The 141315-nt window shown below is 49.9% G+C and overlaps 3 protein-coding genes and 2 long non-coding RNA genes across 7 annotated transcripts in view; 3 read left to right on the top strand and 2 right to left on the bottom strand.

Annotated features, from left to right (window-relative positions):
- Positions 1 to 19785: 19785 nt before the first annotated feature.
- Positions 19786 to 22044, bottom strand: TMEM185B (transmembrane protein 185B). Its single transcript, XM_045479502.1, has one exon. The coding sequence runs from the start codon at positions 21563 to 21565 to the stop codon at positions 20513 to 20515; it is 1053 nt and encodes a 350-aa protein (XP_045335458.1). The 5' UTR covers positions 21566 to 22044; the 3' UTR covers positions 19786 to 20512.
- Positions 22045 to 25802: 3758 nt separating this feature from the next.
- Positions 25803 to 30735, top strand: LOC123598797. Of its 2 annotated transcripts, XR_006712789.1 has the most exons (3): positions 25803 to 27291; positions 28380 to 28476; positions 28917 to 30735. It is a non-coding gene; the product is annotated as an uncharacterized LOC123598797 (long non-coding RNA). The 2 variants fall into 2 exon arrangements; XR_006712790.1 differs by lacking the exon at positions 28917 to 30735 and having other exon boundaries at positions 28380 to 28834.
- A 16105-nt stretch (positions 30736 to 46840) lies between these two features.
- RALB (RAS like proto-oncogene B) lies at positions 46841 to 90861 on the top strand. 2 transcript variants are annotated; one of them, XM_045479500.1, is made up of 5 exons: positions 46841 to 47075; positions 71284 to 71449; positions 78777 to 78985; positions 83006 to 83183; positions 89268 to 90861. In XM_045479500.1, exons 2-5 carry the CDS (start codon positions 71336 to 71338, stop codon positions 89385 to 89387), a joined length of 621 nt encoding a protein of 206 aa, XP_045335456.1. In that variant the 5' UTR covers positions 46841 to 47075; positions 71284 to 71335; the 3' UTR covers positions 89388 to 90861. The 2 variants fall into 2 exon arrangements, with proteins under 2 accessions (XP_045335456.1, XP_045335457.1); XM_045479501.1 differs by lacking the exon at positions 46841 to 47075 and adding an exon at positions 53699 to 53811.
- On the bottom strand, positions 50578 to 53725 carry LOC123598796. Its single transcript, XR_006712788.1, has 2 exons — positions 53620 to 53725; positions 50578 to 50840 (listed from the first exon to the last, which is right to left on the bottom strand). It is a non-coding gene; the product is annotated as an uncharacterized LOC123598796 (long non-coding RNA).
- Positions 90862 to 140509: 49648 nt separating the features above from the next.
- The window catches only part of INHBB (inhibin subunit beta B), a 5832-nt gene continuing 5026 nt past the window's right edge, over positions 140510 to 141315 (top strand). The window contains exon 1 of the mRNA XM_045479499.1: positions 140510 to 141063. Within this exon, the coding sequence (XP_045335455.1) occupies positions 140616 to 141063 (448 nt within the window). The 5' untranslated portion in view covers positions 140510 to 140615. The remainder of the gene's footprint in view (positions 141064 to 141315) is intronic.

The following is a 141315-nucleotide window of genomic DNA, read 5'->3' as shown; positions in this document are numbered from 1 at the left end:
TACGTTATTAGATCCTCAGATCTTACTCATAGCTGTATTTTGTGCATTTTTACCAACCTCTCCCCATTTCTCCCTACACTAGCCCTCAGTAACCACTCTTAAACTCTCTGTTCCTGAGTTTGCCTTTTTTAGATTCTACATATAAGTGATAGAATCCAATATGTGTCTTTCCCCATCTGCCTTATTTCACTTAGCATAACGCTCTCAAGTTCCATCCATGGTGTCACGAATGGTAGGATTTCCTTCTTTCTCGTGGCTGAATAGTAATATTCCACTGTATATATGACTCATTTTCTTTAGCCATTCATCCACTGACGGACATTTTGGTTTCCATTCCTTGACTATTGTGAATAATGCCACTGGTTCTTCTTAATCAGTTTTAGGTTAGGGACTCTTACACATCTGGACCTGTGGGTAGTTTTGCATACAATTCCACGTGCTCATCGATCTCTTAGGAATCCTCAGGTCAGAAGCTCCTGCTTAGGATGGGAGTATCTGGCCAGAGGAGGCATTGGGGGTGGAGAGGGGCAGAGAGAAGGAGGGATTCTCCTGGGCAACTGATGGCTCCCCTCCCCGCTGTCTGCAGCACTGGCCAGCGGTACAAGCTCAACAGATGCTTGTGTAACGAAGGCCTGATGGCATATACAGTTCTCAGCCTAGGATAGTCAAGAACAGTACTTTAGGCCAACTGTTGAATTGTAATAATATGAAAATCTACCCTTTCAGAGCCCTGCCATCAGCCTTTCTGCCTTGTGCTTTGTAAATGGGAGTGAGACTAGTACCTGCGTCATGGTGTGGTGAAGGTTACATGAGTTAATACCAGAACCCATCGGGGCGCCTGGGTGGCTGAGTCGGTTGAGCGTCCGACTTCAGCTTAGGTCGTGATCTCACACTCCATGAGTTCGAGCCCCGTGTCGGGTTCTGTGCTGACAGCTCGGAGCCTTGAGTCTGCTTCAGATTCTGTGTCTCCCCCTCTCTCTGCCCCTCCCCTGCTCATGCTCTGTCTCTCTTTGTCTCAAAAATAAATAAAAACATTAAAAAAAATTAAAAAAAAAATACCAGAACCCATCTACGTGCTCGTGGCCCTCAAGTCCCTATCTCCAACCCATATCTCTGCCTGAACCACCCCCCGCTCCTGACTCCATGTGGAAGTTACTCGGGTACCTCAGACTCAGTGTATCATAAGCCACACTTAAAGTAGTTCTCCCAAAGCTCCCCACCCCCACATGTGCCCAAACTTCTGCTTCTCAGTGATCCTGGTCTCAGTGAGTTGTTGACTTGCCCTTGATTCCTCTCTCTGTCCTCCCATGTTCTATCAGTCCTCACGCCCTGCTGGGTCTGTCTCTGAAATGCCTCCTCATTTTTGCACCTACACCCCTTGACCAAGGCAGCATCTGGCTTGACTTGCATCAGGCAGTTGCCTTCGTCAGATGAATCCATTTTCCAACTGTAGCCAGAAATGAGCTCACGCTCCTCCTCAGCACTAAAACAGTAATGGCTTCCAATTGCCCGGAACACAGCATCCAAACTCCTTTGCTGGCTTCCACAGCACGGCCTCCAGCTGTGCTGCTAGCTTCCACTCCTTTGGGTGGCCTGTACTCACTCTCATGACTGGGCCTTCCCTCCTGCTGGGAACTCTGTGGCCCCGGGCCCCGTGCCCTGAGGCTTCTCATTGAGGGCCCAGGTTGCACATCGCTTCCTCCAGATGTCCAACCCCCCAACATGTGCTCCAACATCAGCCCATCTCCACGGTCAGCACCTGTGTGAGTTACTTGTTAACTGCCTTCCTGATAATACAAGTTCCTCCCTTGCTGCATCTGGGGTACCCGGCATGCTTCCGGGCATGCAGTTGGTGCTCAAATGTTTGTTGAATGAAAGCTGGGAACTGGGGAGATGGCCGAGACTGACCTCAAGACCGTGCGAGATCTCACCTCAATGGTGCAGACGCACTCCTGCAACAGATGCAAGATACCTTTCAGACCATGTCTGACCAGGTCATTGGAAGAATTGGTAACATGAGTAGTCACATTGACAACCTGGAGAAAAATGTTGCAGACCTCATGGCACAGGCTGGGGTGGAAGAACTGGAGGGTGAGAACAAAATACCTGACACACCAAAGAGCTGAAGTTTGTTAACTTGCCCTGAAACCCGGAACACCATTTTTACAAGCCAAGAGAAGAACAAATGGCTTAAAAAAAATTTTTTAATGCTAATTTAGTTAGAGAGCGAGAGGGAGGCAGAGGATCCAAAGTGGGCTCTGTGCTGACAGCAATGAGCCCAACACGGGGCTGGAAGTAACAAACTGTGAGATTATGACCTGAGCCGAAACCAAGAGTTGGACGCTTAGCCGACTGAGCCACCCAGGTGCCCCCCAAATGACTTTTTGAAGCAACTACTATATATAGACAAGATTTCTATTATAATGTGTGCATTCTTCCTGTCACATACTCTTGTTAGTTTATAGAGTGATTCACACCCCCCTCCCAGTTTCTTGAACATGGTAACTTCACATCTTGGACCAAACACTAGAGCAGTTCCTGCATAAAACTCTCAAAATTTTTATTATAAAAAAAAAAAGTCAAATGAATGCTGAACTCATTAAGCATCTACTATGTTCCATGGGCTGCACTTGATCCTTAATTCAGGTTTTCCCATTTACTCCTTACAACTTCTGTGGTCTTACGAAGAACCAGAAGTCTGGCTTCCAGTGGGTGTTGGACCAGGACTTGAACCAGGTCTGGATGACTCTACGCCTGAATTCAGCATATCCCGAACCTCAGGCCTTCACACACAGGTCACCAATTGTCCCGGTTTGCATGGGACAAGGGGGTTCCTGGGACATTGGACTTTCAGTGCTAAAACCAGGAAAGTCCCAGGTGCATCAGGACAACCTGTTGCTCACTGTATTAACAGACCACAATGTTGCCACATTTGTGTGTTACTTAGAACTTCCTTTAACATCATTTTTACCCACCTGCTTTTACATGGGCTTATCCTAAAATGTAAATCACACTTGTGATGGGATGGTTATTTATAGTTTTGTTAATGTGCAGTAAAAGGAAAGCAGTCTATCTGCATATCACGTAAAGCTATCTCATAGAGCTCCAGGGGTGAGCCTGGTCTGCTTTGTGAAACCTTATCCAACCCTGCACTTCCCCAGACCCAGGATCTGTCCTTCCTGCCTCTGAGCTCCCCAGGAAGCACTGAACTTGCCTTCTTGGAACTCGGTCCAAGAGTATCAGTGCTCACTAGGGTGTGGAGGTTATCGCCTTTGATACACAGCCTCCCCACGAGGGCTGTCTCCCTAAGACACCAGCGAATGAGTATCCTATTAGTGACATCTGGACGTGTGTGTGTGTGTGTGTGTGTGTGTGTGTGTGTGTGCACGTGTACTGCAGGGGTTGGTAAGCAGTGTGTCTAGGCCATAGCTGGTACACTTGTCCCAGTCAGGGTATGGACCCAGGTGTGCCGGCTTATCTCAGGCAGGGCCAGAACATAGGCCCAGCTCCTTAGGAAGACTTGGTTGATTTGGTCTTGGGACCCTCTGCTCCCTTATCAAGCTGAGGGCTGTGTCCTGAGTCCTTTGACCTCTGCCTTGACACTTCCTGTCATTCAAGAGCTGCCTGCATCTAAATGGCTCTCGCCACAGTTCCACAGGGGGGCGCTGCAGCACCACAGTCAAGAAATAGAACATTGGCAAACCTAGCTGGTCTGCTCAGATCCCTTCCCAGCCCCCTCCCTACCCACAAAGGTTACACATCCCTTTAGGTACACATCCCTAAATAGCAGAGTTTAGATTTGCTTGCTTTTGAATTTCACATAAATAGAATCATACTGGACGTATTCTTCTGAACTTCTCCAACTTTGTGTTCATCAGTTCACTCAACGATTATTGACTGAGCATCTACTATGTGCTAGGGTCCCTATTAGATGTTCAGTACACAGCAAAGAGCATCTTCCACAACAATTCTGCCTGCACGGAAATTCCATGCCAACAGTGCCCTCCTCAGTGGTCCCCGAGGCCATGCTGACCCAATGAGGCTGATAGTCCTGCCTCCAGATATTCTGGAGCCGCCTTCTTGGTTCTGCTCAGAGTTTTGGAACTCCTTCCTCCATTGCCCCAGATTAAGATACCACAAGAAAAGAAAATTACAGACCAATATCCCTGATGGATATAGATGCAAAATCCTCATCAAAATACTAATAAACTGAATCCAACAGCATATTAAGTGGTTATACACCATGGCCAGGTGGGTTTTATCCCAGGAATACAAGGTGGTTCAACACCAAAATACCAGTGTGACACAACACATTAATAGAATGAAAGAAAAAAAAATGATCATCTCCACTAACACAGAAAGGCGTTTGACAAAATCTAACACCCTTGCATGATAAAAAACACTCATAAAATTAGAACTTCAAGGGAATTGCCTCAATGTGATAAAGGCCATATAAGAAATAACCACAGCTAACACCAAATTCAATGGTAAAGCACTGAAAGATTTCCTCCTGACATCAGGAACAAGATAAGGATGCCCAGTTCACTACTGGTGTTCAATATATACTAAAAGTCTTAGCCAGAGAAGTTAGATAAGAAAAAGAAAGGAAAGGCATCCAAGTGGAATCAGAAGAAATAAAACTATATATGCAGATGACATAATCCCATATATAGAAAATCCCAAACTGTCCACAAGAAAACTGCCAGAGCTAGTAAGTGAATTCAGCAAAGTTGCAGGGTACAAGATCAACACACAAAAATTCACTGTGGTTCTATACACTTGCAAAAGCAATTAAAAAAAAAAGATATTAACAAGACAATTCTGTTTACAATAGCACCTAAAAGAATAAAATAACTAGAGATATGTTTAACCAAGAATAAAAACTTCTACACTGAAAACTAAAACAAACAAACAAACAAAAAAAAAAAAAACAACCAAAAAAAAAAAAAAAACAGTTGAAAGATAAAGAAGACCTAACTAAGTGGAAAGATGTGTTCATGGGTGGGGAGACAATATTGTTAAAATGTCAAAACCACCCTAAAAGATCTACAAATTCAATGCAATCCCCAACATTCCAACAGCTTTTTTTTGCAGAAATGGAAAAACCTATGAAATTCATAAGGAATTTCAAGGGACCTTGAGTAGCCAAAACAGTCTTGAAAAAGGACAAAGTCATAGGATTCACATTTAATGACTTTAAAACTTACTACAGGGCATGTGGGTGGCTCAGTTGGTTAAGTGTCCTACTCTTGATTTTGGCTCAGGTCATGATCTCACGGCTTGTGAATTCGAAGCCTGCTGTGAGCGTGGAGCCTACTTGGAATTCTCTCTCCCTCCCTCTTTGTCTCTTCCCCTCCACCAAGTTTTCTCTCTAAATTAATTAATTAATTAATTAATTAAAAAAAAAAACTTACTACCTACAAGGCCACAGTAATCATAGTATGGTACTGGCCTAAGGCTAGACATACAGACCATTCAAATACAACTAAGAGTCCAGAAATAAACCCATGTGTCTATGACCAACTGATAGTTGATAAGGATGCCAATACCATTCAATAGGGAAGGCATGGTCTCTTAAGTGATGCTGGGACAACTGAGTTTCCACTTGGAAAAGAATGACACTGGATCTCTATCTCACAGTGTGCACAAAAATGAACTCAAGTGGATCAATGACCTAAATACAAGAACTAAACCATACAGTTCCTAAAAGAAAACTCAGGTATATATTTTCATGATCTTGGATTTTGCAATGGAGTTTTAGAAATTCCAAAAGCATGCGAAACAAAAGGAAAATGGATAAATTCAACTTCATCAAAATTAAAAATTTTTTGTGCATCAAAGGACATTATCAGCAGAGTGAAAAGACAATCCAGAGATTGGGAGAAAATATTTGCAAATCACATACTTGATTGGGAATTAATATCCAGAATGTATGAAGAGCTAAAATTCAACAATAACCAGATGCATAAACCAATTAGAAGATGGGCAAAGGACCTGAATAGACATTTCTCCAAAGAAAATATACAAATGTCCAATAAGCACATGAAGAGTTGCTCAATATACTTATCATTAGGGAAGCAATCAAAACCACAAAAAGATACCATCTACTGGGATGGCTATCATTAAAAAAAATAAATAAATAAGTGTTGACAAGGATGTGGAGAAATTGGAAGCCTTTTACATTGCTCGTGGGAATGTGAAATGGTGCAGACACTGTGGGAAATAGTTTGGCAATGCCTCAAAAAGCTAAAGAGAATTATCATATGATCCAGCAATTTCCCTTCTAGGTATATAGTCAAAAAAATTGAAAACAAGGACTTGAAGAGATCCCTATGTGTTGCTGTTTGTTGCAGCCTTATTCACAATAACTAAAAGCTAGACACAACCCAAATGTCCATCAGTGTAGATGGATAAACAAAATATGATCTATCCATATGATGGACTATTATTCAGCCACAAAAAGAGTGAAATTCCTATAGAAGCTACAACATGGAGGAAGCTTGAAAACATGCTACATGAAAGAAGCCAGATACAAAAGGATAAATATGCTATGATTCCACTTATCTGAAATATCTAGAATTGGCAAATTCACAGAGACGGGAAGTAGAATCAGGGTTTTGGGGAGTTGCAGAGAGAAGGGAATGGGGAGTTATTGCTTGATGGCTACAGAGTTTGTGTTTGGGATAATGAAAAGGTTTTGGAAATGGATAGAATGGACGGTTGCACAACCCTATGAGTACAGTGAATACCACAGAATTGTATACTTAAAAATGGCAAAACTGGCAAATTTTGTTCTATATATTTATAGACGCAATTAAAAAAGGAAAGAATTCAGGCCGATTATGTGGAAAGAAACGTGCTGGAAAGCTTCTGGGAAAGGTTTCCTCATTCTCAGCAGAGAGTCAATGGATGAGATGCTCTCTCTCATTTCTCTGGACCAGCCATGGCCATCTTGCTCAGTGGACTGAGGATGAAGTCACTACGGAAGCAGATGGAAAGACATAGGTCCTGGATCATATCATTAAGTGACTGAACCAATGGGCTATGGAGTCAGCCAGTCCTCTCTTGGGATTCAAAATTATGTGAGATAATAACTTTCTTCTTTTTAGAAAAAGGAAACACAAACACCCAAGACAATAAAGAACTCTTGAGCTTAAAATAGGGAATTTTCTGGGGTGCCTGGGTGGCTCAGTCAGTTGAATGTCTGACTCGATTTTGGCTCAGGGCATGGTCTCATGGTTCATGATATCAAGCCCTACATCATCGGGCTCTGTGCTGACAGCACGGAGCCTGCCTGGATCCTCTCTCTGCCCCTCCTCTGCTTGTGCTTGCTCTCTCTCAAAATAAATAAATAAACTTTAAAAAATAAAACAATAAAAATGAAATAGGGAGTTTTCCGAAAGACCTGGAAGATGAGAGATTGAGATATTCAGACAAGTTGGGGTAATGGCTTTGCCCCACCAGAAAGATGAAGAAGATGGATGAAAACACATCACCTTTCAAGTAGCTGCAGCCAAAACAGCTTGCACAATCCATCAAACCAAAGAACAACTGTAGAGAACAGTAGAAGATGCTTGGAGGACAGTTTTCCCCTTTGGGGAAGCAGAAGGAGCCACAGGATGGAGAGGAAGTGTGAGCAAACTCAGGACCCAGGAGGGTGAGGAGGTGTGTGTTTGGGACTGGGTGTTACTCTGGAGACCTGGATGGTGAACCAAAGGCAGTTTTAGAGAAATGGGTGTATGCAGCTGGGTTCAATACTTACTGGAAAATTGTTGAAAAAGGAGAAAAGGAAAGGAATGCACACAAAAGTAACTGAAGAAGATAAAATAATGGCTCACTTCAAGATTGTATTAAAAACCTCCACACTGAGAAAACTGCACTGCAGTCAGGAAAATCACAGCTAGAGCGGGACAGGCAGAAACTGCTCTGGTAGAAACCAAAGTCCTTGAACTCACTTGAGTTCAGAAAGGAATTTTCATGCAGATCCTGTCTTTGCAAATCAGCAGCGCCTGCCCTCCCTGAGCCACTGACCCACCAGGCCATGGGGGAAGTTGCAGACCACAAGTGCTAATGGTAAGTGTGGGGAGTCTTTTGAAGGGAGCTCCAGGGCACGTGGGTGGAGGGAGGGAGGAGGACTTCCATCTCAGAACTGAAGGACACAGTGGGGATTGATGCAATATCGTACCTTCCTGCCTGGCACATCCTGGTCATTACTGGGGCCCCAGGCACCGGGACGAGGCTGGTGTGGGAGGGTAGGCGCCAGGCTGTATCGCCACGTAGAAATTGCCAGTAATGGGAAGTCAGCCCAGCCCCCACCTCCCCCCAGTCACTGGGGCCGAAGGAGCCGTGTGCTGACCCGTCGTACTTCCTGCGTGGGCTCGTTTGTCAGGGCAGGCTGGCCTCTCCTTCCCCTTCAAGGTGCTGGCCATCACTTTCCCACGCTCTTCCCAGGCCTTTGACTTGAGCCCAGCTGGCACATAAAGACACGGCTCAATGGGGCTACTGGGTGGCTCAGTGGGTTAAGCGTCTGACTCTTGATTTCAGCTCAGGTCATGATCTCACAGTTTGTGGGATGGAGCTCGGTGTCTCCATGCTGGGCTCCATGTTGACAGCGTGGAGCCTGCTTGGGATCCTCTCTCTCCCTCTCTCTCTCTGCCCCTCCCCCACTTACATGCATGTGCACGTGCAGCTCTCTCTAAAAAATAAATAAGCTGAAAAAAAAACACAAAAAAACCCACAGTAGGATGGACTCTGAGCCAGAAGAGGTGCAGTGGGGCCCCTTGAGGTGGCATGGTGGTGGGGGAGGACTGCTGGGCTGGTCCAGGTCCCCGCACTCCTGCACTGAGCCCGGGCACATGGGGGTATTCTGTTGATCCTGGCGTCTCCGTGCTGCGGGGATGAGAGGACCCAAGAGGTGAAGCTGGGCCGGCTGCATGAGCCCTTGTGTCCGTCCTGGGAAGGAGGAGGGCGGAGAGGAGCTGTGGGGTGGAGAGCGGCCACGGTCCCCAGCTGAGGGGCCCGGGGCCACCCTGGGCCTGGATTGTCCAGGAGGTCTCACCATGGCCCACAGCAGGACAGGTATTCAGGAGGTGGGGACTGCCACCATCAGACTGGCTCATGGGCTCCAGCAGAGGTAGGCTGTAGTCAGAGGCCCATCCAGGCCTCGGCCCCGCCTGCACCTCCCTCTGGCTGAAAGGCTCTGTGTCCCTGCGGCAGGGGCTGCTCGGTGCAGGACACACTGACAGGGCCGGGGGCCTGTTCGCCCGCTGGGGCCTGGAACGGAGCTTCTGGTCCCTGGTGGGCCCCTTGGGAGTGGAAGCCGGGGGCCCTGGGGCGCCGGGACCCCACCTGCTGCAGCTCCTGGCTGCCCTCCGACCTCAGGGTTAAAGGCATGGTGAGGTCCACGGCTGGTGCCTGGCACATTGTGTCGGTGGCTCCAGGCTGACCTTTGCTCACCTCCTCCCGGGGCCTCAGCCCCCGAACCTTCGCCCTCCTGTTGCCACTCCCAGTGGCGGCCGTGCCCGGCTGAGGCCACCTATCTGCTCAGCGGCTTGGGGTGCTTCTCACCACCTGTGCTCCCTGGCCCTCTGCCTCCCTTCTCTCCTCTCTCTTCTCTGCCTTCTCACTTCTTACCCCTTCAGACCTTCCAGGAGCTGGCAAGGATGTACTCGTTCACTCGCCCACTTATTCTTTTGTTTTGGGGGTTTGATTTTTTTTTTTTTTACATTTTGTCCCCATGATCATCTCTTATTTATTTTATAACTGGAAGTTTGTACATTTTGATACCCTTCATCCATTTCACACAACCGCACCCCACCCCCACCTCTGGCAACTACCTGTTCTCTGCATCTATGAGTTTGGGTTTTTGTTTTTTTGTTTTTTGTTTTTTTTCGATACCACATACAAGCGAGATCACACAGTATTTTTCTCCGTTTGACTTACTTCACTTAGCATAATGCCCTCAAGGTCCAGTTTATTCTCCAACTGACAACGTGCGGGACCCTCAGAGATCCAGGGATGAAGGTTCAGCCCTGGAGGAGGTCCCCACTCTGAAAGGAGTCACGTGTAGAAACTGCTGGGGATCCCGTTAATGCAGCAGAGTAAGGGGGAAGGGTGTCAAGGAAAGCTGTCTGGAGGAGGAGGGGTGAAGCTAAGACTTAAAGGCAGAGAGAATTTTACCAGCAGCTGCGCCTTTTCAGGGGGACCCAAAGCAGAGTGTGCTGGGGTGAGGTCTGCATGTTGGGCCTGGGCCTCGAAGGAGTGGCTGGATTTTGGAAACTTCAGCACTAGCAGAATTAGCATTATCATGGGTGGTAATACCATAGAGGAAGAGCTCCGAGGCCGCCTCCCCCACCTGCCTGGCCAACTGGATGGTGGGGTGGGGTGGGCACCGCCCAGGCCCTGAGCTCCAGCAGACAAGCCCGAATCTACCACTGACCACCTTCCTGGGTCACACAGAGCCCTGCCTCTCCCCTTCACTAGCTTGATCATTAGACCAGAACTTAACCCGGGGACGATTTGAGGAGAGACTTCCTGACCCAAAATAGTTCTGCTGTGGCAGCGCGGGGCCCCAAAAGCCCCCCGCACAGAAGTGTTCCTCAGGTGAAGGTGTCCCACCTGCAGGGGCCCTCAGGTAAAACGTGAAGTCTCAGAGAAGGGGACCAGTGGTGTTTGAGGCTGGCTGTGGATTCCTCTCAGTGCTCTGTGAGCAGATGCCATCCAGGGAGTCCGAGTAGCGGAAGGGCCCTGGTCACTGTAGGGCAAGCAGGCCATCCCTGTCTGTCTCACCTCACCCCGATCCCAATGCCAGGGGGAGAGATCCTGAGTGGGAAGAGGCTCCCCAGACCAGACAGGTATGGAGGGAGGCTCCTCTAGTTGAGAAAGTCTCCCTACATGGCAGAAATCCAGCTGCTAACCATTTAGGCTCACTCATCCTGCAAAGAGACGAGGCCACCTACTGTGACCCTTCTTATTGGGGTCGAATTGTGTCCCCCCAAAAGAGCTCTTCAAGTCCTAATGCCCTATACCTGGGATTGTAACCTTATTTGGAAATGGGGTCTTTGCAGATGTAAGTTAGGGTGAGGTCCTACTGGATTTAGGGTGGGCCCTAATCCAGTGACTGGGGTCCTTATAAAGGAAAGCAGAGGGAGATTCAGGAAGAGAGATGCAGACACACAAGGAAGAAGGCCATGCGATGATGGAGGCAGAGACTGGGGTGCCGTGCCTGTAGGCCAAAGAAGGCCAAGGATTGCCTGAAGCCACCAGAAGTAAGGAGAGTACTGAAGATAGATTCTTCCCTATAACCTTCAGAGGGAGCATGGCCATACGGACACCTTGCTTTTGGATTTCTAGCCTCCAGAACCGTTAGAGGATAAATGTTTCAGGTCACCCAGTTTGGGATACCTTGTTATGGCTTCCACAAGAAACTAATACACTTACATCCAGAGCGAGCTACCTTTGGCTTGTGCCTCGATCCCTTGGCCTGACAGCCAGGTTTGGGGTGTGTCTGTTGGTGAGTCACATGAGGCGGCAAGATGGGGGCCCGCACCTGGACTTTCCTTCTCTCTCTCAAGAATTATTTGTTGATCACCTACTGGGGTCCAGGCACAGTAGTGGGGGATAGACATGAACAGAGGCATGGCCCAGCTGACACTCCAGTCTGGGGAAAGAGTGTGGGAAAACCCGTAAGGTTCATGGCCTAGGCCACAGCCCACCATGTGGGATTCCTGTGAACAGTGCAGGGGTGCTGTGACCCAGGCGGTCATGGATTGCCAGAGCAGCTGAAGGCCAGTGAGCTGGGGGTGGGGGGCATGTCAGGGCTGGTGGGGTGCTTGGTGGGAAGCTTGCCGGGCTTTCCAGCCCCACTTGGGAGACACCAGAGTTGGGCTGGCTCCCTGTGTCTCAGGCCATCAGCGCTCACAGTGGTGACCACCTTGGTGACCTTACAAAGTTGACCCCAAAGGCTCAGAGAGGTCAGGAGGCTGTCTGTCTCAGGTACAGTGTGGATGACTCAGTGGTCTTCCCGCCAGAGGAAAGAAGGCCCAGCTGGGAGCCGAAGGGGAAGCCAGAGACAGGGACCCAGAGGCTCTGGGGTCTGGGCAGGGGCTCCCCCCGTCATGAGGTGGTCCCTGCCAGAAGATCCCTTTGCTTCCCACACCACGAAGTGTTTCTGAATTGTCCGCCCCACCTCACCACTTGGGTCGCATCTCAAACTCAGCATGCCCTACACCCCACCCTCTCAGCACATCTTTCTCAAAGATGCCTCTCATGCCTTTCCCTTCCCCCTTTACTCATGGTCCCCGGAACAAGTGCACTTTGTCAAAATTCAAACTTGCTCCCCTTTCTGAAAGATGACAGTGAAACACGTCCATCATAAAAAAAATGATTGAATATGGAAAAGTAGAAAGGACAAAGCACCTGTACCACATGGGTTTATTTCCTTTCAGTCTTTTTTCTGTGAATTAAAGTTTTTAATGTTTTATTTTATTTTTGAGAGAGAGAGACAACACAAGCAGGGGAGGGACAGGGAGGGGGGTGGACACAGAATCCGAAGCAGGCTCCAGGCTGTCAGCACAGAGCCCGATGCGGGGCTCGAACCCACAAACCGCCAGATCATGAGCTGAAGTCAGATGCTTAACCGACTAAGCCACCCAGGTGCCCCTTTCCTATGAATAGTTTCACATTGTTTTTATCTTACATTTCCATCCCTGCCCTCCCCAACTCAGTATAATATTGCATTTTCTTGGACCCTGAAAATTCTTTGTAAAATATCTTTTTAAGAGACTGCTCAAAATCTGCTTAAATCCCTTGGCAGTTTCCATGGCTTTCTGGGTACTAAAATTTACTAAAATTCACCGTTCAGCTCTCAAGGTCAGTCATGAACTGACACCTGCTTCCTTCCCTCTCCTTACTCCCTCCTGAACCCCCTGGATCCCTCCCAAAGGAGCATGGACACACGGTCCTGAGTGCCCCTCTGCCCACCGTCCCCCACAGGGTACTCTGCTGTCCCCAGGGTCACCTCCGTGGCTCAGGAAGGCAATCCTCCACCCCTTGTTGGGACGGGAACTGGGGCAGGTCTGTACCCTAGTGGGGGCTGCGTCCATCCTCTCCAGAGCTTCCATTTGTGTCCAGATCCCACCCAGTGGAATGAAGGAAGGGCCTTGGGATTCTGGGAAGGAAAGCCTTCCTCCCCGATGCAAAGACACATACAGGGGAACTGCTGCTCCTCTCGGGTGACCATCACTTCGGATGGATGTGACACCTGAAGCTGTGACCGGTGACCGTGGGGGCAGAGATCACCAAGAGTTGAGGATGAGAGTGGCACGGAAGCAAGATGGAAGGCTGGCCTTCCTTGATGAATTGTTGAGCGGGGCACCCGGTTCACTGCTCATTCTGCCTCTGGATTTCTTGTGATGTTGCTTATTGTTTAAGTCACTACTGATTACCACCAGGGCACCCAGACTGACCTTTCCTCCTTCTCTCCGTGGTCCCGGGCCAGCCCATGCTATGAGGTCTCCACGTCTGCCCCAGGAGGGCCCCACTCATACTCCAGCACTGCCCCAACCCCCTCTCCCGGGGCTGCCGTGCCCCCTACCCCCCACCTGCGCTGAGGCCCTACTGGGTTCCCTGCCACCCCTTGCCACACCCTCCAGCACTGGTGTCACTATCACAGTGTCTCTGTCACTGGACATTCTCAGGCCTGGGTGCCCTGGGGGTGACTGGGAATTTCTCAAGGGCAGTGGCCATGCCTCATTTGGGGTGAGCCCACTGCACTTGGTACACAGTAGGTGCTCAGGAAATGTGAGCTGAGTGAACGATAGTATTGGTCCCCTGCCTTTGAGCCTTTTGTGCTTAGTGTGTGCTATGGACTGAATTGTGCCCTCCCCCCCCCCCCCCAGATTTATACATTGAAGCTCTACCTCCCAATGTGACAATATCTGGGGATGGGGCAATTAGGCTCTGATGAGGTCATGAGGATGGGGCCCCATGATAGGATTAGTGCCTTGTAAGAAGAGACATGAGAGGCATCTGGGGGGGCTCGGTCAGTTAAGTGTCCTACTCTCTTGATCTCGGCTCAGGTCCTGATCTCACAGTTCGTGAGATTGAATTCCACATCAGGCTCTGTGCTGACAGCATGGGATTCTCTCTCTTCCTGTCTCTCTGCCCCTCCCCTGCTTACACACACATACAAACACACACACACACACTCTCTCTCTCTCTCTTTCAAAATAAATAAACATTAAAAAAAGAGAGAGAGACACAAGAGACTTGCTTCCTCTCTCTCTGCCATGTGAGGACACAGCAAGAAGGTAGCTATCTGCATGCTGGGAAGAGGGTCCTCACCAGAGTCTGACCACCCTGGCACCCTGGGCTTGAACTTCAGCCTCTAGAACCATGAGAAATAAATCTGTGTTAGACCATCCAGTTCATGATGTTTTGTTATGGCAGCCTGAGCTAAGACTGTGTTGTTGGCCATGGCCAACTGTTGCTTAACATTGTGGTGTGGGAGCATGCTGTTCTCTTCAGGGCAGGTCCTGAACCTTCTTCCTTTCTAGGCCTCTCCCTCCCATGGACCCCGGGGACTGGCCCAGGCCACCAGTGGAACACTGGATGGCCCACATGGCCTGCTCTGAAATGACCCCTTTTTACCTGCTAAGGGGTCCCAAGTGGGGTGTATGGGTAGACAGGGCCTCGGGGACATCCCAGGCAAGGCCCCTTGTCCCCATTCGTGACTTCTGCCCAAAGTCTTTTGGGAGGATGGTGGCCAACAGAGACAATCCCAGACTGGACGCCTGGCCCTTTCTGGACTCCTGAGGCCTGGGCCTGGGCCAAGGTGGCCACAGCCCTGATCTCCCAGCTCTTGGGAATATGCTTGATATTGTTAGAGCTCCTGTGAGTCACCGCGAGCACCCCCGGGTTAGGGCAGAGTCTGGCCCAGTCCTCAAGGTCAACCAGGAGACCAGGCTCAGGTGTCCCATGCAGAGGGACAAGAATGTGGTCAGGGACCAAGGACAGAGTGGGAGGCTAAGTGGAGATGGAACAGAGAGAAGGCAAGCCAGGGCTTGAGCAGAGAAAGGGGCCTTAAGTAATGTTCAAATGACCAGGACAGCAAGGACAGCAAGGCCCCCTCTGTGCCAGCCAGGGAGTCCTGTCATTAAACATGCTTCACAGTGGGAGGTTGGTGTATCTGGGGTGTGGCAGGGCAGCCTGAGGGGCGGGTCAGGGGCAGCCCTGGCTGGATATCAGCACTGGCCCGGGGCAACTGCCACCAAGTGTGGGAAGGCCCAGACTTTGTTCTCATTGGCAGCTGGTTACCCAGCAGGCGGGGTGGTGGGGGGCTGGCTTCCCGGAAAGGTCTAGGCTGGTGGGCAAGTCTTTGAACTTCCCACCCCACTCACTGCCCCTGGTTAAAACCTGGAAGGGCAAGGTCAAAATGCCAGGGTGGCCTCGAGGGATGGAACTTTTGCCACATGTCACGTTTCAGCTCCAGAGAGTGGCTCAGGCCCCAGGGAGGCCAGAGGGGAGGATCACAGCGTGGTGAAGAGGAAGGAGGACTGGTATCACTCGTGGGTGGGTCGGGTGAGGCACCTGTCCAGGAGGGCAGGCCCCTGTGACAGACAGGGTGGGGGAGCCAGCAGGGCTTTGGCAGGACAAGAGATGTGATAGACACATGGCCCAAGATTCTGCACAGGAGTGTTGCTCACGTCCCAGGAGAGAGCTTGAGGCCCAGGTCGGCTGTGGCGGAGGCCTGGTGCAGGGTGAGAGGACACAACACACGGGAGGGGAGAGGTAGGGGCTGTGGGGAGCAGAGAGCTGAGCTGCTGTGGTGGAGAAAGGCTTCAGAACCCACTTCCCCTGCCCCGCCCTTCCGCAAGCTATTTAACAAACAGGACATCCTACAAACGCAGAGAGAAGGTGGCCTGTGTGCTCTGGGGACTGGCCGTCTATCCCCGTTTCCTCCTGGAGGTCAGGACCAACCACCCCAGCCAACACAACTGCCCTTTGGAAGGACTATCGAGGGGAAATAGCGTCGCTGCCACAAAATGGAGAGAGGCTTGTGGCCAGACTCGGGGAGGTCCCCTAGGCTCCTCTTAGTTCTAGGGAAATGAAAGCCAGCAGCAGGGACCAAGAGTGGGCTCAGGTCCCACGGTGTGAGTGACCCCACCGGGTTAAGTAACCCAACTAACCCAAGGGCCTGCAGAGGACAAAGGGAGTGTGGAGTCACAGAGGGGACAAGCCGTCCCATGATCTGTCACGGAAAGCCCAGCATCTGTTCTTTTGCAACCCTGCTGCGTCATACCGATTTTGCTATACTTCACCCATTTTAATGTTCTTTCCTCTCTTTCCCCCACTATAATACAGGGCAGCTGTTCTCAAAGTTTGTGGCCACAGAACCCCTTTAACTCTTAAAAGCTGTTGAGGACCCCAAAGAGCTTTTTGTTTGGGTCCTGTCAACATTCACCAGGGAAGAAATTAAAGCCAAGAGCTTTAAAAAAAATATCAATTCATTTAAAAGCAATAAATTCACCACGCTAACTTTTTTTTGATGAAAAATAACCATATTTTCCAAAACAAAAACATTTTTTTTTTTTTTTTGATGAGTAGGAGCACAATAATTGATTTTGCATTCTGCAGACGTTAATGTCTGGCTTAACAGACTGCATTCCCACGTCTGTTTCTGCATTCAGTCTGTCGCAGTCTGTCCTCTCGGTCCAAGATAGGAGATTTGGCTTCCCCGCCCTGGAAGGTGCAATTGGGAAAGGGAGGACCATGCTGTGGTAGTGAACTTTAATCCACACCTTCTGGAATAGATGGCAGCACAAACCAGAGGGCGGAGCGACACCTCCCAGGGTAGTTGGTAAGCAGCTTCGGAAAGCTCCATGCTCCCTTGGTGGCGGGGGCACCACAGGGCAGCAGGCACAGTGTGGCAGCCGGATGGCAGCATGGGAAGAGGGTGGATGTCAGCCAAGGGATTGGTGGAGTGGACTTTTGTCATCATCTTTGGTGACCCAGCATCAGAGGACCCTTCCTTTTTGGGCAAAATCCTTTACTGGGTGGGTTCTGCAGAGACCGGCCTCAAGGAGCCAGATAATCTGTGAAGAGGGTGAAGGTGTGCCTGAGGGTTTACCTGATCCTCTCCCTCCTGGCACTTGAATCTTGAGCACGTGACAGAGACAGCGGAGAATTACTGTGGCAGTGGGGTGGCACGTACTACTTTGGTGGCAGTGTCATGTGGCCGACGCTGGGGCACCAGCTGCAGCATCCTCCCCAAATGGTCCCTGTGGCATGTCCCGGCCTGGGTCTGGGGCAGCACTCTCCTTGACCCCTGTGCACTTGCTGACTGGACCCCAGGCCTCCTGTCAGCCCAAACTACCCGTATTCTCCTGACCGTTGTTCTTCCCAGCTCAGTCCTGTCACTGCGGACCACCCAGAAGCCTGGAGAGAGCTGGCCGCGGGGGTCTGCCTCTTCCCTCTAGTGTGCTGCCATGGTCCATCTAGACTCTGTTTCTTCCTGGGTTCCCAGCACCTCCCACCTGCCTGGGTTCCCTGTGCCCTGTTTTGACCTTTCCAAGGGATCCTGCAGAACCCCCCAGGGGAGGCCAACGGGGTACAGCACGGTCATCAAACTGTCCTGGGTGGAGCCTCCAGGGACCTGCCATAGCTTAGGAGGGGTCCAACCGCAGAGTCCCCATCTCGCCTCAAATCCCATCTCCCCCCCCCCCACATTCCCCATTTTTTTATTACAAACGATTAACTTTTTAAAATGACAGGCTGTTTGTAAAACAGAGGAGGAAAATGATCTACTACAAATTTTGTGATTCCTTTCCAGTCTTTGAAACTATCTTGCGACATCTGTGCAGACTGTCATCGTTCCCTGGGCGTGTACCGGCCAACCCCCACCCCGAGCTCTGCTTTGTGCTCTGACCAACGGAACGAGTATGCCCGACACACACGTGTGGGCAGGGGCTGGGTTGTGCTTGCAGGGGTTGGCTTGGCCTCTTGTGCTTCTGCCATGAGAAAGAAGAACATGCCCCAGGGAGCGCTCCTCCTTCACCTGGGACCCAGAGCAGAATAAGGGACGCATTGTGGAACAGACCTGGATCAGACCCAGGGCCCAGCGTGGAACCGCCACAGCTGACTTGTAGACCGGAGAGCGCGAGTCTGCAAGCCGCTGAGATTTCCAAGCAGAAGCTAACCCATCACCTTACAGGAGGAACTCATTCCAGAGTTTGACACACGCTAAATATTGTGGAGAGTCCGAATTACGAGGTAGTAAGTCCCCAGGCACAGCTGAGAGAGCATATTGACTGTTACAGTCACTCCCACTGTCTTTATCTAATGGTTTGAGGCCGGAACAGGTACCTGACAGAGGACAGGGAGAAAGCTTAACACCTTCAGACCCTGGCTCTCCAACTCCGGGAGGGAGCGGGGGTTGGGTGAGTGTGGGGAAGGTCGGAGGGATTGTACCAATTGCCAACAACCCCTAGCCTGACGCCTGTAGACAGGAGGGGCTGGCTATCCCACTGTGGCCCCCAAACCTGCCCCTGGATTCCTCCAGCAGCCTGCTCCTCCACTCCTGAGTCTTCCTGAAGTGCAAGTCCATGTCTTTGAGATATCATCTGAGGCTGGGAAGGGTGGTCAGGGGCTCTGTGCTCCTGAATACAAAGATGGGCCCTAAGTTCGGGGCAGCATTTTGCACACACAGCTCTTGCTATTTGCTTGTTATCCCCCACGGCGCGTGCTATCTTGTCACTGTCACTTTTGTGTACTTTGTGCACGTGGGGAGGAAGCACATCTGAATCATGTCTGGCTCAGGGTAGGTCCTCAATAAATGTTCGAAAAAAACAAATGAATCTTTATGAAATGTTACATCTACTGCTGCTCGGGGCTGCTTCCCACATCCCGCGGGCTGGTGGAAACGGAGAAGGTGTCTGTGTGTGTGTGAGCGCGCGAGCGAGCTTGGCACGGTCCTGGGTGACTGGGGCGCCCTGAGGCTTTCAGGCATGCGGGCTCCCAGGACTGGCTTTTGTTGCTGGCATGCCCCCTTGCTAGGCGTATCACGTTGTTTACTTAATTCACATCGCTAGCAATTTAGATCATTTTTACTACGTTGCTAATGACAAAAATGGATTCCCTCCTTTCTTTTCTCCAGTAATAATATCACGACGCCTTTTTATTTCAACCTCCTTTTCAAAGTATTCATTTGTTCTCAGCCATAAGAACATTATTCTCCCAGAATCTGGTTTTTGCCTGGTTCCCTGGTCTACCGCTAGTAGTGCCTCAAGAAACACTGCACTTATTTTAAAAATAACCTCAACTCTTCTTTTTCTGTTGCTGACAGATCAGTTAAGTTTGGACCTTAAAGTAATACCTGAAGGTTTTGGCTGTCTTTTGTTTAAGGCTACTCTCTCCAGCATCCTGATGATAAGTAACAAACACTTTTTATCGTAGCCAAATAATATTCTAGGACTCTTGGCAATGAACAAGTCACTTGTTGCTTAGTTTGGTTGTTCCTAAAGAGATGTGACTACCCATTTGGGAAAATTTCAGGTTTACTTCATGGCCTAGTATCACACTGGAACACCTGTTCCCAAAGACGGTGGCTCCTCCCTCTACTAAAAGAGACCTTAAAACTCTATAGACTGAGTCATCTAATACCTGAAAATTAAGACCTATGGGATTTTAATCCCATGCCTAGTACTTTGAGGAGCTCCTACACTGGGTACATATTAACATTTTAAGCAATCTTTAAGCACATCTGCAACAGACGTGTATCTTCACATATAAACTTAAAAAAAATACTTTAATACGTCGTAATACACAGAACTAGAATTCAACATATCACGTTGCTAAAACATTCATATAAATTTCATATATGCGTGAATTCACTGCATTAGAAAAATTCACCTTTTATGATGTTGAAGACCAGCATCAGCAAAACCCAAAGGAAAACTATTTTAACAGTAGGAACACTAAAAATAACAACTTGAAGGCTTATAAACAAGTGGCAGGAAAAAGAATTCTTTTTACATTTGCTATTGATTATGTCACAACAGGTACAATCTGAAATACAACTTTAGACTGCAGTGTATAAAAATACTTTCAAACAATACGTCTGATAGGCATAGTACCATAAAAAAAAAAAACCCCACAACAAACAAAAAAACAACCCAGCTGTATAGTTATTTCACTTGAAGACCTACTATTCAACTGCCTGCTTCCAAGCTAGCTTTTAAAGCATCAGCCTGGAAAGCAAATTCTCTCGCACATGTGCACACCACACACACACACACACACACACACACACACACAGCTGTGATATTAAAATCACCTCCTCTATGGTGCACACTGATGAGTAACTGACAGGCATTAATCTCAAGGCATGAGATGATATGGTGTTTGGAGCCTATTTTCAGTTCCAAGATTGGGATGGATGAACAAAGGCAAAAATAAGGTGGATTGTGTGTTTATGATTTCTGTTCCACATATGGGTGCTCTCTGGAAGAGGAGTTTAATCTGGCATATCAATATTTAACTTGGGAGGCGGGGGAACATACTTTCCAGGACTCTGGGTTATAACTACCCTGGCCTTCTTTCCAAACATTGGAGCAATTTTAGGAGCATCTGGGACTGATGTTTCTTCAGCTTCTTCACTATCTTCATGATGTAGATCATAGGAAATGTTCCCATATTCTCTTAGAAATGGGAAAATTTCAAGCAGAAACTGACAGAAATCTCTGCGAATCCCAAACCACCAATGGTTGCCTCCCTTCCGCCTAAACGTCGTGGCCATTAAAGTTATTAATGAAAGCCAAAGGGGGACAAATATGGAGATGTAAGAGAATGTATTGTGGCCGTCCAATCTGTGAACGAGCAGAACCTCAAAAGTGAGCAGGGGCACGACAATTGTTATCCAGCTGATGGCCATAGTCACATGTGTCCTTCGCTGTTCCGCAACGACATCCAAGGATCGAAGGAACAGGAGGGACCAGACGATGTAATAGAGGACGACTAGGCAGAGGAACGACATGAGAATCCACAGGGGCACGAACACCACCAGCCACGGCCAGTGGATAATCCTGTCCAGCCTTAGGGCGATGAAGATGAACTGCAGGATGTTGACAGAGCACAAGATCTCCAGCTCTAGGGACCTATCGTGTCGGAAGCCCCAGACGCAGGCGGCCACGGACACTGGGGATACGAAAAAAAGTGGCATGAAGACCAGCAGCCAGAAGTGGGTCCCCCTCTCCACCCTGTCGCAGACCAGGACTTCGAACATGAGCAGCAGCAGGTGGATAGCCACGGCGATCAACATGGCTTTGAACTCCACGCAGGCCTCCCCCTCCGTGCGGTATCGAGGGTTGCGGGCCCAAACGCCTGCGCCCACTGAGGCGCCGGCGATGACCAGGAGCTTCCACAGCCATATGGGGGCGAAGACCGCCCAGTAGCTCCACTGGATGACGCCGTCCAGGCGGAGGGGCAGCAGCACGGAGAAGAGCAGCAGGCAGGCGTAGATGAGGAACTTACTCGGGTTGAAGTCCTGGAACAGGCCCCTAGGGTTCATGGCGAAGCCGCCGCCAGCCCACCGGGCCTGCTGCTCAGCCCGGCTGGGCGGGCGCCGCGTCTCCGCCGCTTCCCGGGCCCGCCGCCTCCCCTCTGGGCCTGTGGCGGCTCTAGGCTGGCAGCCGCCGAGAGACGCACCAGGAGGAGGTTCGGACCCCAGCGCCGAGTGGCCGGAACACGTGCACGCGCGGTCACGTGGCCCGGCCGGAAGCGCGACCGGGCCGAGCGTGCGCCTGCGCGCCTACGCTCTATCGGCGACCCTCGGCCGCGGGCGGCGCGGCGTTTAGGAGTGGGGCGCTGCCTCCGCCCCGCCGCCCGCCTTTACTCCGTACCCATCCGGAAAAAAGCTACCGCGTATGGCGCCAGGAGAGACGGAACCTGACGCGCCGGTGACTCCTCGGCCAGCCCGTTGTCAGACTTCGGGCGGACGCTTCCTGGCGGCGCAGGGGGGAGGCGGGAGTGAGCTCACATCCTCCCGGCCCGCTCGGGGGCAGGGCCCAGGCGGGGGCGGGGCCGTGGGCGGGGCTTGCCCGATGTCCTCCCCTCGCTGGCAACCCGCCCCGGGACTGGGGTACCGCGGCAAGGTCCGCCCCTGGCGGCGCTGAGGGGCCACGTTGTGGGCACGGGCGAAGGCGGGTGACCTGGAGGGTGTGGGAGTTTGTGAGCGAGGTGGTGCCAGGAACCATGAATGCACACGGGGGCGTGTATGTGTGGAAGCGCGCGCGCGCGCGTGTGTGTGTACGTACAGTGAGGCCGGCCGTGGCCTGGTCCCTGTGCCCAGGAGGGAGCCCCGCGTGGGGTGGAGTGTGGGGTTTTGCCTGGAATAGATGAATTCCAGGACCGTCTGCCTGGTGGGGCAATGACAGTTCTGAGGCTGCCTGTGAAATGGCTGAGGCACAGTGCCTAGGGGGCGGTGGCGATCTCATACCTCCCCTTTCTCCTCGGAGGTGGAGGGCCAATGCTGGGGAGGGTGTTAGACCCACCAACGGCCCCCAGGCAAAGTCCCCAGGAGAAAGTGCTTCCCGCCCCAAGTCACCTGGCAGGTTCGGAGCAGAATGGAACTCAGATTCAGCGCTCTCCACTTTTAAGTCCCGAATCCTCAGTTTTACTTCTTTTGGGCCTGCCTAACTGATTCTCACAGAGCCATGTTGTGAAAAGGGCACTGGACCAGAGATCAAGAAATCTGAGTTCTAGTCTAGGGGTCTGCACCCCCCCCCCCGCCCCCCAGCTGAGAGACCTGAACAATTCACCCCGGTCTGTCTCAGCCTCAGTTCCCTGGGCTGTTGAGTGGTTTCCAAGGGCCAGCCGGGTTGCAGCGGCCCTGTGATTTGGAGCAGTCCCCTCTTTTGCCAGCCGGGCAGGCCCTAGAGCACTCCTCCCTCTCTTCTCCACTCATCCCCGGGTTGCTTATCCTTTCTGCCTTGCAGCCCTCCACCTGTCCCATGCAGTCCGTCCCCTGCGGCAGGAATGGAATGCTGACTCCAGTAGTGGGCTCTGAGGGAAAGGTCATCAGAGGAATTGTCTGGTGGCAAGGTCTCCCTGGCGTAACAAGGAAGGGCTTCCTGAGAGAGGTAGGGGCCACGGTCCAGATCCAGGAGCTGGCTTTTCCAGGTCAGCATTAACAGGATGCTCAAGTGTGGTGTGATGTGGACAATCCTGGGCCTCAAAGATCTCAACTTCACCAGCTCCCCCCCTCAGCTGGGGGCCATTAGGTGGTCCTGGGGGAGGGACTCCCAACCAAGTAAGCCCTGCTAGGCCTTCTAGATGTGTCTTCAGGGCCCCTTATTTCTAAAGAATCCCTCAGGAGTCATTGGGGCGGTGGGGGGGCGGGGGGGGGGGATGTTCCTTAAGTGGGGCTCTAGCCTTTCTCCTGTCCACAGTTGCTCTAATCTGTTTTTCGTGTTGGCTTTTCTTTTGCTGTTTCCCTTCAAGAAGGGATTTGTTGGTTAAAAATTTAGAATTCAAAACACCCGTCCAACTATGAAATTGGCTAATAAAAACATGAAGGGTTGTTCTGAGGATCAGATGAATCAATGCATGGAAAGCACTTTGCATTTAAAGACACGTGAGCTATGAATATTACCACACTGGAGAATGGAAAGCCTGAGGAGGGGAGGGCTTGCCAGCTGCTCCTGAGCAAGGTGTGGCAGGGCCCTGTCCTCTGGTCCCTGTCAGAGGCGTCAGAAGTCCTCCGCAGCCTCCTCCCTGGAGCCAGAGGACCTCAGGGCGTCTGCTGCCAGCTTTGTGGTGAAGACAGGAGTTTGGAGTGGGTTTTCCCACGTCTGGAGCTCATGTAAGACAAGCGCCTGGTTCACATCTGGGAAGAGAGTTTCGAGGTGGCCTGTCACACGGTGCGATGTGCCCCTGCTGCCCCAATGGATGCCAGAGCCTGCTTCCAGCTTTGTGGCAAAGCCACGGGTGGAGGGCTGCTGTCTGCCATCCCCTCAGCTGGCTTTCCAGGGCCCACAGGCCGGGACTCCCAGTTCTATGCCCTAGACACCCCTCCTTTGTTGTTTTCCCCGAAGTGGTCAGTCTCTTAGGGCCTTGCTGTGGTCTTAATGTGTCAGGTGCTGATGACTTAGCCAACTGGGAGGCTGGTACACATACAGAGGGCATGTGGGTGCCTTAGTCCACCAGCTCGGGCCTGCCTATCCCGAGTCAGGGTGAGTGGGGTCCTGAGATGTGTCCCCACCCCACAGCCTCTCCCCTGCTTAGCCTTCTCAGTCCAACTTCCCTTTTTCACCTACAGGCCTTCCTGAGCTTGCCCTGGCCCACCTGCTGGCCATCCCCTTTCCTGTGGTCTGCCAAATCTGCTGCCCTTCCAGGATGTGCCACGCATGATCTCTTCATTCTGTGGCCTTGCTGTTCTCAGAGTGGCCCTTACCTGACCTCTTTCCCTCCTGGACCACCAAGATCCAGGATGGCTTCAGGCCTTGGGAAACCCCGATCTCTAGGGGACTGGTGACCCTTCTCTGACCTCCCATGGCCTCAGGGAATTTGTTCCTCTCACAGGACTCATTTCACTGGCTTGAGTCTGGCCCTGGCTCTCCTCACGAGATTTGAGCTGCAGACACCCTGCCAGTGCTTGTGTCCTAGCACGTGCTTGAGAAGTGCTGGTCGAGTGTGTGAGTGAACACTTTGGCTGGAACACTCCTGCCCAGACCCAGTGGTTCCCTTCCCCCGTCTCCTCTGAGCAGTGTGGAGCCAGCATCTGGAGCCCCCCCCTCACTGCCAGCACCCCAGGCCCTGTGCCGTCCACTGCTGGACCTGGGTGGTCTGTCCTCAGCTCACGTAAGAGTCATTAGTTTCCAAGGCTGCCACAACAAATTGCCCCAAACTTAGCGGCTTAAAACAATGGCCACTTACTGCCTCACAGTTTCTGTAAGGGGTCTGGGCACAGGGTGGCTCGGGCGGCTCAGCCGGTCTCTGTTGGGGTCTCACGGGTGTCAGCAGGGCTGCTTCCCTTTGGGAGGCTCTGGCAGTCAACCTGTTTCCAAGTTCGTTAAGCTTGTTGGCAGAATTTGTTCCCGTGGAGTTGTGGGACTGAGCATCCCATGTCCTTGCTAGCTGCCAGCCGGGGTCATTCTCAGCCACCTTCACTTCCTGGCTTATGCCCTCCCCTCCTCCCCGCCCTCAGAGCCACCGATGGCGGATGGAGTTCTTGAGCTTTCCAGTCCCCTACTGACACTTCTGCTGCGTTTCTCTTCTGCCTCCCTTTTCTGTTTTTAAGGGCTCATGTGATTACATTGGACCCAGCCAGATAATCCAGGATAATCTCTCTATTTTAAGGTCAACCTATTGGTAAACTTCATTCCATCTGCAAAGTCCCTTCACAACAGCACCTCGATTAGCGTTTGAATGAGCAGAGAACCCATGGGAATACTGGGGCATCTTTATTTTTTTTGTAATTTTTAAAAAAAATAGGCTCCATGCCCAATGTAGGGCTTGAACTCATGACCCTGAGATCAAGAGTCACATGTTCTGGGGCGCCTGGGTGGCGCAGTCGGTTAAGCGTCCGACTTCAGCCAGGTCACGATCTCGCGGTCCGTGAGTTCGAGCCCCGCGTCGGGCTCTGGGCTGATGGCTCAGAGCCTGGAGCCTGATTCCTATTCTGTGTTTCCCTCTCTCTCTGCCCCTCCCCCGTTCATGCTCTGTCTCTCTCTGTCCCCAAAATAAATAAACGTTGAAAAAAAAAATTAAAAAAAAAAAAAAAAAAAAAAAAAAGAGTCACATGTTCTGACAGAGCCAGCCGGGGGCATCTTTAGTTCTGCTCAGTCCCAGCAATCAGGCCCAGTGTGGCTCTTCCTCCTCGGAGCTCCACGAGGGCCACTGCTCTGGGAGAGCCGGGGTTTCCACAGGGAGCACTTAGCCAAGCGCCCTCCTCACACAGACCAGGATGACAGTGCTGGGTTCCCAGGTTGCCCTTGGAGACACCTGGGCGTGCTCCCTGTCAGACTGGGCCAGTTCCCCTGAGCAGCTGGCACCCACGCGGGAGTCAGGATTGGGCCGTGGTCCCCTGGCCCTTTGCTGATTGTCCTCTGAGTGGGTAGCTTAGGGCAGGGGAATGACAGTCTGGGGACATTTCACTTTCAGACCTATTTGTGGATTTGCTCACATCAGCTTTTTCACAGGAAAGCCCTGGCACATCTGGCCAGTTTGTGTCCACCTCAGCGCCCACCATCCCCCCTTGGCCCTCAGTCCCTAAATGCAACAGGCTTTCACCTCTGCCCCCCTCCCTCTGCCTTTCCCACTGCCAGCCCCCCCCCCCCCACCTCCTCAGGGTGCTATGTGCCAGGGACACAGACTCCAGAATCCCTCAGGCCAAGGCAGGAGTTCTGCTGCTGCCTCCAAGCTCTGCGACCTTGACCACGAATGGAGCCTCTGGCCCCCATCTTTGCAATGGTGATAACCTGGCAAAGTCCTGCGGAGAAAATGAAACACTGTACAAAAACCCAGAACAGGCTCAATCCCTCCCCACCCCACTGCTGGCCATTGTTTCTGCCTTGGCAGCAGGTGGAGTGACCCCGCTTTGGCCTGTTTTCCCTGCTGTGCGGTCAGTCACACACCAGGGGATCGTGACCCTCTGCTCATCTGGCTGCCCCAGGTGCACCGTGACTCTCCCAAGGGCAGGGCCTCGTCTTTCATCTCAGGATCTGCAGCGGCCAGCACAGGCCTGCACTTAGTAAATGTATCTGGGAAAAGCACAGGCAGGCGGGAAGGTCGGGGCTGATGTGGCATCTTTTCCCCTTGCTGAGTGCAGAGCGAGGCCAGCCCTGTGAGACAAAGCAGCTTATCTAAGGCCACCGGGTGTTGGGCTTGCAAGGAGCTGTCTCTGGGCTCTCACGAGGACCTCCCAGCGCATGCCAGCCCCTCATGCTTGCACTGCACTCGATATTTCAAAGCACTGTGTCATCTGAAGCTAACTTCGAGGGGCTGTGGCAGCAGGGGCACTAACCTCATTTCCCTGGTGGGGGAAACTGAGGCCCAACACCGTGACCATAATTCTCTGCTAAGCCCTGTATCCCGGCCCTGTTCATCAGCCCGGTCTGATGAGAATGGCCCCACTGAAGAGCCACACTCTGGTGGGGACCCTTCGAGACTTAGCAGCTATTCCTTAATTCCTGTATTCATTTCACAAAATGTTTCAGGTGCCTGCCCTGTGACCCAGTGGGATGCAGCAGCGAGCAGTTTCTACAGCTTCCCCCGCGCTGGCCCATCTCAGTGCAGGTATCATCTCCTCCACAGTGTCCTCCCTGATCACCCTACCTAAAGTTGCCCCTCCCTGACTTATACCTTCTCTGTTGCCTCTGTGGTCACTAAACACATGGTTACTTTAGGAAAATCTGGGAAATGTGAGTCATTTAAAGAAAAAGCTCCAGTGTTACAAGCTACAGAAAAATCCCTGTTAACATTTTAGTCTATTTCCTTCCAGTTGGCCATCTCTACAAAGACCAATCGATGCCCACGTGCATTTCATTCTGCTTTTTGCTTAACACGAATCCTAAGACAGGCTTATTTTCACATGCTAGCATCTCTGGATCTTGCCCCGCACAACCAATGTTTTACCGGCACTGTCAGCCTGTTGCAATTCCCCTCTTCCAAAGTGGGTTGTTATTGCTTCTGACAGTGGGGACACTGCCAGCTTGAGAAGACTTTACATTAAACGTAAATTTAGTTTCAGCGTTTGCTTGAGGTGTTTTCAAACCATGTCTATAGTGCAGATTCCGACTCTGACCTGTGTGAGTACAGGCTTCTTTGTATCCTCAACGGTGATTTTATTCCCTCCCTGCACCCAGGGCAAGGCTGGGACATACCTTCTGCCCAACAGTGCTGTTTTTCATCACCCTTACATTTAGGGAATAGCCTTTCGGGGTCCTAGCTTTACTTAGATGCCTCTTGTTAGGTAACCCATCCTGAGTATTTTTTTCTTCCTTCCTGATACATGAAATAGTGGCATTTCTTATAATCAGTAGTGTCTTAAGTGTGATGAAATACCATCAGTAGAAACATTTCTCAGACCACCATAAACACGTTGTGAGCGTCTTTTTAATGGCTCTGCAATGTTACATCACAGCGTAGCTCACTCGCCCATCCCTTTGCTGTTCCTTATTGTGGATTGGGATTGTTTCTGTTCTTTTCCGAGATCAGGAGCTCTGTGAGCTTTCCTACTACAAATGGCTGCTTTCTCATTCAGATGATTTCTTTAGGATAATTCCTGGAAGTCAAATAGCCAAGTGGAAGGAATGTATATTCTCACACATAAAGTGTATTTGGAGGCTGATTTTTTTTTCCTTTTGTCTGTATTGTCTTTGCAGAAACGGGGTCATTGCTGTCACAAGTTAGGGGTGTGAATCCACTTCTTCTGATCGTGGCTGGTCCAGTAAGGGTAAAGAATTAACTAATGTTAACGAGGTAAAGAGGCTGAAATTAGAAGCTTACTTGGGTATAGACTGCATAGAATTAAAAGCCAACTAAAGACCAGGGCTGGTTTTGATGTGTGAATGTGCCCATGTGGGGTCAGTGGTCTCTTTGGGGTCGATCACAGTAACCTCCAAATGTTATGAATCGATAAGCTGAGCACTGGGATAATTATTATTAATTCAAACTAACTTCGTGTGTGTGTGTGTGTGTGTGTGTGTGTGTGTGTGTGTGTGTGTGGCTAGGGATGGGAAACTTCCTGAATTATGGAATATTGTTGAACAAATGGTGGGTAATTCATGTATCAATTGTTTGCATTTAAATTAGTGCCGCTTAAATATTTTAAGCAGTTTGCACGTGTGATTTAGCCTTTCTTCTCCAGTCTCGTTTGCGCTATTAATGTACTCAGCAGAAAATATTTTTGTTTTACAAAGGCGATCCTCAGTCCTGCTCTCACCTGGTTTTGTTGTAAATTCGGAGATAGTGTGCTATGGATGAAAGATGCGTTTACTGGGACAGGAATGGACATTTGTGAAATTTCAATCCTAATTTCACTGTGGATTGCCTTTCATTCTTTCATTGACTGGTGCAGAGTAGCAAACACATGCTTCTGTACGTCATTCAGGGCCAGGCCCTGGAGTTACCCTGTGAACAGTGTGGGGCTCTTGCCTTGCAGGGGCTGTCAGTCTAGCAATGCAGGAGACAGCACAACATGGGGACACAAGACACCACAGGAGTGTGGTGCTCCCTGCGTGAAACCTTCAGTGGCTTCTTGTTTCTCGGGAAAAATCCACGTGCTTTACCACACCCTTCAAGGCTCTGGTTGACCGGCCTCAGCTTATCTCTCTGGCCTCATCTTACCACTTGTTGGGCTCCGCACCAGCTTCCTTCTGTTCCTCACTCTCCCAGACCATTGCTGCCACAGGAGAAGTCATCGATTTGTAGGTGGAGCAGACACCTTCATGGAAAGAGGTCACTCAGAGAGCCTGGGCCCACCCATACACAAACCACCTGCTCCTCTCTCGGCGACTGCTAGGTCCTGGCATGTGCTAGGCCCTGCGACCCCTGTCCCCAAGGACCGATTACTCTTCTATACAAAGGGCACAAACATGGAACACTGAACAACCCTGAGAGAGCCAGAGGGAACCAGAGGTCACTGGGCTGAAAGCGATTGAGAGTTAGCCAGAAACTAGAAGAAGCAGTGGATATAAGCTGTAGGGTAAAGGTTGGGGGTCAGCTAGGTGATCTGGGGAGAAGGCTGTACTATTGGCTGTAACAGAACTCTAAACTAGACCAACACTGAGGCGGCCCACACTATGTTTCAGCGTAAGCCAAAGAAAGACCACCTGGATTCGAACCCCAGCTCTGTCTTTTAACCAGCTGTGTGTGAGGCCCAATGACTCAGCCTCCCTGAGACTAGATTTTCTCATCTGCAAAGTGGGCATAATAACGCCTGCTCCACAGGACAGAGGTGAGATGGTAGAGATACGGGGCCTGGTACGTTTTGTAAATGATCAGCCTGTGAGCACTGTCCCCTGCCGTCTCCCCCCAGCCTCCCCACCCTCATGTTGTTGCTGGAGAGAAGGATGCTTGACAGAGCACGGGGCCACCCTCAGATCTTAGAGTCAGGCAGGGTATAACTAAAGGGGAACTGGGGTGCCTGGCTGGCTCAGTCAGAGAAGCCTGCGACTCTTGATCTCAGGGTCATGAGTTCAAGCCTGACGTTGGGTGTGGAGATTACTTAAATAGATAAAACTTAAAAAATAAATAAATAAAAAATAAAGGCGAACTTATAGAATTCAAATAAACAACCCAGGTGACTGGCACCTGAGTCACTTCACCCTGGGCCCAGTTCTGCTTTATAGATTAAGGGGGCTGGTGGGTCAGGGGTCTCCAAATGCAGCAGTGCTGGGGAAATGCAGGCAGGTCCCCAGGCCTCCACCCAGACCCACCAAATCAGAGTCCTTGAGGGTGGGCCCCGGAACCAAATTGTTTAAAAGCTCCCCAGATAATTCCAGGGTGCAGCTAGGTCTCAGAACTATCAGCCAGGTGCCCCCTGAAAAGCCTTTTCAGCCGTTAGAGTCTGGGTTTCTATTCGTGTCAAATGCCCTGCGCCGCCGTGGGGGTCTTCTGTCTGGCCCCGAGCTCATCTGCTGTCCTCAGAGATAGGGCAGTTCCTCTGGTGCTGCTCACTCCACAAAACCACGATTCAGGACCACTGAGTGTGGAAATAAATCTTGAGGGGCTCCTGGGTGGCCTAGTCGGATGAGCATCCAACTTTGACTCAGGTCATGATCTCAGGGTTCATGAGTTTGAGCCCCGCATCGAGCTCGCTGCTGTTAACAGAGAACCCACTTTGGATCCTCTGTCTCCCTCTCTCTCTGCCTGTCCCCACCATCCCCCTCCCCCACCCCATCCCTCCTTCTCTCTAAACTAAATAAACATTGAACAAAAAGAAATCTTGAGCACTGTCCGGTGCCTTGCTCTGAACATCATCGGCAAGGGGAGGAAACAGCTAACCTCTGAGGCCTGGGATGCTTTCTTGCCACATATCAGCTGCATATAAAGGGGAAATACATCTCTGAGGCTGGAGATACATTGTAGAGGAAAAGCTAGACCAGCAACCTTTTCTTCTGATGGAGCGGCAGCTCCCTACCAAAGAAAGAAAATGAAATTCTGCACAGTTCCTGCTGGTCTTAGATTGTCCTCCTGCAAGAACATAAAAATTATTTACCATCACTGAGGTTCTTTCCAAATTGCCCGAAACGGCTATAAACTTCCTGGCTTTATCTAGGGAGCCTTTGAGGTGGTGAGTTACTGTTCATGTAGTGAATTCTTACTGCAAATCCAGCATTAACAGATTTCCCCCATGAAGGCAGGTAATTTGTTGGACTCTGAGTGCTTTTACGGAGCTGGGGTTGAGGCGGGCTTGAAGAAAGAGGTTTTACTTTACAGTTTCTAAGTGAGTGATTAAAAAAACTAGGTAAAAAAGGTTTCAGACTATTGGTACCACAGCAGCAGATGTATCAGCAAAAGCCAAAAGGGATTGTCATAAATTATATGGGGGGTGGGGTGGGGTGTGTGGGGAGCAGAGATACAAAGAACATCTAGGATTTTTTTTAATTGATAAAAAACTGAGAACACATTTAGAAGTAAATAGAGGGTCCAATTTTCCCTTTCCGGCAAAAAGGGCCTTCCAAAGGAGGAGGCAAGAGAATGATTTTCACTGATAAATAGAATAATGTCGATAAGGGTATGATAAAAGAGCTACTGTTTATGTGGCAAGGTATACGGGTGGACAGGTTGCCCATATTACAGGAAGGAGACTCAGGCCAGTGGAGACCAAGGGCACGGGATTTGAACCCAGGTCCCTGTTCTTTCAGCATAGAAATCTGGATGTAATCATCAGTTTGTTTCTTTCCTTCATCTCCCACCTGAACATGGGGACTGAAAGGGATATTGGGGAGAGAACAAGGGCATTAGATCCGGGATGGGTCTGGTTCCCTGTAGACATACCTCAAGTCTGGCATCTTTTTTCTTTTTAATTTTTTTTTATTTTAGAGAGAGAGAGAGTGGGAGAGAGAGGCAGGGGGAGAAGGAGAGAGAGAATCCCAAGCAGGCTCCGCGCTCAGCATGGAGCCCAACATGGGGCTTGATCTCATGATCATGAGATCATGATGAGAGCAGAAATCAAGAGTTGGATGCCCAACTCATTGAGCCACCCAGGGGCCCCTCAAGTCTAACTTCTAAGCACACATGGTAAGTGGTGGCCTCAGGCTTCATTTCCTTCCCCTGGAAGTAAATGCCCCAGCAGAACTGGCAAAGGGCATAGCCTTAGGCTTTTCTTCTTCCAGCGTATACTTTCTTCTTCCTTGGTACACTGTTGCGTGGCCCGGGTTTTCCTGTCCTGCATTCTGTCCGCCCGCCCAGCGCCCTTGGGTATAGATTCCCGCCTCTGTGTGCTGCACAAGGTTGTGATCTAAAGCCTGGGTTTTGTGCAAGGCAGCCCTGGATCCCACCTTTATGGCTTCCCTGATATAAGATCTTGGACAAACAGCTCAGTCATTGCACCCATCCTTTCCTGTAAAAGGGGGTGTTGATGGAGCCCTCCCTGGAGGGCTGCTGTGGGGTCGGCTGGCTGCAGGCTGGCCTGTGCCAGATCAGTACTGGTGAGCCGGAAGCCTTCTGTGACGATCAGCCACTCTCCTGTTTAGAAAGGTGGTTATTTTTATAGTAGTCTTGCTATCTTCAGTCTTTACCCACTGATTCCCTTTGACAGCATTCTGGGAAATGCTGGCTGTCAGCTGCAATTTCCTGATCCTCACCAACCTGATCCCTTTTCTGTTGGATTCGAAGGAGCTCTTCCGGAAGCTGTATTCTAACATCCGTCAAAATCAGCGTTTTGTGTGTAGCTTTGGAGAAGGGGAGATGATTTTATTGTCTCTTTGGTGGGAAAATTTACTTGAAACGTGGTCTGTGCTGAAAACCAGCCCCCATTGCGTGAGATAGGCACTCCCTGCACAGTCCACAAGGGGGAGCGGTAGTGGGGCTAACACATGGCTTGTCTATGGCCTGGACCCCATCTCTAGAAGGCATATGAGAGAGCAGAGGCATTGGTCAGGGTAGGGACCCAAGGGGCCCATGTCCTTACCCCACTAAGACTGGATTCGAGCTTTTATTTTATTTCAGTCCCTCATTTGGACACATCTGGATTCTTCTCGTAAGATAAACAATATCAAACGCTTATATGTACACACTATGGGCCAGGCTCTGTTGCAGGCTGTCTGCACATTTTTGTGCAAACGAAACCCCTCATGCTTGCAATGGGTAGTGATTTGCTCAAGCTCAGATAGCTAGAAAGAGGCAGAGCCAGAGTGCACAGGTGGTCTGACTCCAGAGTCCAGCTCTGAACCCTCAGTACGTGGCCTCTCATCGCCGACGGAGGAGAGAGTAGTTTTTATTGAGCACATACTATGTGCCAAGCATGGTGTAGGAATAACTAAAATCCCAGACACCTCCTTTCTCCCAAGGAATATTAGAGAGAGAAAGAGGGAGGGAGGGAGAAGGAAGGGCAGCAGACAGCTTTGCCCGCCTTTGCCTGGTTCTGCCAGGCTGGGGCTGAAAGGACAGGTTGCTGCTGAGCCCAGGCCGAGCTGGGTCATCCCAGGAGGAGGGCAAGGCAGGCAGCTTCAGGCTCTCTCAGCCCAGGTGTCGCCCCACCAGGGGAGACAACCCAGGGAACACATCCGCTCATTAGTGGCTACCAGGGTGGCTGGCCCAGCGCCTGTCCCGCAGGGCCTCCCTGAGCTTGGAAGCCCGCCAGCCCGGGCACCTTGGGCACAGCCCCCAGAGCTGCTTTTCCAGGCTTGCTCCACAGGTGAGCACAGCCCAGGTGTCTGCCGGCTTTAGGCTTCAGGGTCATGGCCTCCACATCTAAGCCCTTGTGGGACACCCAGGAGCTCCGGCTCGGCAGTGTGGGTTGTGGAATCCAAAAACCAATTAATGTGGGGCTTGGGGGGAAATCTGTCTGACCGGTGGTTTGGCCAGGTCTTCAATCACTTAAGACAGAAGAGCCAGGTTGTGTGCTGTAGCTGTAGTTCTGGGACGGCTGCCGCCAAGTAGGACAGGACCCCCCGCGAGGCTTCTTGCCCCGCTGAGCCACGGCCTCCCTCCTGAGTGCAGTGGGGGAGTATCCAGGGTGAGGGTCTCTTCGGGCAGCCGTGTCCCCACAAGTTCCTCCAGACCCCCTTTTCTTGCACACCAAGCAATAGCCCCCGTTGAGCCCACAGGCAGTTCTAAGGATGCCGCCTCACGTGGTCCACTCAAGGGCTGCGGTGTCAGGCAGGGTCAGAGCCAAGCACCTGGAAGAGCCTTGGGGGGCAGAGGCCTCGTTACAGACAAAGAGTCTGGGATACACGGGATCTCCGGGATCCCCGGGGCTGATTTGGAACCGCGGAGGCTGGGGCACAGAGCATATTTCCACTATGATCATTCTGGAGAAAAGGCAGTGAGCATGAACTGTAACCATCTGGGGCCTTCTTCTGCCTATTAGGAGTTGTTTTTCCTTTGAGTGGGGTTGGCCACCCATGTGAGACAGAAGTCCTGCATCAGTCACTGGGCTAATTAATGGTCCTGGTTTCCCTGATGACTTCTGTGTCGTTATCCAGATTCAACAGGGGCATGTGCTCCCCCATGCTGCCTGGTGGTGCTCTGGGTGCTTTTGCTGCAGCCAGTCAGCTTATTGGGAGCCAGAGCTGTGTGCAGATCTCAGGTGGGTCTCAGAGAAAGAGGCAAACCCGTTGGTTTGCCAGGGCATGGGCACGTGTATGCATGGGTGTACACAGAACACACACACACACACACACACACAGTCACTTCCCTAAGGAACACTGACCCCGTCCCCAGTGACCAGAGCAAGGGCTGAGAGAAGTTGAGCTAAGGGTTGCCCAGCACGGGAGGAGGGCCCTTGGGAGGAGGAGAAGGGAGTCACGGAAGGTGAGGACAGAGCCATCTCTGCAGGCTGAGTTTCAAGGGTCTCTCACGCTGGCCCCTCAACCTCCTAGGAAGAGCTTTGTACGTGGAAGTTGTCACTAGGGTTTCCCTTCTCAAAAACACTGCCGACGCACGCTCAGAAGCTTCCCCGTTTCCAGGACCAGCAGGTGTTCTCCTCATGAGTCCAGGCTTTCTGCTCCCGACAGATTTTTCTGCATACATCCCCGGTTCCTCCATTCAACAGTCATATTTATCTTTGCCAAGTCACTTCTTGGGCTTCCCCACCTCCGGGCCTTTGTTTCTCTCAGTACCCCCTGCCTTGAATGCCATCTCTGACCCCTCTCCTTTGGGTTTGCTAGAATTCTCTCCATTTTTCAAGCCCAATTCAAGCTCCACCTTGCTCTGGACACAGCTGGCTCCCTACTTCACTCTACTGTGGTGACTCTTCACTCTGAAATCCTCTCTTCTTCTGAGGCCTCAGTTTCCTTAGCTGTAAATTGGGACACTACCATGTCACGGATTTGTTGTGAACATTATTTGAGATGGCCTTCATGACAGTGACCAGCTCACAGTGGTACTCAATACATGCCTCAGTCTTTTCCTGCTCTATGCCAGGCCCCAGGATACAGACAGAGAGGCGTGGGGTAGCAAGGGAAGCCCCCTGCTTGGTTGAGTTTGGAGGTGGACCAGAGACCATGGAGAGCAGCAGGGGAGAAGGAGGAAGGGAAGGTGGAGGGTAGAAGGAGGAGGAGTAGGAATGAGTGGGGGATACCTGGAGTGCTCCGTGCTGTCTGGGGAGCAGCAAGGAGGCCACGGAGGCTGTGGCAGGCTGGCTTTTGTAGCTGACAGCCTGGACTTTATAGGAGGCAGAGGCCGGGAAGTCACTGAAGGTGTGGAGGGACAATGCCCTTCCTGATGACAGTGAGTTGTGGAGCGGGTTTGGGAGAGGAGGCAGGTGGGGAGGGGAGGGCGGGAGGTGGAGAGAGGCTGCTGACCCCAGGGGAGGGTACATGCGGGAGGCCCTGACTCAGGTGTAGTCAGAGACCCTGGTCCAGGCCTCTCTGCCACCTGCAGCCTCACATTGTCGTCGCCCTTCCTGGGATAAAAGGCGGAATATTTGGATTCTCTCTCTCGAGTTGTCTTGACCTCGGCCTTGGGTAAGGAAGATGGATGGGTCTTTCCTTAGGGCGCCCAGCTTTCCTTTCCCTGTGCGGTCCCACTTCCTTGCGCTCCTGGCTGTGATCACGAGCTGCACGGGGCACCTTGTTTGTCTTTGGCGGGGCGGGTTCCCCCTCGCGGACTTTGCTCTTCTGTTGGGGTTCCCGTGGTCTTCTCTGCTCCCGCAGTTGAGGGGGCTTCAGGGAGCGTAGTGTACAGACGCTTTGCACACCAGCGACATGGGGGTGGGGCTTGGAGGGCGGGGCCGGACGGCGGGCAAAGAAGGCCTCCCCCTCCTTCTGGCTCCCAGCCCTGCATCCTGGAGGGTCTGGTGTGCTCACTCTCGTGCCCTAATGCCCAGCACGATGCTTGGCAGGTGGTTTGTGGTCAATAAATAATGGCTAAAAGGACACTTACCGAATGCCAGAATCTCTGTCTGTCTGAGTTCCAGGTATATAGCGGGTGTCCAATACACCTCCCCACCCCGGACCCTTATGGTCTTTTTAATTAAAAAAATTTTTTTACTTATTTATTTATTATTATTAAATTTTTTTAATGTTTATTTATTTTTGAGAGAGACAGAGAAAGACAATGCGAGCAGGAGGGGGCAGAGAGAGAGAGAGAGAGAGAGAGAGAGAGAGAGAGGAAGAAACAGAATCTGAAGTAAGCCCCCAGGTTTGAGCTGTCAGCACAGAGCCCTATGCGGTGCTTGAACTCACCAACCGTGAGATCACAACCTGAGCTGAAGTCGAACGCTTAACTGACTGAGCCACCCAGGCTCCCCAGTCACTTTTTTTTTTTTTAGTTTATTTGTTTTGTGTGTGTGTGTGAGAGAGAGAGAGAGAGAGAGAGAGAGAGTATGCGAACAGGGGAGGGACAGAGACAGAGAGGGAGAGAGAGAATCCCGAGCAGGCTCTAAGCTGTCAGCACAGAGCCCAATGCAGGGCTTGAACTCACAACCCATGAGATCATGACATGAGCTGATACCAAGAGTCCGATGCTTAACCAACTGAGCCACCGGGTGCCCCCTTGACCCCCGTAGTCTTAATGCCCAGGACTTGGGGGCAGGGGCAGAAGCGACAAGCAGTGGAGGGGATGACCGTCTCATCCCTCATCAGGGCTGATCTGTCCCATGTCTCCTTGGTGCATTCCAGGAGGCCCTGTGTTGTTGCGAGTATGGCCCAGGTGACCCGGGACTGTGTATGCGGGGAGCAGGGGCGGGGTAGTCACAGGAGAGGCGTTGCCTCTGTTCCACATCTCTGAAAAGTGCTGGCCTCTTTCTGGAAATTGCTCACTTTTCTTATCAGTGGGTTTGGCAGCTGTTGGGGAATTTCTGGAGGGAGGGGCTCCTGGAAGGAAACCACCATCAGACTGCTGTTTCCCTAGAAGCCCAAACACAAAGGGTGGTGTGGAGCCGGTGCTACAGAGGGGCTGTTTTTTGCCTTGAGAACAAGCCAGATCATGTCAGAAAAAGGAAGGCCGTTATCCCTGAATCTCATGTTTTGTTCCAAACGATGGTCTAAGTGTGTGGGGATTTCAGCAGCTGAGGTCGTGAGGCTGGACAGAGAAGGAACTCTGCATTAAATGGTGGCAGTCGGGTGGGTATGATCCCCCTGGTACAGTGAGGAGGACCCAGATTCCTCTGAAAGGCCACAGGGCAACCCTGTGATTCATTTGTTATTGTCCTCATGTACCTAGAAGTACTCAGAGAGGGAAAGAGCCTGTGTGAGGTCACACAGCATGTATTGATGGAGCTGTGCGTTGGACCGTGCCAGGTCTCTGAGTCCAGAGCCATGTTAAAGCATCCCCTTCAAAGGGAGGAACAGCAGGCCTGCCATCCCCAGTCTTGTTCTAGCTCATTCCAGGCCTTCTCTCCATCAGAGCTACTCTTTTCACATGCCAGCCTCCTTGGGGGTGGCTTCTCCTTTGTGTGCTGCTGAGTCAGTGAGAGGTCGGCTTCCGGGCCCCATGTGTTAAGTGTTGGAGACTTAGAGATGGGGCCCTCATGGTGGGATTTCAGGCCACCACCCGCTCAGTCTCTGGCTAGAGCAGTGAGAGCTGGGCTACAGGGGAGGAGGGAAGGCCTCTCTACTGGGAACTGGGAACAGGAGCAAAGTCAGTACCGGAAGCTGGAAAGGAATCAGTAGCCGCAGGACACAGGCTCCATCAGTCACAGGGCTGTGTTTGTCCTTGGCCCCATCAGAGCTGACAGGGCACGTCGCTGTGATGCACCAGCAGACAAAGCCACCGGGGCCATGATGACCCATGGTGAGAGAAAACCCTGCATCATGTGCTTGCCCCCTCTCCAAACTCCCCGAGCCTGCCCAAGGAGGTAGACGGAGGTGGCTCTAGCTGTGCATAATCCCCCAGAGCCACAGGGCCCGAGGTCCCCCACAGGGAGAGAAACAGCCCCTGTTTGGTCCTAGGGAGGCAAAGGACCAGTGGAGAAAGCTCAGGGCAGAATCCAGTTCATGAGACAAGCATCCATGGAGTGAGTGCCTGCTGAGAGCAGGGTCCCCAAATGGAGAAAATGGCTACTTCACTCCTGTTGGGGGGGTGGGGGGCTACTATCAGCAAACAGACAATAAGTGTTGGTGAGGATGTGGAGAAGTTGAAAACCCTTGTGCACCACGGGTGGGAATGTAAATGGAATGGTGGTTCCTCAAGGAATTAAAAATAGACCTGCCACATGATCCAGAAATCCCATAAAAAGAATGGAAAAGCAGGGGCTCGAAGAGATATTTGCACACCCACGTTCACAGCAGCATTGTTCTCAAAAGCCAAAAGTTGGAAGCAACCCAAGGGTCCACCCGAGTGAATACACCAAGTGTGGTGCACACACAATGGAGTATTATTCAGCCTTCAAAAGGAAGGAAATTCTGACACCCGCCACAATATGGGTGAGCCTTGAGGACGTTATGCAACACTGAAATGAGCCAGTTGCCAAAAAGCAAATACTGTATGATTCCGCTTATAGGAGGTACTTAGAGTAGTCAAATTCATAGAGACAGAAAGAAGGCAGCTGCCAGGGTTTGGGGGAAGGGGGAGCTTGTGTTTAATGAGAGCAGGGTTTCAGTTTTGCAGGATGTTCTTTAGTTCTGGAGAAGGATGGTGTTTGCACAACAGTATGAATGTGCTTAGTGCCATTGGACTGTACCCTTTAAAAAATGGTGAATTTTATATTATGTGTATTTACCATAATTAAAGATAATATAAGAAGTTAACTCAAAGCAAAATGAAGTAAAGGAAACCAAGGGGCTCCTACAGGGAATATAGGCACCAAGCACTTTGCTTTGTATTATTTAACCCCCAACCAACCTCCATGGGACAGCTCTCTCCTTGCAGACAAGGAAACTAAGGCTTAAAGGCATGATAGGTCTTTTTTTTTTTTTTTTTTTAACATTTATTTATTTTTGAGAGAGAGAATGACAGCGTGAGCAGGGGAGGGGCAGAGAGAGAGAAGGAAACCCCGAATCCAAAGCAGGCTCTAGGCTCTGACTGTCAGCACAGAGCCTGACGCGGGGCTCGAATCCACAAACCACAAGATCATGACCTGAGCTGAAGTCAGACGCTTAACCAACTGAGTTACCCAGGTGCCCCAAGGGCATGACAAGTCTTGCCCAAGGCCCCCAGCTGGGAGGTGACAGGGCAGGACTCAAATCATTCTTACATTCTGGGCAAGAGCTGTGTCATACTATAGCATTGGGCACTCTGTCTGCTGGGGTCTTAGGATTTCTGTTGGGGACCCCCCTCACACTCATCAGACAGCAGAACAGAAGGAGCCATGTAATTGGTTGTGAAACTATATGGACAGATCAGCGAGGCCTGAGTCATCAAGGAGGCTTCTTAGAAGATGAAGTGAGGTTGGGTAAGGCTGGAGGTCATGCCTGATCTGCCACTGTTACCCTAGTCCCTAAGAGGTTCCCAGTCATTATATGCTGAGAGAATGAATGGGCGCAGGTTGGGGGCGGGGAAGGGGAGAGGAGAGGGGGGCTTCCTTAGGAGGAAGGCTGCAGGAAGCAATGGGGAAAGAACTGGACCTGAAGGGGCAACCCCCCCTCCTCGCTGTGGCTTAGGCCTGCGACACACCATTTCATTCGAGTCCCTCAGCTGTCCCCACTGGGGAGATGTTATATGCCTTGGGGGGAGTCCCTCTGTCTGGGACTCAGTTCCTCCCCTCTTGACAAGCACAGCACCTGGGGGCTTTGACCATGTTAGTGGGTGGGGCCACTGAGATTTGCCCACCCAGAGATCCCTGGGCTTGGGCTAGGTTGTCAGGTTTTGCAAGTAAAAATGCAGGATGTCCAGTTAAATTTGAATTGCAGGTCAACAATGGGTAATTTGTAGCGTAAGTATGTCCCCCGTATTGCATCTATACTTGATGTGGCCACCCTAGCCTTGGGGCTTTGTTAACTGAGAAGAGGCGGGAGGATGGTCTCTCTGGGTGTCGCAGGACAGGGGCCTCCTGACCTCAGACAAAGGCCTGAGACAAAGGCCTGCCAAAGGCCTGAGTACCAGACCCAGCTTGTCACAGCTCTGCTGAGACCCACGAGGCAGACTCTGTCCAGCCACTACCCAGTGTGAGCTGACCAGGCAGACAGCAGGGGCCCTAATTACCAAGTGTGATAACACCTGTTGTGTGCCTGACACTGCTCTGTGTGCCATGCAGAGCCCACGGTGGGAGACTACACTGTCAACGTGTGGGGGTCTGTGTTCTAGATTTGCCTACTGTTTTCTGTGTGTGCCTTCCCCATCTCCTGCCTATATCCTCCAGACCCTCAGACAGCCCTCTGGCTGTCAAATTCCGTCTCCTGCCATCTCATGCCTACCTTACCAGGGCACCCCAACTCATGAATAGCATGCCCTTTTCCTTGAGTCTCCCAGTCAAACTTTCTCCAGCTGTTCCCTCATCCATCCATCCATCCATCCACCATCCATCCATCCATCCATCCACCATCCATCCGTCCATCCACCCATCCATCCATCATCCATCCATCCATCCACTCATCCATCCATCCACCCATCTACTCACCATCCATCCATCCACTCATCCATCCATCCATCCATCCATCCACTCATCCATCCATCCATCCATCCACTCATCCATCTATCCATTATCCATCTATCCATCATCCATCCATCCATCCATCCATCCATCCATCCATAACAAGTATTTGTTGAGGCTTACTATGGGCCACCATAGCAGGCATTTTGATATATAATACCTCAGTACCAGGAAGGATTAAAAGAATTCTATTTAAATGTGAGTGGCTGACAATAGCCATCAGCTACAATTTCTGGTTAACTGAAGGTCCCGATCTCCTATGTTTAAGCATCAAGTGATCTAGGGAGATATTTTTTAGCCTTGCCTTTACATACCAGCCACTCCTCCAGGGAAGTTCCTGGAGGTGGCTTCAGGCTGTGATAAAATGGGGGTAGGAACACTGTGGGGGGCCAGGAGTTCTGTGAGACTTCAGCAGTTAGGAGCTGAGCTGGTTCTGTCAAAGGCCTCTTCCTTATCCGGGTGCCCACTCAGGAGGCGTTAGAGCACAGACCCTAGAGGTCCCAGACAGCTGGTGCCTGGCACAGCTCCTGCCCATTGCGGGTGCTTGGTGTAGACATGAGACTGTCACTGTACAGAGAAAACTGAGGGCAGAGAGGGGAGGTATCTTGTCCAGGGTCACACAGTTTGCAATTGTTGCTGGGAAGGCGGTAGAGACTGTGATAAAGAGTATGGATTTTGTTGTCAGGCACAGTTGATTTGAGGCCTCATCTGCCTGTCAACCTCACTGACCTATCTGTAAATAGGAAATCACAGCTCCCTCTTAGACTCCCTCATGAAAGATGCTATGATGAAGTTATAAAGTGCGGGGCACAGGACCTGGCACGGTGCCAGCCTGAACTCCTCAGAGGAGGGTGGACCTTGGTCTCTGTGGAGAGGCTCCCCACAGCCTCACTTGGCCCAAACATGTCCCTTCTGAGCTCTGGGCCTCTCCTCCTCCCTCTGGGAGGGGAGGGCAGGCAGGAGTGGGTCCCGAGGGACAGAGAGCAGAATTCCAACCTCTGGCCAGCTGGCCCTTCCCACGGAGCTGCTGTGGCCGGGTCTACACAACTACCCGGAGAGTAGATTGCTTCCCGCAATTTATGGCCCCGAGTGCCAGGACTGGGCTTGTCACCCGCACAGATTGTGCAATGAGTCTTCGCGTGTGCCCTTCCCCCTGCAGGAGCTTTTATCTGGTTGCCTGGAGGTCAGCACCAGATCTAAGGTGTTCACCATGCAGGTGTTCTGGAGCAGGGAGCGCGTGTCTCCACGAAGATGGGAGCCGGGGAGAACATGAGCTGGCATGTCATGGGGATTAGCAAGAATGACGAAGACTTAGTCTTTAATGACAAGACAGATTTGACTTCCTTTCTGGGAGATAACTCTCTGTAAGCTATGATGGCAGAAAGATAAATCTAGCTAATTCAATAATTTAGAAACAAGTCGGTCTTTTTTTTTTTTTTTTTCTAACGCATTTCCCAAGTAGATTAATTTCTTTTGGAAGAGGAAAGCTCAACTTCTAGTTAATTGCTGAGGCCTCTGCCTTTCCAGCAGAACAATTCCCAGGAACAGCTGGTTAGCTCCTGCTGACTGGCTGGGGCTGCAGCGACCACATAGAAAGATAGTAATGAGGAAAGAGAGGCTCTCAGTAAGACGCATAGCAAAGAGTGGTTTTTAAACCCCTAGTAAATCTTTTATAGCGGCAATACCTAGATTGAGCAACAAAGTCAACATTTTGAATTTGTTTGGGAATAAGTAAATGCTAGGGGCTTTTCTGTAGCTTTTAGCAAACAGCTACAAAGAGAGGAAGGCTTGGGGATGGACGGTACCCAGGCTTTGGAGAGGATTCTAATCGTGTGTTACCCTTATCTGGCACCTTGAGCGAGGACTCGGGAGTCTGACCCTTTTTCTGAGGAGGGATAAATCACTCCATTCTAGTAGTTCTGAATTAAAGATCTCCAGTCCTCCCCTGAATCCTTCCCCTGGCCTAGGACTTCAGGTTTTGATCGACTGCATGACCCAAATGCTTAGGAAGGGGTGGGTATCCATTGAGCTGTCATTAGTCATTTAGTCCTACATGTGACGGAGACTGTGAGACCTGGTCCTGAGAACAGGATGAGGTCACAGGAGGTGGGGAGAAAACCCACAGGCACAGAGGGGCAGAGAAGCACAGAATAGGAAGATGACCCAAGTGCTAAAGATAATCTCCATCTATTTTTGCCATTTACAGTAAGATTCTTTCCATGACCATCAGGAGGCAAGAGTGGTTTTTGTTTTTCCATGTATAGATTAGTGGCACCCTTTGTTTTCCAGTCCAGGTAGACAACAAGTACCAAGGGTCCACAGTGATGTTAGGGCTTGTCAGACTCTGTCCAGCAACACCATCTGTTTAGATAATACTGCAGGCTCACGAGAACAAGTGTCTGATGCTAGCTGACATGCTAGGAAATTGGTCTGCTGTCTGTTCCACATCTCTTCCTGCCTGGCTTTTGAGCACAATCTCCCTGGGGTCAGAGCACCTCTGGGGGCCCCTGACTTTCAACCCTGCCCCTGCTTCGTCTGGGATTTGGCAGGAGGAACCCCTGGTTTAGTCATCAGCCCTCTTGCTCCCCTCCCCCTGCAATTGCCCCACGTCTCCTGTTATCTGAGGACAAGATCAGCCTTCTAGCCTCTGCTCCTGTGGAACCCCACTTTGCTTGGACTCCTGGGACAGCCTCCTAACCTCCATTCCCACATCTGTCCCTTGCAGCCCATTTTCCACACTACAGGTCTTTTTAAAACCTGAATCAAACATGTCACCCTCCTGGCTTGAACCCCCTCAGTAGCTCCCCATCACACTTGGAATAAATTCCCATCTCCTTATCATAACCTAGAAGCCGCCACCTAATCTGGCTCCTGCCTCCCTCTCTACCCTTGCGTGGTCTCACTTCTCCCTGCTTATGGCGCTCCACCGGGGCCTCCTGTCTGTTCCAAAGAGGACCCAGCTTCTTTCGGCCTTAGGAGTTTGCCCATGCTTGTTCTTCTGCCCGAGATATTCCCCTCCCCTTCCTCCAACTGCCAACCTTTTCCGAGATCGATTCCTTTCCATCCTTCAGGGCATAGTTTAAATGTCACCTCCTAATAGAGACCTTTTTTTGCTACCCAGTCTCAAGGAACTTGTAATGACACAATTTGTAATTACTGAGTTGTTTGTCTACTGGCTTATTACCTGTCCTCTGAGCTGTTCACCACAGTGTCCCCAGCTGAGCACACCTGAGGGCCTTGTATCTGTCAGAGCAGGCTAGGCTATGCGGCAGTAAACAAACAACTTCCAAATCCTAGGGCCCTCAGACCACAAAGGTTTATTTATCGGTCATACTAAATGTCCACCACAGGTTGGCAGGGGGAGCGCTGTGGACACTGTAGGGTCCCAGGCTGATGGAACAGCTATGACCCGAACATTCTCAGCGGCCATACCAAAGAGACAAGAGCGATGGAGGGTCTCGCATTGGCAAATAAGTCCTCTGGTCTCCAAATAATTTTGTTACTTCCACTAATTACTTCCACTTCCAATAATTGTGTTACTTCCACTCACAAGTCATTGGTTAGAGCCTCACCCAACACAGGGAGCTAGAAAGTTCAATCCTACCTGGTGCCCAGGAAGGAGAAGTGGAAATATTTGTTAAAAGCAGTAAAGACTCACGCAATACTCAGTAAATACTTTTGAATAGCAAACCTGTTTGCCAGATTTTTTTTTTAACCATTTTTAATGTTTATTCACTTTTGAGAGACAGAGAGAGACAGAGCATGAGTGGGGGAGGGGCAGAGAGAAAGGGAGACACAGAATCCGAAGCAGGCTCCAGGCTCTGAGCTGTCAGCGCAGAACCTGACTCAGGGCTCCAGCTCACCAACCATGAGATCATGACCTGAGCTGAAGTCTGACGCTTCACTGACTGAGCCACCCAGGTGCCCCGCAGTAAATACTTTTGAAGGAGGGAGTGTCTAGAATGTTCTTTCTACAGCTTCAGCCTCTGGTGGTAATCACTATTTAAACTAACATTTGTTGGGGCAACTGGGTGGCTCAGTTGGTTGGGCATACAACTTCCACTCCAGTCATGATCACTCGGTTCGTGAGTTTGAGCCCCATGTCAGGCTTTGCACTGGTAGTGCGGAGCCCGCTTCAGATTCTCCGTCTCCCTCTCTCTCTGCCCCGCCCCCCCCTCAAAAATAAACACTAAAAAATATTTTTAAACGGACATTTGTTGAGCACTCACCAAGATCCTAGTACTCCCAAGTTCCTAGTGGAGCTACTGCTCCCATTGGGTAGCTGGGGAAACTGAGGCCCACAGAGGTTTAGTCACTTCCTAAAATAACTGCTAGTTATATGGTAGAGTCCTCCTTTGAACCTACGGTTCCCGATTCCAAACCTGTGCACTTAATCATTACTCCATAGGAAGAGGTTTGGGTCCGATTCCCCTTCTAGATTATAAATATTAGAGAGCTTCCTTTTTGAGACACCTCCTCCCTTTCTCCCTTTTAGTACCTAGCAGAGTTTCTCTCATATACTTAGCATGCAAGAAGTCATGCAATGACTTATGAGAAAGATATGAGAAAGATAAAACAATATGTAAGATAGTGTAACACTGGGATATTCTTCTCGTTAAATGTTTTTTGGTAAGCCTGTTACTGAAGACTAAGGTAAAGCTTCTGTGCCTTTTGAGGGAGCTATTGGTGGAGGGCCTGTATGTGTTCGTTGCTTTACACAGCAATCTAATCAAGGCACAAAGCCTCTCATATAATACACATGTATTCTAATGTATAATTATTAACAAGGAAAGAATTAGCTAGCTGCTGTGGATATCAACTTGAACAACAGTTTCCATTCCTAGAGATTATACAGGGGGGCGTTTGAACAATTGTGATACGGTGTGACCTGCCATGAGGTTTGTGTAGGGGTCAGTGGGGCCACACATCCTGCTGAGCAGGGTTGGAGAGGATTCAGCTCTAGGGAGGGGCGGATAGTTAGGAAAATCAACCCGAGGTGAAGCCCTGTTTGGGTAGAAAACTACAAATTCCCTGTATTATTTGGAGGACAATGAGGGGGGCAGGTTGTGGGTGAAAAACCTGCCTGTACCGTGCTAGCCCACTGCACGTCCTGCCTCCAGGAACCTGGGGTTAGGATTCGGAACCTTGTATGTGATCTGGATCAAGTTATTACTAGGCATTGGACAAGTAGCCCCATTACAGCTAATGGGATGTCATTTAGCCAAGCGAGTCGTGGCGACAGGCGGAGGTCCCGCTGTCTCAGATGCCCAGGCCGGCGTCCGGACAGCAGCCTGGACCCTTAGACACTCCCGCCATGCATCGCAATTTTGGTTTTTCTCTATCGGTCCTCCCTATCCTTTTGCTTTCCACTAGTTTGGCCTCACTCTGACCTAAATCCACGACTGGAGCGCCCTCCACCCGCCCACGCCCAGAGTCCCCAGACCAGCTCTACTCCACTGCAGCAGCGGTCACGCGCAGCAAGTCCGGCCGGCCGGCCGCCGGCGGAAAGCAGGAGGAAGTAGAGGTGGGCGGGGCAGGCGTGCCGAGCCCGCCCCTCCCGACTGAGGCGGCCTCTTATTGGCAAACCCTCCTCCCCAGCCTCTGGGCCTCGCTTCGGATTGGCTAATATGCTCTTGGTGGGCGTGGCCTCCAGGGGGAGGGCAAGAGCGGAAGGAAAGCGCGCTCTCCCGGGAGGCGGGGTTGCCTAGGCGACGCCGGGGGCGCGCTCGGGGGTGGGGAAGCAAGCCAGAGGCTCAATGACAAATCGGCAGGGGACTGCTGGGGTCCGGCCCCGGGTGGAGGCGAAGGAGAGGGCGGGGCAGGCTTAAGAGCTGCGGGATCGGTGCGGACGGCCGAGGCGGCGCGGGACGGGTCCCAGGTAAGGGTCCCGGTGCCTCGACAGGCCCGCTCCGGGCGGGGTGGGGCGCGGGCTGGGGAAGTGGGGTGCAGCGCCCTGCGCTCGGTGACCGCCTGCCCCCGCGCCCTGCGCGTAGGCTGTGGAGGGAGGCGGAGGGCGACACGGGGTTGTCGGCCCCGTTCGGCCACGGCAGGTCCCCTGGAGAGAGCCTCCCGGCTTCCCAGACGGCCCGGGGCTGAGGAAATGGGGGCGGCGCCCCAGCCTCTCCCTTTTCGCCGCTCCTTCCCTTTTCCCACAAATGGCCTCTGCTTCCACTTCCTGCCCTTTAGGGCCTCCAGCCCGAGTATGGTCCACTTCCTCAGTCCCTTAGTTGCCGCTGTGGGCAGGGTAAGAGCTGTAGTAAGTGTTGCAAAAACTTCCTAGTACCTTAGGAACTTGGACTGAACTGGGGCGGTGCTCCAGAAGTTGTTTGGTCTGTTTGTTTTTGGTCCTGTCTTGCAAGTGAGCGTAGAGTTGTTTCTTTGCCCCCCCTCCCCCCCCCCCCCCATCCCGCTCCAGTTCCTTTCTGATAGTAGGACTGCCACCGTCTGTGGCTTTCTAATAGGAAGTACCACGGACTTGAACTGTGTGGCTGGACCAGGCTTCCACTCCTCGTTTCTTGCCCTCTTGCGGGTATATAAGGTTATCCGTGTCGGGGTGGGTTTAGAACTGTTAAGGGCAGAGATAGCTGTGCCCAGGCTGCTTGTTTGAGCAGTGTCCTTTCTGTGCTAATTTACAGATGAATCTTGGAAACATTGGAACTTTGGTATTGTTATCAGGTGAGCCTTCAGGGGAGAAGTTTTTGTTCCTGGTGGACTGCTTTAGAATTGCCCATGGGCTCCTGGGTGGCTCAGATGGTTAAGCATCAGACTTCAGCTCAGGTTATGAACTCATGATCTCTGAGTTCGAGCCCCACGTGGGGCTCTGTGCTGACAGCTCAGCAGCCTGGAGCCTGCTTCAGATTCTGTGTCTACCTCTCTTTCTGCCCGTCCCCCACTCTCTCTCTCAAAAATAAATATTAAAAAAAAATTTAGAGGGGCGCCTGGGTGGCGCAGTCGGTTAAGCGTCCGACTTCAGCCAGGTCACGATCTCGCGGTCCGGGAGTTCGAGCCCCGCGTCAGGCTCTGGGCTGATGGCTCAGAGCCTGGAGCCTGTTTCTGATTCTGTGTCTCCCTCTCTCTCTGCCCCTCCCCCGTTCATGCTCTGTCTCTCTCTGTCCCAAAAATAAATAAATGTTGAAAAAAAAATTTTTTTTTTTAAATTTAGAATTGCTCATGGAAGAGTCTTGGCTGATTGTTCATTTGCGTCCCCTGTGACGTCCCTTTGTAGAACAGAGAAATTTCTGCTTTGGCCTAGCTTTCTAACTTTCTTTCTTTTTAAGTTTTGGAGATGGATAGTGGGCACTGATTGTCAGAGAGTATAGCATATCTTTTAGATGTGCACATGACCTGTGTTCAGCAGAGCAACGAAGATTCTTGGAGGTCAAAGCTCAAAACAGGTGAAGGCAATATTCCCTAAACCTGGAGCAGTGGAATTAGAACGTGGAAGTTCTCAGAAAGGGAGTGACTGGGGAGGTGGTGTCGAATATTGGGAAGAAAAGGAGGGCAAGATATGGAAACCTAGGTGTGATGCTGGTTTTGAAACTTTATTGGTGGTGGGGTCTTGAGCATGACTTTTCACCTCTGTGTGCTGGAGACCCTATGGCAGTAAAAAGGTGGTAAATAGTTATGCCACCTGTTAGGAGTACACGAAATTGGGCATGTTTAAGGTGTTCTTTGTGGTAGTGGGGGTGGAATGGAGGTAAGGGTGGGAATAAGGCCAGAGATACACATTCCTTATGTGTGGTTTTTTAAATTTTTTTTTAACGTTTACTTATTTTTGAGACAGAGACAGAGCATGAACAGGGGAGGGGCAGAGAGAGAGGGAGACACAGAATCTGAAACAGGCTCCAGGCTCTGAGCTGTCAGCACAGAGCCCGACATGGGGCTCGAACTCACGGACTGTGAGATCATGACCTGAGCCGAAGTCAGACGCTTAACCGACCGAGCCACCCAGGCGCCCCTCCTTATGTGTGGTTTTAGTCCTGTCCCATAGACTGCTTTCTTCTGATCGCATCTGGGTCTTAACTTCCTTTTCTATTCATGGGATTTCCCACTGAAAACAGTGGGTATCTGAGATCTTGGCAAGATTTCCCTAGTGGTAGACGCTTTCCCAGGACTTTGTGAATATGGGACCCAGACACATAGGTAGGGAGACAAGAATTAGAATGTCAGATAGGATCTAAATGGGTGTTGGTGAAAGGTGGAAGAAGTAGAAAAGTTCTGAATTCTTAATTCTGCCTTAATTCTTTAAGGTTCTTGCCTTGGCTGGAGATGGCTCGGGACTCTGGAAATTTGTAAACCAGAGTTGAGGTAATCCTTTGTGCCACATCGCCCAATCCCACAATGCCTCTTTGCATTCAGTTACTAAATCCCTCTCCACTCATGAAATTTATGGAAGTTAGAAACATTGTTGGAAACCTTTTCTGAAAGCTAGATTTGGAGACAGGATAACACCGAAGAGCTGCAGTTTTTGGAAGAGATCTTGGTGAGCTCTTCTGAGGTTCCCAGTGTAACTTGTCTCAAGATAAGGCAAGAGTCCCACTTTTCACTGGATCCAGTTGCTTCTGAGCAAATAACTAGCCCCTGCTGTTAGATATGCAAGACACTTGAAGAAATTTTTTTTTTCAAGAGAATGCATGTTGTTGAGAAGTCCGAATCAAAGAAAACAGAGTACCAGAGAAAATGCAATCTTTCCTAATCGTGGGGGAGGTGGGGAAGGAAGAGGAAGGAAATGAACATTTATAGAGTATCTACTGTCCACTTGGCACCGACCCACTGATCTAAGCAATACCAGATACGTATCTGACCTTGGAGATTTGACCATGGGCTGGTTCCTTTAACTTCTCAGTTCTCTCGGTTACTTAAGAATACAAATATGGGCGTATATATGTACATATTCTTAGAGGTTTCAAAACGGAGAACCCAGTAGGCAAGAGGGTGTATGAGCTTTTGGACGGGTGAGAGTGGGGAGAAACATGACGAGAATGTGGACGCGGAAAGTCAAAGAGGGAAGGTATTTCAAGTTTATGTTACTCTAAAAAAAAAAGGGGGGAATGCTTATAATTTTTGTGAGTGTTCCCTATTGGTGGTTGTAGATGACTCTTTGGGGAGTTTGTGCTTTTTGAAAACAATTGAAATCTGAATGCAGAGAGTGGTGCCATTAATTGATAATTAATTGATAATTGATTAATTGACATTGTTGTCATTGTTGCTTTTGCCAGTGCTTTGTGGGCATCTTATATATAGTGTGTACATGTATTTTCTTCACGTAATGGCATGAGTTGAAGGAAATATAGTGGTTTGGTCCTGTGTGGCTGGCTACCTCTAAAGTTCATCTGTCTTGAATGAATTTTCTACTGCTGTATAATAAATTAGCCCAAATGTAACAGCTTAAATGGACAGATGTTTATTGTCTCAAACAGTTTCTGAAATTCAGGAATCCGGGAGCAGCTTGGTTGGGTGATTCTGGCTCAGGGTCTCTTCGGAGGTTGGAGTCATCTGATGGCTTGACTGGGGATGGAGAATCTGCTTCCAGGGTGGCTCACTCTCCTGGCTGCTGGCTAGAAGCTTGAGTGCCCCACCATGAGGGCCTCTTTGTAGGACTCTTCACAACGTGGTGACTAAGTTTCTCCCCAGAGCAAGTGATCTGAGAGAGGGAGAGAGAGAAAGAGGACAGTCAAGATGGAAGGTGTGATACCTTTGTATCTAATCTTGGAGGTGACAGACGTACCCTCACTTCTACTGACACATGGACCAAACCTGGTACAATGTGGGAGGGAACTATACAAGGAGAGCTTGAGGACCCTGGACATTCTTGGAGGCTACCAGATTTCCTTTTGAAGGTTTAGACCAGACATTATTGAGCAAATCTTTGTCTCATATGCTTACGAAAGTATGTATGATGGGAGAATAAAATGCAGCCAGGGTTTTTACCATTTTAGAAACTTTTAATATTTTACTTTTAACTTTATGTTCTTTCTTCTGTTTTTTCATTGTCAGATGCTAGAATTAATTAGCCAAATATGCAGTAGCTTTAGAAATTAGAAATTTAAATCTAGCTGATCCTTAAACCAAATGGAACAGCTGAGTTTTTTTTTTTTTTAACCCTAAAACAAATTGGTAAAAAAAAAAAAAAAATTATTGCCAAAATGATCTCCTTGATGAACAGCTTAAAATTAGTCATTAATCATCTGTGTATTTTTAAAAATAAAATTCACTGGCAAAGGAACTAAAAAAATCTTAAAAAACCTAATCTGTGCCCCTGTCATCCAATTATTATAAATCTTTGGGCAATATGTATTTGGCCAGCAATTTTTCATTTCTCTTTTTAAAACCTAGTACCTTTAAATTTTTTTTAATGTTTATTTATTTTTGAGAGATGGAGCATGAGCATGGGAGGGGCAGAGAGAGGGGGAGACAAGGAATGTGAAGCAGGCTCCAGGCTCTGAGCTGTCAGCACAGAGCCCAACGGGGGGCTTGAACTCACAAGCCACGAGATCATGACCTGAGCTGAAGTCGGGTGCTTAACTGACTATACCACCCAGGTGCCCCAAAACGTAATACCTTTTAATTATCTACCTGGATGGGAGGACTTTATTCTTTTAGCTTCTAGATGAAATCTCCCAAAGTGTCTATTGGTGGAGAGAAGAGGCATCCTGAGCCTGAAGCCTGATTCAGTGATTTCTAAGTTCCCTTCCAGCTCGAAAACTTCTCTTCTGTGATTCTAGTATTTTCATATAACAAATATCCTTTGCACAAAGCATATTTGGAATGAGGGTTTCACAAGTCATGTTAAATTGTAACTTCAAGAAACTAAGTGTGGTGAGAATGGCTTTTGTTCAGTCCGGCCCAGTTGAAGGTTGCTCGAGTGGTCATGAGGCCGCCTGGAAACTCAGCAAAGCTGGCATTTCCTTTCTTCCCGTTTTGGCCCTTTTCCCATCCACTGCCCTAATTTGTGAGCTAGTATCTTTCTTTTCTTTCATCCTACCTCTCCTGGCATCCCCCCCTCCTTCCTTCCACCCCAGTCTGCCAGTAACAACAGGAAAGGACTGGTGGACTGTCGTCCAGTGTGGATTAGCTGATCCTGTTATCAGTAGTGGACGTAGTCATTGTGGGACCTCTACTCATACTTGTGTGTTAAGCCTTTTTAAAAATCTAAAATTACATGTGCTCATTCATTAAGTGCTGCCATTTTTAACTTCCAGAGGGGTTCTGGACCCAATTGCAAGGCTGTACGTGTGTGTGGTTCCCCCCCCACACCACTGTGCAGTTCTCTGACACCAGCTGGAGACGGCATCAGATTCCACAGATTAAGGGTCTGGCCCCCCAGGACCACGCTCTACTTCAGATGCCAGTCGCAAGCCCAGATCGTTCCCTGTGCTTCTGACCGACTCACTACAAACCAGAGGTGCCCGTAACCCCCTGCCTGGGTTTGATTAATGTGCTAGCGTGGCTCACAGAACTCAGCAAACCCATTTATTCATGAGATCAGGGATTTATTACAGGGGTGTTAAAGGAGACGAATCAAGAGCCAGATGAAGAGCTACGTAGGGTGAGGCATTGAACGAAGGAGCTTCTGGCCTCATGGGGTTGGGGGCCCGCACGTGGCACGTGGTTCCCTGACCTGGAAGCTCTCCACACCTCCTTTTGGGATATTGTGGAGGCTTCATTACAGAGACATGATTGATGAAATCACTGCCCCGCAGCCCCTTCCCTTCCCAGCAGCCCCTTCCCTTCCCAGGAGGTCAGGGGGTGGGACTGGAACTTCCAACCCCCTGTTCAAGGTGGGTTCCTCTGGCAACCAGTGCCCATACTCAGGTGGTCTAAAGGTCACCTCGTTAGCACAAACCTAGTTGTGGTGGGAAGGTCATGTTCTGAATAACACGACACCCATTCCACCTTTTTGGCTCTGAGGCTTTTTAGGAACTGAGGACAAGAGTCTTAAATATTATAACAAAAGATGTTCCTGTTGCTCTTTGCATTCAGGAAATTCCAAGGGTTTGGGGAGCTGCGAGACAGAAACTGGATGAAGACTAAGTATACATGAGAAATACATTTTGGCCATCTGAAGGAGCAAGTATGTATTTCTTATAAATCACAGCGTCACAGCCTCCTAAATAGTTCTAAAGTCTAGCCACTTTCCCCATCTCTACTGTCATCCTCTTAGGCCCCCATTGTCTCTTGTCCGGCCTGCTGTACCTCCCACATCTGCTCTTGGCCCCTCTGGTTTCCCGTACTTTAACTGGAGTGGTCTTTCCAACATGCAGGACTAATTATGTCACCCCTTTGCTGGAAGCACTTCAGTGGCCTTCCATTGCCCTCGTTGGAAAGTCTGCAGTCTCTACAGTGCTGGGCCTGCGGGGTCTCAAATGATCTGGCCCTTTCCTTCCCAATGTAGTATCGGCTCATACCAGACCCTACCCTACCTCTTTCTTTCCGCTCCGGGCAGCCACGGGGGTCTTCTTCGGTCACTTGACTGTGTCTTGCTTGCTTCCTGTTGCTTCAGGTCTTCCTAAAAGCAATACAAGAAGGGAGCAGAGCACGTGAAAGGAATCCTAGGTAGGAAAGCACTTGGCCCGCTCGTGGAACTGAAAGAAGGCAAAGCTGGCCAGGGAGAGGTTGGTGAATAGTGGCTTTGGATTTTATTCATGGGGCGCCATAAAGGGCTTTATGCCCACTTTTATTTGTGGTTTTGGAAAACTCACAGTAGGGGCTGTGTGAAAAATAGATTGAAGAGGGGCTAAAGTGGCCACGATAAGCCACTTTGAAAGGGGTTTTGGAGAGGGAACCAGTAGAATTGGTCACGAACTGAGTTGGGGGAGAGGCAAAGGGAATCCAAGACTCTCAGGTTTTGGCTTTAGTAATAGCTTGGGCACAACTAGTCACTTGAGTTACTACTAGGCACAACTACTCACTTGAGTAACTACTACTAATAGTGGAGATGGAAAAGATTTGAGGCAGGGAAAGAAGAATCGAGAGTTCTATTTTGGGAATGTTAAGCTTGAGATTCTCACAGGACAGCCACGTGGGGAGAGGTGGCAGTTTGGCAGAGGGATAGGAGTCTGGAGGTCAGGAGAATTGTCTAGGCTGCATTTTAGAAGTTTGGGAGTGGCGTGTAGGGCTGCAGGAATGGATGAGGTCACTGAAGGGGAGTGTAGGGGCGGGAACACGGAGCTCTGAGGAAGACTGACATTTAGGAGCCAGGTAGAGGAGGAAGACCTGGCCTAAGATGCCTGACAGAGAGCTGCCAGAGAAACAGCAAGCCCTGGAGGTGAGGGGTGAGGGGGAGTGTGGTGCTCTAGAGGCCAGAAGGGACAGGATCCGGAGGGAGACCCCAAGAGGGGTCTTTGAATTGGCCTGCTACGGGCCTTCCCTTTTCCAGGCAGGGTTGGCTCGCAGTTGCCACATGCTCTTTGGTGAAAGCGGAGGGCATGGGAAAGGAGAAAGAGAACAGTTTTGTTTTTTTAAAGTTTATTTATTTTTGAGAGAGAGACAGAATGCAAGCAGGGGAGGGGCAGAGAGAGGGGGAGACACAGAATCCGAAGCAGGCTCCGAGCTGTCAGCACAGAGCCCGATGCTGGGCTCCAACCCTTGAACCGTGAGATCATGACCTGAGCCGAGGTCGGACGCTCAATGGACCGAGCCACCCAGGCGCCCCAGGAAGAGAACAGTTTTTATTGGAGTTTGCAACGTGGGGTTTAGGGGTGACCCTGACCAGCCCAGTGTCCGGAAGTTATGCTGGGGGAGGGAGCCGCACTGGAAGGGAATTTGTAAATGAAGTAGGGAGGAAAGGAAACACAGGGCCTTGTCGTGCAGAGTGGGACCCTTGGGCCAGGACCGATCTGGGAGTTGGTAGGCAGTGCAGACTCTTGGGCTCCCCTCTAGACCTACGGAATCAGAATATAAATTTTAACAAGATTCCCAGGTAATTACAAGTTTGAGAAGCATTGGTATAGATAACCAGGGCTACAGGGAAATTGTGTCACTAGCTGGGGGGGACAGATGGCGATCACAGGGGTGTGTGTGTTTAAGATGAAGATTCAGTCGACCGCGTCTGTATGCTGTTGGGGATGATCCCCTACGGAGGTAAAGACTGATTAATGAGGCAGGAAAAAGGGGACAGCGACAGGAATGCTGTTCTTGGGTAGGGGCGTAGGGACGCATGGAGCAAAGCCTGTGTGGAGTGCTTGGCTTTGCTACGAGCAGGAGTGTGCTCTTCGTGCAGCGGGAGACAGGGAGGAGGTGGGTAAGGATGCTGGTAGGTTTGTAGATTTGGCGCAGGAGCAATGAGGGAGTTTGTGCCTGATGGCTTGTGTTTGGGAAAAGTGAGGTAAGGTCATCTGTAGAGCGTGAGCTTAGGGAGGGCATAGGGGAGAATCAGTAAAATTTCTAGGCAGCGAATGCCCGTTCCTGGTTTGGATCGTAAGTGCATTTAACATGAAGTTTCGTAAGGCTGGCTGCAAGGGTCTCTTTCCCTCTCCAGCAGCGTTGATGTTGATGCGTGCCGGGTGCTGGGGCTGGAAAGGAGTGAAAGGGGCCAGGGCTGGAAGGTACCAGCGAGAGGGCTTTCATAATGTGAGATCTAAGCTCCTGAAGGAGGGAGGTGGGGCCCGGGGAGGTAAGGCACAGAAAGAAAGTGCTAGAGGCCAGTGCTTGCAAGTAACCATCAGGCGGGGAACCGCAGTGGTAGTAGCAGCAGCTACTGGGGTAGTGGGTATTTACGCGAGCCCGAGCCCCAGCCAGAAGGAAGGAGGCCGAGGCTGGAGACATGTTGGAGGCAGCCGTCTCTGAGGCTGACGTGCCGGGCATGAGCACAACAGTGTTAGGTAGGAGGAAGGAAAGGGTTTTTGGAGAAGAGAAGGATAAGGACTTGGGAGAGGCCGAGCTCTGTGGCAAGTTGTCCAGATGGGCACAGGAGTCACTAAGGGGGATAACAGGAGAAAGGGGTCGAAGGGAAGTCTGTGAACCAGAAGCAAATACCACCAATAGATGAGGGCAGTGAGTGAGTCCATAGATGACCTGAGGGCAGCAGGGTGGGGGGGAAGCTGATGGCCAGAGCCTTGAAGATAAGGGGCTTTTGCAAGAGGAAGGAGGGGAGTATTGGAGGAAGGATGTCCTCTACTGGAAGTGACAAGTAGGAGAGAGGAAGGACACTTATTTCTTCCTGGCCCTGAGGCACATGGCAGGAGAGGAAGATAGTGTCTACTTAAGATATGGTGTCCCCAGGGCACAGCAAAGCCTCAGGGAAAGCTAAAAGCTAGTGGAAACTTCTTGGAAGAGGTGGGGGGGTCTTGAAGAGTTGGTTGGTGTTCTCCTGGTTGTGGAGGGTGGGGGAAAGGAGTCATTTCAGAGGAAGGCGGAAGTCCTGTTTTTCCTCTCTAGTTACCCCAAGATAGGCGGGGCAGGTGTTCAGGCCGGGTGGTAGAGAGACTCACCCAGTCATATTGTGATGTGGTCCTCTTCCCTCCCAGTGTGGTGTCCTGGCAGGTGTCACCTCTGCTGGCAGAGGACTGAGTCTCTGCAAAGAAGACTCCCCTATTCTCGTCCTTCTTTAAGGACCAGCAGCTTATCCTGCCTTCGAATAGGTTTGGCTGGTAGGCCAGTGTCTTTCTCAGGACTTTCTAGACTGTCAGAATGATGTTCAAAAGTCAGTTAAGTGCCTACTCAGAGCCGGGTATTTTCTCACGTAATGTTAACAACCCCAAGGATACAGACCCCCTGTGTGTTTTACCAATGAAGGTGAGACCGAGGAAAGCAACTTAACTAAGGGCATTAGCTTCCCACAGACAGACTCCAAACTTCAAGTTGACTGTTTTTTCTCACACTGTAGTTGGTATATAACTACTTTAAAAAATTGTGGTAGGGGTGCTTGGGTGGCTCAGTTGGTTAAGCATCTGACTTTGGCTCAGGTCACGATCTCGCCATCTGTGTGTTTGAGCCCCGTGTCGGGCTCTGTGCTGACAGCTCGGAGCCTGGAGCCTGCTTTGGATTCTGTGTCTTCCCCTCTCTCTGCTCCTCTCCTGCTTGTGCTCTATCTCTCTTAAAACTAAATGAACATTAAAAAAAATTAAGGAATTGTGGTAAAATATACATAATATAAGATCTGTCATTTTAGCAATTATTTTAAAAGGAAGCTCTATACCCAAGGTGGGGCTCAAACTCACAACCATAAGATCAAGAGCCACAACCCTACTGACTGAGCCAGCCAGGCACCTCTCCCATCATTTTAGTGATTAAAAAAAAAATTTTTTTTTAATGTTTATTTATTTTTGAGAGAGAGAGACAGAGACAGAGGTCAGATCATGACCTGAGCCGAAGTCAGATGCTTCACCAAGAGAGCCACCCAGGTGCCCTTCCAAAACATTTTTAATTATCCCATTCTGCAACTCTGTGCTCATAAAATACTAACTCCCATCTTCTCCTTCCCTGGCTCCTGGCAACCACTATTCCTCTTTCCATCTCTATGAATTGACTCTTCTAGGTACCTCACGTAAGTGGAATCATATAGTATTTGCCCTTTCGTGTCTGGCGTATTCGACTTAGCCTGATGCCTTCCAGGTTTATCTGCATTGTAGCTTCTGCCAGGATTAAATTCCCTTTTAAGACTGAATAGTATTCTGTTGTACGGATGTACCACATTTTGTTTTCCATTCATTCATCAGTGGACACTTGGACTGCTTTCACTTTTGGCTGTTGTGAATAGTGCTGCGGTGACCGTGGGCGTACAAATCTGTGCAAGTCCCTGCTTTCAGTTTCTGGGGGTATGTTTGGGGGGGGGGTATGTAGTAAGTGCTTTCTGTCGTGTATTTCCTCCTCGAACTTGTGCTGTAGTTGCCTGTGCCTCTCTCTCCTTAATGAGCTTTCTGATCCATAGTTCTGTGTCAGTGATAAAAATTCCAGTATTTCACACCGTGTTTGAAGGTCTTCCCCACCCTACCCTAGTCCGCTGATGGAGCAGCGCAGTGTCACGGCTCCAAGAGTAGGCTCTGCAGCCAGACTGCTGGGCTTACCGTCCCAGCCCCGCCACAGACTAGTTAAATGACCCAGCAAATTCTACACGCTCTGTTTGAGTGCGTGCGATACACTAGCAGATGCCGTACAAGTGGAAATAGTAGTAGAACATCTCTAAGCAGAATTGGTTTGGGGAGAGTAGTTCAGAACAGGGACATGTATGCTAGTTCCAAATTTGACCTTCTGTGACTAGAGACATGCAGTGGTTCTAATGTCTCCCAGGCTGCCTTTGCGGGTGGAAGGAGCTGGAGTCTGGATAAATTGGTAGACCTCTCCAAGGCCACTGCAATCCCCAGGTTCCACTGGGGATGAGTGTATAGTGGGAGAAGACTTTGTTTCAGAAATAACTGTATACTTTAAAAAAAAAAAAAATCAGAGCTTGCAAATTACCTGTCACTGTTCCATTGCTTTGTAGTTCAGGAAAGTCCTCATATAAATGAATTAACCTTTCAAAGTTCACCAGTTACCACTTATCCCCTTGAGACCAGACCTCTCAGCCCCAATGGAGAACTTGTTTTTCTTTTATCTGCCAATTCCTGAGCGTCTCCCAAGTGCCAGGCACACTGGGCACACAAAGGTGAATGGGCAGCTCTCAGTGTGGTGGGAGAGACAAACATCATCTAAGAATAAATTGCTGGTTTATTTCAGTGCAACAGTAGGTATATTGACAGGCAGGGGAACCTACTCAGGGAGGGTCAGCTCTGCTGGGGGAGACCTAAGAAGGTAGTAGAGGAAATATTTAGGCTGAGTGTTAAATTATAGGCGATCCTCCATCAGGAAGAAGGGCAATCCTGGCAGAAAGAATAACATGTACATAAGGGTACAGCCTGGAAACAGAATATTTATCATGAGTGACTTCAGAGCTTTCTGGTTTTTGTTTAAGTGACTTTAGCTTGTTTTGTTAATTTAGTTATGGGGTTTGTTTTGTCTTGTTTTGTTTTGTTGGCGGGAGAACATATAAAGAGATATTCATCAGGGAGCAGACATACCTAAAACAAATTTCCTTAGGCACTTAGGAGCAGTACCTTAAATTGTTTTGCAGATTTAGTTTCAGGGAAAAAAAAAAAAAAAAAAAAACAGCAAAGACTGGAAAGGAACTTAGATCATTTAATTCAACTTCCTTGCTTTTTTGGACCTGGAAACTGAGTCATACATGAATGACAGCACAAAAATATTCTCTCCCCCAGTGCTAATGACAATAGCAGTTGTTCAAGGGAAGGGAAAAAGGAGTTTCCTTCTTTAAGTTAGTATGTGCAGGTGAGGCTGAGGGCGCAGAAAGACTGTCCTCTGAGAACCGTCGGGACTTCAGTTGTTTCTTGCCAGGACTGTCGCTCCTGGAATGCCGTGTTCAGTGAAGAGCGATAAGAAAATCCAAACTTGCCAAACAGAGAAGTTAAGACTGAGTATCTTCCTTTCATAGAAAGATGTAGCAGTTGAACAGCAGCTCAAGTGACTTGGTGTCTGTGGAGAGATTGTTAGCTGACCCATACAGATCCTTCGCTAGGTGGCCTGCCGTACCTGGAGCTGAGGCGCTCCGAGCCACGTCCAGGTTATTCGGGTCGCTTAGCCATTCACGTCCCGCCCGCCCGGCAAGGGCCTGTGGCTCTTTCTGACAGTGCAAAGCCATAGGAGAGTTGGTCCGTCCGAAAAATCGCTTCCAATTGAATAACAATCAAATGATCATAAATCCTCTCAGGATTCCTTGTTTAAATCAGCGGGTGAAATGATGAGACTCTTAGGAGTACTAGGTTGTTCTAATTTGTAAAGGGTGTCTCTGGTGTAAGTGTAGGGAGTTTGCCTTTTGTACTGAAACACCGGACCCTAAAGCTACAGGTTTTTATTTACTCTGAAACATGTTTGCTTGATGATCTGGCAATCTCTGTTTTAAGGGCCTGGGCCATAACCAATAATGACAACCCCATAGTAAGTTCAAATAAACACTTAAATGCCGACCTTAAGAGAGTCAAAGTCTTTAGTGACAAATTCGCAAAGCTTAAAAAGTAGAAATTAATGTTACCTATTTGCCAAATTTTGCTTTTGACATTAGGAAATAATGGCTTAAAATTTTTAGGCTTTTGACAGTAAGTAATGGAAGTAAGATATAGATGAATCCAACTGTTTAAACATTTTTTTTTATTAGTTTTCTTTATTTCTGAGAGGCAGAGAGAGAGACAGAGTGCATGTGGGGGAGGGGCAGAGAGAGAGGGAGACACAGAATCCGAAGCAGGCTCCAGGCTCCGAGCTGTCAGCACGGAGCCTGACGTGGGGCTCGAACTCACGAGCTGTGAGATCATGACCTGAGCTGAAGTCAGACACTCAACCGACTGAGCCACCCAGGTGCCCCAGATGAATCCAACTGTTAAGTTTACCCTGTATTCTAGATTTTATGATGACCATAGTTTGGGTAAACGTTATGTTCTTCAGGTTGATGAGAACTGAAATATTCCTGTCATACAAGGGTATAAGAGGGAAAAGGGCAGGCCTGGCGCCTGGCCTTATGGAGCCTTAAGAGTAGCGGAAGAAATAAGCAAAAAGCATGGAAGGAGAAAAAGAAAGGAATTACAAGTTATGATCAGTGCAGTGAAGGGAGCCAAGAGGCTGACATGGAGACTGAGAGAGGGTCTACTTGAAGTGTGGGGGTCCTTCACTCTCTGAAGAAGTGACCTTTAAATGGAAAGTTCTAGAAGGAATTGAGTTTGTGAATGATGAGTGTGGAAAGGCTCAGGGTTGGGAGGGTACAGAGGGGGCAGTAGTAGGCCGTGAGGTTGGAGAGGTGGAGCCTAGGGATGGCGGGGGGCTGGGGGGAGAAAGTGGGTTCTGGAGACATCATCTGAGCCCCTGAAGCAAGCTTTGTTCCTGGACACGCCATTAGGTGAGCCGATAAATAATTGTTTTGCTTAAACTATTTTCAGTTGGAGTTTCCTTCACTGTGGGCAAGAGTCCTAATCATATAAGGGACAGAATATTTGAATTCCCTGGAAACACCTTCAGCTGGAGTTGGCTATTCATGCCTTATTCATTCAGAATGAAGTATTTTTGTGTCATTATATTTTCCCCCTGGCCCTGCCTGGATCTGATTCCTTGGACTTGAATTGTATGTGTACTTTCAAAGCCATTATGTACAGTCAGTTGGGACTCACTTGGTTGGAAGTGATAGAAACGTAAGGTACATGAGCTCACACCACGAAGGGGGATTTATCGGGTGGACACCAGTGTGTGTCACTGACTCAGCGGACAAATGGAAAACCAAGCCAAGGAAGGGGCCGAGGATGCGGCCGGGACTCAGGAGCAGCGGTGGAACCAACCCCCCGAATGCTGCCAGGACTGTCCCAGGGTTTCCTCTCCGTGTTCAGGCTCCGTCTCTCTTGCTGCTTTCACTACTTGGCAAAAAACATAGCTGCCAATTTGCAAAAGTGAGTGGCCTGCAGACATGCTTTGTCTGCTCACAGTGCTTTTCAAAAGTGATTTAATTGTTAACATTGAAAAAGGGAGTTTCACATAAAATTCCAAATGTCCGACATCTCTTAAAGAAGCAGAAGTCTGACATCCCTAAATTCCAGCAACCGGCAGGCACTTCTCTTTGGAAGGGCAACACACTGTCTAAAGGACCACAGGGCTGCTACTCTTCTTACTTCTGCCCCGGGTGCTCCCTGCCCCAGCTGTAGCCATCCTGGACCCAGCTGCTTGGTTTTGTACCCATACCCTGGCCTGGGTCAGGTGCCCTCCTTGGGATCAGTCAGTTTCTCCCAGGGGATAGGGCCACATACTGAGCTGACATGCCTTATCTCCCTCACCCCTTGTCCTGTAATAACTATGCAGATGGCAGAGGGGAGCAGTTTCTAGAAAAAGGGTGCTAGTCTGACAGTACCTGAAGTGATGTATTTGGAAAAAGTTGTATGTGATTTAGTGAATTTTTTTTAAACTCCTTTTTACCAATGTCCTTTTGTCCAAAGGGCCTGTTATTCTTAACATGCTTAACACTTTAAGTGGTCCTCTGCTTTTTTATTTTGGAGGAGTGCTGGAGGGCTTCATAGAGGCTCTCGTGATAATTCAGTCCTGTGAATGTGCCCGTCAAAGCTAAGCATCTCACTTGGAATTTATGATGTAACATGGCTAATCTGTTTGTTTTTAATGGATGATTCAGGCTAGGATTGCAAAGGGTTGCTACAAACGTACTCCCAATCTTACAAACCTGATTTAGTAAAAATTAAAATTTAGGTATTGATAGAATTTGGTAAAGTATATACAAAAAAACTTATCCTGGTTTCTAAAGTTTCTGTTTTGTTATGAACCGTGAAAATCCAAGAATGCATTTTCAAATCAAAATTGCTTTTTTTGTTTCTTTCCATGTGTTTCGTTATTTGAAGTTAGCACGTCATTTTAAATCTTTATCATTTTGTCCTATCTGGTAAAATTCTATGAATTCCCAAGACAGACAGTCTTTTAAGAACTTTGTTTCTCATTTACTTAGGGCACCCCTATTTCTGAAGACTTTATTTATTTATTTATTTATTTATTTATTTATTTATTTTTTAACGTTTATTTATTTTTGAGACAGAGAGAGACAGAGCATGAACAGGGGAGGAGCAGAGAGAGAGAGGGAGACACAGAATCTGAAACAGGCTCCAGGCTCTGAGCCGTCAGCACAGAGCCCGACGCGGGGCTCGAACTCACGGACTGTGAGATCATGACCTGAGCCGAAGTCGGACGCTTAACCGACCAAGCCACCCAGGCACCCCCTGAAGACTTTAAAAGTGCAGGGTGAATATACGGAAATTATTGTGCTTGAATTTGAAGAATGACAGATCAGTAGAAGACACTAGTATGATCTGGGGACTCAGGGCAGGAAGAGAGGTGCTGTCAACACACACTGGCATACTCGTGTGTACAGCCCCTCATTTTATTGGGTACAGCTATTTACTAATTTGGCGTTAGATGCTAAGAAATAAGAAGATTCCATGTCGATTTCAACACCAATGGAAATGGCATCTACTGGGTAGACCGTGTCATGGCGTTTTCCTTTTTCATGATTCAGCATTCACAATCCCTGCAGTCCATCTGTTTCCTGTGTTACTTCATATTTGAAAGCACTGTCTTTTGGGGGAGAGTTCTTCATGACCCTAATTTAGATCAGATTGTTTCTAATCTGGATTGTAACAGGAAGTGGTATGGATTTGCCTTGACATGTAATAGGGCTCTGCTTGCTAAAATGCAGATTCTGATTCATAAGTAATGTACGGAGGCACTGAAGACCATGCAAATACTGTGTTCCTCATCCAGATCTCCCCTGTAGATTTAGCATCTATTAATGATTCTTGCCTGAACCAATCTTTACTATAATAGTTGATTTTCCATATGAATTGTTTGAATGTATATGAACTCTCATATGAAGTTGTTTCCATATAAATGTTGATTTTCCAACTCAGGTGCACCCTCTATAATGTGTCAGTCTGCCTTTGGCGTTCTCCTGGAAGCAAGAGTCCTCCCTCTTCCGTTGTTTATTTAATATTTATTATAGGTATGGATTCACGAATTCCTAATTTTTCAATGGTCTGTTTTCACTAGTGCCCTTAATTATTTTGGTGCTTAAATTGTCCCAGATTTAGGATTGTCCTCCTTTTTTGATTGTTATAGAGAGGATTAAAAACATGGATAATATTTTGGGAGACTCAGGTATTATGATTATGGCCTATTAGTAGTATCTAGGTTACCTTAAAGTTATACTAAAAAAGTGCTAAGTGCAATTCTTTGCATGTGGATAGTATTTGAGAGTTTCCCATGTGCTTTTGTGTTCGTGTGCTACCTAGGACACTTGAATTTTATGAGGAGGACTGAGTAAGTGTTCCTCTGCATTTTCAAATTGTCATTTGATTTTTTTTTTACATTCCCGTGATGCAGACAAGGTGGCATTTTACTCTATCTACTAACTTATTTTCTCCTAGCCTCAGTTTAATAAAAGACTAATGATTATAATAGCCCAGAATATTAGTCTAGAAACTGCTCTTTTCCTCCTAACACACATTTGCGTGATTTATATATTGTGATCTGCTTTAAAAACTTCACTTCTCAAGTGAATGTGTTCTGGTCTTGAATTAATCCTGAGTGGTAGAGGGCCCTATCTCAAATTAATGTATCATAGAATATGACATAGAAAAAGCACTCCCTAACCCTTGCCTGCCTGCCAAACCATATGAATGGTGCTTTTTCTAGTTTGGCATGTCTTGTTTTTCTGTATGGGAATGTGTGTGTGTGTTTAATTTTTTTTTTTATGTTTATTTGTTTTTGAGAGAGAGAGAGCACAAGTTGGGGAGGGGCAAAGAGAAAGGGAGACACAGAATCCGAAGCAGGTTCCAGGCTCTAAGCAGTCAGCACAGAGCCTAATGTGGGGCTCGAACTTATGAACCGTGAGATTGTGACCTGAGCCGAAGTCGCATGCTTAACCGACTGAGCCACCCAAGGCGCCCCAGGGAATGTGTGTTTATTCTTACAGATTCAGCGCCTTACATGCTAACTTGGGCTGGAGGCCACACCCCACAATGGTTTCCCATTTTCTCCAGGGTATGTTTCTTAAGATAGCATCTTAGGTCCATTTGTAGGTGAACATGGGTGTCTTTGGAGACTCCTCACCCTGTCACTTCCCCACTCCATACCTTATGCTTCAATATTATGTTGTACCTGGTATTAACTGTGATGTGTGATGCCTTTGTTCCTTTGCTTGTGCTGAGTTATGCTTGGAAAGCGCCCCTCAATCACCCCATCTGTTGAGTGAACTCTTACTCAGTTTTGAAGCTTTTCCTGATTCTTTTTTTTTCCAGAGTTCATTGTGCTTTCCATTATACTTTGCACCATCTTCATCACCGCATGTGGGAAATTATATCAACATACTTGAGCTGTATGTCTTTCCTTAGAGATTAAGTTTTCTAAGGGCAGAGGCCCGCAGCTTGGCACAAAGTAGCACTTAAAAGTTTTTTTTTGCACAAAAATGGATCTACTAACCGCAGAACTTTTCTGTTACTAGGTAGAGACGTAGTGAAGGGTGTTCATTGGTGTGTTTCTCAAGTGCCCTGTAAGAGACTTCTGGCCCAAAGGGAGAGACATGACAGGACGTGGGGTTATGGACCCAAATTCCCCTCTTGGAAGATCAATGTTGTAGCTTTATGTATTGGCCATGAACCCATGAGTTCATTGAAGTGATTTAGGAGGATTGCAAACCGCTTAGAGAGAGTTCTGAAATTATCAGTGAAGGCAGCAGTGGGGCGAGGGGTGGGGGTGGATATGATTGCTTTGTAAAAAAATGGGTGTCTACACTGAAGTCAGGGATGAAGTGTCCTGATGTCTACAGCTTACATGGAAATGCAAGGAATAAGACGGATTGACGGGTAGGGAGAGAGACACCAGTTGATGGGGTTTGTGGTAAAGCACGTGGGGCAAAACGCAAACTGGAGAATCTGGGTGGTGGGTATGTGGACTCACCCTGCAGTTCCTTTAACTTTTCATAACAAACTTTTCATAACAAACTGTTGGGAGAAAGGATACTTGTATTATTTTTTAGAACACATTTATTGGCTGCGCGTATCAATCACAAACATTAAATCTTCAACACACGCTTTCTAAGCCGTGCTGATTTGTTTTCTTCCTGGCATCTCTCTTCCTCTCTTTGTCTAGTTGGTGTCTTTAAATCCCAGGTCTTGTGTTGCTCCCTTTGGGAGAATTTCCCTGACTTTCCAGGGTGATTTAGATGTCTCTCCTCAGTGTTCCCAGAGCACCCCTCGCATCTCACTTCTGCCGTGGGATTTGTTTTACCTGCACTGTGATCTGTCTGAACCACTAGACTTGAAGTTTCTTGAGTCAATGACTCTGCTTCTGGAACACTTTTGGTAGAAGTGAAAACAAAAACAACAACAATTATTAGACTAACAGTGGCTTAAACAAATATTATTTATTCCCAATGTCAAGAGCCCCGAGGTCAGGAGTTTGCAGTTTCCAGGATCAGTTTGGTGCTGGGCACTGGTTGGCCCTTCTGCCTGTATCCTGTCTTTCCCTTCATCGGGTGAAGTTGACCAACGCAGTCATGTGGATTGGAAATAGCCAGCATGGTTATTTCAGTTTTTGAGCTTTGAGCACAGATCCTCTGGCAAATATCTTTGGACCTATTGAATAGTTTTCAGCTCATTTATTATGGTTTCTTCTAGAGAGATTGACTTTGTGTTTTGAAAATAGCAGCTCAGAATTAGATAGATGTCTACGTGGGTTTGAAAGCCTCCCCTACTCCAACCTGGAAAACTCTTTCTCCATTTTCTTACAACTGTAATAATTCACAGAAGCAAGGTTGCTTCGGAGCGATTGTGAGACACATGGATGGTCTGGAGGTCCCAGCCTCATGCTCCAGGATTTGCTTTCTGTGGAACACTGGTGGACCAGAAATTAGGCCAAAAGCGGTTTCACTTTGCTAAACTGAAGTCTTTAGGGGAGGCCCACGCCTTACCCCATTTATTCTATTTTAGTCACAATTCAAATGTGCTTAATTATCCAGTTAATTGCTTAGAACACTTATTAAAAGGCACATAATTAGAAAAGGAGTGGTGGAAAGAAGGCCTGGCATAGGCAATAAACGGTCCGGGGGGGAAGGGGGCAGCACAAGCAGACATGCGATCCTACTCCCGGCGGCCTTGATGGTCCTTAAATCATCAAGGAAGGATTTCATTATGTTCAGTCTGCTTAAGAAGACAGATGGAGATAATACGTGAGCGGTAACATGCCAAACTACATGACTATGATCTTAAATAGGTTTTAAATATAGGATTATATAGATTAGAATACTGGCAGGGAATCTACTGCTAATAAGCAAATATCTCTGGGTGGTGGAATCATAAGTGATTTTTTTTTTCTCTTTGAAAGATGGCTTAGATATTTCCTAAATTTTCTACTGAGCATTGAAAGGGTTTGGAGTGTGCCACCCCCAAATATGCCACTTTGACATAGGATTATTTCGAGCTGAAGACAGTTGAAAACAGACCAAAATAAAATTCTCTGCCTCCCCGCCGCGCCCCTACCAGGAAGGGCAGGGCTATTCTGAATCACCTGAGACAGCTCTAGGCTCCTACCAGCCCCGAGAGGGCACCAGAGGAACCTGCTTAGCACACCTTACTCACTAGCCCTCATCTCGTCTATCAACTTCCCTTAGATAGTGTTTCTCTTCCCACGCTTTGTTGCCCCTAGAAGTGCAAAGTCTTGTTTTTTGTTTGTTTCTTCATTTGTTTTCTTTTATTCGTCTTGTCACTTCTCCGAAATTTATTATTATTTTGTTAAGATGCGATGTAAGCTGAAGTTCTGACCACCCCCTTGAGTTACTCATCACTGAATTGTGTGTGTTTGTGAGATGTACACAGTAATAAGCTTCCACTTGTTTTTCTCTTGTTACTCTGTGTTTTGTCAGATCTGCAGGGCTCCAACCAATAAGCCAAAAATAGGTGGAGAAAAAATCAATAGTTTTTTTTCCTCCTTCCCTGAGGTTTTATTATTCTTTGTTTTTTTTTTTTTTTTTTTTTATTTTTTTATTTAAAAATTTTTTTTTTCAACGTTTATTTATTTTTGGGACAGAGAGAGACAGAGCATGAACGGGGGAGGGGCAGAGAGAGAGGGAGACACAGAACCGGAAACAGGCTCCAGGCTCTGAGCCATCAGCCCAGAGCCCGACGCGGGGCTCGAACTCATGGACCGCGAGATCGTGACCTGGCTGAAGTCGGACGCTTAACCGACTGCGCCACCCAGGCGCCCCATATTATTCTTTGTTTTAAATACTTAAAATATGTTAGACATTCAAAGAGTTCTTGTTCAACTCCTGGTCTTTTGATAATGTTGTTTTTCTAGCATTTTGATTTTGCCTTTGTTAAAAATGCTCAAATTATACTTTTTATAATAGCTGTCTGAAAAGCCCTACTTGTTATGGATGTGAACTACCACGTATGGTGATTTTCTTAGGTGTTTCGTAGGTTGGAGCTGTGGGCTCCTATCTGTGGATTTTAGCTGTGAGTATCCTGATCTGTCTTACTGCATGTTGTGTCCCCAGAGAGGTTTTGTTTGTCACTCTGCCTTGTGTTCCAGCACTGTGACCAGACTCGGACTGCTTTTTATGTTAACTTCTTGGCTTTGGAGAAGTGCCATGGTCACAGATTTTCTGGGTACACTTCCATGCAGCTGGGGCTCAGTCAGATAAGCTTCTTTGTCATTGTCCCCTGTTGGTCAACAAATGTTTTTCTAGTACATTCTTTACCTGAAGGTGTGTTCCTCTAAGCGTCTTGGCTTCTCTGTTCTCAGTTGAGAAAAGGTGTCAGTTCTGACTCCCACCTGGCCTGGGCAGCTGGTCCCTCAGCCCTGTGTGTTTGCTAAATCCTAAGTTACTGCGAACAGCAGCTATTCAAGACTGCGGGAACAGCAGCTCTCAGGGCCCTGACGTTTTTCACCCTACCTTGGAGATTTCTTCCTTTCTTTTGAGCTTAGCTGTACATGTAAGAGAAGTTCTCAACATTGGGTGTCCACTATAATCACCTGGGAAGCTTTTAGAAGTCCCCATGCCAGGCTACATGCCAGGCCAATTCCATCAGACTCTCTAGGGTGGGACCCATGCATCAGGATGTTTTGTTTTTGTTTTTCAATTTTTTTGATGTTTATTTATTTTTGAGAAAGAAAGACAGAAAACAAGTGGGGGAGGGACAGAAAGACGGGGAGGGACAGAGAGAGAGGGAGACGCAGAATCTGAAGCAGGCTCCAGGCTCCGAGCTGTCAGCACAGAGCCCTACGCGGGGCTCGAACCCACAAACTGCAAGATCATGACCCGAGCCGAAGTCGGACACTCAACGGACTGAGCCCCCAGGCGCTGCATCGGAATGGTTTCAAGGCTCCCCAGGGGATTCCGATGTGCAGCCAAGAATGGAAGCCACTGATTTAAACCAATGTTTTATTTATAAATCAACCAATGGATGATTTATGTGTGTACTATGTGTATTAATTTATTGTTCTAGTGGGGATGTTGTCAAGTCCTTTGTCAGCAGTAATGGAAATAGGAGCCTGCCATATTGGAATTGGAAATTTTTTTTTTTTTAAAGTTTATTTATTTTTGAGACAGAGAGAGACAGAGCATGAATGGGGGAGGGGCAGAGAGATTGGGAGACACAGAATCGGAAGCAGGCTCCAGGCTCTTGAGCCATCAGCCCAGAGCCCGACGCGGGGCTCGAACTCACGGACCGCGAGATCGTGACCTGAGCTGAAGTCGGACGCTTAACCGACTGAGCCACCCAGGCGCCCCTGGAAAAAATTTTTAAATGTTAGGATGTTAATGGGGCGCCTGGGTGGCTCAGTCGGTTGGGCGTCCGACTTCGGCTCAGGTCGGGATCTCACGGTTCGTGAGTTCGAGCCCCGCGTGGGCTGACAGCTCAGAGCCTGGAACCTGCTTCAGATTCTGTGTCTCCCCCTCTTTCTCTGCTCCTCCCCCACTCATGCTCTGTCTTCCTCTCCTTCAAAAATAAATAAAAACATTAAAAAAGATTTTTTTTAACTGTTAGGATGTTCAAGTCTGCTGGAAAGGAAACCAACTTTATTAAGTTCCTAGGGGGTGCCTGGCACTGTGCTTAGGTCTCTCATCCTCAGGAGAATCCTGCAAGGCAGGTGGTGGTTGGGTTTTGCAGCTCGGAGAACTCAAATAGTTCTAAGTCTCCCAGCTCACAAATGGCAGACCCCGGCTCAGGCCCAGGAGATGCCCCAGCCTGCGTCCTTTCCTTACTCTGTGGCATATGTGAACTAGGCTTTCTCATACGAATTGGTTGAAATAAAAATTGGTACTGGAGTTACCGTTTACTATTAAATTTACATATTTGGAATACTTTATCTTCCCACAGTGCCTGGGATTCCCTCCTCTTTTTATCTCACATCTGAGGAGGTTAAACTGATTTTGATCAATGGTCATTATCGGGGAACTTAACTCATTTTATTAAAAAAATTTATTTTAATTTTTATTTTTTTTATTAAAAAATTTTTTTTTAACGTTTATTTATTGAGAGACAGAGAGAGACAGAGCATGAGCAGGGGAGGGACAGAGAGAGAGAGAGAGAGGGGAGACACAGAATCCGAAGCAGGCTGCAGGCTCTGAGCTGTCAGCACAGAGCCTGAAGTGGGGCTCGAACTCACAAACTGCAAGATCGTGACCTGAGCCGAAGTCGGCCGCTTAACCGACTGAGCCACTCAGGCGCCCCAAAACATTTTTTTTAAAGTGTATTTATTTTGAAAGAGAGAGTATGTGTGCGTGTGCGTGTGTGAGTGGGGGAGGGGCAGAGAGAGAGGGAGAGAGAATCCCAAGCAGAGCTCCACACTCAGCGCAGAGCCTGATGCAGGGCTCGAACCCATGAACCATGAGATCATGACCTGAGCTGAAATCAAGAGCCGGATGCAACCAGCTGAGCCACCCAGGGGCCCCCAGTTTAACTCATTTTAGTTCACCACTTTAAATACACTAGAAGGAAATAATTTCATTCTCTTTTTTTTAGCTCCATCGTGTGTCACAAAAGGGTACTTACTATAAAAACGGCATTTACTGATCTCCTTCCAGAGTACCTCTGTGGCCCGCGTTGGGGGCTGTGGGAGTGTGTGTATCGGGAGGCAGAGGCACAAGGGGAAGTGAGCGGTGAGAATAAAGCGGGCGAAACTGAGGTCCCTGAGTGCTGTCTGTGGCACCAGATGACTTGGGGGGGAGATCTGAAGGGTGGGACTCAGAGCTCTCTGGTCTCTCCACTTCAGAGAAGCGCCTTTGAGGATTTTTAGTGTCCGGTTGTCCTCGCCACACTCCCCAGTGATCCAGGCACTGGGTGCCATTTTTTCCCTCTCTGTCTTACTTTCTCTCTGGCTCTGCTATGGTAAATGACCTCTGGGGTTGTTGGAGGGATCGTTTCATCTCTGCCCGGCACCTAGAAGCTTTGCTTCTCTGTTGGAATGTCTGGGCTAGTCTTTCCTGGCGCACACAGACTTCATTTTCTTTCAGTTGGGTAGACATCAAACTGCCTCTGAGTCTTTGTCTTGTTCCTTGGCAGCTCTTCAACCGGGTCCTCTGGTCGTGTGTCGCGACCTTAGACAACCAGCGGGATGGCCGCAAACAAGAGTAAGAGCCAGAGCTCCCTGGCCCTTCACAAGGTGATCATGGTCGGCAGTGGAGGGGTTGGCAAGTCGGCCCTGACGCTTCAGTTCATGTACGATGAGGTAAGACATGCCGGGCGCAGACGCCTTTCTTCATCGAGTCTGCTGTCATAGTGTCCCTCCTCCAGCTGTGTTCATGTGTTCAGTGCCCCACGTGCACGGAGGATCGTGGGGCAAATCTGTGTTAACATGGTTTCCATGTAGCTTTATAGGGGGTCTAACGAGCATGAGATCTGGGCTGCTGATTTTTGGTAAGTAATTTCAACTCTGGCGGGGATGTGAGGGTCCCTGCTTTGCGTGACTTCCGGTGTTATCCTTTGAGCTTGCTTTCTGACAGGAGCAAGGGAAGAGGAGGGGCCTCTTATACTCTTATACCGTTCTGAAGAACAGGTCAGATTTAGCTTTGTGACAGTCACTTTCAGGAGGTAGTGAAAGGGAGAGCTAAGCTGTCATAAGACAATCTTTTCTCAAGTGATAGGCATCAGGTTCTCTCTAGTTCTGCCATGCAGCAAAGTAAAGCTCACACCATCCTTGCCCCACATTTATGTCCCTTAATGTGTGGATAATGGAACTGGTGCTGAGTCCAATGTGACAACACCGTTTTGATTCCCGTGGCAACAAATGTCCCTGCCTGATGGCCGTCGGTTGGTACCATGGGCAGAGTGTTCTGACCGGCGCTCACGTCACGTTCCCATGGGCGTGTGCTTTACAGGATTTCCAAAAGGAAGATACCTGTCACCACAGTTGGTGAAGATCATTATCTGATCTTCACTAGACTTGCCCTCTGTCCAACTTTTGTTGGGTGGTGTTGGAATGGCAATGGCCGTTTTTGGGATCTAGCTGAGGGAAGTTGGGTTAAGGATATATTTAGCTGGGAATTAGTGGTATCTATTTATGTGGTTTGGAGTCACTTGGGCATGTGGTTAAGTTATTACTAGCCATTTCGCTGTAGGGATGGCTTCCCGGAATATTCCCACCACCCACTCTGCTGACTCACCTGGCACTGTGATATGAGATGCAGGGCCAGGAGGTTATCGTGGTGTGAGTGTGGTCCTGTGGCACCTGGTTCTGGAAGTGTGTGGGCTGTGGAGTTCTCGAGAAACAAGGGTCGAGACGTGGAGCTAGAAACTGGTTGGGAAAGTTCTTCCAGATCTTATAGTCTCTTCCAGGGAAGTTTAAGAGAGGTTTCTTAAATTTGACAATAGTCCTAAAACTTCTATTACCAGTAGTGTCACGTCATTGTGAAGCTGAAGAAAATCCTTCTACACTTTCAATAAAAGAGAAACTTGGACCAATTATGCTAGAGGATAAGACTAAATTGTTTTTCATCCTCTATAGGAAATATTACACAATCGTTGGCCTGTATGACGAGATAATCAAAGAGGATGCAGTGAACAAACAAACCAGTTAAGAAGGTATTCTAGAGTTATGGCAGGCAGTTAATTAATAAAAAGTATGTTATTTTGCTGGATTTTGTGATATACGTGGTATTTGTATTGGTTTTCTATTGCCATGTAACAAATTACTAGAAATTTAGCAGCTTGAAACAACACATGTTTGTTATCTACAGTTTCCAGGGCTTGGGAGTCTGGCGTGGCTTAGCTGGCTGCTCTGCCCGGGGTCCCACAAGGCTGCAGTCAGAGTTGGCTGGGGCCGTGAGCCTGGCTGACGCTCGGGTCCTCTTCCAAGCTCTGGGTGCTGGCAGAGTTGGGTTTCATGCAGACGTAGGGTGGAGGCCCACAGGTCCTTGCCACCAGGCCCTTTCCATAGGTGGTTCATTCCGTGGCACCTTGCTTCTTCAAGGCCAGTAGGAGCGTCTCTGGTTAGCTAAGACAGATTCTTATATAAGGAAACATAATCATGGGTGATCTCACGATCTTTCCCACATTCTGTTGGTTAGAAGCCAATCACAGAGTCCTCTGTATTTAAAAGTGAGAGTATCATACCAGGGGCATGACTCACTGAGGGTCACCTGAGGGTATATTTGCCACAGTATTGGTCTTTTTATTTTTATTTTTTAAATGTTTATTTATTTATTTTTGAGAGAGAGAGAGAGAGAGTATGCATGAGTGGGGGAGGGGCAGAGAGAGGGAGACACAGAATCCGAAACAGGCTCCAGGCTCTGAGCTGTCAGCACAGAGCCCGACGCGGGGCTCGAACTCACGGACCGCGAGATCGTGACCTGAGCCCAAGTCGGCCGCTCAACCGATTGAGCCACCCAGGCGCCCCAATGTCTGGAGATACTTTTGAGTGTCACAACTGGAGGGCAGTGACCTAGTGGGTAGGGGCCAGCGGTGGTGCTAAACACCCTACAGCGCACAGGAGAGACCTCACAACCAAGAATTATCCATCCCAAATAGTCTTGTCAATAGCACAGCTGCTGACGCTGCGGGAGACTAGCTAGTAGGAGAGTCGAACCTGGATTTTCATTTTTATTACGTAGGTTTGTATGTGTGCGTATGGTTAAGTGGGGGTAGGGGGTGGGGAAGATGCACACAGAAGAGTTTTGTCCCTTCTTCCTCGTATCTTCAGGGAAACAAGGGAAAACTAGGCTTGATCTTAGTCTATTTTTTCATGGGCAAACATAGTTGAGGACTGGAGAGCAGCAGTTGTTGAAGAAATGGTAAAATGAGAGCAAGGAAAGAATAGAGATGGATTAATGTACGTTTGGAGAAGTCTTTAATTGATTTCTAAAGCAATGCTGTCCAGTAGGACCTTCTGCCACGATGAAAACGTTCTGTATCTGTACTGTCTGCACATGTGACTAGAGTTCCAGCAAATGTGGCTAGTGGCTACTCTATTGGACAGGAGAGTTCCAGAATCATAGTCTTGGAGCTTGAAGAGATCTTAGAGATCTTAGCAGCGATTCCCAAACTTAGCCGATCACCTTCCGAATAACATTTCTAGAGTTGAAAATGGGGACTCTCATTTTATGCGCAGCTCTCCCGGCAGTCTGATGTATGGCCAAGTGTGGTGATTCCTGCCTGAGAGATCACCTGGTCAAGCCTGATTTCACAGAAAAGGGAACAGTCCTGTGCTCCGGGATGCCAGTTACCTAAAGTCTACCCACATCCCGCATTCTTTATTCTTGGTCCAGGGCTTTAACTCAAGTTAAAATAAAAGAGCTTATATGGTGAAATTGCTATGAGGGTTGGATTATGCAAGGGGCAGTGGTCCCAGAAGTTTTTATTTTTGGCTAAGGTCTGACTTTGAGAAAAATTGGAGGGAGATCTTAATCTTTTTATCCTTGACCTAACATACTTGAAGACTTCTAAAGCTACGGACCACGTGAGGTTGGTGACCGGGGACTTTGACAGCAACCACGGCAGACTGTCAGCGGCTGGCTAAGGCAGTTTAGACACAGATCCCTGGGGAATCTGTGTGTCTTAGGCATCTGAAACTGACTCACACACCGCCCCCCAAGGCCAGGAGTGTGGATCATCTTAACAGATACCAAGACTCCAGGACTTTCTGTTTCTAATGGAAAAGTGGAAAATCAAGATTGTAGTCCATGTTCTAATAATCTGTACACTTTTCACTGACACAGAGGTATGCAGTCGCTATGAGGACATTCAGACATCCCGTGTCCAGCGAGTCTATGGACCTTTTTAACCTTGAAAGCTCAGAAACACGCACTTGAGATGCTTCATGGTGGTATTTAGAGATTTACACTGGGTGCTTGGGTTTTGGGGGCATGGATTTGTCTCTTTGGAAAGGAGTTAATAGGACACTGTTGTGAAACAGGTCAATTTTCACATTTTGTCTAGTTTAAGATAACTGCTAGTACAAATGTAAGAACCTAATACTAAAAATCTTGTCGTTTTTTTATTTGGGGGCTTAAAATCAGTACAAGGCTTTTTTTAAGGGTGTTCTTCAAAGGGCCCACTAAGTTCACACTGATAATCTCAATTCTTTTTAAACGTTTTATTTATTTTTGAGAGAGAAAGAGAGAGAGAATGAGCAGGGAAGGGGCAGAGAGAGAGGGAGACAGAGGATCTGAAGCTGGCTCACTGCTGACAGCAGAGAGCCCGATGTGGGGCTCGAACCCACGAACTGTGAGATTGTTACCTGAGCCAAAGTTGGACACTTAACCGACTGAGCCACCCAGGCGCCCCTCAATTCAATTTTTAAATTTTTAAAAATTTAAATTAGTTTCTTAAGATATAATTCATACACCATGGTATTCATCCTTTTGAAGTGTACAATTCAATGATTTTTTTTAGCATATTCACACAGGCATGCAACCATCACTATTATATAATGTTAGAACAGTTTTCTCCCTCCACAAAAGAGAGGAAAACACCCTAATATCAGCAGTCTTTCCTCATTTCTGCCTTCCCTGCTTCCACTTCGGGTTCTTGGCAACCATTTTGTTTTTATGGATTTACCTGTTCTGGACATTTCAAATAAATGGAATCGTACATTATGTGATCATTATATCAGGCTTCTTTCACGTCGTATCAGACTTTCTTTCAATGTCTTGAAAGCTCATCCGTGTTGTAACCTGCATCAGGTTTTTTCACAGAATAATATTCCATTGTCTGGATATGCTGTGTTTTGTTTATCCGTTCATCAAGTGATGGACTTTTGGATTGTTTCTACTTTTTTGCTATTTTGAGTAATGTTGCTGTGAACACATGCGCATAAATTTTTGTGTAGACTTACGTCTTAAATTCTCTTGCGTAAATATACCGAGGCCTGAAACTTGCCAGGTCATATGGTAACTCTATGTATAATATGTATAACTTTTTGAGAAGTGCAAAACTTTTTTCCATAGCAGCTGTACCATCTTATAACCCCACAAGCAACATGTGACGGTTCCGATTTCTCTGTATCCTTGCCAATGCTTGTTATTGTCTCTTTTTGATCATACATCCTAGTGAGTATGAAGCAGTATCTCGCTGTGGTTCTGATTGGCAGTTCCCTAGTGACTGATGATGTTGGGCCTTGTTTCGTGTGCCTGTTGGCCACCTGTGAAGCTCTTTGGAGAAATGTTCGTTCAGGTCTTTTGTCTATTTTTTTTTTTTTAATTTTTTCAAGATGTTTATTATTTGAGAGAGAAAGAGAGAGACAGAGAGCAAGCAGGGACAGAGAGAGAGGGAGACACAGAGTCCAGAGCAGGCTCCAGGCTCCGAGCTGCCAGCACAGAGCCTGACGTGGGGCTCAAACCCACAGACGGCGAGATCATGACTTGAGCTGAAGTCGGCCTCTTAACCGACTGAGCCACGCAGGTGCCCCTCTTTTGTCTATTTTTAAATTGGGTTATTTGTCTTTTTATTGTTGAACTTTAAGAGTGTTTTGTGTATTCTGAATATAAGTCTCCTATTAGAATTTTTTTTTTTTTAACGTTTATTTATTTTTGAGACAGAGAGAGACAGAGCATGAACGGGGGAGGGGCAGAGAGAGAGGGAGACACAGAATCCGAAGCAGGCTCCAGGCTCTGAGCCATCAGCCCAGAGCCCGACGCGGGGCTCGAACTCACGGACTGCGAGATCGTGACCTGAGCCGAAGTCGGACGCTCAACCGACTGCGCCACCCAGGCGCCCCATAAGTCTCCTATTAGATATATGATTTACAAATATTTTCTCTCATTTTATGGGTTATCTTTTCACTTTCTTGATGATGTCCTTTGAAGCATGAAAGTTTTACATTTTGATGAAGTTCAGTTTATCTACTTTTTCTTTTGTTGCCTGTGCTTTTGATGTCCTGTCTAAGAATGCATTGCCATATCCAAGGTCATAAAGATTCACACCTGTTTTCTTCTTAGAGTTTATAGTTTTAGTTTTTACAATTTGGTCTTGATCCATTTTGAGTTAATTTTTGTATGTGATATGAAGTAGGGGTCCCACTTCATTCTTTTGCATCTAGATATCTGCTTAAACCAGCACCAATTCTTTTTTTTTAATTTTTAAAAAATGTTTTATTACTTATTTTTGAAAGTGAGAGAGACAGAGCACAAGCAGGGGAGGGGCAGAAAGAGAGGGAGACACAGAATCTGAAGCAGGCTCCAGGCTCCGAGCTGTCAGCACAGAGCCTGACACAGGGCTCGAACCGTGAGATGGTGACCTGAGCTGAAGTTGGCTGCTTAACCAACTGAGCCACCCAGGCCACCCACACCAATTCTATTTTAATGGTACCTCTTTTTTATAGCTGCGTAGTATTCCATTGATGGGTGCCTGTTGTTGGGCGTTTGGGTGGTTATTGACCGTTTGCTGTTACACACAGTGCCACAGTGATCACCTTGTGTGTTGCTGTAGATTAGATTCCTAGAAGCAGGGTGGCTGGGAGATGAGCGCTTCTCCACTGCTGTTAGATGTTGCCGTGTTCATCCCCGTAAAGGCTGTGCTGTTCTCTACTCCCACCAGCCATGTGCAAGAGGGCCTTTGCCCCAGAGTATGTTGTCCGACGTTGGGTTTTTTGGCAGTCTGGTAGGTGAAAAACGGTATCTCTGTGTTGTCAATAATTTCCCTTCTCTATATTAGTGAGGATGAACATCTTTTTGTATGATTAGCATCATAGGTATGTATTTTTCTGTCAATTGTTTATGTCTGTTGCCACTTTTCCCCATTGGATTATTGATGTTTTTTTCTCCCCGTTTCTAGGAAGTGTTTAAATATAGCTCTTTGTGGTATGGGTTCAAATACTTTTTCCCTGTTTGTCCTTTGTCTTTTTTTAAATAGTGTGTTGTGCCATATGGAAGTTTAATAAGTTTTTTATGTAGTCTAATTTATCAATTTTTTCTTACATGGCTTCTGGATTTTGAGTCATAGTTAAAAAGGCCTTCCCTACTTCAAGGTAATAAAAGGATTTCACCCATGTTTTCTTCTGATACTTGATGGGCTTATTTTTTATATTTAATTTTTGACCCATTTGAAGTTTATCATGTTGGCTGTTTAATCCCCTTAGTCCCTCTTGTCAAATCACTTTTCAGATGAGTTTTATACTTCTGTCGATTGTGTGTAAGAGCTTCTGTTTCTCACCCTTACCAGTGTTTATATTATAATTTTATACTGTGAATAATATCACCAAGTGTTCTTTCTGCCTGTGCTTGGTCTCCTCATCTACAAAATTGGAATATTGGCTCTTGTCTACCCCCAAAACCAAGAGCACACTGTACATAGTGTATGTGAGCCAATTTGACAATACATTATATTAAAACCATGAAAACAAAAATAAAAACAAAAAGCAGTAGAACCGAGAGCAATAAAGAAGTGTTAAAGAAGGAGTTATTTTTTTATAGTGCCTTAAACATAGTGTGATAATTATGAATACTCAATAAATATTCAGTTGATTATAGGCCAGGTGCCCATATATTGAAATTTATTTCTTTGGCAAATTTCCTTTCCCTTAATATGTTGTTAATTACTGATAATGTTGTTTATTCCCGCAGTTTGTAGAAGACTATGAACCTACCAAAGCTGACAGTTACAGAAAGAAAGTGGTTCTTGATGGAGAAGAAGTCCAGATAGATATTCTGGACACGGCTGGACAAGAGGACTATGCAGCCATTCGAGACAACTACTTTCGCAGTGGGGAAGGTTTTCTCCTCGTGTTCTCGATCACAGAACATGAATCATTTACAGCAACTGCCGAATTCAGGTATGTGTGAAACGAAAGAGCCTCCAGCCTCCAGGAGACTTTCTGCCTGTCTTTCCCACGTGGTCAGCTTGGCAGGAATCTGGGGCTGAGCGTAATAACAGAGGGTTGGGCTTGTTATTAAGAATTCCGCTAACGGATTTTCTGGGGCTTTTTGAATCTTGGCACACGAGAGCCCCCCATTTGTTATCATCTCTTTGGACTTCCCCATTTTTATAATTTTTGAATATAAATTACCTTAAGAATCTTCAGAGGTGGCTCAGTCCATTAAGCGTCGGACTCTTGATGTCAGCTCAGGTCATGATCTCATGGTTTGTGAGATGCCCAGCGTCGGGCTCTGCACTGACAGCGTGGAGCCTGCTTGGGATTCTCTCTCTCCCTTTCTCTCTGCCCCTCCCCCACTCATGTGTGCACATGCGTGCTCTCTCTCAAAATCAATAAACATTAAAGAAAAAAAAGGAATCTTTTTTAAATTTTTTTTTTTTGAACGTTTATTCATTTATTTTTGGGACAGAGAGAGACAGAGCATGAACGGGGGAGGGGCAGAGAGAGAGGGAGATACAGAATCGGAAACAGGCTCCAGGTTCTGAGCCATCAGCCCAGAGCCCGACGCGGGGCTCGAACTCACGGACCATGAGATCGTGACCTGGCTGAAGTCGGACGCTTAACCGACTGCGCCACCCAGGTGCCCCCAAAAAAAGGAATCTTAAGAGGACGAAGCCATTCCATACACTCAAGAACTTCTAATTTTGTTTTCATATAAATCCTAAGAGACAGTGATCGATGGGTTAACTATCTTTATCCTTTTTATAATTTTGCTGGAAAAGTCATCATTTTGATCTGTTTTGAGGTTGATGAAACATTGTCAGGAGAGTGAAAGATGTCAGTTAGAGTGACCGTTTGCGGCACCTGTTAGGACTTGTAACATAGGTGAGTGAAAAGAGCCCAGCTTTAGAATCAGGCAGACCTGGGTTTGAATCCTTGCCCTGCCACCTAGCAGTTTGGGGACCCTGAGCAGGTTTACTTGGCATTGGAGATTCTGTTTCTCTGTCTGAAAGTGTACTTGTTACTTGATGAGATGAAACGAAATGATGCTTTGGGCTGTACATGTGTAAGGGCAGAAGCCACGGCCATCCTGTACCGCGCTGTGTCCCCAGGCCCTGTCACAGCGTGGGCACATGGTGCTTACACAGTGAGTAGAATATGAACCGCTGTTACTCATTTTAAGTGCAGTGGTTAAAGATGCTTGAAGTTCATTGTTACCAAGAAATTGTGAGCTGTTAGGCATAATTCTTAGAGGAATTCCGATGGGGATGGCGTCTTTCTCTTTACCCTACATGCTTGTTTTGTTTCTCTTATCTACTCCCCTTATAAACATATCTGTCCAGATGACTTTTGATTTTAAGAAGCAAATCTAGAGTCTAACAGGGAACTAAAAAGGGAAGAAAATCCATAATTTTTTTTTCCATTCTTTAGCAAGTTCTGGTCAGAAGTTAAGGGGTCAGCCAAAGGTGAAAATGAGGAAACTAAATTTCCCCCCACAAGATTTGGAAGGAAGCATCAGTGAGCCAGGGGGCCCTCAAGGGGTGAACCCAGGTAAACACAGTGGTTGTCACTTGCTGGGCTTCATAGTGTCAAGTCTTCAAAGGTGGCACGTCTAAATTCTCTGGTACTATAGTATGTGCATGGTGGCGATCAGTTAAATGACCAGGACTCTTAGGAGAAGTCCTGTGAGTTTTCAGACTTTCCCGACATGCCTAGGGTTTTCTCTATGTGGGTACAGTCGATGTATTCATAATTGTGAGTGCATCCTTGATAAAACAGGACGGATGCACACACTTCCTTATTATCTTGAATGTCCGAGCCTTTTGATTTCCCATTACCCCATGACTCGCCAAGAAAGGACGTGGTGGGCAGTGGGAGAGTCACGTCCAGAGAAGACACAGTGCCAGCCTCGTCCTGTCGCCCCACACCGCGCACACAGAGCCATGTGTTCTCAGGGATTTGGGGCAGTCTCATCTCGTCTTGGGAGGTGGGTTTCGGTCATTATGTGAGAACAGAGGTCCTTAGGAGAAAAAGGACAGATGACTACCTAAAAGAAAAAGGGAGGGCAGGTTAGCTCTTCTGACTTGAGCTCCGGACATTCAGAGAAAAGTCACGAGGCTGTCCAGGTTTCTCACGGCATCAGAAACGGAAAGTGGAAGTAGGGCATCTGAGTCTTTGTGGTTAAACTCCTTTATGCCTGTTAACAGATTTCAAACATAGCATTTCTGTATTTATGGAAAGGTCCCAACATAAAGCAAAATGTTAACATGCTCCATCTTCCTTGAAATTTGCCCTGGACAATATTCAATAAGCTCAAAAGCTAGGTTTTTTTTTTTATAAGAGACCAGAATCGGTACTTCTATTTTTGCATGAATATGTTTATTAATGAGGTCATTTTACAAACCTCTGCATGACTAATGAGCCAGAGAGCTATCAGTTTTTCTTGTCATAATTTGTGCTGATCACGTAACTTCTAAATGTAGCATGTTCTTTGACCCCTGTTAAAATGTAGGCTATAGCAAAGCTACTTAGAGGCAATTCATAAGCATCTCCTTATCTTCTTTTTCGTTTTTCTTAGAATATTTGATATCTGATACTTAAATTGACTCTAATGGAAAAATTTTTTTTTAATTTTCATTATTCTGAAACGTTACCCTGTATCATAGAGAAATCAATACAGATCCCCACAAAATACACTTTTGAGGTGGTCTATTTTGGGAATATATTAGAATGTGAAAGTAGAAATGTCTTCACTGGACCAAAATACTGGAAATGAAATATTTATTTTTTTAATATTTGGTATTGATTAGTAATTTAGGTAGCTGATAGCTTTAGGAGAGGTAAAATTTAACTGTTACAGTTAATTTTTTTTTTAAGGAGATGTTTTTGAAGTACTTTTCCACAGATATTGGATTCTTTCCTTTCCTTTCCTTTTTTTTTTTTTTTTTTTTTTTACTTTGTAGTAGAGAAATGACACACAATAAAACATGATTACTGCCTAACTTAACTGACCTCATTCCATTGCTTGTAACATTTACTATATCTAAATGGAAACTGTGGTGGGGAGAGGTGCGGGGAGTCGGGGGGGGGGCAGGTGCATATACACATACAGATGAAATCGAAACAGAAGTTTCACAAAACATACTTCATGTCATACTTGAGATCCCCTCTGATGTTTCTGCCCTGGTCTATGGTGTTCTGTTTCACTGAGGGAAAAAAACGTTACTGGTTGTGACCCATTAAACTGATTTTACGATCCACTAATAGACTGCCACCTTCTGTATGAAAAACACTGATTTCACGGCTGTTAGTGTCACAAAGAAATCATACCATGTTTTCAGGAGAATTATTACGCATTTTATGTATGAAGATACTTCTTTTAATATTTAATTAATTAATTAATTAATTATTTAGACAGAGAGCAAGGGAGGGCCAGAGAGAGAGGGGGAGAGAAAGAATCCCAAGCAGGCTCCATGCTGGCAGCTCAGAGCCTGATGCGGGGCTCAAACTCATGAACCGTGAGATCTTGACCTGAGACGAAATCAAGGGTTGGGTGCTTAACCGGCCAAGCCACCCAGGCGGCCCCTGAAGATACTTCTTTTAGCTTGTTTTTATCCCAGAGTTCCTAAGTTGTTCTTTTTGTTAAGAAGTTTTGGTGCCTAAGCATCAGTTGAGGACCCTGTTGAAACGCAGAATCCTGGGCTCCTATTCGGACATTCCTTCTGTGGGCCTCCTGTTGGGCCCAGAAACCCGTGTTTGTGACGAGCACCCCAGGTGCTCCTGATGTAGGCAAACTGAGAACCAGGCTTTGAAAACACTTGTCTTGTTTGTGACAGGATCTAGGGAATGCTGCCTTGGGACACGTCCGAGCATAGCAATTTTTTCTGCCGTAGGAAAGCCGTTCATTTTAGATGCATCAGTGAAATTGAGTTCTCATTCTAGCTTTCTTAGCTGCTTTATTTTGATGCAATGCCTTAGGGAACAGATCCTCCGCGTTAAGGCCGAAGAAGATAAAATCCCATTGCTGGTCGTGGGAAACAAGTCCGACCTAGAGGAGCGGAGGCAGGTGCCCGTTGAGGAGGCCAGGACGAAAGCAGAGGAGTGGGGTGTGCAGTACGTGGAGACGTCGGCTAAAACGCGGGCCAACGTGGACAAGGTAGGTGTGCACTCTTTGTGTGTTTCTTGGGAAACTGCAGCACGTAGACGTCTCATCTGTTTGGTTTTGAGGGAACCATGTGTGGAAAGTAGGGGAGAACTGACTTTTCCAGATGTCTCAGCCAGGACAGTGAGAAGCCCTGGGAAGGTTTGACTGTGGATTTAAAACAACCCAGAGCAGAGTCCCCTCACTTTGTCTTGAGTCTTTGTTAGAGCATGCTTAAGGTTGGCCCATGGAAGTATGGCCCCGGGGTCAGTGAAGGCAGTGCTGGAAGGACGGCCACAGTAGCACCTCTGTGCTCTCATCTGCTGCGGCCTGTTGTTCTCCAGGAGCCAAGTCCATCAGCGGGTTCTTAGGGGCTTCCCCAGGGAAACATGTTGTACCTTGATTTTGTTGTCAGTGACTTATCGGTTAGATTTATTCTTTTCCCCTTACTGTCCACCGGCAGAGCCAATGTGTTCTGTGTTTGTTACTTAGTCTCCAAATACTATTTGCTGTCAGGAATCAACTCTCCCATCCCCTCCCCTTCCCTTTCCCTTTCCCTTTCCCTCCCCCTTCCCCTTCCCTTCTCTTCTCTCTCTTAGCGATGCCCAGTGTACTTTCTCATTCAAATCTCTGACGCTGGTGAAACGGGGACCTTGACAATGCTGAAAATCTTTTTTTTTTTTTAATAATTTTTTAAAGTTTATTTACTTATTTTGAGAGAGACAGAGACAGCACAAGTGGGGGAAGGGCAGAGGGAGAGGGCGAGAGAAACCCAAGCAGGCTCCGTGCTGTCAGCTTAGGGCCTGATGTGGGGCTCGAACTCACAAAACGTGAGATCATGACCTGAGCTGAAACCGAGAGTCAGACGCTAATCGACTGAGCCACCCAGGCGCCCCGACAATGCTGAACATTTGACAGTTGGAAAATCCACCTACTAGTGATCGCTATTGTTAGGTTTTGGGGTTTTTTCTAAAGAACTAAGGTTCAGAGCGGTTGCCACACAGTTAAAGTGAACAGCCTTATAGACGAGGCTTTCCCTTCTGCCTTCACCTTGTTTGTTAGCTCTTACTTCATGACCTGTGCTCTTGTAACATCTAAACCCACCTCATTTTGGCAGCCGAGCAGTGGATATGTCTGCTTTGTATTATGCGGCGTCAGCATCTAAAGCCCCCAGATTGCATCTCATGTTGCTCCTTCTTATGGGGAAATAATTCTCCTTTACTTCTTACCTGAGAGGGACAGATTTGTGACCAAGCTTTACTTTAGCTTGAAATGAGTCTAGAAGCACATTGGTGTTTACGATGTTGGTATTAAAAGGGGCTCCCTTTATTTTTTAAACAATTTTTATTTATTGTTCAATAATAATCGACATACAATGTTACCTTCACTTCAGGCGCACAACAAATTGATTTAACAATTGTGTATATTACTCAGTGCTCACTATGGTAGATGTAATCATGGTCTGTCACTGTACAATGTTATTACAGTGTTACTGACTATATTCCCTAGGCGGTACTTTTCATCCCTGTGACTTATTTATTTTATAACTGGAAGTTTGTATCTCAAATCCCCTTTATCTTTTACACCCATCCTCCCACCTTCCTCCCCTTTGGCAATCACCAGTTTGTTCTCTGTATTTGAGTCTGTTTTTGTTTGTTTGTTTTTTTTTTTTAGATTCCACATGTAAGTGAAATAATATGGCATTTGTCTTTCTCTGTCTTATTAGGGGAGCCAAATACCCCCTAGGTCCATCCATGTTGTTGCAAATGGCAAGATTTCCTTCTTTTTACATGCCTGAGTGATATCATTCCACTGTATATATGTTCCACATCTTCTTTATCCATTCATCTATCGATGGATTGCTTCCATAATTTGGCTATTGTAAATCATGCTGCTATATACATCAGGGTGCGTATATCTTTTCAAATTAGTGTTTTCATCTTCTTTTGGTAAATACCCAGTAGTGCAATTACTGGATCATATGGTTTTCCTGTTTTTCATTTTTTGAGGAACCTCCATACTGTTTTCCACAGTGACTGCACCAGTTTGCATTCCCACCAGCAGGGCAGGGAGCGGTCCCTTTTCTCCACATCATTGTCAACACTTCTTTTCTTTTCTTTTTGACAAAATACTAGCCTGACTGGTGTGAGAGGTGATTATCTCATTACGGGTTTTGATTTGCATTTCCCTGAGGATTACTGATGTGTCTTTTCATATGCCTGCTGGCCGTCCTTGTGTCTCCCTGGCTAAAATGCCTATTCAGGTCCTCTGTGTATTTTTAAATCAGATTATTTGGTTTTTAGGTGTTGAGTTGTAGAAGTTCTTTATATACTGGATATTAACCCCTTATCGGATATATGTTTTGCAAGTATCTTCTCCCATTTGGTGAGTTGTCTTTTTCTTTTGTTGATGGTTTCCTTCCCTGTGCAAAGGCTTTTTATTTCAGTATAGTCCCAGTAGTTTATTTTTGCTTTTGTCTCCCTTGCCTGAAGAGACAGATCCATAAATATGTTGCTCAGGCTGATGTCCAAAAAATGACTGCCTGTGTTTTCTTTTTATTTTCCCTCAAGTTTTTATTTAAATTCCAGTTAGTTAACATACAGTATAATAATAGTTTCAGATGTACAATATAGTGATTCATTGTTTCCATGCAACACCCAATGCTCATGCCTCTGTTTCTTTTATGAGTTTTATGGTTTTAGGTCTCACATCTAGGCCTTTAATCTATTTTGAGTTCATTTTTGTGTGTGGTGTAAGAAAGTGGTCCAGTTCCATTCTTTTGCATGTGGCTGTCTAGTTTTCCCAGCACCATTTATTGAAAAGACTAACCCGCCCCCCCCCATGCATATTCTTGCCTCCTTTGTCTTAGATTAATTGACCATATAATCATGGGTTTATTTCTTTGCCCTCTCTCCTGTTCTGTTGATCCTTGTGTCTGTTTTTGAGCCAGTACCATACTGTTTGGATTACTAAAGCTTTGGAGAAGTATATGTTGAAATCTGGGATTATGATACCTCCTTCTTTCTTAAGATTGATTGGCTTTTCAAAGTCTTTTGTGGTTCCATACAAATTTTATGATTATTTGTTCTAGTTTTGTGAAAAATACTATTGGTATTTTGATAGGGATTGCACTGAATCTCTAGATTGCTCTGAGGAGGATGGGCACTTAAACAATATTAATTCTTCCAGTCTGTGAACATGAAATATCTTTCTATTTGTTTGTGTCATCTTTAATTTCTTTTATCAGTGTCTTACAGTTTTCAGAGTTTAGGTCTTTCACGTTTTGGTAGAGTTTATTCCTACCAAGGTGTTTTATTCTTTTTGGTGCAATTGTAAATGGAATTGTTTTCTTAATTCTTCTTTCTGCTACTTCAGTTTTGGTATATAGAAACACAACAGATCTTTGTATATTAATTTTGTATCCTACAACTTTATTGAATTTATTTATCTCTTCTAATAGTCTTTGTGTGTGTGTGGTATCTTTAGGGTTTTCTATATATAGTATCATGTCATCTGCGAATAGTGACAGTTTTACTTCTTCCCTTTTAATTTGTATGCCTTTTATTTCTTTTTCTTGTCTTATTGCTGTGGCCAGGACTTCAGTACTATTTTGAATAAACGTGGCGAGAGTGGACATCTTTTCTTGTTCTTGATCATAGAAGAAAAGCTCCCAGTTTTTCACCATTGAGTATGATGTTAGCTGTGGGTTTTTCATATATGGCCTTTATTATATTGAGGTATATTCCCTCTAAATCCACTTTGTTGGGAGTTTTTATCATGAATGGATGTTGTATATTGTCACATGCTTTTTCTGTGTCTATCGAGATGATCATATGGTTTTTATCCTTTCTTTTTTTAATGTGATATATCACATTGATTTGCAAATATTGAATCACTCCTGTATCTCTGGAATAAATCCCACCTGATTGTAGTGAATGATACTTCTAATTATTATGAATTTAGCTTGCTGATATTCTGTTGAGGATTTTTGCATCTGTGTTCATCAGAGATATTGGCCTGTAGCTTTCTTTTTTTGTGGTGTCTTTCTCTGGTTTCGGTATTAGGGTAATGCTGGTCTCCTAGAATGAATTTGGGAGTTTTCCTTCCTATTCTTTTTTTTGGAATAGTTTGAGAAGAATAGGTATTAGTTCTTCTTTAATGTTTGGTGCAATTTACCCTTGAAGCCATCTGGTCATTGACTTTTATTTGTTGGGAGGTTTTTTTTTTCATTTTTTTAAATTTTTTTTTATTACCAATTCAATTTTGTTACTAGTAACCAGTCTGTTCAAATTTTCTATTTCTTCCTAATTTCGTTTGGGAAGATTATATGTTTCTAGGACTTTACCCATTTCTTCCAGCTTGTCCAGTTTGTTGGCATATAATTTTTTAACATTCTCTTATAATTCTTTTTATTTCTGTGGTGTCAGTCATTATTTCTCCTCAGAAAGGGTTGGCTTTATTTTACTTATTTTTTAAATGTTTATTTATTTTGAGAGAGAGAGAGAAAGAGAGAGAACATGAGTGAGTGTGAGTGGGGGAGGGGCAGAGAGAGACCGGGAGAGAGAATCCCAGCAGCATTCTGACAGCGCAGAGTCTGATGTGGGGCTCGAACTCATAAACTGTGAGATCGTGACCTGAGCCGAAATCAAAAGTCAGATGCTTCAGTGACTGAGCCACCCAGGCAGCCCAGAAGGGGTTCACTTTAGAAGCATTTTGGTAGCGTCTGCAATATAAATCTGTCTGTAATGTGAAGTATGTTCACTCGCTATTTTTTCCCTCTATTATTTCTCAGCTCTTATGCTGATTGCTGTGCCGTTCCAAATCTCTTTCTTTGTATCAAATTGTTTCCTAGTTGTAGAAAACACACAGAAAATCCAGACATGTATTTCATTTAAAAAACACCGGGAAGGCTTTCTTGGCCTGGAACCCGGGATGTGTAGTTTTTGACAGGCTGGTGGGGGTTGGGGCTGTTGCAGGCTAGCTTGTATCTCCTTCCTCCGCTGGACCAGCTTGACCTGCCAAACAGGACCCAGCAGAAACTTATGACTGGCAGCATTGTATTCGCTTGTACACAGTTTACACGAAAGGTTGATAAGATCATCCCGTGAACAACTTTGTCATCATTTTAGATTGGACACATTCCATCCTCCTCCTGCCTTTGCTGTTAGAACAAAACGAAAAAGCCGTAGCATTTGAAGTTGTTCACTGCTGCTCTTGTGGGTGGGGTGCTTAGGTCATTTTGTGGGGAGGGGGGTGCCTTTTTGTGCCTGGAGCTGGTGGTAAATGCATGTGGAGTCCCCCACTCAGAAAGCTCCATCTTCCTTTTCACCAAGAAGAAGGTATGTCTATGGAAATAAAAGGAGGTTGTCGTTTTGTGTGAACATCTGAAGATTAAAGCCTGCACTCAGCCTCTTGCTTCCAGTCTCTATCACTCCCTCTGAGAAATCTGAAATGTTTCTTTGTCTCAGGCTTATTTTGTCTGCTTGGGTATCATGGGCACTTTGGCATGATTGCTGGAGGCAGAGGGCAAAACCCAAACTATTTGACAGATGATAATTTGTATCTGAATAGTACCTTGCATTCAGAGGACAAGTCATATCAGTTCTTGATAAAGTTCCTTTCAGCTAACGTCTCAAGGAACAGTGGCTGTTCCTGAGAATGAGGGTAGGGGCTGCTTGTGGAGGGGTGGTGGGACAGCACATCTCTCCTCTCCTGTCCCATTTTCCTAGTGCAGGAGCCTCAGTTTGTTTATGCTTTATTTCCTCTTCTCTCAACCCCACCATGTTCCAAGTCGCTAGTCTTGCTGGAGAAGCCGTCAGGCATAATGATGTTCCTACCTGTACAGGGTCGTGATTCGGATTACATAAGGTGTGGTGGTATATAAGAAAGCACCCAGTAGCAGGTACTCATGTTCTTAACCTTTCCTGGTGGTTGCAAATGCTAGAAAGTCTAATGCAAAATTTGGCTCAGGGTTTATAGAAACAAGTTTGCTTTATGCTTTAAAATGTGACTACATATCCTGCTTAGTGGAATTGCTTCATGAAATCATTAAATGGCTTTTTCCTCCCTATTCTTTTCGTTCCTTCCTCCGCACCCCAGGTGTTCTTTGACCTAATGAGAGAAATCAGAGCCAAAAAGATGTCAGAGAACAAAGACAAGAACGGCAAGAAAAGCAGCAAGAACAAGAAAAGTTTTAAAGAAAGATGTTGCTTACTGTGAATGCCAAGATGGCGGATGAAGCAATCACCGCTAAGGACATAGGGTGGGCTCATTAAGGGAAGCGTATAGTCGACTTCTTGGTGTATTCCCTGCTCTCCCAACCTCATTCACGCATACTTCTTTAAATGGGGAAAATATTTGTGAACCAGTGGCTGGCAGAAGAAATAAGCCCTTGTCTGTGCATCGGAATGGCTACTTTGTCAGGAGGTTTTGGAGTTTCCTTCTCTCTCCCTCCCAAAAGTTTAATCACGTGTGTAGTGCTATAGGTAGGAAATAGTCAAGTGTTAATTAAAGAGAAATACACTGTCATAGCATCTTCTTCCCCACCCCCCTAGTTTTATAACGTTACCATCTTTTATTTTGGAATAAAAATGTCCTATTTTATTAGGTTTGGGGAGAGGTGGGTAGGATAAGACTCTCCCCAACTCTTATCAGCTTAACAGAAGTATTCAAAAAAATCCATTAAGTTCTAAGGACACTGAAAAATTCAGAGATTTTTTGTGTGTGATAACTTTCTTGGCAATACCCTGCAGATCTGAAGCACCGTGAAAAAATAAAATAAATATGAATCGGGCCAGATGGGTCAGGAACAAGCTCATAAATCCTTCTAGGATACGAAAAATGAAAATCAAATTCTTCATATGTAAAAATTAGCCAATTACAGCCTGTGTTGGCTATTTCTCTTCTATAGGATCCTGAATTTTGTGTAGAAGCTTCTTTTTAGCAGATTAAGTGAAGACTCCAGAGTAGTATGCTTTATACATGGCATACTTTCCTTATCAGAGCAAAAAAATCTATCTTTGGTTGCATCCTTCCCTAACTGCCAGCCAAGGTGAGACCCTTCCTTCTCCACTGGTAACCGATGTCTGTCCTTCTGGTCGACCTCTCTGCATGCAGAGGTTGAGAAAGCCTCTTCCTTTGTTTCTTTTAAGTATAATGAGTTCTTCTGAAGAATGTGATGAGTTCAAATTGTATCCTCAAATCATGAAGCCAGCGCCAGTGTCAGACATTCTGCTACCTCTCATAGAATTGCTCTGTAATTCTAAATTTAAAATTAGAAGATGTGGGAAAGGATAGGATAAGCCCTTGATCTTTTACCTCTGAGAATTGGCTGCTGTTTCTAATATAATTTTCTTCTGAGACAGCCATAGAGTTGGCTCGAAAAAGGCTCTTATTGATGAGATATGGTAAGCTTTTTTGTATATCAATATTCTAAATTCAGCAACCAGAAAATTTTTCCTCAGGAAAGGAGTACTGTGATGAAAACCCAGTATTCAGCACATTTCCCCCCATTTTTTGGAAGTGACATTTCACATATAGGTGCCAAAAGGGAACTGGGGTGGGGAGAGTGGGAACCTTTCAAATTTATGGTTATTATGGAAATTGTGGAAATTATGATCTGACTGGGAAGGAATCTTGTATTACCTCCAAAGAATCATGGGTCTTTTTTAAATAAAAAAAGCAGACAAATACACTTTTTCAGGGCTTCAAGCTTTTTATTTTACCCTTTTGTCATACATGTAAAATGCAAGTATTAAAGAAACTGACAGTAACTCGTTCATTATTGATTATGTTGGGTTTTCTGTGATATCAGACAAACTTTATTTCTATTAATCCTTTGAACTGGACTGTGGGAAATAAAATTTAAATATAAATAGTATTTTAACTTCATCTTTCCTTTGGGAGAGAGGACTACTCTTCTTAAAATTTCCTTCTAATGTGTATTTGTTTATTTTGAGAGAGAGAGAGCGAGTGAGTGGGAGAGGGGGAGAAGGAGAGAGAGAATCTCAAGCAGGCTCCGTGCTGTGAGCACAGAGCCTGACGCGGGGCTCAGTCCCATGTGCCGTGAGATCATGACCTGAGCTGAAATCAAGAATCGAATGCTTGACCGACTGAGCCACCCAGGCCCCCCTCATAAAATTTGAAAACTTGAAGGTAATCACACACTTGAGGTTTTTCAAACAACCTTTTTTCTTTTCATCCTGGTTTGCTACCCGTTTGATATCAGTTCTGGTCAGTAGTAGGTAGATTTGGAGTATGTACAAATCTATTAAAGATGGTATGAATTATTTCATGCTATAGAAATTATTCTTGGTAGGTGCTATCAGTATATTTCTAAAATTATATTTAACTGGATAGCAATCAGAAATGCATCTTCTTAAAGAATTTATACATATGAAAATCTTTTCCATAGAAAAATAAGGGGGTGGTGCTATTTAGAAATTGGAAACATAGTTACTTGCTAAATGATTCTATATTGTGTCCAGGACCTACCATTATCTTCCTAATATTCGTTCTAGAACTATGTAAGCACCTACTTGATGTCAGCCTGCATTCTAGGTGCTGGGGTACAGTATTGAACCAGGTAGGCAAGAGCTCTGCTCTCCTGGAGCTTATATTCCAGGGGGGAAAGAGACAAATAAGTGAAAACATCAGGGTAAGTATTTTGATGAAAATAAAACTGGGTAATATGACAGGAAGTTTCTGGGCTGTAGAGCGGATTTTGATTGCGTGGTCAACAAGCTTCTCCAGGGAAGTGACATTTAAGCTGAGACTGCAGATGTGAAGGAGCAACCATGTGCCAAGCCACTTGGGTGGGTGCAGGGAGCTTCCCAGGCTAGGTAGGGAACCGCAGGTCCAAAGGCCCTAAGGTGTTCGGGAAAAGACCCCAAGGACCATATGGCTGGAGTATAATGACGGTGGGCAGAGTAGTAGAAAAAGATGTAGCAGTTTATGATGACATGAAGTGATGTGGCGGGAAAAATACCTCGACACATAATTTGCTACAAGTATCCGATTTTGTCAACTCCAAGGCACCATTAATTGTAAGAAGTCACCGTAATTTATACACCACAAAGGAAAAACCCTGCTAATTAAGTGAACCCATCCTGATTCCAGTGACATAAAAGTGTGGGGAAAACTGCATGTTTTAGATGCGGCCAAGTACAATATGTACGTTTAAGTGACAGCTGAAATACAGAATTCACCTCTGTTGGTCTAGAAGCTACATTATAATGAAATACAATAGAAGCTTGAACAGTAGGTAAGTATTAACCCTGGGAGAGTATACATAGGTAGATACAGTTAATGTTATAGTAGTAAAGTTAACTTGGATGTTTTTGTTTTAAAAATTTGTTAAAACTAATCAAAATTGTAACTGCATGTGTTTTAAAATTCCGACGGTCTAGAAGTGTCTGGGATGGAAGGTCTCTGGTCCTGCTTTTCCTACTCCTGCCCTGTTCCCTGAAAGTCATAGTCAACCATTTCTGTTCTGAGATCATTCGGTAGGTGCTCCTGAGTTTCTCAATACTGTTCTTAACGCCATGATTTCTTGATTTTTCCATCTCAGACGTCCCCAGTGACAGCTTGCTGTGGTAGATGAGAGTGTAGCTCACTGTGTTCCTTACCCCTACCCCATTTTTGACCATAACAGGATGGTTTTAATTCCTCTCTTGGTGACTGTTAACACCATTTATTTATTTACTCACTTATTTATTAAACTTTTTATTTTGTTATTTTTTTTACATTTATTCATTTTTGAGAGAGAGAGAGAGAGAGAGAGACATAGAGCGCAAGTTGGGGAGGGGCAGAGAGAGAGGGAGACACAGGATCCAAAGCAGGTTCCAGGCTCCGAGCCGTCAGCACAGAGCCCGATGCGGGGCTTGAACTCACGAACGTTGAGATCATGGCCCCGGGCCAAAGTTGGACACTTAACTGCCTGAGCCACCCAGGTGCCCCTAAACTTTTTGTCTAATGTTTTTTATTTTTGAGAGAGAGAGAGAGAGAGAACAAGAACGAGCAGGGGAGGGGAAGAAAAAGAGGGGATCAGAGGGTCTGAAGTGGGCTCTGTGCTGACAGCAGAAAGCCCCATACAGGGCTCAAACTCACAAACCATGAGATCATGACCTGAGCCGAAGCTGGACGCTTAACCGACTGAGCCACCCAGGCACCCCTTAAAACTATGTGTAAACTTCTTGTTTGTTATTCATGCAACTCTTGGCTCCCCACTCTGAAAGGTGAGGACATTAACATTCCTGCCCTTTGTCTCTTGACTCCCTCCTTTCTCTTTCTCTGTGACACCTTTCACCTGTATATTATCAAGGTCGATGACATGAACATTCCATTCTGTGACTGTCACTCAAGCCTCCCTGCTTTATCCGCAGATTAATTTTAAAGGTGGACTACCACTCAACAACAATTAGATTATGAGGCCAACATAACTTTGACTCACTGCCGAGCTGAGTACCGTGTGCTAATGGTGTCTCCTTCAGGCGTCGCCGTTCTGGCCACACCCCACCAAGGAGAGCGGCCGGAGCGTCCAGTCACGTGGGCTCTTCCATCAATGGCCTGAGTCACTCCCACTTCAGCTCGCTTCCACTGGAGACCGTCTCCTGGGCAGGGTCCCCTCCTTCCTCCCATTTTTCCTGAAGTTTGATTGTTTTGTTGTTGAGAAGATAATGATGTGTCCTCTTTTCCCAAGGCCACTTTCTTTCTGTCGCTTGGGATCTGCTTCCATTCTTTGGAAAACGTCAGAGCTCAACGATCGCCTGATCGTTGGACTCCTGACTTCCTAGGTCTTCTGTGCAACTGCCGCACTGAGATTTGTTTCATTGGGCCCTCGCGTCAGTTCTAGCTTCCTCGGTCTCCCATATCTTCCTTTACTGGTTTTCAGCCTCGTCTTGCTGGAGTACGTTTTCGGAAAGGGTGCACTGGAGGTAAGCTTTCAGAGTCTCTCGGTCCGTATGAAATACTGTTACCTTTGCCTGCCTTCAGCTGCTGGCTTGGCTTGGCAGGGAATTCTACGTTCAAAATAACTTTCCCTTAGAACTTAGAGGCTTTGCCTCATTGTCTTCAAGCACCTGCCGCTGCCGCTAAAGCTGGTGTTACTCTGCTTGCAACCCCTTGTTACGGGTGCCCGGCTTCCCCTCCGCCCATGGACTCGTAGAGAATCTTCTCTTCATCTGCACTGTCCAGATGACACAGTGGCTGATCTAAATGCGGGTCTTCCCTATTCCTCCGGCCCGGCACTCGGTGGTTCCTTTCAGTGAACAATGACACCTCTTCAGCTCTAGAATAATGCGTTTCTGAATTTGGGAGGGGGGATAATTCCTCTCTTCCGTTTTCTGTGCTTTCTTTCCAAAACCTCTGCTCTCTGCTTTTGGAGCTCTTAGATTCGTATCTGCGTCGTCTCTTCCTGTATGTTCCAGGTTTATTTTTTCTCGGAACCACCCTCTCCCTCCTTCCCTCCCTCCCTCCCTCCCTCCCTCTCTCTCTCGCTCTTTCTGTCTCCCCATCTCCTTTCATCACCTGTGATTTGCCAAACACTGTTGGAGGTCCTCAAGATCCAGCAGTGACCAAACATGAAATTCTTTGCTCTCCTGGAGCTTACACTAGCGGAATCAGCTTTTATTGTCTAACTCATTATTTACGTCTCTGTGTGTGTGAACCACAGCTTTCTTTGTCTCTAATTGTTCCTTTCTCATAGCAAGTGTTGTTGGCCTCCTGGATGCAACAGCATGGCTTTCTGAGCATATTAGATCTTTGGAAAGTTCTATATCCAGAGTTACCTTTGTTTAATTTTTATGCAGTTTTTCTCTTCATTCCGTTCTTTATTTTCTTTAAGCTGCAGTTTTCCTCAAACATCCGGTGACCTGGTTGTCCAGCCAGCCCTTTACTTATGAGGGACTGCAGAGACAGGCCAGGAGCTCCGTGTACACGGGCGGGGCCTGTGATGCAGCAGGCTTGACTTGGGGTGAATGTGGGGCACACCAGTCATGCTGCCCCAGGCCCCTGACATCCACAGCAGGGAAAGTGTACTCTGGGGTGGGGGGCAGCTGCCGGGCTGGCCTCCTTGGTTCTCCCCACGTACTCTTTTTCTCTCAAAAGCAGAGCCCCGGCGACAGATGCAGTGTTGGCTGCAGGAGCGGGGTGCACTGTTTCCCAGCAGACCTCTGACCTCGCTATTTCCAGACCCGCTCCATACCCCGGCTGCTCGGTCTGCAGATTTGGGGTTCCTGCTGGGCAACCCACCCTCCCCTCCACAGCCCCTTCTTTCCTTCTTTTTTGTCTCCCAGTGCCCTTCTGGAGGGCAGCCTTGTCAAACTCCTGCATCGACTGGTGGCCCTCTCGTTCTCTTGGCTGTTGGACTTTTGCTTGACTAGGACTTGAACAGAGGCGTCAGGAAACAGGAGGGACTGACATTTGAGCTCACTCTTCCATTTTGACCTGCTCCCATTTTCACAAGTACTTACTATGTCCTTTTGTTGCAGGCCAGTGTTGAATAGAAGGTAGAGTGAAACCATTGATCTGACCTTCTGCAGAGGTCCTCTTGAACTCGGGGGCCTGTGGCAATCCCTGTTCTATAGTAGCGTGGACTTCATCATTTGAGGTCGGACCTGGGTCTGGCCAGTTGTCTTCTGCCATCAACTTTATTTTGTTTTTATTTAAAAATTGTTTAACATTTGTTTATTTCTGAGAGAGAGGGAGAGACAGAGCATGATGGGGGGAGGGGCACAGAGAGAAGGGGATAGAGTATTCGAAGCAGGCTCCAGGCTCCGAGCTGTCAGCACAGAGCCCGATCTGGGGCTGGAACTCGTGAACCGCGACATCATGACCTGAGCCGAAGTCGGACGCTTCACCGACTGAGCCACCCACGCGCCCAGGGGATGTAAAAATTTTAAAACTAATCTGGGCCCTTGGGTTTATGGCTCTCACTATGAAGAAAGATACTTCCTCTAATACCGCTCCCCTCCTCCTGTCTTTGTCTAATTTAAATGCTAGAGCGTGTTCGGACATAGTATAGCTAACTATTAATTTCTACTCATTCAGATGCGTGCCACCAAGCTAGATGCTCTCAGTTATACTGATAGAATTGTCAGAAGTATCGCTAGAAGGACTCACACATGCGTTCCTCATGGTAGAACACAGCTTTTGATTGTGTCTGAGAAACTCCGTAATATGGCCGAGCTGGATGGTATTATCTCCCCGCCCAGGCCGTGAAGAGAGCTTGTGTGCTCAGCCCTGAGGGGAATGAAGGCCCAGCTGCCACGAGGGCAAAGCTGCTTTTCTGTAGCATCTCATCTCCATGCTCTGACTGAAACATCTTCATTTTTTTTTAATGTTTATTTTTGAGAGAGAGAGAGAGAGAGAGAGAGAGAGAGAGAGACGGAGTGTGAGCGGGGGAGGGGCAGAGAGAGAGGGAGACACAGAATCGGAAGCAGGCTCCAGGCTCTGAGCCATCAGCCCAGAGCCCGACGCGGGGCTCGAACTCACGGACCGCGAGATCGTGACCTGAGCTGAAGTCAGACACCCAACCCACTGAGCCACCCAGGCGCCCCTATCAACTTTATATTTTACAAACAAGCTTAATTGTTTCTAGTAGTTAAACCAAACGCATCTCAAGGTGAGTGTACCACAGGAATCAAAAGGGTACCTCGGTCGCCTTCTTAAGGGCTGTCACCAAATAGCCCCTCTGTATTTTCAGTAGTTACGACTGGAAAAGCTTTCCTACCATCTGATTTACCTGGTGAAAACAAACGTATGCTATCATTCTTTTCAATCTGTCGTAACATATGTAAATGTGGACTGGGGCTTACATTCGTGAGTCCCACGCTGGCTTTGGCGAGAAGGCACAGGCAAGATGGTTTCTCGGCCCCCGAAGCTTCCTCACCTCATCACCGCCAGGCACCTAGCTCCGGCCGTGGTTCTCAGCTGGTGGGCCAGGGGCGGGCGGCCAGTGGAGTATGTGACGTGCAGGGGATGGTGTCCTGGCTGTGGAGACTCTGGGCTGTAGCTTCCTAAAGGGCTCTGGTCACCAGCAGCACCTCCCAAGGCAGTCGGCCATCGCTCAGGTCATGCTGTGCGGATCGTGTCGTCTGTTGGGAATAAATTATGTTTGGGCTGTGTACAGGTGTTGTTTGTTGTTGTTGTTGCTACAGAGATGCTTGAACCGTGTAAGTGTAGGAACATAGTACCTAGGAAATTTTTTTTTCTTTTTGTCTTTAATGGTGAAGCCAATTATTATTTACCTCATGCCCGGGAGAGGGAGCCTCGTGTCCCAGGAACATGAACCCGATGCCTGTCGTGAGCTCCATTTCTGCCAGCCTGTTTGGGGCAAAGATGCCAGGGACTTCCTATGAAAAATAGGAATTTCTCGGGGCGCCTGGGTGGCTCAGTTGGTCGAGCGTCCGACTTCGGCTCAGGTCAGGATCTCAGTTTGTGAAATCTCACAGCTCGGAGCCTGGAGCCTGTTTCGGATTCTGTGTCTCCCTCTCTCTGCCCCTTCCCCGTTCATGCTCTGTCTCTCTCTGTCTCTCAAAAATGAATAAACTTAAAAAAAAAAAATTAAAAAAGAAAGAAAAATAGGAATTTCTGATTTCCTGAAAAATCTGCGGTCTTTTTCAATTTTCGCTCCTGTTTTCCCGTCTTTGTTTTTCTCCTCGTTCTCCTTGTACCTCTGACTGTTCTGGGTCCTGTGCCATTACTGGCTTTACTCTTGCCCACTCTATTTTTTTTAAATGATCTTTTGAAAAAAGTATTTATTTATTTTTTAAAGTTATTTTTTTTGAGAGAGAGAGAGAGAGAGAGAGGACCAGTGGGGGAGGGGCAGAGAGAGAGAGGGGACAGAGGATCCAAAGCAAGCTCTGTGCTGACAGCAGAGAGCCTGATTCAGGGCTCAAACTCACGAACCGTGAGATCATGTCCTGAGCCAAAGTCAGACGTTTAACCAAATGGCCAGCGTTTGTTTGTTTGTTTGTTTGTTTGTTTGTTTGTTTCTTTCTTTCTTTCTTTCTCCTTCCTTCCTCCCTTCCTTCCTTCCTTCCTCCTTTCTTTCCTTCTTTCTTTCTTTCTTTCTTTCTTTCTTTCTTTCTTTCTTTCTTTTTCTTTCTTTTCTTTCTTTCTTTCTTTTTCTTTCTTTCTTTCTCTCTTTCTTTCTTTCTCTCTCTCTTTCTTTCTTTCTTTCTTTCTTTTTCTTTCCTTCCTTTCTTTCTTTTTCTTTTCTTTCTTTCTTTCTTTCTTTTTCCTTCCTTCCTTCCTTCCTCCTTTCTTTCTTTCTTTCCTCCTTTCTTTCTTTCTTTCCTCCTTTCTTTCTTTTCTTTCTTTCTTTCTTTCTTTCTTTCTTTCTTTCTCCTTCCTTCCTTCCTTCCTTCCTTCCTTCCTCCTTTCTTTCTTTTTTCCTCCTTTCTTTCTTTCTCTTTCTTTCTTTCTTTCTTTCTTCCTTTCTTTCTTCAGTTTATTTAATTTGAGAAGGTGGGAGGAGGGGAGAGAGAGAGAGAGACAGAGAGAATCCTAAGCAGGCTCTGTGTTGCCAGCAGAGCCTGACGGGCTTGAGCTCAGGAACCACAAAATCATGACCTGAGCCAAAATCAAGAGCTCCACCGAGGGAGCCATCCAAGTGCCCCACATTGTCTTTCTAAAGCTCAGATCTGACCATCCCTTCACCCTGACTGTCCTATGGCCTGGATCTAGCACACGGGCTGACCTCAGCCTTCCCCGTCACTCGCTGCCCTCCCTCCCTCCATGTCGCCTGACTGCCACCTCGTCCCAGAACATGCCAAGGGCTTTCCAGTCACATCCACTTGTTACGGCTCTCCTGGCCATTCCTTAGCACCCCCTCATACAGGTGCTTGCTGCTTCTCTGTGTGCTCTTTGTCCCTGTTGTCACAGAGGGCCCGGTGAGCCCGTGAGCACATGCCCCGTGGGCTCTTCAACTCTGTCTCGACCTCAAACTGTATTTGGCTCATTGCCGCATCTTAACTGTTGGCTAAATGGAACAAAATAGCTCAAATATAAAGTCTTATATGCAGTCTTGATGACATACTTAACTAAAGTTTCTTTATAACACAGTGGCTGTCTGAAGGACCGCTACCAAGAGGCAAAGCAAGAAAGAGCTAACGCTGTTGCCTTGGAAAGTCTGGAAGACGGGTTTCTCCAACCCCGGATCTGAAGGCTGATTTGTGTCTCCGCCCGCACGGGGGATCAACCTGCCACACCGGCTGGCAGCCCAAGTGCTCCCCAGCTTAGCTGCTGTGCTGAGCTAGACCGCCCGTCCTTTTTTGCCCTGTCCTTCCTAGGAACGTTGGCTGGCTCTCCTTCCTCCTCCACAGCGGCCTCCAAAGCATGCAAGTGTTCGTCTGTGTGACTCTTCTCTTGTCCTCCCCTCCCGTTTCTTACCCTGGACTGCATGTGCTTTGGGGATGACCAGGCATCGGTGGTCTGGTGGCCATGGTGGCCTTCCCACTCTGGCCTCTCCACATCGCAGCCCACGGTGTGCACCCTGCCTTAGCAGCTGGGCTAAAAGCGCCCCCGGACGGTGCCGCTGCCCCCCGTCCAGGGAAGTACAAATGATTTGGCGCACTCCAGGCCATCGATGGGACTGCCTCAGATAAGCACTCGAGCCAAGTTCCAGTCGTGGCGCACCAGGGCTGCGGAGATGTGGCCCTGGGACAGGCCCGCCTGCAGCGCCCCAGCTATGAGACCAAACCTCTTCTCTGGAGGGATTCTGGAACTGCTCCCGGCAAAGCCCCAAGGATCTCACCCTTGCTTGCCCTCTGATGCCAGCTCGCCCGGTGTCCTGGGAGCCTGATGCTCTCTCTTTCGCGGAGCAGGCCCCATGCTCAGCATGAGGGACATTGCCCTGGCCCTGCAGCCGGACAGACCTCCGTTTGAATTCTGGCTCTGCCCCACGTTAGCTATGTGACCGGGGTGCATCCGTAAAATGGCCTGGTAAGGGGACCGCGAAGGTCACTGCTTTGAGAGTGCTTTCCCCCATCTCGCTATGAACCCATCCTGCCTGGAATCTTCTCTGCCCCCACTTCTCCTAAAGTCCTACCCATCCTTGCAGGGCCACCGCCCTAGAAAGGTTGTTCTCGGGTGGCAGTGGACACTGTCCCACAGGGAGCATGGAAGCCCTGACCCCTTCACAGCCACCCGAGTACCCACCTTCTCAGAAACCTTTCTTGAGAGACAGAAATAGAGAGAGTGCGCATGCATGAGCGGGGGAGGGGCAGAGAGAGAGTCCCAAGCGGGCTCCTCACTGTCCCCGCAGAGCCCAACATGGGGCTTGAACCCATGAACCGTGAGATCATGACCTGAGTCGAAATCAAGTGCTGGACGCTCAGGGGAGCCTGGGTGGCTCAGTCAGTTAAGCGACCAACTTTTGATTTACGCTCAGGTCATGATCTCACAGTAGTGAGATCGAGCTCTGTGTCAGACCGAGTGCTGGTCATGGAGCCTGCTTTGTCTCTTTCTCCCCATTCCCTCTCCCCTGCTCACTCACTCTCTCTCTCTCTCAAGAAAGAAAAAAGCTGGACATTCCACTGACTGAGCCACTCAGGTGCCCCTCAGAAGGCTTCTCGCATTTACCTGCTCTGTCATGTGTCTTTCCTTAGAATCCTGTCAGATCTTCCTTGCCATCTGCCTTCACTGTCTGTGCTCCTCTTTCCCGACCCCCCCCCCCCCGACCCTCTCGGGCAGGGTTAGAGTCTCCCCCTGCTTCCTGTGGCACCTGACTCAGTGCCTTCCATGGAGAAGCCCCGCTGGTCCTTTGTCTTTGGAAGGGGACACCAATGTCACAGCTTCTTTCATAGGACATTGGTTAAAACCGTGGCAGAGAGCCATGGCTTCCCTAACCTGGCTGCTTTTCGTAAAAGATTTCTAGAGATCTTTCCATGTTATGGGATGAAGAAACTTACGTAGCAAAGAGGGAAGAGACTACTCAACTGTGATTCAAAAGCAGTTTTAAAAACTGAAATTTCCAGGGCGCCTGGGTGGCTCTGTCTGTTGAGTGTCCCACTCTTGATTTCCATTCAAGTCATGATCCCAGGGTCGTGGGATCAGGCCCCGCATCAGACTGCATGCTGAGTGTGGAGCCTGTTTGGGATTCTCTCTCTCTCATTGTCTCTCTCTCTCTCTCTCTTTCTCTCCCTCTGCCCCTCTCCCCTGCCCATTCTAAAAAAAAAGATAGAAATTTCCTTCAAGTCCTTTCTTGAACTGTGTGTGTAATGTACACGTAAGAGTAAACCAGCCCAGAGCCTGCAAGAAAGACCTGCTGACTATGTGAAACTCATACCTTGTGTCAGCCTGAAACTTACAATCGTTATTCCTGGAGCATGGCATGCTTTATTGCTTTTCATGTTGGCGGTGTGGACTTCGTGGGTGTCCAATCCAGAGGGAGGTAGGGTTTGCTCTGCAGTTCCTTGATTGCAGAAGGCTAAGAGCACTTTCCCTAAGGTTTTACGTTTGGCGGGTCCAAGATCTCATCGCGGCTGGGTATGCAGTGGAACAGCTAGGTCAGGGTGGCACCAAGCATGTTAGCACCTGAACGTGAGTCTCTAGGTCATGGTCAAGGGAATATTTCAGCATATTTCAGAGGCCCTGGGTTTATAAGCACACAGTTCTGCAAACACCCAAAGGAAACTGTAGGTTTCCTGCAAGGTTACATGTTCCTGTAACCACGCACGATTATTATGAACTTTGTTTCTGAGCTGAATCAGGGAGAAGATTCTGGTAGAATTCCTGTTTAACAAAAGGAACTAAGGTGTTTCTTCCCCCCTACTCTATGTGTTCATCAGAGAGAGAAGTACCACCAAAGGAAACAAAGACAATCAAATCAGAAAACGAGCATAGTAAGACTGGGTTCATCCATTCTGAACTTCCGCTGTAACAAACCGCCATAGGGGAAATGACACAATGGAGTAAATTAAAAATTTATATTTAGAGAGGACATATGCCGGGATGTACAGACCCCCCGGATGGTTTTTGTAGAACTGGAGCCCCGGTTTAAATAGCTATTTCTTTCAAATTCTCGGATTGCAAAATGATAGTAATTCCCGAGGAGGACTTTTTTTTTCTTTTTTAGGATAAGAGTCCTTTAAAAACTTGCCTTTTGAGAAATAATACACTGTGATGTACCTGTTGCCTGTATACGATGTTTAGAATATTCATCAGGGCTTCTCAAAGCAGTTTTTAAATTGAAAATTTCATAGACTTTAAAAACATGGATAAAATACGTTTTAGTCCCTCTGCCTTCGATGGGTAGTTTAACACTAATAAAAAGGTATGTTTAAAATTTACCGTGCAGTTCTGTGGCCGTTTACTCTGTTGTGATCGCCAGGATCCTCACATGCTCTTGTAAACGGTCGAGTCCTTCAGTGTCCTTCCCCACTGGACACGTTCCTCTATGGCCCCAGTGCTTTGCACATTAACAAAGCCATCGAAGACCTCTAGGGGTCATTCTTCTGCCTCTGTCTGGTGCACTGTAAATGCTCCCAGACACGCTTGTTTGTATCCAGAGGCTTCTAAATGGCCACCGGGAGGCACAACCCAACAGTCAATGTTGGCGCTGGGGGGGGGGGGGGAGATATGAACCAGCCTGTCAGGGACGATTGAGGACTCTCCTCCCTGGAAGGAGGACTTGAGCCCAGCAAACTCATGGGTAGGCTAAGGAGAGTCAGTTATGCGATAGATGCTTGTCCAGTAGCTATATTTGTGGAAACCCCTGTGCCAGGTGGGTGCTTCATGAAGTGGATGACGGTAGGGCTCCAATGGTAAATAAAGCGAAACTTGCCTTTAATCATCATACAAACCCCTGGGGCTGTGCTGCTGACAGCTGCTGCATTTCGTGGGCAGAAGGCTTCATTTCATCCCATTACGCCCCAAGCTCTGGGCTAAGCACTTGGGGGTACAGAACGGAATAGAACACGGCCCTGCCTTCAAGCGGCGCCCAGGTTGTTGGGGAGGACAGGTACACTTCAACAGTCAGGTCAGAAGCTGTTGTGCCACAACGGCCACGCAAGATCACGCAATCAACCATATGACCGCACACGGTAGCAGTGTGTTTCTGGTGTTCTGCAGAATGGCGGAGGAATAAATAGCCCGATCTGGAAGGGGAAGGAAAGCTTCTCAGAGAAGGTGATAACGAGATGAGTCTTGAAGGATGCAAAAGGAGAGAACCAGGCAAAGAAAAGAGACACTTGAAGACAAAGGGAGAACAGGAACAGAGTCAGGAGGATCAGGGAAACCGCCAGTTGCTTGTGGGGAACTCCAAAAAGCTCCACCTTCCAGATGGGAAAAAAGGGAGGCCAGGTGGTGGTGAGTCTCTGGAGCAGGGACTCTTCAGGGAGGAACCTGTCGGATAGGTTGGGAGAGCCTATGGCGTACTGGGGGCCATGGCGATGCTGGGGCGGGAAAGGATGTCCAGGAAACATCAGGCCAAATCCGTTTTTCATCTCCTCTGTCTTCGGGACCCCTTCCTTGACGCTGTTTGCAGCCAGGGGACAGCTTGTGGAAAGAACGTGGAACCGGAAGAGCAGCTTCCGGTCTTGGCTTAGCAACAAAGCTCTGTGCCCACTGATGTGTTCCTCGATGTCTCCGAGCATCATTTTCTCATCTCTAAAGTGGGGATAATGACACTCGTCTTGTTAGGGTCTTTGCAAAAGACCCTAAGACACACACTTAATGAGTGTGTGTGTGTGTACAAATCTGTGTGCTGTGCTCGGGTGACGGTAGATGCAGAGTAAAATGGTACGTGATGACCCTCGTCTCCATTAGCGGTATTTTACATGGGGGTATAACCCTGGAGAAAGTCTGATGGGTTAGCTTCTTGCCGTTGACTCGTTGAGATATTGGAAGAGGAGGGTTTGAACTGGGGAGCGGCCGAGGAGAAACAGGGAAGGGTTTGGAGTGAAGATGTTTTTCAGAGGTAGAATCAGAACGACTTTGTGATGGGTCTGGGATAGAGGCCGAATCCACAAGGACTTCCGGCTTTCCGCTCGCGGGGGGACCGGAAGGCTGACATCGTACCTTCTGAGACACAAACCATAGTTGTGGGAAAGACAGGAGAACGCAGTAGGGAGAGCCAGCCCCGTGCAGAACTGGCGTCCTCACTCTGGCGAGCAGGCTGTCATGACCGACACCCGGTGCTCCTGTCCCTGCCCGCAGCCCCTCTCCATGACTCAGCCCCTCTGTGCCCATGTTTGCTGTATCTGCTCTGTCGCTGCTGGCACTGACTTTGTGCAGCCCAGCTTCAGCCTTTAATGCCAGACACCCTTGATGGGTGGGTATGCGAGGTATCTATCGCTGTGCAAACAGTGGCTTGAAAAACATACGTTTGTTATCTCAGAAATCCTGTGAGTGGGGTACAGGTGCAGCTCGGCCGGGGCCTCTGTTTGGGTCCGGATGCCAGCTGGCTGTGTTTTCATCTGGAGGCTCGACAGAGGAAGACTCCACTTCCCAGCTTCCTCAGGTTGTTGGCACAATTCGTTTCCTTGCAGCTGTAGAAGTGAGAGTTTTATTTCTTCCCTGGCTGTTGACGGAAGGCTCCCCTCGGTTCCTAGGGCCTCCAGTGGCCCTCCCCATAGGCATTCACAATGTGACAGCCAGCTTCTTCAAGGCCAGCAAAGCACAAGGCGGTATAAATCACAACGTAATGTCATCACAGGAGTGACATCCCATCACACTGGCTGTATTCTGTTGGCTAGAAGAAAGTCACAGCACCTGTCCACACTTGAGGGGAGGGGACTACAGGTGGAGACGGCAGGAGGTGGGGATCATGGGGGCCACCTCAGGCTTCGCAACCACAGTGGGCTGGTCACCCTTAGGTCAGAGCAGACCTCGCAGGCCAGGAAGGCTTCCCTGGGTCAGTTCTCGACCTCACTGCCGTGGCCAGAAGTGGGCACGTTTTACTTAGCTTAGAGCACAGTGGCCTCTATACGCTGACCACCTCTGGGCACATGCTCCACAGACTCAGTGACATTGCAGGCTTAAGGCATCCTAATTGAAACCTGAGACTCAGAGCAGCAAAAATCATAGCAGTGGAGTCCGTAAGCTACTGGTTAAGATTCACTTCCTCTGGGGCGCCTGGGTGGCGCAGTCGGTTAAGCGTCCGACTTCAGCCAGGTCACGATCTCGCGGTCCGTGAGTTCGAGCCCCACGTCGGGCTCTGGGCTGATGGCTCAGAGCCTGGAGCCTGTTTCCGATTCTGTGTCTCCCTCTCTCTCCGCCCCTCCCCCGTTCATGCTCTGTCTCTCTCTGTCCAAAAAAAAAAAAAAAAGATTCACTTCCTCTAGTTCAGGAAGTGCTTTGGATAATTTTTTAATGCTTTAATTGACATTCTTTGGATGTCTCTTTCAACTTTTCTCATGTTCCATCTCCTCGGAATGGAAAATAGCACACTTACTGACTTTTCTATACTGGTTTTAATACTTAGGGTAAATCCACTTTTCAGTAGCTCGCACTTAAGTACCCAGCTCTTTGTTTTCTGAGGCTACAAAAAGTTTTGTCATATATAATTCGCCATAGCTTGGTGAAAGTAGTGAACCTGTTGCATTTGAGAACATTGCCTCTCTAATTTAAAAGGGAAGTGTTCTTTATTTTTGATTCGTCCATTTCCTCATCTGGAAACCAGGGCAGGCAGCACGCCTGTGTGTAAGGCTCTGAGCCTGAGAGCTTCCCACCCCTCAGCCTTGTGGTCAGGATCAAAGGACCAAAGCCCATGAAGGCGCCGGCTGCCCAAAGAAACCAGGGCTGAAGTAACACCACAGAGAGTTCCATTGTGTTGCTGTAGCTGTTTTAAATTTCTCCTCTAGTATTCTAGACTTATTTGTGTATAATGCTTCAGTTTGTACGACTCTTCGGAAGCTTGGTGCATAAAGTGAGATTCAAACACTTTACGAAAGTCTAGCTAGACCGTTCAAAATGTTTTATCAGGAATTTTGCGTCTCTGCATTGCTGACTGTGCACCTGTGACTGAACGTCTGCAACCCTCTTTTCTCCTCCAGCATGTCTTTGACTTGTTGCTACTGTTTTGACCAAACTCTATTGGGTATTTTGACTCGAGCACCAGGAGGGAAGTCGGTACCAACCTGACTTCCGGTCAGCACCGGCCTGAATGTGCCGTTCATTTAGGTTGGTGTTCCTCGAGAAATCCTGCACAAAATACTAGTTCTCAGAAGGGCTGATTGGCTTTTAGTAAAGAAACGTTCTGTGAGCAAATAGGTTCACAAAATACTGCGTATCAGCTTCCACCTTTTAGGGGTTCAAAGTCCTTATTAGAACACTTCATTCCTTTTTTTTTTCTTTAAAGTTTATTCATTTGTTTTGAGAGGGAACACGTACATGTGTGAGTGTGGGAGGGGAAGAGAGAGAGGGAGAGAGAGAGAGAGAGAGAGAATCCCAAGCAGGCTTCACGCTCTCAGTGCAGAGCCCAATGCAGGGCTCGATCTCACAAACCATGCACGAGACCATGACCCGAGCTGAAATCAACAGTGGGATGCTAAACTGAGCCACCCAGGCACCCCTTATTTCTAATCCAATACTTTCTGGATGTATTTAGACAGGAAGCACTATTTTTTTTTTTTTTAATTTTTTTTTCAACGTTTATTCATTTTTGGGACAGAGAGAGACAGAGCATGAACGGGGGAGGGGCAGAGAGAGAGGGAGACACAGAATCGGAAACAGGCTCCAGGCCCTGAGCCATCAGCCCAGAGCCCGACGCGGGGCTCGAACTCACGGACCGCGAGATCGTGACCTGGCTGAAGTCGGACGCTTAACCGACTGCGCCACCCAGGCGCCCCATTTTTTTTTTAATTATTAACAAAATTAAAACAAAAGACTTTTTGCTATCCAAGAGACCAGAACTATAGTTTTGCAAATGCTATCTAATGTGCCCAGAAACTCTCTCTTGCTGGCTGACGTAAGCTCTGGAAGACCTTGGAGCTAAATGCTCCTGCCCAGATCCAGTGATCTGATTCCTTTAAAATTCTACTGCTTTTAAAAACTATATATGTCGCTTTAATCAACTTCTCATTGCTCATACTTTATGGTTTGTGTAGAACTTAACAACCAGCTTTCCTCTTTCAGTGTATGATTGATTTGCCACGAACTGAGCCGGAGATTCCTAAGTTGGACACTGTTTTGAGGTGAGCTAGCCTTTCTGTGGACCGCCGGCAGACAGAAGCCCCACAGCCATGCCACCACGGCCCCCTTGCCTGGGTCTTGGGGAACAGGGTTTTCTCAGCGCTGCTCACCTCCTGGACTGGATCACCACACACTGATGCCCCTCGCCATGATTCATTTTTTTTAAAGGTTACCTAAGAAATGAGTTTGATTAAAGAGAAGGCATATTAAGCATCAGATAGCCGTTTGCAAAACGGCCTGTCTCGAACAGCCAATGCCTTATGCCCCCCTCTTCGGCTTATCAGTCTGGTTTCTGATAATAAATAACAAAATAATAGTATATGTTTGAGGAATGTTTTATCTTTTCACAGCGCTGTCGTTGGTTTGGGTTCTCCCAGCTGCCCCATCCGTGGGGCCAGGCCGTTGTCAGTACAGTTTCTTCCTACTTGGGAACGTGGGCACGGTGACCGGGCAGAGCCAGGGCTGGGACACGGCGGGCGAGACTCCCAGAGGGCTTGGGTTAGGAGAAGGCTGACCGGGTGCGGGGGGAGGGGGGGCGGGCCAGCAGGCAGGTGAGGGTCCCCAGGGCCTCCTCCACACACCCCCCCCCCCTTCCTGGCTCCTCAAAGTGAGGCGTGGAGTCCTCTCCGACCACATCTGGGGGGCATTCTCCTGGATAAAACTTGCAGATGCGTCTCCTAATATGGTCCTCTCCGTCCCGTTTACATTTAGGTGCACAGAGGGACACTTGCCCAAGTCCAGAGCAGCGCCGAGGCCTGAACCGACCCGCTTTGGTAAACAGCGCCACCTGGTGGCCACGGAAATGTCCATTTCCCCAAGAAGACAGCGGGGCTGGTCTTTCCCCACTTCTCCGTGGAGGGTAGCGTCTGATAACGCCCCGTATGTAAACCGATTCTGTGCGGAGAGCGCTTGCCTGAATCACTCCCTTGAAAAAGGTCCAAGTGCAGTTGTTTGGTTTAATGACCTGCATTATTATAGGCTTTGGAGCGTGCGTGTGTGCCAAGTAAAAGGGTGAACAATACCCAAACTCTTCAGGGCAATGTTCCTCCGGAGAGCTGAACAGACAACATAAGCCCTACTGTTCATAAGGGCCGGTGGTTGCAGTCACATTTTTATGGCATTAATCAATTTGTATCGTCATTTACAGGAATACTGTTCCCACACTGGGTTCTGTTGACTGAGGAAAGATCGGGGCAGCAGAGGGAAGGAAGCCCTTAACCCTGGGCAGAATCTTCCTCCTCGGGAAATGGAAGCGGAGCCGTGAGGCGGCTGCGTGGGAAGGAATGTGTGCTCCCTTGCCTGTCCCCGAAGGGCACCCCGACCTTGAGTTTAAGAAACATCCCAGCCCGCTGTCAGCAGCAGCCCGGCTCTGGGAGCGGCTGCGCCCTGCCGTTTTGGCCGTGCTCACGTACGATGGCCTTTACTTCAAGGACTTCTTCCCTTAGCCCAAACAAGCTGACCTCAGAGGTCTGAGACAGCAGGCGGCAGACACAAGACTGCCACGTGCGGGCGGTCACGGAGTTCTGACCGTGGCCTGTGAGCTAAAGCCCATGGCAGTTTTTGTACACTCTGCTCGGGTGGGTAGGAGGTGGCAGAATGCGGGAGGCGCATCCCGTCCTTGAACCGTAGTGCGGCTACGTGCGCGTGCCTTGGTCGTGAGGTGCCTGGCTGTCCCTGACGGTGGTGGCTGGGCAGTGGGTCTACCACCCTCCAGGCCCCGCCACACAGCCTTGCCTTGGGTGGTTCAGGAGTCAGCAGGCAGGAAACCCGCTTGCACACAATGATGCTGTGACCGTATGCGGCTTGAAATTTCAGAGCAGACTTTTCAGAGCAGTCTCTTCGTGACCTAGCTAAAAGTAGCTGTGTGCTTCTTGCCGTATACTTTCACACCTCTCCTCTCTTGCTCCCGGACCGCTCCTTCTGCACGCCCTAAATTACAGATCCTCGCTGGGGCTGAGCATTGAAAGACATCCGTTGGCTTCTCCCGTTCGTTAATAGAGGTGCTTAAGTCAGCCGGATGGCCTGCCCTGGCGCTCGGGCCCCCCTCCGCCCTCCTCCCCTCGATCATCCCCGGCCCTCCTCTATCCCCACCTGTATGCAATGGTTCCCTGGACCAGCTCCAGAGCACTTTCTTTCATCCCTTGATTGGGCTTTTATTTTTAAGAAGAAAGCCAAGCACATTTTTAACAGCCGCGACCAGATGGAGCGAGCTCTTCTGAGGCAACGTAAAGGTAATAAAACAGAGCGAGCTGGTATGGCTAACCTAATGAAAGATCCTGGGGCTTTGTGCCAGCTCTCACTAACCTTGGAGAATACTTGGGTTGTGTGGGAGGCAAATAACCCAGGGCAGTGTTTTCCTGACTTTTTCTGTCCTTAAACAACTGACCGAAGTCTGCGCCTTTCCTTATCCTCAAGCCTTTTCCACCTCGGTCTTGAACATTCTTCACTCCTCGTGCTTCACGGTGATTCGTACTTCTTGGTGTCCCTCGTCCTTGGTACCGGCCACCTGCCCCCGTACCCCCCGCAGAAACACGCGTCATCATAAAGCTTGTTTTTCCATCATTAAGTCATTTCCTGTGAACCATAATCCTTTCCTTCTGGTCCTTTAGCCCAGCTTCTGGAATGGGCCCTCTCCCTCTCTCTGTCTCTGTGTCTGCGTGTGTGTGTGTGTGTGTGTCTTGTCTGTCTGTCCCTGACTCAGTCTGTCTCTCCGTGTGCCCCCTCTCTGTCTGTCTCGGTCTGTCTGTCTTGTCTCAGTGTCTTCCCCCACCCCCCCCCCCCACTCTCCTGCTAGCTTAGAGCAGACTGTGGCCCTGACATCCGCGGGATGAGGACTGGCCCTGCAGGGTGGACAGCACGGGCATCCTCACCCTTCCCCTGGCCTCGACCTGCTGACTGGTCCTGACTTGTTGGGTCCTTCCTTGTCATCTCTCACATGTGCCACTGTTGGACGGCCTCCACTGCCCCTTGCTCCCGGCTTGCATGGCTTCAACCCTAGTCACTGCCTCAGCCTTTTACACGGATGCCACACCATGCTCCCGCGTGCACGGGACTGGTTGTTCCACTCCTGGGGCTGGCGGTCTTCAGAGGTAGAAAAGCACCGGTGACAGCACAGCCACCAGCCCCCAGTCCCCAGCCCCCAGCCCAGGGCCGGGCGGAGCCCGTGGCGCCTTCTCCAGCAGCAGGAGGTGCATCCTTTGTGTCCCCAAGAGCCATGCACACGGCATCATTCTCGGAGTCCATAGCAGGGAAGGTGGGCTAGCCCTCCACCCGGCTCGAGACCCTTTTGGCGCCCCTGTCTTGCAGCCACATGCCCGGGAGCTGTTACATGAGCAGGGGCCCTTCTGCAGGTGTGGGGGTACTGGGCTCGGCTGAGCCAGCCTTCAGCCTGAACCACGCTCCTTTCCACCTGCCCCACACGTCATCCCAATGCCCCTTCTCTTTTCCCCGGGAGGAACCAGACCCCAAGTGCCACTGGGGCCTTATCACCATGTAAGGTGACTGTTAGCTTAAGTTGTTTCTCCACCTGAGTCCCTGCAGGGCTTGCCTTGTTTGCTCAGTGCACGTTGATGCAACGGAATCTGAGTGAGCGCAGGGACGTGAGTGGGGAGTGATCAAACATTTACAGTGCTGTGGACCCCTCACTCCCATCAATCCTCATGGCAGCCTTGGGTATGGGCTGTACTGTTACATTTCAGGGATGAGTCGCTGAGACCCTGAGAGGCTGGACAATTTGCCTGAGTTCACGCAGCTGCCACTTGGTAGAGTCTTGCCCCCCCAGCCTCTTCTGGAACATTCTGCAGAATGTGGGCAAGATGGGGGAGTGGGGGAACCTAACTGCCGAGGTTGGGGAGCTGGTCCTGGTGGGAGGGGCGGGGGACCAGCTGCTGGTTTCGTGGATTGTGGTCGGCGGGAGGGAGGAGGGTCTCATGGGGGCCTGGAGGGGCGTGGAGGGTGACTGACGTGAGGTGGAGGAGGAGAAGGAAGTTTCAGGAGGCTGGTGCTTCTGACTGGGGGGGACTAGGTGGATGGGTCCCCTTACCGGGGAGGGGGAACAGGAGACTGGTCCTGCCTGGCGGGTGGGGGACCTGGCGTGGGAAGGCTGCGGGCCCAACAGGTTTGCTGGGACCACGGGGTCCTGATGGCAGAGGCTGGAACAGCGATGGCATCTGGGTCCTGGGGCTGTTGTCCCTCCTCCGCCATCACTCCGCCTTTCGGCCTGTCTCCTGTTCTTACTGTGCTTAAAAGTAGGCTGAGAAATCAGGGCAAAGATGGGAAACTTAGTTTTCACATATAATGGGAGGGGTGTGTGGACTGGGAAAACAAGGGCTGATCGGATTTTATTTTTCGGGGAATCCGCTGCCGAGCTGGGATGTCAGCAGGTGCACGGGGCGCTGGTTTCCCCAAATGGCAGGGCGACTCTCTCAGGAGCCAGTTCGAGTGTGACCCCGGGCTGCGCGGCACCTCCGGGCCCCGGCCCTGCCCTCTGGGGAGCGTCCCCGCCCTCTCATGGCTGGAGACGTGCTCTTACCACTCCCTCTGTGCCCCCTGAGGCCAGGGAACTGTCCCCTCACGTCTGTGCTCTGGCGACAGGGCATCGTGGAGCGTGGGTTGGACTTGATAGGAGGGGTGCGGTGGGGGTTCAGACAGGTAAGAGCAATGGCTGGGAACGTGGCCTGGGTCTCTGAGGTCACTGTGCTGTCTGGGTTCACCATGGTGACACCCGGTAGCCGTGGCACTTGAGGTACCTCACATACATTGTCACCTTGCTGGGTCCTAGCTCTTGTTTCCAATTGATCGATAAGGAAGCAGAACCATGGAAAAGTTACCTAGGTCTTCTAGAGTCACAGAGACAAGGAGTGGCAAAGTCAGGTGGGGTCGGGGTGGGGAGGATGCTGGTGACCACACAGCCAGCTGGCCTGGCCTCGTCCAGGATGTGACCCCCCCCCCCCCGGGGGACAGGAGCTCGGCCTGGTGTGGTGTCCAGGCGGGTGCTGTGTGGATGCCCACCAACTCTGGCGAGGCCAGAAGTATCTCCCGAAGTCTTTACAGATCACACTGAAGAAGAGGCACTTGTGTTCCAGATCCTCTGGCCGCTTCTGACTAACCGACGGAGGTCGAAGCCATCAGGGTGGCAACGGCTTCCTGCACGTCTCTGACCTGCCGTTTACAGCCTCCTCAGATTCCCCGGGACCGCCAGGACTCAGCTGCCTGACTCTGCAGCTCCGAACCAACCTTGTCGATATCCCCGTTGGGGGCCTTTGCTTGGGCTTTATTTATTTATTTATTTATTTTAATTAAAAAAAAAAAAAATTCTTTAACGTTTATTTATTTTTGAGACAGAGAGAGACAGAGCATGAACGGGAGAGGGTCAGAGAGAGAGGGAGACACAGAATCTGAAACAGGCTCCAGGCTCTGAGTGGTCAGCACAGCACCTGACGCGGGGCTCGAACTCACGGACCGCAAGATCATGACCTGAGCCGAAGTCGGATGCTTAACCAACTGAGCCACCCAGGCGCCCCTGCTTGGGCTTTAGGAAGGGTCGGTGGTGGATGTTTTTGGTGGAATTTTGCGGTCCCATGTCAGAGATGGCTGAAACGTGGCGGCGAGAGTGGGCCCTGGGCGTGTCTCCAGGATTGTATTTTCTCTGCTCCAGGGCCTATCCCCTGGATGGTACCTATCCCCGAAAGGGGTCTGTGTTGGAGCCCAGCGCCCCTCGACCCTTGCTGAGTAGGAGTCATTAACTCCAGGGAACTAAAGGCGGAAGGAAGGGTTAGGCTTTGGGGCAAATCGGCAATGAATGAGCTTCTGTTCTCTAACCTGACCACATGTGTTGGAGGCAAATAGACACCTTGCTCTGCTCCTGTAAACACACCTTGTGCAGGTAGATGCTTGTCGGCTCACCCCTCGCATGGGAGAGATGCCCTTCTCATGCCCTGGCATTGTTGGCTCTTTGCTGCTCAAAGGACACTGCAACCTTGAACCAGCTCCCTGTGTTCCTTCCAGCGGGGATGAAACGAGCCTTCAGCAGGGCCTCATCCTTTACCAGGGCCTGGCAAGGGCCCTGGGAAGGGAGGTCACCGTTGAGCAACGCCCAGACATAGTCTACCATTCATTTCCAGATGCCTCTGGGCCTCAATTGTTTTCTTCCTCTCTTCCCATAGTTACAGATTTTGCAAGATCTGTTCAACACGTGTTCATGGGTCCATCCCCCCCTAAGCCGTTTAGATCCATCAGTCCAGTGTTCCCTTTGCTCTTTTCATGCTGACGGTTTTCAACGGCTGTTGACAAAGCTGCTAAAGGAACAGGTTATTAAGAGCGCTCACGCGGCCGCCCCTGCGGGCAAATAAGCCCCTAAGGTTTCCCAGAATGGGTAGGACGGAGCCTCCCAAGCTTCCCAGAACAGGCCCAGGGATGCGTTTCGCTTTTTGCTTTTTTTTTTTTTTTTCCCTAAGTGGAGGGCACCATCTTTGCGTTGAAGGGAAGGTGCGCGGGAGCTGGGGGTTCCTATGGAAAAAGCCAATTCCTGGCGTAAGACTCAAAGGGAAAGTCCTCAGCTTTCCCTGAGCTGTCTTGATCTGCACAAGGCCTTCTTTACATCTGTATCTTTCTTAGCCGTGTTGGCCGTGAAGGGCCATCGGGGCCGCCTCCATCTGTCTGGCGGGGTGAGGGCAGAGGTGATGCCCGGCTGTGGAACTCTGGGCCCAGGGGGGACTATCTGAGCTGCGATTATGAGGGCTTCGTTCCTCGGACGCGTGGAAGACAGCGTGCTGCAGATGCCACACGTTGGCGGTGCTGGTTGTCAACAACCGGCTAGAGCCAGGAGGCCGTCTTACGGCAGAGACGAGAGGCAGAGTCCCGGTGGCCACGTGTTACAAGCGTGGGGACGATACACCCGGTGTCTTCGGAGTTTTGCCCAAGCGTGAGGGGCAGTTCGCGTTCCATCGCCCACGGTTCCCACCCGAGCACCCAGACCTTTGGAATGTTCTCTTCTTTCCTGGAGCCCTCACCCAGTGGCAGACGTGGCGGGGGTTTCCATCCACACCTGTTTCCTTCTCGTCCTGGGCACCCAGCTAGACGACTTCTTCCAGCCTCCCGTTGGGCGTGGCTGTACGATTGGGTCTGGCCAGCGCAGCGTGGCTGGAAGTAGGGTGGGCCTCTTCCAGGCAGGTCGAGGAAGCTTCCGACGTGGCTCCCCGTGTGCTGGCTTCCCCTGCGGAAGCTGGAGCACACGCCAGAGGGACCGGCCGAGCCTCCTGAATGACCATGCCTAGGACTGCCACCACCCAGCCCTGGCATTGGGCTTGGCGTGAGTGAGAAATCAGCCCTCACTGGCTCTTGGCCGGTGCCCCCGTCGCTTGCTTTCTGGATTGTTCCGTGTCCTCTGGGTGAGTGTCAGCCCCTTCCCCTTGGCATTTCTGCATTTCCAGCTCCCTTCTCTCCCATCCTAGAGGAGAAAGCATCTTTTCCTTTCGAATCTACACTCATCTGAGTGCCCTCCATTGTGACTCCACCCGCTCGAGTCCCCCTTCAGCTTTGCCCCGCGAATCCTTTCTCTTCCTTGAGTTCCAATCTTATCTTTCACGGGCCCCATTCCTTCTTGGTCGCGACTATGTTTAGCCCCCGCCCCCACCTTGTTACGCATGTCTCTATTTCTCATCACCGTCGGGATCTGTGAACGGTCCCCTCCGCTGGGGCTTTCAGTCCCCCTCCTCCTCACTCAGCTGCAGAATCTGCCTCTGCTCCCACTGCCTTTGGGCGGTGACCGGCCCCAAGGCCCCGTTGGCTGCTACATTTGCAGTGTCTCCACAGTTCCCCTGCTTTATCATTTCTGTGGCACCCTTGCCAGGCTCTGCCTCTTGAGCCGACTGGCCTTTGTCGCTGGGCTTTGCTGGTTCACCCACAGCTCGCCTCTCTCCACCACAGGCTGGTTGGTGTCCACGCAGGGACGGAAGGAAGGGGAGGGTATTCCTGGGGTTCCGGCCTGCACCTCTCCTCTTTCCCCATGGTGCTACCATTTGTAATCTGCATCATTGACTCCCTTAGCATCGGCCGCCAGCTTCATGCATGATGACATCCCGGTCCCCATCCTCCTTCAGGATGCCACGACCCTCCATCCCAGTGGTGGGACTCCCCCAGGACCTCCCACCGAACACGCATCCGGTAGACCCATCTGCTGTCCCACACCCCCCACAACTATTCCCGCCTCCCCCTCATGCTCCAGCTCTCTTCACTGTACCCACTGCCATTTTGGGGGGTTACAGGGATGACAGTTCTACGTCAGCCAGCTGCCCAGCCCCAGTAGTTCTGAGCGCATCCTCTTATGTATATGGGTTCCAGCCCTTGTCGTCTTTGCTTAATTAGACTTCCCCAGGGGCCGGTGCGCCGCCCCCCTGCCCCCCACCTCCCGTCCAGCCCATCTCCCACTCCTGCCATCCCAGCAGTCAGAGCCAGCTGGCTGGGGTGGTGGTGAGCCGTGCGTGCGTGTGCCATTCTTGGACGCGGCGTCCAGAGTGGGTAGAGCGTGGGCCGTGGGCTTGGGCAGACCTGGATTCCTGTCCTGGCCCCGTCACCTAGGAGCTGCTGACTTTGGCAAGCACTTAATCTTTGTGAGGCTCAGTTTTTGCGTGTAAAATTGTGATAACACCTACTTCAACAGGGGTGCTGTGAGGCACGTGAAGGCCCTAGGGCACACGGCAGGTGTCCAGTGACTCCCCCCACCCCAGGAGTGCTCCTGGGGACCGCTGGGGGGAAGCCGGCCCGGGCGTGCATCTGGGCTGGGTCCAGGGCTTGTGGACACCCAGAGTGCGGAAAGCCACCATGGACCTGACGGACCCTTCAGGTCAGCTGCAGTTTCTACCCCAGGGCCTTGCGGGTCTGATGCAGAATCTCAAGGCATTGAATCATTTTTTGATGCCTCATATTTAAGCTTTTTTAATTTCTAGAACATACACGAACGGCAAACTCTTCCTCCGACACTTGTCTTACTCCCCGGGAGAAAATTAGGCCACTGGAAACTCGTTTCATCTGCTGCAGAGGTGGAGGCCGGCGGGAGCCTGGAGAGCGGGATGTGCCTCGCCAAAAAGGCTGTCAGTGCTGGGGACACCGCCGGGGGGCCACAGCGGGGTGCTGGTGCCCGAGGAAGCCACCCAGAGCCGTGTCCAGACCCAGGATATGAGAGGGGGAAGCCCCACACAGCTCGTAGGGCTTCTGCAGGTAAACCGAATTGCCCCGGGTAGCCTGAGGTCTGAAGGATGAGCCCTCAGAGTGACGCTAGCAGGCCAGTGCTGGCCCCATTGTCACCCTGTCACCAGTGTGGGGTTGGGGCAGCGGAGCATATGTTTCCAACGTGTGGCCAGTGCTCGGTGAAAGCCTGGAGCCAAGTCCGTGGAAAAGATACAATAACAAATATAAGAAGTCATTGAGGGGGCGCCTGGGTGGCGCAGTCGGTTAAGCGTCCGACTTCAGCCAGGTCACGATCTCGCGGTCCGTGAGTTCGAGCCCCGCGTCAGGCTCTGGGCTGATGGCTCAGAGCCTGGAGCCTGCTTCCGATTCTGTGTCTCCCTCTCTCTCTGCCCCTCCCCCGTTCATGCTCTGTCTCTCTCTGTCCCAAAAATAAATAAACGTTGAAAAAAAAAAATTAAAAAAAAAAAGAAGTCATTGAGATGCATCCTAGGGAAGAGAGCCAGCTTGTGCAGAAAGTCCTGTCTCTGTCTGAGAGCTGTCACCTGCAGTGACCCACCTCCCACTGACCAGAAGTCAAGGTCGATCTGGCCTGTGGAGTGATACACCCTGGAGGGGGACTGTGGGCACTCCCCTCTGCTGCCGGGGCGACCAGACTCCCGAACCCCGGACCCCGCAGTGTCCGCGCAGGTCACGGCCGCTCGGCCCGGTGGGGCGCATGGCATGCTTCGCCAGCTGGGCCCCACAACAGCCTTGCGCAGGCGGAAGGGCTAGCTCGAGCCTTGACGACGCGCAGGTGCGCAAACTGAGGCCCGGGAGGAGCCCACAGGCGGGCCGTGCCAAGTAGGGCAGCCCCTTGTGCCGAGTGCCTGGGCTGCCCTACTCCTCCTCATCTTTCCGAGGGTGGGTGAGGCCTAATGATATAATTGATATTAATCCCCGTGTTACCGGGTGGACAGGACACAGCCCCGTCTGCCAGAAACACCCCGGAAACACTCCCAGCTTTGGATTTCTATGAAAAACTCTTTAAAAATAAAAAAACCCCAAACCCACGGACGACAGAAAGTTGAGGGGCCGTTGCTCCGGCGGAATGTTTGGTCTTCACGGGGCTTTTGTCCTTCCTTCATACAGAGCACAGGTCGTGCCCACCTAGACTCAACTTCTTACAGACTCGTTCCTCTCAGACCCGACCCAAACTCAGGAACCGTCGCAAGTGACAGACGCCCGAGGGTCCCGATGGCCGGGGAGACAAGGGCAAGGAGAGGAAGCCTTGCCAAAATGAAAGCAAAGAGGCTTTCGAAGCCATGGGAAAAGGCTCCCTACAGGCAGCAGTCAAGAGAAATTCGCCTGGAACAGCCAGGTACCCAAGGTTGTCTACACCTTGTTAATTACTGACTTAAAACCTTTAGGTTTGGTGTCCCCTGGAGCTAAGTTCCTGCCACCCCATTGCCAGCCACCATTTCTGTCAAGGTAAAGAGCCACAGCTGTGGGGACAGGCTGGAGCTTGTGGGGGAGAAGCCTTTTCCCTCGTCGTTGCCCTCAGCTGTGGCCTCTGGAACGTTCCGTGGCAGCACAGAGGAGAAATGATACCTTAATACTTTTTGTTACAAGAGCTCTTCTGAAAAACATTCTACAAACAGGTATATTAGAGTAGTGGGTGTGGTTAATGTTACATCAGGGACAAGTCTGAACACAGACCTCTGTCATGGTTTTGGGTCTCGCGTTTCATTTTCATGTGAGGACGAAGTGAAGTAAGGGACTCATGTTAAATTACCTGGAAATGAGTTTGGTCAGGTTGGTGTCGTCATGGGAACTCCTGACAGCTCTTTCCTTCTTTGTTCTTTTTTTTTTTTTTTTTAAGTTTATTTATGTATTATGAGAGAGACAGAGACAGCACAAGTGGGGGAGGGGCAGAGAGAGGGAGAGAGAGGATCCCAAGCAGGCTCTGCGCTGTCAGTGTGGAGCCCGATGTGGGGCTCCAACTCAGGAAACCGTGAGATCATGACCTGAGCCGCAACCAAGAGTAGGATGCTTAAGTGCCTGAGCCACCCGGGCGCCCCAGCTCTGTCTCTGGATTCCTCAGGATGCAGCCACAGGGCCTTGTGAGGGAGGTGAGGGGGGCTGGGGGACCTGTGCGTAACGAGTTCCCCACACGAGGGTCTCCTGAAGCCCAGGTGCACCCTGACACCCGGTCATGGGAGCTTCAGGCAGGTAGCCGGCTACCCAGCTGCCCCTGCAGAGCTGGGTTTGCCCGGAGAAGGGGCAAGAGGCGAGGGGCAGCGAGTGGGAGTGGAGGCTAGCTGATGCAAGCCATGCGTTTGTTCAGCAAGGAGGATCCGTGGGAGGCCTGTGCACCAGGTCGGGGCAGGGCACTGGCTGAGGGGCTGCATGCAGCTCTCTGGGAGGTGGTGACCTTGGGCCGGGTGCTGGCCTGCTCTGGGCCTGTTTCTCCTGCTCAAAAATGAGGACTCCAGTGCCCTCCTCCTAGGGCAGGTATGAGGAATCACGGTGTCACCATGGGGGAAACACTCGGTGGGGTCCCCGGCACGGAGCAGTGAACTGTGTTTGTTCTCTGGTTATGACGGCAGCCAGCCCTTGCCCATGGGGGGCCCCAAGACAGGGGGAAGGCCATGATGCAGACAAGAGCAGAAGAGGAGGTGGAAGGAGAGCCTTTGCTGAGCACTTGACATTGAGTCTGGGCTAGACAAATGAGTAGAAATGTACCAAGAGCAAAGGACGTGCCAGGTAGAGGGACCAACAAAAGCACAGGGTCGGAAGGGACGTGATGTGTTTGGGGAACAGCAGGACTTGGTGTGGCTGGGTGCCAGATGCTGTTGGTGAGTCCCCAAGGGGGCAAGGCTGGCCCGGCAGTCAGTTTGGTTGCACAAGCCTTAGATTGTGTCTTCAAAGCAGTGGGGTCTGGGGTGGGGGACTTTAAAACATATACAGACTAGATGGATTGTAGAATCTGTTAACAGGGATGATCTTCCTGTTGAGTGTTTAATATTTAGCCAAATGTGCAAAACCCAGAAAGCAGGGGCACCTGAGTGGCTCAGTGGGTTAAGCATCTGACTTCGGCTCAGGTCATGATCTCACGGTCCGTGAGTTCGAGCCCCGCGTTGGGCTTTGTGCTGACAGCTCGGAGCCTGGAGCCTGCTTTGGATTCTGTGTCTCCCTCTCTCCCTGCCCCTCCCCCACTTGCTCTCTGTCTCTCTCTCTCTCTGTCTCTCTGTCTCTCTCTCAAAAATAAAAAAGTAAACATTAAAAAAAAAAAAACCCAAAGCACCTTTCTTTGAGGACAAGACTGCCTGGGTATGAGGAGGGTGTTTGTTGTTTCGTTTTGTAATTTTAAACATGTAGAAGAGTGTATGTGTGTCCATCAGCCGGCTTCAACAGCGGCCAACTAGGACGTGGATTTTCGGTGGGAGCAGTGCCATGGGATGTGGTTTAGGAAGCTGACTGGTGGCACCTAGGAGCCCCCGTGCAAGGGTCCGGGCTGGTGGCCAAGAGAGATGGCTGGGCTTGTAGCCTTGTTTAGCTGAGTGTTGGTGAGGACCCAGACTAAGGCAGGGGGGTGAGAAGAGAGCAGATAGTTGGAAGAGATTTTGAAGTAGAACCAGTAGGATTTGGCAACCAACTGGATGTGAGCGGGGAGGGCATTGGAGGGGCTTTGTGTGATTCTACTGCCCGTGAGTGATCCTAGAGGAAGGAAAGGGTTTGAGGCAGGACAAAGGTCCAACCACAGTCCTTGAAGCCCTGTGTGGCCTCGATCACCATGCTGCAGCTCCCTTAGTTGTCTCCCAGTTCCTTGACTGCACCAAACTCTTTTCACCCCAGGACCTTTGTACATGCTGCTCCCTCTCTCTAGGTTGCTTCCGTCCTCACATGTCACCTCCACAACTCCCTCTCGTCCTTTCAGTCTCAGCTCACATGGCACCTCCATAGGGAGACTCATTTATTCCTGCTCTGTCTCTCGTTTGTGTCCTTACTGATCCTTATTGATCACAACATGTAATTCTGTTGCTTGATGACAGGCATTCCTCGGATATATTGAGTTCGGTTCCAGGCCACCGCAATAAACCAAGTATCACAATCAAGTGAGTCAAATGAAGTTTTTGGTGTCCCACTACGTATAAAAGTTATGTTGACCCTCTCCCATAATCTATTAAGTGTGCAATTGCATTATGTCTAAAAGCAACAACGTACATACCTTAATCGAAAGACTTTATCGCTAAAAAATTCTAACCATCATCTGAGCTTTCCGCGAGTCGTAATCACTGATCACAGATCATCGTAACAAATACAATAAGAGTTAAAAAGTTTTGAAATATTATGAGCCTTACCAAACGTGACACAGAGACGCAAAGCGAGCGGGTGCTTGTTGGACAAATAGTGCTGATAGATTTGCTCGAAGCACGGTTGCCCCAAACCTTCAGTTTGTAAAAAAACGCGATATCCTCAAAGTGCTATAGAACAAGGAATCCCTTCCCTTTCATGTGGATTTTCCATCTGCCTCTATATAACGTAAGCACCATGTGGGCCCACGGTAAGGACTCAGCGGGGGAGGGGATGAGTGAGTGACTCTGGATGGAGACCTTGGTGGAGGGGCTGGGGCTCGGGGCTGTGGTCAGCAGGGAGCCATCGACGGTTTCTGAGCAGAGGAGGGCATGGCGGAAGGCAGGTGGAGTAGGTCAGGCAGTGAGACCAGCGGGACTTGTGTGAGTGCGTGTGTGTGTGTGTGTGTTTGTGATATGTGCTGAGAAGGTCACAGGAGCTAACTGACCTGAGAGGCGCAGGGGTTTGGAGGGGATCCTCCTGGGGCCCTCAGCACTGAGGCGCCGTGGAAAAACACTGTGCAGATTCTGGCAGCATCAGAAGGACGCCATCAATGTCGCCACCGGCAGTGTGACAGGTAGGTGGGAAGGCCTACCCAGTGCTCGGGGAACGACACATGTGGTCTGGTCTGCAGGCGACAGCCACTGCAGAAATGCTGTCAGGAAGCTTTTCTCAGGGCAGGAACCTGCCATAGCTCACAGCTCACTGGGGCACCTAGCCCAGCTCCTCTTCCTGGCCCTGGAGGCCTGCTCCCCACCTCTCAGGCCTGTGTCCCACGGGAGGCTCTTGGCTCTTAGCTCTGCCGCACCCTCGTTCATGGGTCACTTGGCCTGGAAGGTCTTCTGTCTCCAACGCTTCAAAACCCAAGGCTTTCTCAAGGCCTTGCCCATGTCCCAGCTCTTCCACGAAGCCCACCCTGACTGCCCTGCCCTCAGGGGTATCCCCCACGTCTGAGTGCCCAGCTGGCTTCTAGCCTTTGTTATGTGCTGTCTCCCCATGCCTCTTGTTTCTCTGGTATTCAGCTTGTGTTCCCAACGCTAAGCACTTCAAAAGAAGGTATTACCTTTTCCACATCGTCTGGGTTCTTAACTCAAGCAGAGACCCTCAAAAATGTGTGTCGGTTGGTTAGTTGATGGACTGATTGATAAGGTTAGTGGGTGATGGCTAATGATAGGAGCCAGACTTAAAAAAAAAAAAAGGCAATGTGATTTCAGAGGTGGCTAACACACAAGTTACTTAGAAAGGGCTAGGGACCATAGCCCTGGATTTAGGGCAACTTTGATGTGATCTTGACCGTCTCTTAGTGTTTCTTGTCTTTCGAGGGGAAACCGAGAGGGTCTCCCCAGCCCTTTGCTTCTTGGGGGGCTGTGGCGAGGGAAAGAAGGCCTTAAAGCAAAGATGTGGACAACTCTCGCTTGGGAGCCGTGATTCTTATCAGGCCCTTCAGGATCCAAGAGGGAGACCTCCCAAGCAGGCCTTCCCATCACATTTGCATAAATACGTTCTGTGTATGTGTGCCCGTGACACTGGTGTGGACACACGCCCAGGCCATGCTGCTGTTTCCTCTGCGATCAAGCAGTTCCAGCCACGGTTCTCGCTCTGCCTCGTGGGTAATCCTGGCAACCGCCAGACTTGTTGCTGTTTTGCAACTCCACCAGTGGTTAGCTCCAGGTGGATGGCCCAGACCGGGCCACCCTGTTACTGCTGGCCTCGGGCCACCGGGATCTCTCAGCTACTGTCACTCCCCAGATGTTAATGTCTGCCTAAAATCCCAGGGCAGGAAGGGACCCAAAGAGGTCATCTGGTTCTCCCTCCTGCCTTGAGGTGAGACCACACCTAAACTTATCCAGACAGCCAAGGATCAGGCCTGTTGGTAAAGCCTATAGAGAAGTCTCCCCCAGGTAACTTACTCCAGCGTTTAACGAGCCCTTCCAACGGGAAGCACGGGGCGTCGGGTCAAGTCCTGCCCATCTTGTCCCCAGAGGGAGGATGCTCACCTCCTGAGCACCTGCTGGCGTGTTTGAAATCCCACATGTGCCATTCTGGCCGCAAGGACAAAGAGAGGCCGCAACTCCAAGTGTGGATGGGGTGTTGGAGGTTTTGCCGTCTATCTGTGAGCTGGCTGACACTCCGGGGTCAGCCCCAGCTCCGGGGTCCCCAGTCCAGCTGGTGGATGGTGGGTCTGGTCCAGAATGGGAACAAAGTCTCAGCAGGAGAGAAATGAGGGCAGAGCAGGAGGACCAACTCAGTCGGAACTCTCATGTATGCATTCACACATTCAAGCCAGTTCTGGTAGAACTGACACTCCTCGCTCGGCCATGTGCGGGGAGAAAGTGGAACCAGAAACCCTCAGGTTCCTTTGGCTGGCTGAGCGTGGTGCTCTCCCCCTGCATGGCCCCCGCGGCTACAGGACGCTGGGAGGGTCTGCAAAGACAGTGCAGTTGGCAGAGGTGTTTCGAATGTATTTGTAGAGCCTCACGTGCATGCTCTCTGCTTTCTAGGGTGACTCAATGACCTGCTGGGATCAGCTGCCCCTTATGCCGTGTTCTCTCTGCCACGTTGCTGCCCACACGGTGGCATCCAGGCCCATCTCACTCCCAGCCTGGCCTGGTGGGCGGCTGGCCCCCAGTGAAAACCAGTGATGGTTCTTAGAGCCGATCACTCCCCATGCTCACCCCTGCCCCTGAGTGAGCCCACCCAGGGCCACCTGCTGGTACAGGCACTTAACCACGTCATCCCCTCCACTCTGAGCTGAGTTGCGTCCTCAAACTCCTATGTGAGAGCCCGAGCCACCGTCCCCCATACCTCAGAATGGGGTCCCGTTTGGAGACAGGGTCTTTCAGGAGGTAATTAAGGTAAAATGAGGTCATACGGGTGAACTCTAATCCAATATGACGGATGTCCTTATAAACAGAGGAGATTAGGACATAGACACACATAGAGGGAAGACCACGTGAAGACACAGAAAGAAGGAGTCCGTCTATAAGCCAAGGAGAGAGGCCTCAGAAGGAACCAAGACTGCTGACATGATCTTAGACCCCAGCCTCCAGAACCGTGAGACCATGAACTTCTGCTGTGGAAGCCACTCATCGGTGGTACTTTGTTACAGCAGTGCGAGCAAACAAACACCCGTCTGTGGAGTGGGCTGCTGTTCCCCTCTCGTAGATGAGGCCTGTAGCTCCCCCCGACCCCACACGTGAAGTGCCTGGCCACTTCCTGAGCCTCCCTGAGCCTCTGTTGCCTCATCTGCAAAATGGGAATAACGATAGATTTGTGGAAGGGATTCACTGAGCTATGACACAATGAATGTTTGTCCCCACGCCTGCCTCAGCCTGATTTGACTAAGGAGCCCATGGACCTAGGGCGGAGGCTGGCTCTGAGCTCTGCATGTGGCTGGCAGTTGATGTTGATGACTGATAGGTTAAAAAAAAAAAAAAACACCACCCAACCAAACAAAAAACAAACAAAAACAGAAACAAACCCAAAACAAAACCGTTCGCATTCTAGGTAGAACCTGGAGTGGGAAGGGCTCCGACTCCAGCGCTTGCCAGATTTCTCTGACTTGGGAACTTGAACGGACGCCCTTTGCACGGGTTTTGCACACAGGCGTGGACCAAGGGGGCCGCACAGGGAAGGCGCGAGTTAGAGACCTGCCAGTGCGCGGATAGGGAGTTTGCAACGCGGACTGTGCGAGGAAACAGAGGCTCCGTGTTCGCACCATGTGACTCTTTATGTCAAAGTCCTTCTATGGCAAGCCGGAGGGGAGGTGGGAGAACATGCCTGCCGGGTGCTGCCTGCTCATAGTGAGGGTGCAGGAGCCCCGGAACCCAGGGCCCAAGCCCTCCAGGCCCGGGGGCAGGACAGCACGAGCTTGGGGACCATGGGCCTAAGTCAGAGGTGCAGAGAGTGCCAGCCAAGTGGCCCATCCTTGTTTAGCACGGGTCCCTCTCAGCCTGGCTTGGCTGTGGGAGCCCTGTTGTCAGCCATGTGCAGATTCCCTGAGTGGGTGCAGGGGATGCTTCCTTTTTTATTTGGAAGTGGTCTCCTGCACTGAATTAGCCTTTAGCCATCTCGATCTTTCTCCACCCCTTGAACCGTGACCTCCGGGAGGGCCATCGGAATCCTAAATGTAACCCTGTGAGAAGCCGGGAGGGGCTCCCGAGGTGCGGCAGGACGGGGATGATGACTCTGGAACTCTTCTTTGGGTCGGTCCAAGGATGTGCTCTGCACCCCTCAATTATATTTTAATATCTATCTATACTCTGTAACACCACAATTACTAAAACATCGTTAATTAGGTTACACACACACACACATACACACACCCAGCTTAACAATGATAGAAAACGCCAGATTCCAGTTGACGAGAAGCCAGCAGCCCAGCCTTTCCTCTGGCTAAACAGAGGGACCCATTATGCTGGAATATTATTTTCTCATGGTTTGGAACCATTACATCAGCCTTGATGTAATAACATTGTTTAACTTCAGAGGTGTATTTATTTTGGTTTGGAGTTCAGATGGTTTAGCCGTTAGCCCGGGATTGAGCAAAACCTGGCCAAAGCCGCTCAAGTTTGAAACGAACCATTTTGCCACTCCCCTTGTCCCCTCCCCAAACAAACACACTTCAGACGTTATCTTCATGTCATGGCCCAGGTGGTGACCTTGGTGCTGATGGGTTTCGGAGGCAATTTTACTCTTTTTTTTTAAGGAAACCGGCCGATGCGGTATGGACCGGCAGGGTGCTGGGTGGGTAAGTGGTAAGGATTCAGAAATCCCACCAGCCGCTGGTCTGGAGACACATTGGAATGTGTCCACAGCTCTTCTCCTGAAATAAGCGGGTGTAGGTGAGGTGCCCCGATCACTGCCGGGCACACGAGGAGGTGGTCCACATGTCACTCTTGTTGGTGTCTCAGCCCAGGGGGCAGGTCTCCGCATCAGAGTTGTTAGTGTGTCCCAGGGAGGTTACCACTGGAAGCTTCTCATCGTTTCTTTCTGAACGCAATCCTCGAAGGATGCACACAGCGGGAAAGAGCTATGATACTGGGGTGGTCATATCCTCCTTGTGGGAACGCAAGCAGACAAGGACCATTGAAACTGGGTGAGGGGTGCACGGGGGCTCAGTGTACTATTCTCTCCATTTATGTGCGTGTGTGTGTGTGTGTGTGTGTGTGTGTGTGTGTGTGGATGTTTCTCCTAGCAAGTTAAAACCAAACAAATTCCTGGTCCTGGCGATCTTTAGAGAGCCCCCTTTCTCCTGTAATAGAGAGAGGGAAACAGAGGACAGGCACCCAAAGGAGAGGAAAAGGGCAGGAGGGCGTGGGGAGGAGCAGACCTCTGAAGAACACATACTGCCTGTAGCCCGGGAAGATGTGTGTATTGTAAATGTGCATAATGTTAGAGAAAGGTCAGGGAAGCATGGTTGATGCGAACTAGCTCCCTGCTGATCCCTGCCCAGAGCCGACACTCTGGTGGGGTGTTTTCACTCCAAACAATGCCTTTGGGTTTCTGGGGCATGAGGCAGGGAGGGCTGAACAGGCGGCCTGACTGTGACCTCCTGGATGGCTTGCCGGGAGCCGACAGGCCCGTACCACCTTCTGCCACACCCAGGGGGTCCCAGCAGCTTTGGTCGCTGAGGCCACAAAGCACACTGTCCTGCTGCAGAAGGGAGGGCGGCAGGGCTCAGCGAGTGGGAGTGCCATACCTCCTTCCACGCCAGTGGTTTCTTCGCCCCAACCCTGCATTATAATTAGCGTCAAAGCCTCCCCACGCCCAGACAGCATCCCTTCCCAATTACATCAGGGTCTTTGGGAGAGGGATTCACCAGGTGCTTCTAACACACGGCCAGCTTGGGAACCACTGGCCCATCCACCTGACGGGTCTCGGCTGGGCTGTCGGCTTCAATGTCCGCTCAGCAGGCTGAAAGACCCCAAGAAGCACCTTTCCACAGTAATGTTAGGTTGTGTTCAGTGGTATTAGATGTAGCTCCAGATAACTGCAGGTTGGGTAACCCCAGCCTGGATACACTCTTTTTCCAACGTGCCATCCAAGATGGCGGACAGGATGTCACCTCTGGGGGTGGGAGGCAGGCAAGGGGCTCTTCTAGAGGCCGGTGGTTTTCGCCCTCTTTTGACCTTAAACACAACGTAACAAATCTGCTTGACGTCACAGCTCAGAACACACATGCACATGTACAAATATATGAACAGATATCACGGACACTTTATCATGGAAACAGGTGTCACGAAATGGTATTCACCTTTTGCTGTGTGATTTCCTGTTATTTCCTATTCTATTCCTTTTCATTGCATTAAGTTGAACGTCCTCACCCACTACATTTGGAACGCATGACCCGCTTGTGTTTGACAACCCGTAGTTTTCCGTTTGTGTAAGTAGCCTTCACGCCCAGCATAGAGCCCAAAGGAGGGCTTGAACTCATGACCCTGAGATCAAGACCTGAGCTGAGATCAAGAGTCGGACGCCTAGGGGCGGCTGGGTGGCTCAGTCGGTTGAGTGGCCGACTTCGGCTCAGGTCATGATCTCGCGGTCCGTGAGTTCGAGCCCCGCGTCAGGCTCTGTGCTGACATCTCAGAGCCTGGAGCCTGCTTCGGATTCTGTGTCTCCCCCTCTCTCTGACCCCCCACTGTTCATGCTCTGTCTCTCTCTGTATCAGAAATAAACATTAAAAAATTAAAAAAAAAATTAGAGTCGGACGCTTAACCAACTGAGCTACCCAGGTGCCCTGGCGACCTACGGTTTTGAAAGTGCTGCTGTGGTCAGTTGGCGAAACTGACTCCAGGGTCAAAGGACCGCCTTCCTCCTCCACTGATTGCTCTATGCGGTCATCATGACACTTCTCTGTCTAGTCTCGTCTGTATTTGGGAATCTCTATAAATAACTTAGGGCCAATCCAATCCCCTCGGCTGGTCCCTGTTTTCCTCTAATACCCAGAGAGACAGGCACCAGAAGGAGGTAGACGACCCCGGGGAAACCCAGCTGAGGATGTGGCACAGCACCTGGTCAACTCCCCAATCCAGGGGCATCTGATTCAGAGCCAGAAGGAGCCAAGGGGGTGGGGTCCAAGTTCTCCCCCGAACAACAGTGAGTGGCTTCGGAATAACTGACGTGACACAAGTGGCTATGCCCGGCACAGGGACTTCTGCTGAGTGGGGATCCGCTGTAGCTTTGCTGGCCCGGAAATGACATCTATGACCAGAGACTGAGAACTGGCATCCAAGATCTTTACAATGAGGGTCTGACCCTCTAGACCCCAAACCGAACCTAACCTGTTTGGTGCCCGCCCTCTCTGGGGGCTCTTGTAGAGCAGGGGTGACCCCCCTCGTTAGGCACTGGGGCTTGAAGGTGGGGCGCCCTCCTGTGGCCTTCCATCCCCTCCGAGCCTGCCCCATTCTTTTGCTCTCCTCCACGCTGGGAAGAATTTCCTGGCTGGCCCACATCCTCATCAGCTATACTTTCCAGGGCCTTCCTCCCCACCACTCTACTGAAATGGCCGTTGGGTCTAATCAGGGTCACTAACAAGTGGCACATCGTCAAACCCCAGGGTGAATTCTCCGGGCATTGGGCACCTGGCCCTCGGTCCTCCTCTGGCCACCACTCCAGCCTGCTTTTTCTCCCCCATTGCTGGGGTTCCTTTTCAGCATCTCTGCTGGCTCTCCCAGCTCTAAAGGTGAAGCGCCCCAGGGCCCATCGCTGGGGCCCGTCGACACCTCTCGCTGCATGAACTCATCTTGCCCTGGCTTTCAGTACCGTCTATACGCCTGCGGCTCCCAAATTCGTTTGACCCGTGCCCTGAACCCCAAACTTCCTCCAACCACCTACTGAGCAGCCCCTCAACATCAGTACATTCAAGCAAAACATTTTATTGCCCCCTCCTCCTCTCCCCATCTCCCCACCGCCATTAATGGCTCATATCTTCTTGGTTGCTCAACCCCTGAACCTGGGCTCCGTCCTCGGCTGTCTTCCCTTCACACCCCACACCCAATCCATGAGCAAGTCCCGGCAGCATTAGCCCCCAAACAGAGGCCAGGTCCAGCCACTTCTCACCACCTGCAGCTGAAACGCTAACCCCAGCACCGTCGTCTCTCACCTGGATGATTGCAACGATGCCTAACTCGTCCTCCTGCTCCCCGCTCCTCGCCTATGGTTCCTGCTCCGCCTGCTGCCTGGGTACTTCTCACTGGGTAAATCCGATCACAGCAGCACTGACAAAAAACCCTCTAAAACTTTCCACCACACTTAGAGCAAACCCTGGGCTCCTGGGCCACACCCAGTAGTTATTCTGTGTTTCTTATTTTCTGATTGAACCCTTGTTTAATTTGGAGCTGTGGAGTACCCAGCTAAGTGTCTGTGTTTTTCAACCTCCTTTACGTCTAGGCCAAGGAGATGGCTCAGCTAAGAGGATGCAAGGCTTTGCTCTTCCACTTTCCTCTTTCACACTGTTTGAAATAGAGATGTGATGGATGGTGCTCCAGCAGCCGTATTGTGGTTGTGGAGTAACCTTCATGGAAAACTTATGGAAACTTCATGATAAGAGAGATGGAAGGAGCATGAGTTCTTAATGACCGTGGAGCCTTCATATTCCTGGTTTGGAACTCCTAATTCTGAGCTTTTCCTAGGTGAGTTATACCTTGTGTTAGCCAAGGAGGTAAAATCTAATATTAAGGAGTAAACTTGCAAAGCTCGATGTGATCTGACCCCTCTTCGTACTTCCTTCAAATCTTCTCCTCTTGCTTGGCCATGTTCCAATCACACTAGCTTTCTTCCTGTTCCTTGAAGATTCTAAGCTTAGTCTCACGTTGGAGCCCCTCCCCCAGATCTCTGTGCCAGCCTCTTTCTTATCTTTTGCTCACTCCTCAGAGAGGCTTTTCCTGACTTACGTAGCCACCTTTGTTAAAGTCTGCTTCCCATTAACCTCTTTTATTAAAATTCATGACACATGTCACTCTTTGAAATTATTTACTTTTAAAAAACATATTTAGTTGTCTGTTACTCCCTTAGTTAAGTTCTAGGAGGACAGAGATTTTTACTCTTGTTCACTGTGGGTTTTTTTTTAAGTTTATTTATTTATTTTGAGAGAGAGAGAGCACACAGTTTAAGCTAGGGAGGGGCAGAGAGAGAGGGGGGAGAGAGAGAGAACCCCAAGCAGGCTCTACACTGTCAGTGCAGAGCCCGATGCGGGGCTCGAACCCACGAACGCTGAGATCACGACCTAATAGCTGAAACCGAGAGTCTGACGCTTAACCGACTGAGCCGCCCAGGCGCCCCTCTTGCTCACTGCTATGTCTGCTGGCCTTGGCATATGAAAGGTGCTCAATAAATATTTGTTAAATGCATCAGTGGACTACAATGGCTTTTCAGAATTTTTGAAAGAAATTCATCGTGGTTGTCGCCATACGTCGCAGAAGCCTTCCCTATATATGTCAGCACAATAGTTCAGCAAACGCCTGTGGCTCACCCATGATGGCTGGGAACTTAGAGACAGCCGCGGAAACATGAAGACAGCATAGCGCCTTGTCCTCCAGACGCTCCGAGTCTAGCGGGCAGGACAGATAATTCAGCTCCTGTGATGGCAAAGCCGGACCCTGTACAAAGCTGCGAGGAGGGTACCAAGGACAGCGTGGCTGTCCAGTTTCAAAGGGGACAGGTTCTCTGGTTTTAAGGGAGACAGGAGCTAAGAGAGGCTTCCTGGAGGCAGAGGTGTTTGAGCCCAGTGTGGAGAGAGTGTTTCCTGGCAGACAAGGCTGTGCAGGCTGGGCTAATCACATAAGATAAGAAGGGGGTGAGGCATGCAGTGTGACCAACTATCCTGGTTTGTCTGGGACCATCCCAGTTTTACCATGGAAAGTCCCACGTCCCGGGAAACACCTTTGCCCCAGGAAAGCCAGGACGACTGGTTATCCCAGAGAGACACAGGGCCGGTCAGGGTCCCTGGAAGTAGCTCCCAGGGGCCGGAGGAGAGAGAGGGGGAGCGAGCGAGTGAATGGGGCCGTGGAAGGGGCGTTCTTCGTGGGAGAGGCGGCAGGAGCTGGATGAGGGGCCCCGGGGGCTCCACGAGGAAACCGAACTTTGCCGTGGCAGCAGAAAGTCCTGGGAAAAGACGTGCAGTCGTAGAAAAGAGTTAACGCTTTTCTGGTTGAAGAATGGTTCCTCGCACAGGAACACACAAGGGGCTAATGCTCTGGGTGGCGGGCTTGGCGGCCGCCACGTCTTGTACCCCCCGGAGGACCGGGGATGGGCTCCGGCCTGCGGCAGCGGCCCACACGCTGCCCCCCCGCCCTCCCCAGGGCAGATGCTCGGGGCCGTTGTGGGAGTCACCCCGCTTCTCAGCCGCTCCTCTGGAACTTGCGCTGGAGGACCGGGCTGCCTCCCTCCTCCTGGCCAGTCTCATCCTGCAGACCACGCTTTCTCCGTGCTTCCAGGGAAAGTCATTCCAGGGGAATTGGGGGAATGTTTTCCTTTCGGTGGTTGTGGTGATGTGGGGGAAGCAAGTGTGCCCGGGCAAGTCGCCATCTAGTCCGATGGGTCCACTGAGGACCCGTCCTAAGGTCTGACACGCCCAAGGGGACACATGGCCCCAGCACCAGATGACTGCCCGTCTCCCTTCTCCCTCCTCCTTCTCATCCTCACCCAGCCACAAACTCCTATGAATTCTGCCCTCTAAGCCTCTCTTGAAGTCAGCAGTAAAATTTTATAGGGCAGAAAACATCCTTAATATTGTTTTGCTTGCCGTTCCTTTTATTGGCAAAGGCATCCTGAGACTGGTGCCTACATACCACACACACACACACACACACACACACACACAGACCCATACCATGGGCAGGACTCCAGTTTGGGTCCCCATTTCCATCTCTCAGTCTAAGATGCCCCAGGCAATCCTTCCCCCCCTCTCCGGAGCACTCCCCCATACAGATCTCTGCCTGGAGTCTGCTCACCTCTGCTTCTGGGTGTCAGCCAGCCCTGCCACCTACTTTGCAAGGCTGCCCCACTGTAGAGACCCCCCCCCCCACTTCTGGCCTCAAAGCTCTGTGCCCCACTGGCCTGGACCGGGTGGGAAGATGGTACCCTTTTGTGTGCACATGCTTCCCTTCCCCTGAGCAGTTTGCTCGTTCAGAGACCACCCACCCCTGGCCACATCTGCCAAGAGCAGAGCCTTCTCCAGGCCTCCTTTGGGTCACTCTGCCACACTGGGCATATTTGGTCACCTCTGCTCCCATAGCCCCCCCCACCCCCCCCCCCCAGGTGACACCACCCTGTCCCGGCTTTTCTTCCGTCTCCCAGGCCCCTCCTTTTCCGCTTCCTTTCTTCTTTCTCCTCCTGCTCCCTACCTGGGGGTCACCCCATCTCAGCAGTAAGTCTCCTGGGTCGGTTCACTTTAAGTTTGGCTGCAGAGGAAGAAATCCTCCAAATAATGGTGGCTTAAACTCCCAGGGTTTTCTTCTCCTGTGTAAGAAGACGACGCAGGAGGCAGCGCAGAGCTGGTGTGGCTGGTGTGGCCCCAGGAAGTCACCATGACCCTACTCTGTCCCTCTGTTCCGCTGTCCTTAATTTGTGAGGAGTCTGTTGTCTGACCCTGACCGGCTCTGCCCTGCCTCCTCCAGGGTCACTCCAACCCTCAACACCAGCCCCAGTGAATTCCCCAAGTTCCCCTCTTCCCTCCTCCCTCTGCAAATCCCACAGTGCTGGGCCTCTCCTGACATACCGCCTTCTGTGTGGCCCAGGGGCCTGCCCCTCCCTGTCAGCCTAGTCCTGTCGTTGCCTGGTGCAGTGCCCCGCTCCTACTAGGTCCTCTGAATAAATGCATTGCACAGAGAATGAAAGAACACGTTTTGAACAATAGATGGAGGCATCAGGAAGGGTTGGAGATGATGCTGAGGGGCCCTGAACCCAGAATACACCCTTGTGGCTGGAGAGGGTCAGTTATCGCCCCTATGCGCAAGATAAGTGAGTGTGCAAGAGTGTGTCCATATTTAACTAACAAAAGGCTCTTGGTGAGCTGAGCTCAGGTAGATAACGGTTTGACCACATTATTTACAGGTACAAACGATGTCATAAAGGGATTTTATACTAATGCATATTCTTAGCTTCTTTTGATGAGTGATAGTGAATGTCAGTTGATGAGTATTTTAGTATCTGTGTCCCTGATGAAAGCCAAGGCACTGGCAGCTTCTTCTTTTTATTTTTAATTAAGTTCCTTGCTCTGTGCTGTTATTTCTGAATCAGTAGGAAGTTGTGGGGGTATGAGAAGTGTTAGGTGCTCTCAGAGAGATGAAGGTCAAATGAAAACTTAACATTTGTATTTCTTCATCCTAAAGATGCTTGTTCCTTTATCATTCATCTATCTATCTATCTATCTATCATCTATCAATCACATGGCTATATCATCTTTGTATCTTTCTTTTCCTTTTGCCCTTTTTGGAAATGTGGAGAAGGGCAAATCCCCTCAAATTCCTGGCTTAAGACCAGCTTGCATGAAAAAACTAGGCAGACAGACTCCGCTGGCGGGGGGGCGGGGCGCCCCCCCCCCCCCCCCCCCCCCGGCTACTGCTGCCCGTCAGCCTGAGCTCTGCTCACGGTTCTACTGGCACCACCAATGTGGACCGACTCTGGGCATCTTTTACCAACTTGGAGAATGACTGCATAGTATGTACTTGCCCTTTAATAGGCCAGAACTAAAACACTTCACCCCTTTCACAGTGAGGTGTCCTCATTAGATGTAAATACTTTTCCCCATCAACAAAATTCTGATCACTCCCTTTTCATTCTTTTTGTTTTTCCTCCAGCATTTCAATCCATAATCTAACCTACGGGAAAGGAAAGGCAGGGAAGGAGCTGAATGTGCTTGAGCTCAGGGAGATGGGTGAGAGAGCCCTCCTTTCTCGGATTAGCACCTGACTCCCAGGGGCCTGGGGCCAGGGTTGGGGGAGGATAAGGGGAAGGTGAGAAGCACCGAAGGCAAGACTGGGGAGACCAGCACAATTGAGCATGCCCACCCACTGCCCGGGCTCCAAGGCTGCTCAGTGCTGGACTGGGGGGGAAAGGGCTCAAAGTTTGGAGCACTTGAAATTAACACGGCTTTAGGAGCCAGCAATAGGCCTGGGCTGGGCGGGGGATTAAGCTGGTAATGGCCCTGTTCTCGTTTCTTCTATAGCCATGGTGGCTCTCCCTGCAGAATTCCCTTCCATGGCACATATCACTGTGAGAGTTCAGAGTCTTATGTTACAAAGGGGCGGGGGGTGGATCTTGCGAGAAGCAGAACATCATGGCGGCTCTCTTTCCCAGCTACTTCACTGTGGGAGCCTCACAGGTATTGATTTGTGTGAATATGGACTATCCAGGTGCACTGGGGGGTGTACTGACTATTGGGAATAGAGGTCTTCAGCTTTCATATATATATATGAATTAACCCGTTCGTTGGTTTTGTTTAAAAAGCAGAAAGGAGGTCTTGTTTATAGCCACGTACAAGAGCAATTTCCTCGTTTCTTTTCTGTGTTGATCCTGTCACACATGAGAACCCAAGATGTGCTATCTTGGGTCAGTTGTGCATGCCTTTTTTGCTGGTGGCTCATTGGCTAGGCAGATCACTTCTCATTCTCCAAGGCATGGATCCAGCTCTGAAGTTCAAGAACGGCTAAGGATGGTGGGGGGGGGGGGGGGGCGGTGCTATTTAAGGAGAGTTTGATGCTTGGACTCAAGTGTTCCCAAAGTGGACGCGGTTGGGTTTGGGGACCCAAAGCCAAGAAACCTTTGAAATGCTCCATTTTTCCTTTGTTAGTTGCAGAATAACCAGCTCATTAGGTTCTCGCCACACGCGGGCACACAGGAGCTGTATCCAGGCCCATTCGTGCAGAAATGGGAATAAGGAAGCATCCCCCAGCAATTTCTGTTCAGCGCAGCTCTGGTCTCTTGGCAGAAGGCGTCCAAGCCTTCCCCTTTCTTCCTTTTGGTCCTCACTGCTACCACCTCTAGTCTCATCTCCTCCCCGGTGGGCTGGCTCTCTCTTCTGGTACGATGCCACCTATGTCCTCCTAAAACACTCTTCCAAGGGGTCACATCCTCTCCTGGCTTATCACCCCTTTCCGGGCTGACAAGGCCTGCCTGTCCCCGTATTCTCATCACAGAAGCTCCTCTCCCAGATAACCTTTCCTCTCTTGTGTCCCCCTGGAAAATGCCTCCTCATGTCTCAAAGCTCAGTTCAAATCCTGCTTCCTCAGAGACGTGCGGCAGATGTAGGCTGTTCCTTCTTGCCCCCGTTGCACTGCATTATCCCAGTTAGCTCCCAGTTGGTTTGTGTACGGGCCTCCCCAATAGACTGGAACTGGATAACCAGGGTAATAAGGTTGGGCTTAAGCTTTGCTATTTTTTTTCTAGAAAAAATAGCACCTCTATTTTTCTAGAAAGTATACCAACTTGGATGGCCATCCCGACGAAGCCTGCTGTTGAAGTATTTCCTGAGTGTTCAAAACATGCTAAATCCTATTCCAGAACAGCCCCCAGCACCTTGCTGGGTGAAGTGGAGGAGGGTCCCCCAGGGCCTTCAGCTAGCTCCTTCCCGACACCTTGGTCTTACGGAGAATGGGTCTGGGAGCAATGCTTGGTAGGACTGTTGCTAACAAACGACAGATTTCAGGGGATGGGCTGCTGAGGGAGTCGGTTCGAAGGGAACAACTTGGGGGGGGGGGAGTCCCGCAAGATGGTTTTGCACCACACTGGCAGGGGGGCACGTGAAGGTGGGTCAGCATGTTTCTGCCTACTGAGAAGCAGGAGGGAGCACATATGTGACGGCCTGTTGCACGCGCAGGCCACCTGGAACTTGGGAGTGTGCACGCGAACCCCAGGCCCGTCGGCCAGGCCACCTTCCGGCGCATCAGCTCCTTCATCAGTTACACGGGATGAACCGACTGTAGTTTATAAGCATTCCCAGAGCCGGGCTGGGCTGGGAGCCGGGCAGCTACAGATGAAGGGTCCCAGCCCTGGAGCTCATGCGTTTCAGAGATGACAAACATCCCTTCCCTGGCCACAGCAGAACTTAAGGATGTGGAAAGCTGGTGGGGTCCTCCAGAGGCGAGCACCATTCTGCTGCCCTGGTGACAAATATAGGGCTGTCTCATCAAGTTACCTGTCCCACTCTCACTCTCTCATCAAGGACTTGCCTCTGTGACCTCTAAGGCATGAAGTGGCATCGGGGGTGTTCTGAGGGGACTCCATGCTGGTGTCTGAGCTTTTACAAAGGTCAGCTTGGCTCCTTGTCCCTCGGGGGCCCTGGCCCCGTGGCTGTGTCCTATTTCGCACCCGGTTCCAGCCTGGCTCCTGTTCTGTGTCTTGAGCTGGCAGGTAGACAGGACATCTCGTCTGGGTCTCATACGCTGCTCCTTCCATTCGGACCCCGAGCCATTCCGGAGAAGTGTGATGTGGGAGAGCAATGTCTGGCAAGATTGGCTCTCCATCCAGGGGTGGGAAAGTGAACACCAGGTCCCGGAGCCCAACGGTGCCCAGGGCCTTTTCTTCAGCCCGAGTCCCGAGTGCCACTGACGTGAAGGCCTTCTCTCCATCCCCACGCTGCAGGGGCCATGTGGTCAGGAACCGCATCTGGGTTCTCTCCTGGCAAATGAGTTCTAAGGGTCATTCATGGTTTGCTTTGTCACTTGTGGACGTTTTCATTATCCCCAAATTGACACTTACCTCTCAGTTACGTGAGAGCGTGGGCTCTGCGCCTCCTGGAGGAAGCCTTCTCGTGTTCTGCATGCCATATCCACGATGCCGCCTTGTTTCCTGCCTGCCTTCCACATCGGGCCTGCGTTCCTTGATGGCAGCAGGGAGCCAGCATTCTGTGGAGGCGGGGTGTGGCCTGGTCCTGCAGCCTACGTGGAGGGCACTGGCTACAGCACTGATGTGCGTTACTGTATTCAACACTGACAGGTGCAGTCACATCCCTGGCTGAGGACAGCAGCCCAAGGAGAACAGAGCCCCGTGCTAAGAGAGGCTTTGAAGCAACAGGAACAGGTCCTGGCCCCTCGGTAGGAGATGGGGGGCTCCCCCCTCCCCAAGCACAAGGTGATCTGGAAGAACTCAATTTACACTCTTGGCTCCTGTGGGCTGGGGGATCAGCAGAGGGCGGGATAATCCCAGCTTCTCGAGCAGATGGTTTCTGACTACCGCTTGACCCAGTTCCCTCCCAGCCGACTGGCAGTGGGGCTGACAGCTCTCCACCAGGGGAGCAAAACGTGGACCCTCTTCTCAACCTTCTCTTCCCTCCTCTTACCAGCAAGGTTGAGGTGGCTTTTGACTCTCCCCGGAGCCAGGTCAATGGGCAGGATGCTGCATCTTCCCAAAGGCTCCCTCCAAGCCTTGTCTGGCCCGGGTGGGGCTCAGAGAGAGAACGGTTGTAGCCAAACAGGCAAGGACCGCTTCTGCGAGGGCTCTTGCTGGGGAGTGTGTGTGTGTGTGTGTGCGTGCGTGCGAGTGCGCGCGCATGCTCAATTCTTCACTGGCTTCATGACTTTTCTCATCATTCATTCATTTGATCAACCAAGCATTAGTTGAATAAGCCACCCCTTATCTGGCATTAGACAGGGCCCATGAGACCTTGCCCTCCAGGAGTCTGGGGCCCCACAGAGGAGACAGACAGACGAGAGTATAACAACAGCCAGGCAGCGGGCCAGGGGGCCTAATATGGCAAATAACTATTCAGGGCACAAGAGGGCCATGGCAGGCTTCACCAAGGAGGAGGGATCAGGCTGGGTCTTGAAGAACGGAGGAGTTTGCTAAGTGGCTAGCGGCTGTGGTGATGGAAAAACCCAGAGGACCAGAGCACGTGTACCTGGGGGAAGATCCAAGCAAAGCCATGGAGGTGGGTCTCTCCTGGCTTAGGGCTACAGCGCAGGAAACAGAAGTCCCTCCTTCCTGCCCAGAGATCACAGGCTCAGAGGGTCCAGGATAGGGCAGGTGGTGCAAGCAGAAGCCATAGAGGGCTGCATATTTGGGAACAGCAGGGAACTGGGCTCTGGAGAAAGCCCTAAGGAGGCAGAAGGGCTGCCATTGTGGGGACCCTCCTGGCCCCCCCTCCCCCCCAACTTCCTCTTGATAAACTCCTATCAGCCCCAATGGTCCCCCCGTTGGAGACGCCAGGCACCTTCAGGGCGGTTCCTCAGATTGGGAGGGAGGGGGCGCTCGGCCTCCAGCTTCTGGGTCTCCGCGGGGCTGCAGCCCGGGCTGAGCTCCACAGAGGCACGGGCAGGGGCAGGCCCAAAGCAGGCAGAAGGGGAGCTTGGGGGTGGGGGGTGGGGAATGCTGAGCTGGAGAATCCGCTCCAACTTTAGTTCCCCAATATCCTAGGAGAGCCAGAATGACTTCCCATCCTGATTCCGCCTCACAGTCCTGCAGTTGCAGGGCACGGCCACAGCGGGTGGGGGGTCTGGGTGAGCGAGGGGTGAGGGCAGGGTGGAGCTCCTTGGCCCCGGGCGCTGCGCCCTGTCGGCCTTGTTGTGCTACTCCACACCCAGGTGGGGGCGTCAGGAGAGACAGAAGGAACGACTGCACTCGGGGTTCTGGATGGGTTGGGTGTTCGGTGTTCATTGACAGGGTGGCTTGTCTGGCTGCCCAAAAAACGATGCTTTAGAATCACAGTTTATAGGGTTCTGTGAGGAGCTTCACCAAGTTGCGTTGTTTGAGGCTCCCACGGTGTGACATGTGTCATTGTCCTCTCCCATTACAGATGAGGAGATGGGAAGCAGAGAGGGGGAAGACTACCCAAGGTCACTCCTACTAAGCTGCCAGTGGCTGAGTCTCCACTGGAACCCGGGTTTGTCTGAGACCCAGACCAACCACTTGGGGCGGGGGGATAGGGGTGCTGGAGACCTCGTCCTGGGGCTCGGAGCCGCCCTGACGCGAGGCTGGTTCCCCGCACAGATGAGGATTTCCCTGGGGCTTGGAGCCGGCAGAGGCAGCGGCTGGCCAGGCCTCCAGCAGCCGCCGCCTCCTTTACTCCTCCAGCCCGCGGGGCCCACGCCTCGCCCAGTGCGCCGGCGGCCCGAGGCGCTCGGCTAGGGCACTGCAGCCCGGGAGCGACATCCACCCGCGGAGCCAGCCCGGGGCCGCAACCGCCGCCCCCGCCTCGCCAAGCTCGAGAAGGTGCACCCCGGGAGGGCCGGGGGCGGCCGGCCGCCGCGGCGAGAGTTGTTTCTCCCGGTCGCAGAACGAGGGCAGGGCCTGCGCGACCGCGGGGAGGGGGGCAAGCACCGGGATCCCGGGCCGGGAGCCCGTCGGTGTCGCCCGCCGCCCAGTTGGGCGAGGGTCCGGGGCGCCCACGTGGTGGGAAAGTTTCGAGACTGCAAAAGTGGCCGGGCATTGCGGGGGTGGGGGGAGGGGAGCGGGCCGGCTCGCCCCTCCTTCCCGCGAAGGCAGAAAGGAAAAAAGCGGGGGGAAGCGGGGGTGGGCGTGGGGAGCGGGCGGCAGCGACCTGAACAGATTCCGCCCCCCCCCCTCCGGGGGAAAGCCGGAGCGGGGAGGCACGGACAGCCTCCTCCCGCATGGCCAGGACGAGACTCGCTCACCACCACCCCCCCCCCTTTTTTTTTATGCCAACGTCTATCTCAACGCGCGCGCACTTACGGAGATTGTGCGGCTTTTTTTCCCCCTTGGGAGAAAAAACGAGGAGAGTAAAAGAAGAGAGGGCAAAGAGAAGAACTCCTCGGCAGGCTCTGCACCGTGTCGCGGCCGGGCACGGGGACGCGGCCGCCACCCGCCCGCTCTCTCCCGGCCCTGCGGCGTGTGCCAGTGGGAGAGCGAGCTAGGGCACCCGCACCCGGGGACGCTGCGAGACTTTTAGGCGCTCGAACCAACCTCGCCGCCGCCGCCGCAGGCAGGAGAGACAGGGGCGAGAAGGGCCCTGCCTCCGCCTCGCCTTCCTCGCACGGCGCCCCGCGCCTGGCCGGCCCGCGCAGGCAGGCGGAGGGAGGGAGGCAGCGAGAAGGCGGGCGGAGCGGAGGCCCCGGCGGAGCGCGCAGCGGCCGGCCCGCCCGCCGGTGGATGCGGCGCCCCGGGAGCCTAGAGACAACTTTGCCGTGTGACGCGCCGGGAGGACTGCAGGGCCCGCGGCCGGGGGCTCCGCGCCGCCTCTGAGCGGGGCCGCGCGGCCAGCGCTCCCCGGCGCTCCCGCCACTGCGCTCGCCCCGTTCCGCCGCCCACCCGCCGGCCCGCGGCGAAGACTACCGGCCCGTCGCCGGCAGCCGCGGCCCTTCCTCGGCGCTCAGGTGCGAGCGCGGGGCCCCGCCGCAGCGCCCGCCGCAGCGCCGCGCCAAGCCGCGCCCGGCTCCGCTCCGGGGACTCGGGCGCCTTCGCTTCCGTCTCGGCCAAGTTGCGTCGACCAGCCCTTTCGCCACCTTCCCCGCGCGGCGGCCAAGGCGCCGCCGCCGCCGCTTTCGCTTCACCGGAGCTGGGGGCTGCGGGGCCCCGACGCGGAGAGGATGGGGGGAAGGCTGCAGATGCCGAGGCGCCCTGAGACGCCCGCGCGGCAGTGACCCTCCGACCCCCTCCTCGCCTGCGCGCCTCTCCGGCCCCCGCGGCCCTCGGCGCCCCTTCCCCGTCGCGCGGGAACCCCCGCGGCCCGGCCGGCCCCCTCCCCCTGCTAGCCGGCGGCGGCCCTCCCGGCGGGCGGGCGGAGGCCCGGGCGGGCGCGGGCGGGGGCGGGGCGGGGCGGCGCGCCGGGAGCCCGGAGCCCGGCCCTGCGCTCGGCTCGGCTCGCCTCGCGGCGGGCGCCCTCGTCGCCAGCGGCGCACCATGGACGGGCTGCCCGGTCGGGCGCTGGGGGCCGCCTGCCTCTTGCTGCTGGCGGCCGGCTGGTTGGGGCCCGAGGCCTGGGGCTCGCCCACGCCCCCGCCTTCGCCCGCCGCGCCGCCGCCGCCCCCGCCGCCCGGAGCCCCCGGCGGCTCGCAGGACACCTGCACGTCGTGCGGCGGCTTCCGGCGGCCAGAGGAGCTGGGCCGGGTGGACGGCGACTTCCTGGAGGCGGTGAAGCGACACATCTTGAGCCGCCTGCAGATGCGGGGCCGACCCAACATCACGCACGCCGTGCCCAAGGCCGCCATGGTCACGGCCCTGCGCAAGCTGCACGCGGGCAAGGTGCGCGAAGACGGCCGCGTGGAGATCCCGCACCTCGACGGCCACGCCAGCCCGGGAGCCGACGGCCAGGAGCGTGTCTCTGAGATCATCAGCTTCGCCGAGACAGGTGGGTCGGTCCCACGGGCGGCCAGCTGCGGCCCTCATTCCCCACCCTCTTCCACTCCCTTCTCCTTGCCCGTTCTGGCCGCCGCAGCCAGTGCACCTTGGGGGAAACGCGGACTCCCGGCTCTGCCGTTCGCCCCTGGCCCTGTGCACCCCGTCCTGGTTGCCGTCCTCTTCCCTCAGGCAGCGTACCCCTGCTCCCCCGTCCCCGCCACTGAGCGCCTCGCCCTCCACCACTGCTCTGAAATCGGGCCCC

Source organism: Leopardus geoffroyi, chromosome C1, assembly GCF_018350155.1.
Source record: "Leopardus geoffroyi isolate Oge1 chromosome C1, O.geoffroyi_Oge1_pat1.0, whole genome shotgun sequence".
Taxonomy (NCBI): domain Eukaryota; kingdom Metazoa; phylum Chordata; class Mammalia; order Carnivora; family Felidae; genus Leopardus; species Leopardus geoffroyi.
The sequence above is the reverse complement of the archived record's forward strand: the minus strand, read 5'-3'. Positions and strand labels throughout refer to the sequence as shown.

Excerpts from the sequence above, each read along its gene's own strand:
- TMEM185B (XM_045479502.1), bottom strand. The coding sequence starts at position 21,565 with ATGAACCCTAGGGGCCTGTTCCAGGACTTCAACCCGAGTAAGTTCCTC.
- RALB (XM_045479500.1), top strand. The coding sequence starts at position 71,336 with ATGGCCGCAAACAAGAGTAAGAGCCAGAGCTCCCTGGCCCTTCACAAG. Across the intron at positions 71,450-78,776 it reads TTCAGTTCATGTACGATGAG|TTTGTAGAAGACTATGAACC; the intron begins GTAAGACATGCC and ends TTATTCCCGCAG. Across the intron at positions 78,986-83,005 it reads ACAGCAACTGCCGAATTCAG|GGAACAGATCCTCCGCGTTA; the intron begins GTATGTGTGAAA and ends GCAATGCCTTAG.